Source organism: Tinamus guttatus, unplaced genomic scaffold, assembly GCF_059628265.1.
Source record: "Tinamus guttatus ecotype Peru unplaced genomic scaffold, ASM5962826v1 Tinamus_guttatus_pri_ptg000080l, whole genome shotgun sequence".
Taxonomy (NCBI): Eukaryota; Metazoa; Chordata; class Aves; order Tinamiformes; family Tinamidae; genus Tinamus; species Tinamus guttatus.
The window spans coordinates 694,045-815,852 of record NW_028288614.1 but is presented as its reverse complement, the minus strand read 5'-3'; the positions used below and the strand labels follow the sequence as shown (position 1 = coordinate 815,852).

At 40.9% G+C, this 121,808-nt stretch overlaps 3 protein-coding genes across 4 annotated transcripts in view; all 3 read left to right on the top strand.

Annotated features, from left to right (window-relative positions):
* The first annotated feature begins 2,744 nt into the window (after positions 1–2,744).
* CYP39A1 (cytochrome P450 family 39 subfamily A member 1) lies at positions 2,745–27,203 on the top strand. The gene is made up of 12 exons (XM_088520117.1): positions 2,745–2,925; positions 10,368–10,503; positions 11,470–11,644; positions 13,921–14,070; positions 14,671–14,764; positions 16,234–16,332; positions 18,735–18,825; positions 19,889–20,022; positions 20,222–20,317; positions 22,167–22,255; positions 25,741–25,828; positions 26,970–27,203. The coding sequence occupies exons 1-12, from the start codon at positions 2,749–2,751 to the stop codon at positions 27,039–27,041; spliced, it is 1,401 nt and encodes a 466-aa protein (XP_088376243.1). The 5' UTR covers positions 2,745–2,748; the 3' UTR covers positions 27,042–27,203.
* A 14,039-nt stretch (positions 27,204–41,242) lies between these two features.
* Positions 41,243–110,819, top strand: RCAN2 (regulator of calcineurin 2). Of its 2 annotated transcripts, XM_088520122.1 has the most exons (5): positions 41,243–41,291; positions 49,712–49,938; positions 101,554–101,727; positions 103,137–103,308; positions 110,448–110,819. In XM_088520122.1, exons 2-5 carry the CDS (start codon positions 49,714–49,716, stop codon positions 110,606–110,608), a joined length of 732 nt encoding a protein of 243 aa, XP_088376248.1. In that variant the 5' UTR covers positions 41,243–41,291; positions 49,712–49,713; the 3' UTR covers positions 110,609–110,819. The 2 variants fall into 2 exon arrangements, with proteins under 2 accessions (XP_088376248.1, XP_010225540.1); XM_010227238.2 differs by lacking the exons at positions 41,243–41,291; positions 49,712–49,938 and adding an exon at positions 80,936–81,248.
* A 9,865-nt stretch (positions 110,820–120,684) lies between these two features.
* Positions 120,685–121,808, top strand: part of ENPP5 (ectonucleotide pyrophosphatase/phosphodiesterase family member 5) — a 5,760-nt gene continuing 4,636 nt past the window's right edge. Inside the window, exon 1 of the mRNA XM_010227239.2 lies at positions 120,685–121,552. Coding sequence (XP_010225541.2) covers positions 120,688–121,552 — 865 coding nt within the window. The 5' untranslated portion in view covers positions 120,685–120,687. The remainder of the gene's footprint in view (positions 121,553–121,808) is intronic.

Sequence of the window (121,808 nt, the reverse complement as noted above, 5' to 3'; positions counted from 1 at the left end):
TTCCCCAATTTGGCAACCAGAGCTATGAGAAATGAAGTCACAAGCTTTGCTCAATCAAATTAAATAACATCCTCTGCTCTGCCCTTGTCCATAGTCATTTTGTTATGAAAGGCAAAAAGATTGGTCAGGCATAATTTGCCCTAAGGCAAATAATTGCACTAAGGCAAATAATTGCACTAAATAAATGCCCACAATTTGCACTAAGGTAGGTCATAGGAACCCACATGTTGCTGGGTTGTCTCCTCAACATCTTATTTGGTTCCCATATATTTAAAAAATAAGGAGATGTTTACAGATCCAGAAAGGATGAGCCTGTTGACACATGCTATTAATAACAGCCTGAAAATAATCCTCTGAATGGTGCAGTATCATATGGAGGGATTAAGTCTCCATGGTCATTTTTAGTCTTGGAAAATAAGATATTTTTGAGCCAGACTGATTTGGGGGTAGCTGTGAGAATGTTCTCACAGGATCTTTGAAATGAATCTGTCCAGGGAGAAATGGATTGTTCTGTTCTTGGACAGTTCTGTGATTTGTGGAGGAGGGAAGTGCCAGTGCTTATGGAGGCTGATAAAACAGCTGGAGTTTATTTATACCAAAATCCTGAGGGAAAGAGCTCCAGCAGAGAGGACCCTCCATATTTATTTACTTCCGTTCTTAATGACACAGCATTTTTTGGTTTCTGTCCAAAGTCAGTTTGATCAAGGGCTGCACATACATGGAGGGAGCATGGACTTTAGGTAAGATGAAAGAACAGCAGCATGGTTTGGGAGGACTATGCACTGCTGGGGGAAAGCAGCCAGACCACAACAATCCTCTAACCTGCTGTCATCAGTGGCAACCGTGTTAAGTGTACATTGGAAAGACCATTAAATGTCATCTGCCCTAGGCATAAGGCCTAGTCTGAGGGCTTAGCTGCATAGGAAAGTTTATTAGTATCTCTCGTACCATCGTACTGGTTGTACTGCCCTCACAATGTGAATAATGCCTTTCATTAGCATCATTTATCCTTCACTAAATCTTCCTGAGAAACACAAGCTAAACTAAAAAAAAACCTCCAAAATGAACACAAAGCCTTTCAGGAAGATCTTCACACAGAGCTGAGGGATTATCTTGCTTGTATACATGGGTCACTTTAAACTCACAGCTTAAGTTGTGGCTTAGGCATGTAAAAATATTTCCAGTATTACAAGGCCTTATTGTTACTTCCTGTTTGTGGGAAAAGAAAGAATGTGATGGATAAAATAAAATCAGGAAATGCACATACACACAGATATGAAAGTTAAACATATAAGTATCGTACTATCAGCATGAATGTACATATTTCCTCCAGACAGTTTGCTGAAATGGAGATCTATATATTGTTTGTTACTGTTCAAATACTTGAGTTTTTTTTTCCTTTTTTACCTCTGACAAACATAGGTAGCTTTTCAATGTATTTTTGTATGAACACTTAATGACGATACCCCGGATCCTTTTCTGCAGAACAGCTGTTCAGCCTATCCTGTGATTACTACTCCCCAGGGGCAGGACTTGGTATTTCCCTTTTTTGAACTTCATGAGGTTCCTTTCTGCCCATTTCTCCAGCCTGTTGAGGTCCCTCTGATCTATCAAACACTCTTCCCAGCTTTGTATCTTCTGCAGACTTGCTGAGGCTGCTCTCTGTCCCATCGTCCAGGCTATTAATGAAGATGTATTGGCTCCCATATCAACCCCTGGGGGACATGGCTACTGACTGGCCTCCAGCTGGACTTCACGCCACTAATCACAACCCTCTGAGCCAGATCGGCCAGATTTTAGTCCACTTCACTATTCATTTATCCATCCTGTACTTTGACAGGTCACCCATAAGAATATTACAGGGGACAGTGTCAAATGGGTCACGAAAGTCAATATGAACAATGCAACATCCAGTGCTCTCCGTTCACCTAACGAGGCAGTCATCTCATCAGAGAAGGCCAGCAGGTCAGCAAAGTGTGATTTCAAAGTGTCTTCAGTGCCTGAGGATCAGAGAACGACTTCTGTCATCGCTGTGACAATTCAAAACCTGCTGATGGCAATATCAGTGCAGTGGTAGGTCAGGTAGGCTGCTTTTTGCATTCGGAGTGGGCAAGTCAGAATTATGTTCAAAGTACAAGAAAGTATAAAAGTCAAGTAAAAATTTGGAAATGAAAAATGCACTGTCTGCAGATCTGTCACACACCCCCCATGTATTACGTTGCAGTCTTAAATGACATGATCTCGTGTAAGTGAGTTATCATTCATAAGGCTTACTGCTTAAGCTTTCTTTCTATCTGCCTTATGAAAATCTAAATATCTGCACAGGCTGTCTTAATCACAATCTTTTCACTTTTTAATCCTGGTGTTCCTTAAAATCATGTCTTGAGCTGAAGAGAGGAAAATGAGCCTACAGCCTTGCTGCAGCCTCTGTGTCCCTGGCTGCTTGCGTGGCGCACCAGCAACTCAACAGTTCCCTTGTGCAAACTTCAGGGATTTGTCACAGCAGCATCTAAGTTTTGCAAGCAACAGAGTTGGTCCTCGTCCCAGTTTCGAGGAAAACTCGTTCAGCCTTTTCCAAAACAAGGGCTTGGCTTCCGGGCTTTGACATCTTGTCTCTGTGGCAGCAATCAGCTGGCAAGATTGATAAAAGAGGCTCCGTTGAGCAGGGTGGATAATCCTGGCAAGCCCGGCGGCGCCGGGCGCTGCGGCAGGCGGAGCAGCCGCTGCAGCAGGCAGCGAAGAGGCAACATGGCTCTCGCTCTGCTGTTGGCAGCGGGCCTGGGACTTCTCCTTGTCAAGGCTGTTTTGCTTCAGCCGCGAGACCCGAGCGCCCCTCCTTGCATCAGGAGCTGGATCCCTTGGTTTGGAGCTGCATTCCAGTTCGGGAAAGCTCCCCTGGAGTTTATAGAGCAAGCTAGAAGCAAGGTAATGTTCATGACGGTGCGCCTGCTCGTGGGGGTTTGCAGGGTGACTGCAAGGAGAAGGGAAAGGAGAAACTTCTGCAGAAAGTTTGCCCTTCGCAAAATCTAGAGGTCCTTTTTAAATCTCAGGAGAGTTTAGCTGACAAGGATTGTTTTTGCATCAGCGAAGTTGCTGAGTGCAGGAGCTGATTCTGCAGTGATCTCTGTGCTGTGATCATCCTGTTTGGACCTGGCACCTCTGCCATTTTGCAGTCTGTTTATCTGGGTCTCATACTTCGGAGAACCCTGGGACAGATACTGGGACCAGAAGCCTAGATTTTTGTGCACCTAAAGTTAGGGGAGATTTCTGTTCCAGCATCCGTATCAGCTGGTAGCCCTGACCAGTTGGGACACAGGCATTTCTGGCAAGCAATTTGTTCTATCCCCAAAAAAAAAAAAAAAATAGGAAAGATGAATGTGAAGACTCATCCCTGGGACATGTCTTTTTTTTTTTTCTTTATGTTTCTCTATAGACAGAACCTAAATAATCTGTTTGCATTAGATACCTAATTTTCAGACTGCTAATCCTAACTGACAGAAAACACATCTTCATATTTTCCATTAGATGATGTTATTACTTAATGCTATTCAGCATAATCACTACCAAAGAATTCAACAGTGAAGGATCACACACTTGCAAAAACTATCCAAAACTGAAACTGATGTAAAACCCTGCAATTTTTAATTAATAACAAATGCTGGATTTTCAAATTTGCTTTCTGTTTTTGAACTATTAGATTTCTTATTGATAAGCACTTCTTTGCAGCAGTGGGTGCTATAAACTCAGAGTGTAAAATGAGAGCAGAGGTTCAAGCACCTTCAGCTCATGTAGGAGATGGAAGAAGAGCACTGTGACCTGTGAATCTTGTAATAAAGCACATTGGAAGCACCACAGAGTAAGCTCCTAAGTAAGATCTTCAGTTCATTGGCTTTTGTGAGCTTAGCAGGTCAGTTTTTATGCTACATTAAGATGTTTTTCCTTCATACGTGCATACTGTGTAAGCTAAGCACAAGATAGCAAGATGAATCCATAACATTATAACGAGTGGATTATTTATGTAATTTTCTAAGGGCAGAAATATAGGACTATAAAAAACCTGCACATTCAAGTCCATTCACCTATTGTTTCAGAAACTATACCATATAATGCTTTTAGTAAACTGATTAAGCTCCACCTAAAAACATTCATAATATTTATTGATTTATTTATTTATTTTTAAGGAGGCTGTTACAGAACATTGTTTTTCTCTTGAAAACATATTCTGATAGCAGTCAGGTTAACAGAATCACAGAATCAGAGAATGGTTAAGGTTGGAAGGGACCCCTAGAGATCATCTAGTCCAACCCCCCACCTACAGCATGTGGCACAGGGTCCCATCCAGGCGGGTTTGGAAGCCACAGAAGGAGACTCCACAACCTTTCTGGGCAGCCTGTTCCAGGGCTCGGTCACCCTCACAGTAAAGAGGTTCTTCTTCACATGGAGATGGAACTTCCTGTGTTGCAACTTGTACCCATTACCCTTTGTCCTGTCACTGGCCACCACCAAGAAGAGTTTGGCCCACTTGTCCCTACATTCTCCCCTCAGATACTTGTATGTATTGATCAGATCTCCTCTCAGTCTTCTCTAGGCAAAGCAGGCCCAGCTCATTTAGTGTTTCCTCATAAGACAGATGCACCAGTCCCTTAATCATCTTCATTGTTCTACGCTGGACCCTCTCTAGAAGTTCCACGTCCCTCTTGTAGTGGGGAGCCCAGAACTGCACCCAATACTCCAGGTGCGGCCTCACCAGAGCTGAGCAGAGGGGCAGGATCCCCTCCCTCGCCCTGCTGGCAACGCTCCTCCTGATGCAGCCATGATCCCATTGGCCTTCTTGGCCACGAGGACACATTGCTGCCTCATGGGTAACCTGTTGTCAACCAGGACTCCCAGGCTCCCAGATCCCTCTCCGTGGAGCTGCTTTCCAGCAGGTCAGCCCCTAATCTGTACTGGTGTCTGGGGTTATTCCTCCCCAAACGCAATCTGTCAACCTGCCCTGACTGCCCTTTTCAGGACAGTCCCTTCTGGGGACGGTTGTTTCACCATGACTTAAATTGCAACTTTAGTTGCTTTTTTTTTTCCCCCCTATTTTTTTTCTATTTCTTTTTAAACAGACCTGACAAATCATATTTTAGAGTGACAAACATAGCATTCACAGTCTGAGTAAACAAAGCTTTAATGTACTATAGAGTGAGCTGAAACACTCCCACACAAACTTAGTGGCCCAGGTCCACTGATGCTGGTGTTCAATTACGTGAAGGCCCTTTAGGCCACTCTTGGTGCTGTGGCAGCTCCTACTGCATTTGAGCACACTAAAAACACTTGAAGGGGTTTATAAAACCCCAGAGCCAAATTTTGTTAGCACAGAAACTAGAACAAGAAGCATTTTCAGTGAGAGAAAGCTGGCAATGAGGCAAAGCAGAAGGAGATAGTTTTCTTGCATCTCTCTTCCTTCTAAGTGTTTGCAGGCAGGACCTTACCTTGCCTTGGACTTTGTTTTTAGTCCAGCAACTCAGTGTCTTGCTTCATTGCAAACTCTCCCTGTGGTTTCCCTTCGGCAACAAGGGACCTGTCAGTCCTGCGTGCCCAAGGATGATCGTGTGGCTGCACCACACTCTTCCCAGCAAGCTCCTGCTCCCTGGTGAAGCCTCCTGTCTTGCTGTCCCTTTGCTGTCCCTCCACCCTCTAAGCTCTTCTGACTGAGCGTGTTCACAGACTCTGGGGAAAGCTTGGTCCTTACCTTCCTGGCACAGAAGCCAGAAAAGATAAGTCCTTTTCTTCCTGCTCCTTTTTAAAGGACTCAGCGTTGTACCATAATCCTACCAGATAAATCAGTCACTGCCCACCAATGGTGTCATTGACGGGCATTAAAAATTTCACAAAATGTATTTTCAATCATTCTAAACTCCATAATAGTGCTAGGGGGAGGTTTAGTGTCCTTAGTATGAGTAAGCAAGACAGCGTGTTCAGAAATGGATTCTAGGCAATGTGGAGCACTCTTCAGCTATGGAAGTTGGTTTCTTCAAAGGAGACTTTTAAAATTAGAAACTTTCTCCCTCAGATAAATCCTTCCGTCTTCCAAAGTGACAATTATTTCTTTTTCTGTCCTATTGGGTTAACACATTATCATTCCTTTTGTTTATATCCCTCCCTGATTTCTCTCTCAAGTCATTAACACATTAATTTCCTATTGTTTCCATTATGTATTTTGCTTGAGGTCTGCAGCTTCTCTTTTCCGCCTACAGAAGAACGTGGGCCTCAAGAATTGTCTTTCTTTCTCCATGTGTCATCTGTGGATCTAATAAAAGAAGGCTCCCCTGCTCTAATAAAATATTTAATCTCTGGTCTAATAAAAGATACCACCTCTTCCTCCTAAGCTGTGCCTTGATAGTTAAAGTGGCTTTGCAGGTTGTCTGAAATGGGCAGTGATGTCCAACAGGAACCGCCATGCAACATAAATCCACATACAACTGCTTAACACTAGAATCAAATTCTATGGTGCCCCTGTTTGCCAAGCAAACAAGACAAGAGTAATAAGGAATTTCAAGTGCTTCTCGTCAGTGTATTATTTAAGATAACAAGAAAGCTTTGGCTAATCCCTGGTATTGTTGCTCCCTCTTTTGGGAAGCTGCAGGTCTCCCTTTAGCGTTGTTCTCAGTGTTGAGACACGGTGCCTCTCGCCAGGATTCCCCTATCTACCTCTCAACCTTGTTCTGTACGCGTGGTCATATGAGGGGGCTGTGGCCAGAAGATCACAGATAAGATAAGGCGCTAAAGTCCCTGAAATAGAGAGAGGAGCCAGCCCTGAGCTCCAGGTGTGTGTGCATCTGGGGAGAAAAACAGCCCAGGGCACCTAACTAGTGCATCTTGACTCAACCACGTCTGTCTCAGCCTACAGTGATGGCTCCCAGTGTGGCAGCACCCATGGGTAAAATGCTGTTTCTAAATGACCTGTTTCCTTCCTTTGGGATTCTGGAGAACCTTCTTCAGCTTTTTTTTTTTCTTTTTCCCCTCCAGAGTGATATTTTCATGAGAACATAGATCTGCCTCATGATGCTGCTGCTATGTACGATTCTTCCCACTCTTCGAGGAAAAAAATCAGAATTTTCCTGAGTGAAAGAAGCTTTTGAGGCCCTAATTGCAAACACACTTTTCAGTTTGTGTTCTCCATTTATATAATCAGTTTTTCTACAATACTGTTTCAGACAGGGCTGGCATGTGGGAACACAGTGTTGGCAGATGATAACCCATGCTCCCGTTGCAACCTGCACATGTGCAAGAGGGGTAAATGCAGAACTCCTTCGACAACAGTTTCAAGAGCTGATCTGAATCTTAGAACATCAGAATAATTATACCAGGACAGAGGAAAAGTCCATTTCTTCAGGCATGTGTCTCTAGTAGTGGCTGTTAGGGATGCTTAGTAAAAGGGTACAAGGAACCCATCTCCAGGGTGGAGGATGCTTTCTCTGACCGTCCTTCCAGCCTTCCAGCAGTCAACGGCTTTGGGACATTCTAGGCTGGACTTTGCATATAGAAACTGATTCCCTTCTCTCCCTTTTTTACCCTGTTTATGGTTTTGGCTTCGTCAGCATCCTGTGGCAATGAATTCCATATTTTTAACTATATACCACATGAAAAAGTCTTTTCTCTCTTTTTAAACCAGCTGGCTTATGGGACATGCCCCCCTGTTTTTGCATTATGATAAATAAGGAATAATTCTTGTCTTTTCGTTTTTCCAGGCTCAAGTGTCTAAATCTATTTGCTGTCTTTTACTGAAACTTCCATATTTTTGCTCATCCTTGCTTTCCATCCCTTCATTTTTCCTAGGTAGCTATATCCTTTCTGAGATGATATGGGCAGAAATACATATTAAGCTGGAGGTATGGACAGAAAATGGATTTAGATGATGTTTGTTGTACCTTTTTTGTTCCTTTCCTAGCAATTCCAACATTTTGTTTCCTTTTCTGAAGGAAAATACTGAATACTAGGCTGACACTTTGAAAGGACTCCCACAGCTGAGTGCTAAAAGCTGATTTAGAGCCCTTATTTTGTTGTGTGTACATCTGAATCCCTGTACAGTTGTGAACTAAAATATTTATTACTGATTTACCTGGCCTTTGTTCAAGTTGTTCCCAAGCCTATTCTACTTCTTCGAAACAAATGTTAGCACCCATAAGGAAAGGCTCCAAGGTGGGACTTGACTTAACCTGATGTAAATTGCCAATTGCTAGTTGCTCCCACACCTCGTTTCTTTACACCTTGAGCATTTGTCAGGCTCAGCAATACACTGGGAGACTTTTTGCATCTGTTGTGTTTGGAGAAGCCAAACATTATTTGGCATGGAGAGTTGCCATTAGCAGTTTGATCCTCAAACCATTTTTTGTCTGCTGCATTTTAATTTAACATTTGATTTTATCAGAGAAGCTATTTATTTGCATTTTCCTGTTTGAACACATATTTCTATTTTCTGAAAGGTATGTTATTACTTTGAATGTCCACCTTCATTCTACTGTTTAACTGTGCTGACTTGTTCTGGCGGCCTGTTTTTGTTTTAATTGTGTTTGACTTAATTCAATATTGTTTAATTTGAAATATTCTAAATAGATTTCAGTAGATTGGATGGCATTCAAATCAAGATTAAGGCATAGAATTTGGTTGACCATGTGTCAGTGTTTACATGCGAGCTCTGTGTCTACGCTTTGCATATGATCAGTGGACACAAACTCAGTAACATCAGAGGCATCTAAGAACATTTCAGCTGATCTCCATAAAGGTAACGTAGGTAATAGGTGGTCAGATGAACCAGATTTTAGGCTTCCCTGACTGCATAGACTAGGTCTCTGTTGACTAGAATGGGAGTTTTGACATCTTGCTCACAAGTAATTGCCTAAAATAAATAAAGTATCCCAGTCTTTAACTGAATGTGACCTTTTTTGAGATAATTACATTCTATTTCAGATTGCTATTACCTAATGCTATTTTTTAAAAAAAATATTTTTCTCCATATTAATGTTAATTTTAAATTTAAAAATCTGAATCAAAACTAAAATGGCACAAACACACTGACTTTTATCCAGACAGATGCTCAGGACATGCTCTTCACCATGAAACAACCACCTGAACAAGCTAGCTATTATTACAGCAATATTTATTTATTATTACCCAGGGAATTTAAACAGTCATTCTTTCTTTAATAAATTGCAGTTGAAAGACACAGTAAAAAATCAATTGATATCAAGAGGGATCTTTTCCTTGGCTTTAAAACACTTTGGATGAAGCAGGCTTTAGAGTACAGACACCAACAGCAGGAGAAATGGTTAAAATAGATGAGATCAGCAGTGTAAGCAAGGAGGAGTCAGGGCTTTCAGGTTCTCCCATTGGTTCAACAGAAAATTTATCTTCACCCTAGTCAGTGATATGACATGAAATAGGAAAGGAAATTCCTTGATATGTCTACAGACTTCGTGTGAGTCACAAACATTTTCATTTTTGCAGTAATTTTACTTAAAGACTGCAGTGTGCATGCAAATCTAAGTACCAGGCTTTCAATTTCCAAAGGTTTTGCCTCTGATCGGAAATCAGCTTCACTAAAAGGTACTAAATATCCCTGTTTCCTAATTCTGATTTCTTCTCCAAATCTCTTATCCAGCAGATATTGCACATCTCTTTGCCCATTTAAAGTATCCACAAATATCAATGATCTTTTTATAACACAGGAATTTGGAAGTGAATTCTCATTGCTAAAAGTTTTGAGAGGCATCTAGGATGTTAGAGAAGATCAAGGGAAAACAGGACAAAGGTTTATGGTACCAGAAGCATTCCTCAGCATGACAAGCTCAATTGATCCCGCTCAGTTTGTTAACTATTAAAATTAGTCTGTAACCACCTATTCAAGAAAGAGATTTTTGGTTTAAAAAAAAAGGGAGGGATAAGAAGACTCAGCAATGGGGAGTGCTAGTTACAAAAATGCAGGCTGAAATAGGTGGAGCTTTATGTTTTTGGTGTTAGTGCTTTACTATGGCAGCCAAGGGATACTGTGGATAGTCAATCACTTGGTTCTTTAAATCCAGGTGGGCTTTTATTTTTTGGAACTGTAATGTATTTCAGACATAAAATATTGGGGCCAGAGAAGGAATAGAAGGAATAGAAGGAATCTTCTATTTTACAAGAGGTCAGGCAGGCACCTGTAATTCTGCCTTTTGATCCATGATAAGTCTACAAATTTTGCTCCGATTCATTTTCATCTTTGTGCACTTCTGAACTTCCAGTACAGGTAGCAGGAAGGAACAGGACATCTTGCCTGACCTCTTAGCATTAGTGAGGTCTTGTAAAATGCATCAGCATTAATGTAAAATCCTTGTCTGTTTCAGTATGGACCCATATTCACAATATTTGCTCTGGGAAAACGTTTTACTTTTGTGACTGATGAAGAAGGGGCCGAAACATTTTTTACGTCTAAAGACTTAAATTTTGAGCAGGCAGTTCAACAAGCTGTCCAGAATGCAGGTAAATGGGATCTTCTTTTTATTCTTTTTAATGAAAATCGAATCTGTTTACCCAGTAACATTAAAGACTTCATCCAGAGCCCTTTGGCTTTTTGATCATTAAATGCCTGTCTTAACCTATGACCATACGACAGAATCAAGGGGAAATGCAATTCATTATGCTTCTCTGTGATACAGGCTTTTAAGTTTTTGAATCAGAGACTTCTACTGCTTCTATCATCAAGCAACCCCCATTAGAGATCGGTGCTTTTTATGCACCTAGACACTCTGCCTATTTGTGACGAAGTCTGGAACAATAATATGTTATCCTGTCACTTGATTTGAATGATAACTAGCATTAATAATTAGTTACCTTTCAGTAACTTAAATTAATCAGTTATTAGAGCCTGATACGGTGCCTCCCATGCCCAGTGACATATCATTAGCAAAAGTCCTATGTCATATACATCTGCACTGACAAGAATTACTTGAAACAGCTTGACAACTCTGGGCTGTGAAATGAAAGATAAGTTGCAGAGAGATTAAATAGCAGTATCACAGAATCGCTGAGGTTGGAGATCATCTGCTGCAAACCCTCTGCCCAAAGCAGGGTCAACTACAGCAGATTGCTGAAGAACAAAGCTATTTTTCTCTTGTTTTCATTTATTTTTCATTCTGGTTTCAGTTCTTTCTGTAGAATGCATGAGCATTTCTGCACATCCACAAGGAAGTCTCTTGACTGTTGATTCCTGCACTGAAGTTTTGTGAGGCAGGAAGATGATACACGGACTGTTGTTAGAAGCAAAGGGCACCAGAATCTCTGCAGGGTCAGATGGCAAGTTGGTGGGAATTTCACTCTAGGAATACGAGGCTTAAGGCATTTAAATCAAAGTAACAATTATACATAAAAGATCTTGACTGTATCACTCTTTGAAAATCTACCTTGACCACTTCGCTAAACATATTTCTGTTTCTTTTTTATGTAAAGTTTCTGTTCCTGCAGAAGCCTTTTATCAGAACCACGGTAACCTGTACACCATGATGAAGGGGAAAATGGGTCCTTCTAACCTGCAGCCGTTCACGGACACGCTGTGTAAAGAACTACACGAGCACATGGGACACCTGGGTACACAGGGAACAGGTGACCTCAATGACCTGGTAAGGTGAGGGAATTTTGCAACACATCCTATACACAGGTATTCTGTATGGAAGCAGAAACATGAGCATAAACCTGTGCCACAGGAGCACAGGCCGTCAGGTATTCGAAAAAGTGTGTCAAGATACAGTGATAAAGCATCAGGTGGTTTACAGAGTGGACAGGGTTTCATCTAAAGATCTTTCTCCCAGGTAGGAGAAACATCTGAGTTGGGTATTTGGAAGAAAAAGAAGAGAAAAGAAAATGACTTCCAGCAAACACTGTTTTCAAAAAGATTGGGTGAAAGCTTAAGTATTTATAAAGAACTTCTGAACAGACAAAATGTTTGGCCTTCAAAAGGATGAAAAATTCTTATGACATCTAGGGGGATGATATACACTAGGACTGGCCTATTAAATAAGATCTTTCTTCCTTCCCAAACTTTATCCTTACTTTGAAAAAAATCCCCTAACTAACAATCTCATGGAAACTTTTAACCTCCTCTCCTTTCTGATCACTACAGATAACACCTGTGTCTTGCCTCTCCATCAGGACTATGACTTAAACATTGCCTTCAGCTTGGCCTTATCTGTAAGATCTCATATCCAGGTTGTCTTTTGCTGACTTTTTCTGCTTAATACATTTAAGATAAAGCTTTTTACTGCAACAGAAACACTCACTGGGTGCTTATTATCTCAATGAATGTAGTGTGAATTGACTGGGGTAAAAGGCAGGGTGTTTAAGCCCTCAGTGCCACTGATCTCAAGAGCAGGTGGATACCCCCACATCCTGTGGTGTTTCCCCTCCTCTCTGAGATCAGCATCTCATCTGCTTCCTCACTGACATCCTTTTCACTGGCTCCAGCAAACACAACCTTCCCTGCCATGTGTCTTTTCAGAGCCCACCAGCAAAAGACATTTTTGGTGTCTGTTGCTTTGGCTGTGCTCCACTTTCTTTTCTTTTCCTCCCTGTCTCTCCATTCTCAATTAACTCATGCTAGCATGTCCTTTATTTTCCCTTTCAACGTCTTTCATACTCCACCTCTTCTTAACTTTTTCATTCAGTGTCAAAGCTCCTATCAGCTTTCTCCTGTGCTCCTTCTTTATTATGTATTTGCAGAGGTACCGCTTTAGCCTCTGCAAATACTACTCTCCTGTGAGGCCTTGTGAAAAAAATGGACAATCATCCAATTTGGCAGCATGTCACACTGTGCAATGACTACTGTGCTAATATTGTCTTGCATTTTCTTGTTATCGCCCCATTTGAATCTATTTGTGGTCAAGTTTTTAATGGCAGGGACAGACCTGTTGCTCTGTGCTACACAGGTACCAGCATGGAGCATGGACTAAGACGGGGTCACTGGAGACAGGGTTATGCAAATAATACACAGGGCATCACGCCATACTGCATTCCTGATGCATCCATGGGAAGCAGGGAATTCTTCCCATTGGCATGGCTGTCATGCCCTCTGGCAGTCTTAGAAATGAAGCTTATAGGTATAAATGGGATGTTACTTGTCGAAAATTTGAAACACCAGTCATAGCCTAGTTTATAAACTGCAAGATCTGCAAGAATTATCCACAGTAAAACTGTGTTGAGTTTGATCTGTTCTTAGCATTTTTCTAAACAAGGATGAGTAAGAGTTGAAATACAATGCTCTGAATAATTTATCTGCCTTGAAGTTGAATCCGTAAAGCCAGCAGGTGGCTCCATTTTCCTTAGGATCTTTCAAGAACATGAAACAATTATTGCCTGTACCCATTTAGCAGTAGCTGGAACCCATAAAGGTTTATTGGAGCTAATATGTGCACATGGGGTGCCCTGGGAAAGGAGCTGGAAATTTGGGGCATAGCAGATGAGCCGATAGGGTAGGAGTGAGGCAAAAAGAAAGCAACAAAAAGAGCATCTTTCCTTCCAGCAAAGTAATCAGAGAAAGGATTTCTGTGGGCGCCTGGTTGCAACATCCAGGAAGCCCCCATGGGCTAAGTTGAAATTAGAGAGATGGTTAGTGAGGAGAAGGGGGCCTCAGTGCGCAAAGCTGACCAAAGCTGACCAAAGATACCTCAGCACCCTGCCACCCTTCACGTGAGCAAATGTTAACAGCTGCGGGCAGAGGATTAGCCTGGGCTGGCATCACCCAGCCTCTGCAATGAGTGAGGTATGAGCCTTGTGCTAGCCCTCCTATACAGCAATGGAGCGTGAGTCCCACAGCATCTTATGTTGGCAACTCACTACGCTGTGTCCCGGCCTAAAACTGCTGCAAGAGCTTCCCTATGGCCTGACACAGTGGTCCTGTGTTTGCAGGCATGTCATGTATCCAGCAGTGGTGAATACTTTGTTTGGAAAAGGCATCTGTCCAACGAGCCAGAGCGAAATCAAGGAGTTTGAAGAGCATTTTCAGAAGTTCGACGAGGACTTCGAATATGCCTCTCAAATGCCTGAGTGTTTCCTGAGGTGAGGAGCAGACACAGTGCACATAGTACCGCTGGGTTCAGTTTGCTTGCTGTTACGGTACCAGCCATGAGTGACCTTCCATTGGAGGGTGATGTCCTGCACCATCACAGAGCTGGCCGTGAATGCAGAGGTGGCCAAATACCAACGACCTTGCAGAGCTGTCAGTGTCAAGGGCCATGACAGCGCCCTGGGCCTTGTACTCTCGCCAAGCACCTAAAAATTACCTTAAGAGAGAATTTAAAAATTAAACCTTTCTACTCTCAGTGAGGGTATCGTTCCTGGAAAAAATGGCCTAAGCAAACTGTCCAAAGTCACACTGCAAAACTATGCTGGAAATGATATGAAAATCTGATAGTCTCAAGTCACAGGTCCTGTCTGCAAGATGAGACCGAGTCAATGTGGACATCTCAGCCCCTGAGCATCTGGTATTCTTCATGTGAACCAGTCCTGTTGTCAGTCAGACTGACACCTGACTGTTGTTCAACTGACTGTTGCCCAGGGGCTTTTGCAAAGAAAGCAAGGAGTAGTTCTCATGGAAAAGGAAATGTTGCTTTATCCTGCCTCGGTCAAGTGCTTCTTGTTTGTTGCTTTTCTTTACAGAAACTGGTCTAAATCCAAAAAATGGCTTCTAAAATTATTTGAGAAAGTGGTGTTGGATGCTGAAAAGACCAACCCTTCAGAGACCGCATCCAAGGTAAACATCCGAGGCTGTGAAGTAGATGACTTTGCTCTATATTCTGGCAGACAGAATGAAGGGCAGGAATTATTTCTGGAAGAAACAGGTCCTATGTGTCTGCTTTTATAGCTATACCTTAACTATCCAGTACTGCTGTCATCTATGTTAGGTGACTGTAGATGTTTTTAGCCCCACTCCTCAATTTAATTTGTTGCTTCCAGTTCTGAGAATTAACATCCTCCTCTGGGGAATTTTAAGCCAAGGGATTGGTGCTATGACTCACTGCCAACCCCTGGCATCATAGTCATAGCGAGCAGTTGAAAGAGTCAAGAGAAAGACCTCTTCAGTTGCTTTTCCAAGGGGACTGGGCTGTTACATTTCAAAATCTTGTATGTACTATTTTTAAGCCCTGATGTAGAGTGAGTAGATCCTGCAATGGCCAGACTATGAGAAAATAGCAGATTGCTGGATTGGAAGCCAAGTAGCCTAAATATTGATTGTGTCAAAGCTGTGATAAGTTGTTCTCTTGGTTATTCTCCTTAGCTATGACAGCAGTTCTGTCAGTGCAACTGACAAATGCAAGTGTATACTGGTCTGGGCATTTTGATCTCCCAAATGATTAAAGAGTAGATTATTAAACAACCCAAATTTTATTTAAACTTTATTTATTTAAAAAGTTTTACATACCGCAATATCCTTTATAAAATCAACCTGAGGAATATTTAGCCTGGAGAATGGGAAGAAACAGAAAGCTGAGGAGAGGATCATGGAAGGTTAGAAGGTGCAGGAGACACATGCTCAGTGTCTTTCATTATGGAGGACTTTAATAAGTAACAATCACTTTTTGTTCAAGGTCAGACTTTCTCCTTTGAAAATTAGAGAAGTCTTCTCTGGATGCACAGTCAGCTTTTACTTAAGTAAATAGTATAAAGAGAAGCTGTTACACAGGTGCTATGATTTCAAAGATATCAAGATAATGAAGTCACTAACACCCGAAACTAAAGAGTTTGCTGATATGTCAGACCACCCCTTCTTAACAATTACTTTTTTGCAGGCACCTACAGAACATTTTATTTGTTTCCATCCATACAATTTGTTCAATCTAGTTCAATCAGGTTGTTCAAAACACAGTAACAGAGCAGGGATTTCTAAAAAATGGTTTTGTTTTTGTTTTTTCTTTTTCCACATACAATTAACAATGAGCAGTGAGGTCCACTAAGAATCTTAAGAAAATGGAAGATAGCACAAGTATCAATAGGGATTTACATGGTGCACTGAGTACTCTTGGCCCTCTGCCTATGAGTGAGTCCCGTTTTCTCTGAACAGCCTTGTTACCTCTCTACTTTTTGAGCCCAAACAGCCTATAATTAACATTATTTCTCTTTGATAAACTACTGTTATGTCCTTGCATTTTGGTAAGCCCTACTCTGTGCTATATTTTAATATATTTTTAGAAGTTCACATAATTATTTTTCCAATTCTATCAGACACTACTGCAACATCTCCTGGATAATTTACAGGGAAGACATCTGGCTCCCAGTTATGGCCTCTTAATGCTGTGGGCTTCCCAAGCAAATGCTATCCCTGTAAGTACATCAGCTGTAGAAACAACTATTTCTTGTTTAAAAGCCTATATTTGGGAAGCAAAGACTTTGAACCAGAGGTCACACACTGCATATATTCCAAAGACAGGATTATCACACCCACATAGATCACTACAAATAGACCCAGGTTGTAAAGTCACAGAAACAATGACAAGAACTTTTCTTCTATTTTTCCTAAGTTGTACTGTCCCCTATCATAACAACATTTCAGGAACATATCTTCCATACATATGAATATATGAAAGAATTTATTTCTTATATTAAGATCAGAGTACTAAGCTGTGAAAAGCATTTAGCTCTTGTTCTGAAACACTGTCTCTCTTTTATAGTAGAGAATCTATTTTGAATTTTCTGACATTCCCAATTATAATAATATCAAAATCATAATACAAGGGTAACCTTACCTGTGTAAGTCTACTGAGAATGAAGAACTCTATTCCATGAGTGAATTTGGCTGTTTCACTTTAAGTACTTTACTGTACAAATATCTACTGCTTCAGAGGAAGAAAGGCAACAGTTTGTTTCTGTTGGCATTTGAGTTTTGACAGCCTTATAAATGAATTTGATGGATTAATGATGCAGAGAGATGTATGCTAACAATCCCAAAATATCTAAATGAATTAGGCTAACCTAATGCCTATATAAGAATTTCTCAAATGAAAAAGTCATAGCAGCAAAACCATCTTTTATTTGCCATGGCAGTAAGCTCATTGCAGCATACTTATGTCTGTTACAAATGTGATTAAAAAACAAGTATGATAATGAGTTATTTTATAGGTACTGCCAGTAGATGTTTCTTTACTTTTTGTAAATTGGATATTGCTACAATTTACTCTGAAATAATTTTGTTGGGGTGTCTGTGGATTTACTTGTTGGTATAAGTGAGAAGCATAGCCTGTTGTGTGTTATCAGGATAACTGACATTCCTTCCATAATGCTATCATTACTTACTTCTGTAATATTCAGCTGTAAATAGACATACAGATATTTCGTTGTTTCTCAGAATAGTCACAAGCCACTGTTCTGGTGACTGGAATTATGAAAAGAGACCTTTCACCTTCCAAAGGGGATTTTCACAAGTTAAACCCTTTCATCTGAAACAATGCAGTTACCCTTCCTCAACTCGTACAGTGAAGACACACTGTTCAACTGCTGTACAAGAAAAACAAGCTACCAGATTTGTTTTACAGAAGTAGATTTGCATCAGTGTGGGACTATTTGTGTAATAACAGTAGGAGTTCTCATCCCCTATCCACACAGATGGCCCATGACCAGATCTGTGTGCAGACTAGGTCTCTTGCTAGCTGGCAAGAAATACTCCTGGCAGTGCTAGGAGTCCTTCTGATTTCATCCTGCTTAAGAGGATTTTCTCTTTTCCTAAATTTCTTGATTTTCAACTTCATTACATAATCAGTTAGCAAATTATTTCTAAAGGAGATATACTACCCTTTGTTTTACTGTTAATTAAAACTTCTCCTGCCCATTCAGTATGAGTCACAGTGACAGTGCTCTGCAAATTATTTAACCTCATTTCTGTTAATATTAGTAGGAATCCACTACTTATTTTTTTTTCCATTCAGGCTGCTAAATCTAATCACATACAATGACTCTAATTTAGGAATCAATTTTACCATCTAGTTGTTTGAAATTAAAAGAAGCTTTTGTGTTTCAAAGCTCAAAGCAGAAGTTGTGTAAGGTTCACTGAGGAGGAATTTTTAAGTACACAGCAGATGACCAGACCTAATCTCCCAGGAGCTGAGCCCTCTGCTCCTGTTATTGAGTGGTTACTTGCCTAATATTACAATTGAATTCAGCAGGGTAACGCCTGTGCAGGAGGAGAGCTCCACATCCAGCCCTTGTCACTGTAGCCTTCTCTCTTGGGGCATTTGAGTAGACACAAGGACAGATGTTCTCAGTAAATTCACACCCCCAACAACTGAGGGTACCTGAGAGCAGTACACATTTTGTACCAGGGGTAGTTGTTAATGTGTGATAGATGGGATTTCTTTGCCTGTAAGTTTTACCTTCTTTCTCTTCATTTAAAACATAGATCAGATTTGCATACCATGTTATTATCCTCTGTCTTGGCCTGATTAGAAGAGGAAGTGGGATAAAAATGAGATGCATAATCCAGAGTCTTTCTTTCTAAATTCCTTTATATAATATTACAGTTCTAGCAAATCAGTAGAGGTCATCTGTTCTACAGTATTATCCTACATGTGGATGTTACCAGGAAATACAGTTCTCTGTGTATCTCAACAACACCAGACACATACAAATAAGTGCAAATGTTTTCACCTGCCTCAGTGTCTGGCTACAGACATACTTACAAGCTGTAATTTAGTTCTGCCTTCCTGAGTTGAAGTACTTTCATCTCTGTTTAGATTGCATTTTGGACCCTTGCTTTCATATTGTCCTATCCGTCCATTTACAAGAAAATCATGGAAGACCTGGCTTCTGTTTTTGGCAAAGCAGGTAATAAACCAGCTCTTTGGGAACCTGGAAATGTTTTCTTCCCCATTGGCCCAGCATATGGCACACTTGGTCCTTGGCTGGGAATTTTGAATGTTGCTGTTAAGGGAACTACTGATAACAACAGGTCAAGCTTGAGTTCTTTACTCATCATATGCTAATGGCTTATTTCTATGCATAACCACCTTTGATATTAGCAAAATAAGGTAGGGGGGGAAAAAAGAATGCATTTATCAGCTCATTCCACACCTACCACTTAGAGCTAGTTTTGTGTTAGCCAGTCTCATACTTCTTTTCACATATCTGTGATGGAGTCAATTTCTAGCTCAGCTGCATTTCATGGCATGTAAACTATGAAAACTCGTGTAGTGAGTTGTAACTCACCAGAGTTACAACTATCTTATTGAAAAAAGCAGGCCAGGAACCGTTCTCTTTCATCTGTGGCCAGCTGGTCCAGCATGATTCACTCCAGTGCGTCTAATATTTCTTTCCCTCAAAACAGTCACTGTTGGAGCAGTCATCCACTTGCAGTTGCGTGAACCATGTTGAGACTTTTGTGGAAGACTCTTAATTAACATGGATCAAAACCATGTCAGGAAAAATGCCATTAATTAAACAGTATGGATAATCATGAAGCAATGTTTGAACTTTTCCCCTGTCTCTCTCTTATTTACTAGCATCAGTGTAACCCAAGAGCTTCACCGTGACTCCTCATCTTGGTGCTTATGGTCCCTGAGATAGTATCCTACCCAAGTACTAAAAAAATCCAGAGGTGCATAACTTCCAAGATGAGCTTTGTTTGACCTGGGCTGGCCAAGGCCATACCTACAGCTATTTAGCTGTTATTAAAATCATCTTCAAAGGTATTCCTTAACCAAAATGGACTTAAATTGTACAAATTTTGATCTATGTATTTACTCAGAAATAGAAAAATCTCTGGATGAAGACAAGGTCCTAAGTCTTGAGGTATTCTGTTAGAAGCTCTAAAACAAGATATGTCAATGCAAATCAAAGTAAGTATGAAATCTAATTTTTACAAAGAACCTTTTTCCTCAATCTACAACAGGTAAAGATAAAATAGAAGTCTCTGGAGATGATCTTAAGAAGCTCCCTTTTATTAAGTGGTGCACTTTGGAAGCCATTCGGCTGAGGTCGCCAGGAGCAATCACCAAGAAAGTAGTAAATCCAATAAGAATTCAGGTGAGGTGTTTTTGCTTGTTTGTTTTCCAAAAGAATATTATATGATTCTTCTGGAAAGAGCTCTCTTAGTAGTTCTAGATAATTTAAGCTAGCAGAGAGACTCAGGACTTTCTCCTGTTGAAACAGAACTAAGGAGGGAATGTTTTGTGAGTTCAACATAAGTTTTCTACCTTGATTTAAAATTGCTTCTCCTTTTCAGAATTTCAATGTCCCTGCAGGTGACATGCTGATGTTGTCTCCATATTGGTTGCACAGGAATCCAAAATATTTTCCTGATCCAGAAATGTTCAAACCTGTGAGTAGAGAGTTTTTTTCTTCTCATTGTTGTTATTTTTCTGTCTTTTCTCTTTTTCACGTATTTCACACCTAAAGTATACAGTCAAGTTTGCTTAAAGTTCAGTATTTACCATCCTCTGAAGGAACATGACCTCATATACAGAGAAATCGATGGAAAAAGGAATAAGCAAGACTAAGGTTGTTCTGGATATGTTCTGGATTTTATATATACATAAATATCTACATATATATATGAATAAAGTGATAAAATTTTGATCTTGATTCAAAGCCCATCAAGGAAAGACTCCACTGACTTCACTGTTGAACCAAGCTCCAAGTGCTCTCCTCTACCTGGCATTTGTTTGTATATCTCATCTTCATGTATTTACCCAGGTTCATTGGTCCTTCCAGTCAGATGATTTCTGGTGGGTATTAACTCTGCTAATTCAGTAGCTCATCTAGAGTTTCTTCCTTATTATTCCACTCCAGGTGGCTGTGTGGGCAGGCTTCTAACTGCTCTTTTTAGCACTATCTGTTTGTCTTTTTTTAGAAATATATGAAGGAGTAATTAAAATATGAAGGAGTAATTAAAATAAAACTTCCTTTCTAGCATAGTCCTCACCAGTTTGAGATCCTTTCCTTTTCCGTTAACTTGATAACTTTATTTGAAGAAAAAATAAAGCTAGATTGTTGTTTAGAAATTCATCCTTCTTCCAGCAGAATATGGCAGTCCCCCTTGGATATTGCAAATTGTATTGCTTTGTTTTGTCACCTCTGAAATACTTATCTTGCTTTTACTAGCTTTTGACATTAACAGGTTTCCTCTTCAGAATGCTCTGAATGGTCTAAGATGACCAAAAAAGAAAAAAATATATATATACATATATATTAAATTATTTTTAAAGATGGGTTTGTCAGAGGAATAACTACAAGAAAGTTCACAGGAGTGTAACTTGAAGGCCTTGGTTCAGTTGTCCTGAGTATAGGTATAGGAGGCTGGTATAGTTTGTCACCCAGCGCTCAAGAGATTCACTTTTGTCGATACCAGCCCACTCAAATTCTAGTCCGTACTGCCTTGCTCTACTTCTTATTCCTTTTTTTTTGTTAAAACAGGTGAGGATGAAATAAGAAGCCATCCTGGGTACAGGCACGCTAATTTTAGTAGGGAATAGTGCATTTTCTCACACAGTGGCTTGAGTGAGGCTGTTTTAAGAGTTCAGTGGCTTTTTTGTGCCCATCTCTGCTTCTCACCATTTTAACTTCACAGGCAACACACACCTCTCAAGCAGGCTAAATCCTTCTTTATTTGGGCTCATTCACTTTGTGAAATCCTTGTCTTTTCTCATGTGACAACTGAAATACGATGCATTTGTCTGTGCACAGTGTCTTAGAAATGGTCCTAGTATGTGGGAAGGACATACAGGAGTTGTGTGTTGTGGTACTAGCTTGGGATTGAGAGAAGACACTGGTCAAAGTCATTTTTGAATGTACTTTTTGAATGTACTTATGTTTAAAAGTAAAAGGACCACCTTTTTTCAGGTATTTCAACAGCTCAAAATACAGGATTTAGAAGATGAAGGAGGGATAGGATGAATGTCTACTTGTGGCTGATTTTGAAAACCTCTCCAGAACTCTGAGGCACCCAAGAACCTTTAAAATGGAGACCTCATTTCATTCCCTGAGAGAGTGCTGATTTTTGTATCCAGATTCTAACCATAACAGGTTGAGTAATAGTAAAAAAAAAAAAGGCATTAGTGTGACTTTGTATTGAGGATTAGCTGTCCAAGATCATTTTTAGCCTGGAGAAATAAAGTTAAGCTTTATTTATATAAGGCTGATTTGGGAAAAAAAAAACTTTCTTCCCACAGGATCGTTGGAAAGAGGCAAATTTAGAGAAGAATGCTTTCTTGGACAGCTTTGTGGCATTCGGAGGAGGGAAGCATCAGTGTCCAGGAAGGTCAGTGAAACAGCTGGGGTTTATTTATTCCTAAACCCTGCAAAGAACAGCTCTCTCGAACTGGGCTCCTCTTACACTTAGAGATAAAGTGTTTTCATTGCTTTGCTCTCTGTTAGCCCCCTAATGTTCAGAATTAATCTGAGCCTTGCCTAAACTGATTTGAAAGTGGTTTTATTCCCGGAAAAGGCAGCTTAAGCCATGATATAAAAGCAGAATCTGAGACTAGTGTATCAAAAGAGAGATACACTGGGGCTTTTCCCCACAGAGAAGAAAATCAGCCTGGCTTTGCTGTTCCTGGGGCACCTTTTCAGTTACAAGCACACTACTTTATACACAAAAGCATTTAGGTTGCCATAAAACGCAAACTAATCTAATGAACATTTCTTTGGTCCAAGAGTTTCTTCTCATCCTCCTTGATGCCAGTAACATCTCTGCTGATCATCAGAAGCCCTAACCTGTTCCTCTGTGTTTAATTCTCTTCTGTTTTGCATCAAGGGCCACACAATTGTGTGAAGGCTTAAATCCCAGAACGTGCCTCTGGTCTCCAGCAGTGCCAACCTTGATGTTTCTTGCAATCTTTCTGCTGTTTTCTCTGCTGTCTCTCTTCCTGGAACAAGTCCCACGGAGCTGCTCCTTTCTTTCTGTGTTGAGACATTTGTACATTCAAACGCGACCTCTTCTAGGAACCAATAACCAAGAAATCTTAAAACAAGTTAGTTTAAGTCCCACCTGCAGTGAGGAATCCAGAGGGTGTCCCAGAGGATCTCTGTTCTTCTGCACCATGTAGCAAGCTAGGAATGTTAGAAACATTTTGTGAAGATATTAAAGACACAGGCTCCAGCAGTAAAACTGCATTCACCATTTAGGCTTGTCAGTGGAAAGTGCTCACTCACTGCTCTGCCTCTATGACTTTTACCATATTCCTTTGCTAAATACAAGCACAGCCTCATTCCCAGAAATGGCAGTGGTAGAATTCACAGGAGACGTCCGCAGGTGCAGGACAAGCTGCAAAACAATATTGCTGAACACTGTTTGCTTGTGTATGTTTGAGAAATGTTTGACCTATTTCTTGGTTCAGGCTGTTCTCTGAATTCAGCTACTAGCTGTAAAATAAGCTTGTGATCAAAAAGAAATTGATGAATGTTCTACACAGGATCTTTTATTTGCTGAAAAACAAAAAGTCTTGTCAGACCCTTTTACCAGGCCACATGGTAACATATGCTTTTGTGTTTCACCACTAATAATGCTAAAATGATTTTTCCAAGTGGCCCTGGAAAAAAAGGAAATTAAATAAAAGGATGTATCTAGGCTCCAGGTTGCAGATTTCCTTGGTATAATTGAGCTAAACAAGATTTTTTCAAGTTAAAGGTGATTTTTCATTTAATTTGATACTGGCATTTTGTGTACTGGCATTTTCTGCTCAAATTGCAAAAGTTCAGCATGAAGTTAAATGCTAATTTAATTAAAGCTAGGAATAACATACTTGTTAAATATTGTAGCAAACTGACATGAGAAGAGTTCCCACAAATCCATTTCCACCCTATCTTCTTCATTACCTAGGGAAAAGGTTTGGTAACAAATCATGCCACAAGACTTTTGTCTAACCAGGTAACTGTCACCTGTATGACTGGAGTAATCTCACATACATCTCTCTGTTGTTTGCTATCATATGATGCAAATATAAATCCTTCCGCACAACAGCTCTGATTTTATTCTCAGACTAATTTGACTACTTTGATTTTATCCATTTACTGCAAGATCTCCAGAGTTGGGCTCCTAGATTGCATTATGGCACAAATACATGGTAATGCATTGTACACAATATTTTAAGGAGTATTTCCCTGTGAAGCCCCTTTGTCACTAAATAAAACAGGAAGACATGAGTGACTCAGTTTTTAAGGGAAAACTGCTGTAGAACTCAATCATGAATATGAGAAACCAGTAGGACCTAAGGAGCATTCAGCTGCAGGAAAGCTCATGGGAAGTCTGGGACTCAGCAATCCTGCTTTCCTCTTATGGAGGAAGATGTGGCCTGCTGGCAAGCCATGGATTGTCCTTGTGTCTCAGCAGCTCTGTTTGCAGAGTAGGATAACTACAGATTAACTGCAGATTAACCCAGTCGCAGAGAGGTCACTCGGAGCTGTCGGAGCTGCTTAGCGCACATCCAGCCTTGAAGGAGAGCCCTCAAAGAGCAGGTCTTCCCCTTGAAGGGCCACCTGGAGGCAGTTTGATTGCCTCCACACACCTTCAACAAGCAACTTGGTCCCATTGGTGTCACAGCTTGGTGTGTCCAAGCTAATTCAGCACCTTCACACGAGGAGCCCTTAGCAGCACTACGCGGAGTGACAGGAGGGAGCCCATCCTCGTCCGGTGCTGCTGGCATTGAGCTGGGCCTGAGACCTGCCCGAGCTCATTTTGATCCACATGTCTCTGTGCTGCAGGCTCAAGGTCACAAGATGCTCCCTATCTCGAGGTACCTGCAATGTGAAATCACAGACATAGCTGGGGTCTGCAGCTGTGCCAAAGCAAACACACATCCTCCTGCTCCGGAGCACAGGGGTCCGAACGGCTCTGCAGGAGCTGCCCTGGGTCTCTTGGGGTTTATTACCTTCTCTTCGCATCTGTCAGGACAAACCCAGACTGACACCTTGTGAAATCATGTGGTCTTCTCCACAGTGAATTGCCCAGTTTGTGTTTTATCCAAGCTCTCCAGGATCTCTCAGATAATGGAAAATTAACTATGTAGAAAGAGCAAGGTACTGTTACAGTATTCAGGACGTGTCTAAATTCCACAAATGAGTAATCCTATAACTCGACATAAGTGTGAACTAGTGCCTGAACGCAGAAAGTTCTTACATGTCTCTAAAGTGAAAAAACAAGGGTCTAGACTCTAGAGGACTTCACCTGTGGTCATCTGGGATCTTCCCCAGACTGGCTAAGGAAGAGCTTTCTGACTGTGTTACAGAAATAAAAAAATCATCCCCTTGGGTCTCATACTGCATTCTAATGCTGACACATTAAATAACAACTCCCACTGTCACAGCTCCTCTGATGTCATCAGGCTCCCAGCTGTATTATATAACTTTATATAGCACAATTAGTCATATAGCTTTTTCTATATTTGACTTTCCTCTAACTCCTATGAAGTTATTTCAAGTCAGCAAGTGTTAGAGGAACATAAATGTGTACACTGTGGAAAAAAAAAAAAACATAATGAAAAGGATCTGTTTTAAGATAGGGTGTCAGAGAGATAAAATAGTTCTAAAATTTCACTGGAAAGAAGGGGCAGCTCCTACATTCATGCTTTTCACTGACTAATGAAGCAGAACAAAACCACACCTGATTTTCCTATTGGAAGTGAACTTTTAGGCAGAACTAAAGCATGGAATGCAAAATGTGCAAAAGAGATCCTGCTTCTTCCCTGCTAACAGCACATGTTCTATGGGCATGATGGAATTTCACCATTTTTCTCCCTTTTCTTGCAGGTGGTTTGCTATCATGGAAATCCAGTTGTTCGTTGTGCTTTTCCTATACAAATATGAGTTTGTTCTTTTGGATTCAGTACCAAAGGCGGTAAATGATCTGTGCCTTTATTTAACATTCCACATCTTTTAATCCTTCATTCGTGATGCTCAGCTGAACAGCCACGCTCAACTCTGCTTACCTACAAGGAAGCAAAATGCTGTCAGGAGTGTTATAAAACATACAATGAATAATTCTGACATTGTTTTTACTCAGAAAATCCAGCATGGCTCCCGTGATGCTAACTGTGCTGCTCCATGTATAAAAGAACGCGTCGAATAAAGTATTTTGTCTCATCATTGCCTAAATATTTTAAGAGGCTTTTCATTGCTTTCTGCGACTCACAAAAGCAATGAATATGGAATTGGATCAATAATATCTTTAAGCTGACAGGAAATCAGAGGCAGTGATCTCAAAGTAGTGCTAGCAGTGCCCTTACCTGCATTTTCAGTGGCGGAAGAGGAGCAGATTGGGATGAGACTGAAGGAGTGACTGTGGTGCAGAGGGGTTTTACACGTAAGAGGGTGGCATGGTCTCCCGTGTACTTCCTCTCTGTGCAGTAGTTTTGCACTGTGTCCTTTCTGCTTTCCAGAAAGCTGTGTTCCTCACAAACATGAGCTCTGCAAAATGCACACACCTACATGTCACAACCTAGCATGTTCCACTAAGGAGAAGAAGGAGGTGTTTGGAGTGACATGGGCTCTGTAGAGTCGTTCTTTAAGTGGAAAATTGGGAGAACTCAATTCCTCTGTTCTCCTGAAGGAACATGAGATGTTAATCTCAAGCAGTAGTAGGAAGTCCACCCAAAATGGGGATGAAAGTTACCTCTTGCTGACGGATCATTTGCTGTCATATCTGTTCTCACTGGAGTAGATGGTAAGGTGGGTCTGCATCCACAGAAAATTGTGTCAGTGAAGACCATTCAAAGTCAGTAGAACTTCACAAGGTCTCATATACCATCCTCTGTCGGAGCAAGTGAAACAAAGAGCAGCCATAAAGGCCCTGTTCAATGGCTTCAGTGGAGCTAAGAAATCCTCTCAGGATTGGGTCTTTAGTCTGTTAGATTAAAGCTCTGAGAAACTGTATTTGTAACAATATGAGTAAACTAAGATAATTCTTTTGACTATCTAACATTTAAATGTTAGTTAAACATAACTATTAAATGTATCTGCTGCTCTTCTGCTTTTTGCAGAGCCCTTTGCACTTGGTGGGGACACAGCAACCCATGGCGCCATTCCGGGTCCAGTATAAACACCGGGAGTGAAAGCTGACCAGCTTGGCCACTTACCTTCCTTTGCTGGCCACCGTCCGACGAATGGGCCACTGAGCTGCTTCTTTCTGGAATATCCTGCATGTCCAAATACATATTATCACAGTTAAGAACCGTTAAGAGGTTAAGGGAAGTCTTATCTTCAAGCGCTGTACATACACTACGCCACGCCAACGTGAGGAACAGGTCCCACTGGAAATATCCACTGGGCTTCATTTGCTCCACAGGATTCAGGATCAGTCCATGGAGTGAAAAGTTCATCACAGTGTTTGGCTCCTAAAGAACAGTCACTGCAAGAAGGCCATTGGCATTTGTGGAATTGTTTGTCGAAGTTCTGAAACATTTTTGCTTTTCTTCTAACCTGACTTCTAGAACAACTTGCACAGACCTAAAAATATTTAATCCTATAAAGAGTGTCTAGTAAAGTTGTTCCAGGGAGCTGTCAGATAAGTTCAGATATCAACACTTTAACTGCTGTCAGATTTCATATTCCGTAAGAGCTGTTATATATTTTTAGTCTTTTAAGTAAAGATTACTCATCATTTTGGAAGTATTTTCAAAGACAACACATATGGACTTTTAACAACAGTGAAAACAGAATAACATTCATAATATACATCAATTAATTTAATGCATAAATTGGTTGGCTTATATCAGTCCTATATATGTCAATTTTACAGATTTTAATGTTTTTTTGTGGCTGGAAATGGATTCTAAATCAGCTCATGATGGTTAACTTGGCAAGAGTTCCACTCCGAACTGCTGTTCAGAATCCCTTCAGTAACTGTTAACTCTTCCTTTTTTTTCCATGTGTGGTCATAACCCAAAAGCATACATTTTTATTTTAAAATTTGGAAATGTCCTCAATATCTGGTCAGATATCTGGTCAGATCTTGTAAATCTGTGTAGATAAAAATTTATTTTCCAGTACATATTTCTTGTTAATCTTATGTTTATTTAATTTGTTGCTTCCTTCCCCTCCCGCCCCCCCAAAAAATATGAAGTGGCAAGTTTGACCTTAAAGTAAAAGATCCCTAAAGAGAAAGTATGACATAAAAGGCAGCATCTGTTTGGTTAGAGTGAATAAAAAGTGTTTGAAACCAACTGTGAATATTTGCTAATGCACTTGGGTTCTGATCTGTCTTCAAAGCAGGCATGGTTCTGGTGTGGCTTCTGCGTATTTCTAACTCTGTCAAGCCCGATGTGACGATGTCTCGTGCCCATGGGAGCTACCACATCCTGTAGGAATGACCCGTGGGCAAGCTGTGGTGAAAGGCTGGGCCCTGCACACGTGAAAGAGAGCACAGAGCAGCAGTAACAGCAGGGAGAGCCCAAAAGACATCCAGTGTGGCCCTTACCAAGGCTGGAGAACCCTGGGGAACCTTCTGTCCTGCTGTCCTGGATGGTGAGGTGTCTACAGGCAGAAAATCGAGGCTTTCTGTAACCACCAAGGCAATAGAACAGCAGCTGAAGAAACGAGTTTTTGGCTGTCTCTGTGGAGCCCCATCACTACGTGCGTGGCCTGTAACGTGTCAGCTCCATGCATTTCCCGTGCTTTCCTAGGTGGAAAAAGTAAGTGAGGCGAATTAGTAACGTAATGTGGTTGCCAAGTGATAAAAGCTAAATGGGCTCTTCTGCCTGGAAGTAATTCAGAAGCTTCTGGGGAGGAGATGAATGCATTTTATCACGGAGATAGTGTTAAAGGGATCTTAAGGGTCATCACAATACCCTGCTCAGGATTAGATTAACGGAGTCTAAATCATACTTCGTCAAATGTTTGCTCGATCTGTTCCTAAAACAGCTCTGCAGTGCTGATGCTGCACGGTCATTTGTTCTTTTACCCGACTCTCCCTAAGATTAGAAAGCTCTTTATGTCCAGAATAAAATTCCCTTATTACCACATCGGTTTGTTCCTCCTTATCCTCTGCTAAATGGACATAGGAAGGAGCTTATCTTTTTCTTCCTGGCAGCTTTTTACGCGTAGGGACCCGGTTGCTAATGGGGTGAAGAAACGTGCCACAAATGCAGGCTGTGAACGCCAGCGCTTGCAGCAAAGAATTTCTTTGGTGTGAGCAGAGACTGCCCGTTAGCTGAGCCCAAGAAAAGAAACATCAGGGACATCTGTGAATTGTGTTAGTTGTTTCTTCTTCTGTGTAGAAACGCTTCTTGGGGCCTTTTTGAGGTTTTTTTTTCTGATGATGTCGAGCACTTTCACTCTTGGGATCGGACCATTATAGACTCTATAATTATAGACTCGCAGCCGGCCGCACTCACGGGAAAGATGGTGCTGACTTCAGTGGACCTCAGACCTGGGCCTTGCTCTGTGGCTGGAGGGAGGAATCTCTTATGGCAAATTCTTCTCCCAGTAATAGCCACAAATTCACCTGACTGGTAAATCTGCACCTCTATATTTGGAGACAGATGTTTAACATTTTATTCATAGTAATATCACAAGGGCATATGAAGCAGAAGATTTTTAAACTCACAGAAAAAAATATATATGTATTTTCACTTTTAGCTTCTGTATGAAATATGGATATTAAAGAGAATTTTTGTGGAGCAGCCCATGAAACTATCTCAGAAAATGCAGTTATTCCCCTTCCAATCATGCCACAGGCAAACCTACCTTCATATGAGAATAAGAAGTTTCTTTTCTGAATCGGTAAAACAAGTGGTTAGAGTCTCTTAAAGACAGAAAGGAAATCTAGAGTTATGAGAAGTGTGCTATAAAACTTCTTTAAATTAGAACTTCCTTCAATAGTTGTTGAACCTTGTTGTATAACCGAGAAGAGTTTCAGGAAAAAAAAGTATCATCTTGCAGCAAAATATTTCTGATGTTTTTGAGGAAGCTACAAACATTTGCATTGAGATCATGTATTTCCTGTGAAAAAACAGCTTCTGACAGAAAACTCATCAAAATAAAGTTTGAATTGAGATTGTTGACCTACTGCAAGTGAATCTTCTCGGGTCCATGTGGTGAAAAGATAACTCCACATCAGCCAGCACCTCCCAGAATAATCTCAGCTTCTTTTATGTCTTCCCTCTAATGACCCTCCCTGAAGGTCCCTCTCATCTGTGCTTAGAGGTCAAGTATTTCAAGCAGTTTCTTTACTTACACTGGTGACAAGATTCTATCTTTTCTGTGCAGCTGATTGTCACAGAAAGCACAAGTTTGGGCTTAGCACATATATCTCTTGAAAAGAGATATCTGAGGACTCAAAGACGGGGCTGTGGCCATTGAGAGGTTAGCTAAAAATAATGACTTCCTTTAGAAATCAAGCGGATGAGTTTGAAGGCCCTCATGCTGTGCTCTGCTTACGGACTTGTGCCAAGCAAAACGTGTCTTAAGCCTGTGTTGTGCCTTAAGCAAACACTTCATTGATTTGCACAGTAAGAATGGATTTCAGTTTAAGCAGAGCTTAAGAGCTTTGCTGAATCAGGGTGCAAACGCCTTGCTTGCTAACCAGTTGTTTGCAGTGAGTCTTGGCATCTGCGATGTGATTTTATGGCATACAGGGTTAGTAGAAATACTGAGGTGGCTCTGTTCATTTTAGATGAAACTGGCAAACATGAAGCGCTTTTAGGAAGTACATTTTTTTAAACAGTTACATTAATAGCACAAAACAGGAGGCTTCACTGGCAGCAAGCATCTTTCCCAGTTATTTGGTACATTCTAAACGTGTGGCTCATCACGTGGCAGAAAATATTTCCTCTCCGCTGGTATGCAGTGGAAGGGGAATTAGACACAAGCAAGGCATTCAAAAGATAGCAAGCTTTTAATTGAAACAACCAAGGAGAAGCTTTCATCAAGTAGCCATTCTAAATGACATTGGACATGCAACTGATTGGCACAGCCTTATTTTTTTTTTCACTTTGATCATAAAATTACTAGGAAAGGCTTAATAGAGTTATAAATATCTTGTTTCCATGAGAGTCCTGGGAAGATAATTATAGCACTGAAGTCTTTACAAAGATAGAGCATTTACAAAATGATATTATCTGAGGACTCCAATGGATAAGGCAGGGAATTCTGTGTTCTATTCCCAGCTCTGCTATTGACTCACTGTGCGCTTTGGGCAAATCGCTTCATCCCTTAATGACTCAGCTTCCTCATCTATAAATTAGAGTAATAATGATGATTACCAACGGCTGTGAAGTCTAGGAATTAAAAGTTCTAAGTACTGCTCACATTCACCAAAACATTGAAAATTCCGCTTGGTAATAACAAATGTCTGTGAGACTTTGGGTAAACTATGCCATTTCCTGAATTAAAAATGTCATATTTTTGTTACTGATAAATTAGATTACTTGTAGACTTACAATCAAAATATTAAGCAGAAAAAAAAAGTCAGCTAAGAAGTTCAAAGATACTAATGAAATGGTTGTATTCTAAAATCTTCAGGAATATTTTTTATTTATTTCAAAGGATGCATTAAAAAGAAGAAGCTTCTTGTTGAGTAAAAAATACAATACTGGTTCATACAATCAAACACCACAGAGCAGCTTTAGAAGGTAGCCAAGCAGCTACCCGTGAGGTACCAGCAACACCTACACTCAACTTTCCAAACTAAGGCTCTGTCATGCTTTTTAACTTGTGTACTACTTCTATTGCTCTAGAAGTTTGGTGCGTCATTTTCCCCAAGTATTGAGCTGAGAAATTAAGCAGTAAACATCAAAAGAGTTTAATATAGAAGTATTGTGCAAATATTACTGTTAAATCTTTGTGGCTTTGGAAGATACAAGGAAGGAAGGAGACGTTGTGGCAAATGAGCAGACAGCTCCACCGCAGCTCCAGTGGGATACTACATCTGAAAGGGCTAACATGGTTTTTGGATGAGTAAAATTCTGTCCTCTCCCTTTGACAGTATTGAACAGCAGCGGCTGCAATTTCAGGGGCTGTTGATAAATTTGAGAGGGATCAGAGCTGAATCAGAAGGTTGATAAAAATGCTGCTAAATCATGTAAACAAAGTAGTAAAAACCCTCCAGGCAATCTGTTTAGCTTGAGAAAGGAAGTGCTAAGAAGTGACTTGAGCACAGGCTGTAACTCCAGGAGCTGAGTAATGGATGCGTTCTCCAGCCTTGGGAACTTGCTGTGTTTTTCTCCAATACACTTATGTGAAAGGTAACAAATTCTCTTCTGAAATGAGGTAAAAATGCAGATCATAGAAGGGAATTGCTTTACCAACAAGTGCGCTGAGGTTTCTGTATTGATAGTTCTGAAAACAACATTCCATGTTTTCCCAAAACTGAGGCTTTGGATCTGGGGTCTGTGCACTTCTGGGACAGGAAGAGGAGAAGGCAGCAATCACTGATCGTTTTTGAGGAGTCTGCAAAAGGCAAATCAGAAAAGTAGCCTTATACTCTGAAGACCTGAATTCCCTACCCAGGGAGTAACAATTTCCATAAAGGAATTTTTAGGGAGTCTACAAAGGCTGATTTTTTTTTTTTTTTTGAGGGAAAGAGAGCATGATACTCGTTTTTCAAGACAGGGTTTAGAGATACTTACTAAAGGACAAGTGGCAAGATGTGGCATTTGCTTTTTCTTGGGTCCTTGGCTCAGAAACGGTCACCAGTGATTCCTGTGAACACCAGACCCAGAAGTGCCAAGCGAGGCTCTGGAGATGCAGCACTGCCCATGTCCTCTTGCTCCGGGGTCTCGCGTTGGCACAGTGTCCTCCAAGCAGAAGACAGGGCTGCTTCTTCCTTAGCTGAAGTTCCAATTGTGATGAGACTCAGTTCTTTTTCAGCTAAACACAGAAGTTTCAACAGGTTCATAGTGTCGGCCTTTGCTGATACCGATCCACAGGCAATTTCAAGGCATTTTATCTTGCCGCAGTTCTGAAAACCATCATTATTCTGCAAAGCCTTAAGTATGGCCTTCCATTTAGATGATATCAAAAGAAAATCAAGTGGTTTCCAGAACTGTGGTATGGATACATGACTGCCCCGCTGCCCAGCGGTCATTGCCAGGTTAAAAAGAACAGCTGAGGAGTACAGAATGAAAAGTAAAGTTCTGCTGTGTTCTACTTATTAAGTAATTCATTTCAGCTCAAGATACTGCCTTTGACCTCTTCCTCTGTCCAAATCTCAGTATTATCATTTACTATTTTAAGCTGTTTTATAGAACTGGAATAATACACAGATATGAAAGGATGATTATAGGGATGCTATTAGGCATTACAGCTGAGATTTGAAGTTCTCTTTTCTGCAAAACAAACCAAAGGATGTTTTAATAGCTGAAAGCCTGACAACTGGTTTGCTGTTAGCTTAAATCAAGCAGTCTCACCAAGAAGATACTAAGAACCCAGTCAGTAGGAGATGGTCATACTTGGTCCTTCAGGTGTTATTTGGCATAATTAGCCCTGCAGTTTGGCTTGAATTTTTCTTGCAGACTATCCTTCCAATCAGATTCAGAGGTTTGGTAGATGTGCACAGCTTTGCACGTTTAGGCATGTAGATTTGCAGGATAAATCGTAGGACAAATCAGGTAAGAAGCTCTCTCCAAAACCCATACGCCAGTGCAAATCCTAGTGACAGAACATAGCAAAAGCTGCAATCACAAAAGCATCTGCCCTGAGCCCCCACACCTGCCAGCACTGATCTGCACATGACAAAACACATTTATCCCTCCACACCAGCCCTGGCATCTTTGTCCATGGGACGAAGGCAGAGGGGCAGGGCTGGGGATGTCCTGCCTGCTGCATTCGGGGCATCTTACAACTCGGAACGATGCTGAATCCACTGCGTGTCTTCATGAACTAGTTGTCCAAATAAGGATGCATCTAGCACAAATTCCTGGAAAAAGGTTTATGGGATGAAGCCACAAGTTCTGGCTTCTTCATAGAAATGGTATTGGAGCCAGGACAGGCCCTGGCCTCTATTTCTTCTCTACTTTTCATTTTAAGTCCCCTTCACTGTTCCTATCCTCCTTGGGAATTTTATTTGTGGTCTTATTTCCCCTTCCTAAATCTGATGTAAGCCCATTAGTGGTTTCTCTCAGGATTTTCTGATATCCAGGCTGCCAGTTATCTTAGTGGGAGCACGGCACTGAGAGACAGCAGACTCACAGATCTGTGCCTCTGCAAACGTAACGCCTGGCAGCTGGGAAAGCAGGTGTCAATGGGAGAAACTTCCCTCTGGGAAATGATGTGGAGGGAAGAAACTCTTCCAGCCTCGCTCTGCCACGTTGGCTGGGCCTCGTGGAAGCTCTGCCTTAGCAGTCACAAAACTGCCCGAGGACACGCGTGCGCCACAGACCTTTCCATTTGGCATCCTTGCACGTGGGCTCCCAAGGGACAGGCAGCACCTAGGGGACAACTGTCTCTCATTAACGTGGCTCTAGAAAGATCCGTGTCAAAACAGGTAAAAATAATAACGCACAAGAGCATCCAGCAATGTAATGTGCCTTTTATGAAACACATTGAAAAGCCACTGCGTGTAGGTCTTTATTCTTACACTCAGTTTTGGCACCAAACTCTAATCTCAGTTGCTAGTTATCTGCTGGGCCTGCTTATTTTCTATTAACTGAATTTATACAGGGTGTCATGTGCTGACTAATAACTCATCATTCACACTCTGCTTCTCATGATATAATTACGCCTTCAACTGTCTCCTGAAGGTGCCAGAATAACAGATTAAGATTTCTGAGAGGGATAACACACAGATAAAGTGTTTTCAGTTTCTACAGATTGCCTTCTTAGGGAACGAAACAGGTAAGGATTTTTTTTTAAACCATTTTTTTTCACCATTTTTGAAGGTCTCCTCACTATTTTTGAAGGTCTTTCTGTGTCAATCTCTATAATTTTAGATAATGAAGAACAGAAAGCAAAGAAGCCTTGTATGAGGGATTTCTCTATCAAACGTAGCAGTCTAGCACTGCATCAGAACTGGGGCTCCTAAATGCTACTTCTAAAGAAAAAAATAATTATTATCACAAGCTTTGCTTTGTAGGAGTAAACTATGTCTTTCAGTTCATTATTTTGTGGAGCTTTCTAATCAGCACACGCAAAAACAGTATTTGTAGTATATTTCTATTCTAAATTGTTCATATTCTGAAGCAGCGTAAATAAAATATTCAAAACCTCGATCTGTATTTAGACACCTAAAAAAGCATCTTGATTTTTCAGAGCACCTACAGCTTTCAGAGTTGCACAGTGCTTCTGGAAATCAGGCCATTTATATAGGTGTCTATATTTAGGTACATGAGTTTGAAATGTTTGGCTTCAGGTCACATAGCTATGGCTCATTGCATTTATTTTATTCCCATTTGGGTGACAACAGGCAAGTCCTTTCTAATAACCCTCATCGCAAACCTGCAAAATAGCAAGAAAGGTGGTCAGAATTATTATGTACCACTGTGATGTGCAGAACTTTATAAGAGGCATCAAGTTCCTTTCCATAGAATCTCAGAATAAAAGGCCCTAGAAATCAGTCTGTCAGAAAGGTAGGGCAGTATGTTTAGAGACTGATCTTATGTTCAGTTAACTCTGTTCATTTCCCATATTTGTCATCTTTGTCATCCCCTCTGTAAGCTTATGATTTTACTTGACAAGCCAGATGTTTTAGCCTTATTTTGGTTGAGTAGAACCTAGAAATCAAGTATTTCTACTTGGTAGCACATGGCAGCAAAGTACACTTTATCAGTGATGAATTTGAGCTGATGCAATCAGTCATGCTGTTAAATTATGGCTGCACATCCAAGAAAGTTTTTGAATTTAGAGAGTAGCTTGCACAGGCCTTGCTTGTAGTTAACCAGTTACGAAATAAGCGCTAAGGTCTTTTGGTCTAACATACTAAGATCCTAGACAGAGGTGATTAATGGGGAAAGGACATCAAGAGGAAAGTAGCCTTTGTAGTTGTACAAAATGAGGTTTTCTATTTCCTTATTTCAGTTTCCTTATAATCTCTTCTCACTGCCCTCCTAATTTACAAAGTGCGATACTTACAGCTTTGCTAGCAGGTATCAACATATGCAATCAGCAGTTCAGTGCTGCCTTAATTTTGTGTGGTGAGAAGATTGCTGAGGACAAACAGGCAATTCATAGTTTAAAACAAACAGCTCACGTGCTTCAACAAAATGTCCTTGTCTTTTAGCAGCCCCTTTCTGAACGGGGGAATTTAAACCTAGACATAGTATTTCAACTTAGAGAGAGCTGCACTTGCACTTTAGGGATTGTCTTTGTGAGAAAACAATGGTTTTTTCTTCTTTCTTCATCCAGAAATTGCTTTAAAAGTCAATGAGACTCACTTTTCCCCTTGATGTAGCATGCATCTAGGCTAAAAAAACATTGGTTAAAAATATTCCTTAACCAGAAACTGGGACATGGCATTTTTGTTGTTTTCAAAACTGAGGGTTAGCTGTAATAAATAATAAAGCTCTATTTTTTTATGATAGACCAGGAATTTTTGCAATGTCAAATCAAAAAGTCAATGTTAAGACTCCTGTTCCTGCTCTGATTGCTTTAAGACGCAGCAGTCTCCTGTTGGACCTCTGCCCCCGAAGATGCCTGGATGCGGATAAACCAGCGAGAGGGCTCAGGGGACAACAGGTCCTAGCGCAGGGGCTCTCGCACTGCAAGGCTGGGAGCTCAGCCAGGCTCTCCCCACTTTCCTGACCCGCAAACTCCAGATTTGGGCACAACCTTCATCCCTGGCCACAGCTGAGAAGCGAGTGCTCCTCTGCATCTCCAAACCCCAGCGAAGGAAATGGCCCTGCTGCTTGATCAACCTCTTAGGGACAGGGTGTGCGTAAAGGCATTTTACAGGCACTGAAATTCTGCGGCGAGCAAAGGGCACTCTCTTTACTTCGTGCAATAAAGTCATTCCTCTCGCACCCACCACTGTGCCAAATGCTCTGTAGATAATGAAAGATACAGATGGCCTTTGCCTTACACATTTTTTTTTTTAACCGTCTGCAATACGTCGCATCTAAGCTGCTCTGTAGTTGCTAAATGCATCCCGGATGGAGCTGAAGAGGTGTTGAGGCAATGCTGTCTCACTGCACTGAGTGACTGAGTGATAAAATAGCAGATGAAATTCAGTGGTGATAAGTGCCGAGTAATGAACATGGAAAAAATAGTCCTAAGAATGCATACACAGACATGGCTTCTAGCTGTCACTTTTGCAGGAGGTCAAAGTGGACCTCAAAATATTCCTGTGGGGTTAGGAAATGGTCAAAAGGGCAAACAGAATGTTAAGAATTAGTAGAAAAGGAACAAATAAGAAAATGTCATTTTTCTGAGAGGTTTTTTTCTGCTCTTGAACTGTTCTCTCTTGCTCTAGACTCCTCAGATGATGAGCAGAGCTCCAGATTCAGGACTTCTCATGTAGCTCACTGTTCTTCTAAAGCCCCTGGCTGTGCTACTCTTGCCTATTCCACATCCAGAAAAACTTAATAATCATTTAAAGTAGAATTAACAATTTAAAGAACAGCTTTATTTTTCCTCAAGTAAAATTGGAAGAAGGTAGAGAGAAGGTAGACAGAATGGCAATAAAATATGGAATGTATTTTTTCATATAGGAAATAGATAAAAACATATTAGCTTGGAAAAGAAATCACTAAAGGGAACACAGTTAAAGCCTGAAGAATAATGATGAGGTCAACAAAGGATTTTAATTCACTGTCTCTCATAGGAAAGAGTGAAGAACATTTAATGAAATAATTAAAAAGCAGATTTAAAATTGTTTTATAGAGTGAAAAATTATCATGGTGCAGCATATTGCGGAAAGCAAAATTAGAAATGGGCCAAGAAGAGTTTACAGAAATTCATGGAGGACAAGACCACTAGTAGAACTCACCGCAATACCTCGGATACAACCTTGACTTCCAGAAGTCCCTGACTCACTAGCTGCTAGAAACTTAAAAGACAAATGGGAAAGAAATACATGGTCTATTTCTATGTTCTTTTATTAAGTACCCACTCTTGGCTCCTGATGGAGATGAGACACAGGGCTAGATGGATCCCACAATGTTTTTCCCTTCTAAAAAAGATCAACCATGGAGATACTAATGTTGATCTAGGCAACATTATTTTTACTTACTTTATCTCCAGACTTAGCCACTTGCAAGAAATCATAATCTGCCCTGGAACATCTGCCCTATGAGGAGAGGCTGAGGGAGCTGGGCCTGTTCAGCCTGGAGAAGAGAAGGCTGAGAGGGGAGCTGAGCAGTGTCTAGAAGTACCTCAAGGGAGGCAGTGAGGAGGATGGTGCTGGCCTCTTTTCACTGGTGGCTACCAAAAGAACTAGACGAAACAGCCACAAACTGAAGCATCAAAAGTTCCACAGGAACTTAAGGAAAAATTTCTTAACAGTGAGGGTGACAGAGCACTGGCACAGGCTGCCCAGAGAGGTTGTGGAGTCTCCTTCTCTGGAGATCTTCAAAACCTGCCTGGATGCCACCCTGTGCCACGTGCTCTAGGTGACCCTGCGTGTGCAAGGGGTTGGACTAGATGATCTCTAGAGATCCCTTCCAACCTTAGGCATTCTATGATTCTATGAATTTGAGATTATCCCAGACACACACACACAAAAATGTAAAACTCACTTTTTGAGAACTTACTGGTTTTGAGATGTTACTTATTCATTTCTTCTGAAAAAAAAACTGTCATTAAAGCTCCTGCAAAGACAGCAGGAGTGTGTTAATGTTTATATTTTGCTGGTCAGAAATCAACATAACACAGGAAGCAACATTTTGGGGGTTTACTGCTTTAGTTATGCTAAAATTCGCTATGGTTGTTTCAGTACATTTGAGAGGTCACTTTTGCTTATAGATTAAATTCTTAGATGAGAAGCAGGTGCAAAATGAAGATAACAGCTAGCTCAGGATGTGGATGAGATGGTTTAATCCCGTGCTCCGAGATATCAGTAACAAAACTCCCACTCAATTCTGTGGGAGCAGGACTTCAGCAAACCTTGCAAGCAGCAGCTGTTTTATCACCTCCTTTGGGATTCTTTCCATAATTTCAACTGCCTCCAGATCTTGGCACCATGCAACTACTTGGATTACGGAAAGATGTCCACAACATTTAGGAAACACAGTGTACCTACTCAACCTCTCTGTCCTGTATAGCACCAGGGCTTATGTGGGGAAACAGACTCTTAAAAACAACTTCACTCAGTTGCTCTAACTCCTTGTTTTTTTTTTTTTTTTAAGAGCTACCTTCCCACATGTAAATTATGTGCTATTTTCAGAACATTTCCTAATAGAAATACATAAACACTTAAAATGGGATATCTAAGAGCTTAGAACTGTTTCCATTCTTATTTAATTTGAAGGTTTTAGTGTAAACAGTGGAATTTTGAGTTATTTTTTCCCCCCAATTCACTCTGGCAACAATGTCTGGTTGCATTTCAGAAGTACATCCTACCCTTAGATATTCCTGATTTTCCTGAACACGAATTAGCTTGAGTTCATAACTATGGAGATTCCCATTTTAATAGAAATAAATGCTGCAGCAACTTCATTAGCTCTTCTTCCCAGTATGAAAATATGAAAAAAGATATACTTTATATTGTAGTATCTTTAGTCCCATACCTTTCTTTTGCTTTTGCATAGTGCCTAATACAATAAAATCATGCCCGAGCAGAAAAAAAAAATAGTAGTTATAACAAAAAAAAAAAACAATGAAAAGCAATTACCACTATCTGTTACCTGAAATACGTTAAAAAATAAAAGTAGAACCAGAGAACAAAAGTGTGGAAGGAATCTAACACGAGGATACACAAGTGGTTAAGCTGGCTCTTAGTTAATGGGACCAGGAAGAAACATTTTAGTTGCAGTAAAATCACCTGCATCGTGTTCTAAAATACTGCTTTTAAATATTTGCAGAGGTAATGAGGGAGATGCTATTGCTCTCATTCATTATAAAAGCTTTATTTGTTTTTATGGTCAAGTACGACAGTGAAAGGTAATCATTTTGTGTATTTTTAACTAATAAAGCATTATTCCTTCCATAGATTTCTATAGGCTGTTAAATAGCTATATGGAAATATACTGTATGTCTCCATTACATTCTGTAGATTTTCAGAGCCACCTTTACAGAAATGTACTTACATTTCTGCTAACCCTTTTGATTATATTCTAAAGGAAAGGGACCATAGAAAATTAGTATTAGCTGATGTCGCTTATGAGCCTCAGCTATGCAGCTGGAAAAGGAAGTCATAACTGAGGCCCAACAGAATAGTTTCTTTCCAAAGGGGGTGATCCCCATGAGCCTTTTTCCATTATAATTCCGATATTCCTTAAGAATCCCACCAAGGGGCCTTCAACTCTTGTCTGTAACATAGAGAAGCCTCTTATCCACCCTTTAGGCCAAAGAAGAAATCAACTACAGCCACGTTTCCAGACCAGGCTTGCTTTTAGGGCCAGTTTGCTTTGCCTGTGTTCAGAGGTTGGGAATTCCACTGGATGACAGCATGCAGGTGGGATCACCAGAGGGACTCAATCACTAAAACAGCCCTGGGATGTGGTGGAAGCAGCTGGTGGTGCTCAGGGGAGCCCTTAGTTTGGGGCTGCAGGAGGGAGATCCATACATGGGTACAAGATGGACCAGCCAGGCTAGAGAAGAAGAGCAAGACTCATCAGGACAGCTCTCTTACCCCACCCCACCCCACCCCATCCCATCCCATCCCATCCTACCACACGCTCATCCCATCCCATCCCATGCCATGCCATCCCATCCCATCCCATGCCATGCCATCCCATCCCATCCCGTGTCTCATCCCATCCCGTGTCTCATCCCATCCCATGTCTCATCCCATCCCATCCCATCCCATGCTCATCCCATCCCATCCCATCCCATCCCATCCCATGCTCATCCCATCCCATGCTCATCCCATCCCATGCTCATCCCATCCCATGCTCATCCCATGCTCATCCCATGCTCATCCCACCACACGCTCATCCCATCGGGAGCCCCAGTGCCACCTGCTGCCGCCCGCCCCGCTAACGGCCACGGCGCGTGAGGCGGGCAACGTCTCCTGGGGGCGGGGCCAGAGCGCTCCCCGGCTTCTCATTGGCGGCCTCTGCCTGCCCGTCGGGGCGGAGCGCCTCGCTGATTGGGCAGCGCCGCCTCCTTCCCTGCCGCCCGCCTCCTCCGCCACCTTCGCCTCAGCGGCGCGAGCGGCGCTTGAGGCGCGGGGCGCGAGCGGCGGGAGGCGGCGCGGGGTCCTCGGCAGGAGGCGGTGGCCGCAACAGCAGCACCGGCCAGGGCCGCAGCACCGGCGGGAGCCGCGCGGGCAGGTGAGGGCAGCGCCGCGGGGAGCAGCGGTCTTGGAGCGGAGGAGAAGCGATGGCTTCTCCCGCGGCGGCAGCGCTGCCCCGCCGAGCTGGTCCCTCCGTGGCAGCGGGGTTATGTAACGGCCGCCCGGCGCCGCTGCCTCCGCGCGCAGCCGGGGGCTCGCCCGGGGGTCGGCGCCGGGGGCGCGGCCGTTGGGAGCGACCGTTGGGCGCCGTGAGGGCACGCGGCGGGGGGTGGGTAACGGGCGGCGGTAACGGGCGCTCCCGGACCCTGGGGGCACCGCGGGACTCGGGCAGCGACCCGCGCTGTCTCCCCCCGCAGTTAACAGGTAGTTCCCCAGAGCGGTGCCATGTCCTCTGCTCCTGCAGCCTTTGAGAGCTGCTAAAACGCTCTGCTCCCTCATTGTCCGTGCTGTAGTTTAGTCTGGCTTTGTAAAAAGAAAAAGAACCGTAGGTCTGATACATCTGCTTCTTAATATATAGAAATGTTATTTAACCACGGGATTAGGCTTTATGTGACTCTTTTAGGCTTTCAAGCTCATCACTTGCACATCAGTACAAAATGGTTTGCCCATCCTGTTGTTGACCTGGTTGGAAGAGTTGCTTTGCAGAAGAGGGTTTTCTCTGGGAAAACACAGAGGTGCTCTCCAGAAAGTCTGTGGTGTTCCTTATAAAGAAGGAATAAGGCAATGGGGTAGTTGCCTGTTGTTCCTGAACAGTCAGGAGTCTGAATGTTGCACCTGGAGCAGTCAGAAGAACTGCAAATTCATCACAGCAAATAAGGGCATAAAGTGTTTTTCTGTAGATAGTTGATACAGTTAGAGTGGTGCCTGTAGAGGAGACCTTCTCTCCTTAAAATCACTGAAACTGTCAGCAGTGTCGTCCAGTTTGGCTGTTCTTCCCCCAGTACTGCAGTGTGCATTCAGGTCCTGTGCCTTGATTTGTCATCCTTTCTCTTTTAAGTATTTGTCATTGCATTGTTGTCCTTAATGCTGTTTAATTTGCCAGCTGCTGCTATTTCCCAGCAGCAAAACCTTTTCAAGAAAATACTTACACTTTATTCCAACTTGCACCCAAAGTTCTGTAGATGTTAAAGGAGTTTTATAGTCTAACTGGGTTTTCTTTCACCTGTCCTGAAAAGTTACTGTTTTCATTACTCAGTAATTATTCAGTAATCAGTTTTTATAAACTCAATACAGATAAAGCAGACCTCAAGTTCTGGTCTCAGAGGTGATGGCAGCAGCTCACTTTGCCCTGCTGTGTTTATGGTGTCTGAATACCTTCTAGGAATGAAACAATATGAACAGCATGTAGTTCTGTGATTTCTTCCTTTTCATATTGTTAGGGAAAGTAGGGTTTGGTCGTTGGATATGGTCATGAATTTTATGTTATGATCTAAAAGATTGTTAAATGAGAAATTTTTCATGGAATACTGTAAAAAATATGACTGAAAGCTACTAACGTAACTCTCAGATATTCTGTGCATGTCTTATAATGAGCTTTTAACGCAGCCTTGCTTAGAGGCCAAGTGAAGGTAATCAGAAAGCTTATTCTGATTTTTTTTTTTTTTTTTAATATTGTAATCTTATGGGATAATGTTAATGGTTGATTAATCAAAGTGCAGCTTTTTGACTTGAGGAGTATCCCATTAAAGCCTACCCATCTGACACTGGTTCTCCAAAGTATCATCTCGCTCTTGTGGAATGGGGCCCTGGCTTCAGTAGGGTTGAGCATGGAGCTCATAAGCTGACTTGTGTCCTCCATGGCTGGAGATACAAATTGCTTAGCAGACCTGAGCCAACATAGGTCCCTTCCTGGTCAATGATATGGCCCTGTGTCACGGGAGGCACATTTGAACCTTTGGAACCATATGCAGGTCTTGAACATTTTGAGCTGGCTAGCTCTTCTTTAGAATAATAAAAGTGAATAGCCCCTTTGGATGTTAAAAGCTTCCAAAAATAGTTACAAAGGCTCAGCTAAATTTAATACGGCTAGAATGTCAGTGGAAAGGATTAGAACATTTGGGATTTGCACCAGTTAGCATTAAAAAAAAAAAAATCCTCCTCTTCATCTTATAACTCTCTTGCTTCTAGCAGCGGAATAGTGGAGACTGCATTATTTCTGTATGGTGCTAACCAAATCAAAGTTAAAGTATTATGGACTTTGGTCCACTTCAGCCATTAATTTTTATTGCTATATGAAGAAAATCATTGTCCAGGTGAGGAAAGCAAGGGAGAAGGTTAAGGAAAGGGATGGATATAGCAAATAATGCTTTTTGGGCTGCAGTGGTTCAATAATTTTGTCAGTTTGGGACTGTGAGGTCCCATTCTACTCCTTCTAATGAAGTAAAATGTCTTCTTTTAAGTCTATGGGAGTTTTCCATAGTGGAAAAATTTGCACCTTAAAAAGAATGCTGAAGATTGGTATTTTTATATGGAATGGAATGAAATTTCAGTAGGTTATTACCATGAGAACTTCCCTTTTGCGCTCATGCCTTCTGCTGCAGTCATCTGTGTGCGTCTAATTGACTTCAACAGGAGCTGCATCCTTAGGCCAACACTGTAGAAATCAGTGAGTCTGCTTTCATTAAATCAGTGCATATTTTAAATAACATTGTTTTTCCGGAAAAACAATCCAATCTGAGTTGGTGAGTTTGAACTTGCTTCTGTTGGAGTTGAGTGGAACTTTCTGTGTGTGCATCTTCTTGTTTTTTTTTTTTTTTTTTTTTTCCCCTCTTTTTTGTAAAGATGGAGTCTTTGTTCTTTCTGAGCCTTTCTAGAAAAACAACCATAATTTTTTTTTTACTCTATTTTTTCCAATTTTTCCTAATTTCTGTGGATTACTGTTTCCAGGAGGTTTGCATTCAGGATTTGGTAATACTTTTAGTTTGTAGTGATTATGTTTAAAACCTCTATTTCTAGCATTGTTTTCTTTATGCTATTTTTAGTCATCTTGTTTGTCATGGCATAAAAAAAGTTTTCCTAGTGATCTGAGGAGATACATGTCTGTTTCTTGATGTTCTTCAGGGCTTTTTTTAACCCTTAAGATAGGAAAATGGTCACTGAGGAAATACCTTATTAGTTTCCATAAATACAGTCAATAAATCTATATGTAATTGATTACGATTAAGATAGTGGTCCAGGAAAACACTTCAGTTCATGGTGAACATTGGTCATGTGCTGAAGTACAGCTTTGTTCAGCAAAGCACTTAAGATTTTGCTCTATAGGGGGTCTTAATTCATAGCAAGATATGCCTCTCTGCACTTCAAATTTTTTCACTAGAAAAATCAATTTTTTTGATGCAAGAGTCCTACTGATAGAAATTTCAGTAGGTTATTATGATTTGCCAGTGAATTTTTTCAAATTAAAAGAAAAATAAATAATAAAGCTCCACTTTCTCCTGGTTTCTCTTAATTTAATTAGAGACACACTGTCTCTGAATAATCTACAATATCAGAATGAACACTGAGCTCTCACCAATAATCTGTACTGAGTTTTCAGCTGCAGCTTTTACACAGTTGACCGTGTTTCTGAGCCATCCCAAATGGAAAGTGCTTGCATGTCTTGACCACAGGAGGAGCAATGTAAAATGGCTTAGACTTACCTGTGTGAAGTAATGCAACTGTGCATGCAGGTTACACCAAAGAAGCAGCAGAGAGCTTAAAGATACAGTGTGGAAGAGCAGTGCTGTGCTGCTATGATGCTTCAAGGGTTAAGACTAATGCAGCCATATTCAATTCACTCACCATTCACTCTGAGTAACTTTTTTTTTTTTTTAACCTAAAAACTTAGGGTAAAAACCCTAGACCAAAATCTTAACATGGTGGAACATGAATTATATATGCTTGAACTTAAAGGTGATAAATTGAGATAACAACCAGCTAATGTTGACTCTTGCCATATGACTCTGCACTCATGCTGAGTTTAGTACAAACGTTGATGCTGGAAGATTGCTTAGCTTTGTTGGAGTATTTTTTATGGCATTGTGTATGTGTTATCCTGAGAATATGAAAAATTCTCTGATTTCCTGAGGGAGGAGTAAACGTCTTAATCTGAATTCACTGCCCTTCCAAAGCAGAATGAGTTTGATTTAGTGTTATCTGGATGTCTTTTCATCTTTTATTGACAGTATAAAAGAGGCGGTAAGTAAACTTATTCTGCCAGCAGCTATGAGAAGACTCTCTAAATAGAAATAGGACTCAATGATTGTATTTGCATCTGTAGTAACATATAAGATGACTTTGTCATTCATTTTATACGACAATCCATTTCATGGGTTATACCCTTAAACAATTCATTATTATTTTAGGATTGAAATGCAAACTCTTCTTGTTCCAAACTAGCGAAAAATTGGAAAGAAATTCTGAAAATATTTTGATAGAGGATTCCTAAAATGGTTGAGTTAATTCTTTAACAAGAATTAACAGGCATATGCGTGCGCACACACACACACACACACACACACACTCAAAATAAAGCCTGAATGCTAAAGCTTTTCTTATATGTTATATGTAACAAAGACTCTAACATTAAAATCAAGTATGTCTAACACTATTCCTATGTTATATATGAGGAATACCAGCTCATGATTGGCTGAAAATACCCTCTAATACAATAATCTTTTATGAAGCTCATGTGGAACTGAAAATTCAGGCTGCAACTTCATGGATGCTTTAGGTAGATTAGTTGCCGAAAGATGGTAGTGATGAAATTGTAATCTTTGTCCTCATCCTTTCATATGCAAACATTGATCCTATTTTCTCTCGTGTTGCTGCAAGCATTTATGTAACCATGAAGTAAATCCGATCAGTTATCTTCTGATTTTGAAACTAAACTTTCTGGCCTTAGTCTGGGCCAAAACACTTTCATTTAGCTGGGTCAGCTCACTGATGTGATATATAGCATGACCTCACAAACACTTTCTCCAGAGCAAAATGTAGCCTGGGACCTCTCTCTGTATAAGAAGGGGCTGATGTTGGAAGTGAGTGACCTAAGATATGTGACAGATTCTACTGGGTAGCACTAAAAGTGCTAGTTTGTGCAGTAAGGAATCTGAATTTACAGACAGGGGTTTTGAAGTATGCTAACAAATAATGCGGTTGATTTGAGTATGTTTATGTGTGGTGATGGTTACTGAGCTCAGACTCGTAAGCAGTTTATTTCTTTTAGGGAACATGTATGTGTCTGATCAGTGAGATTTTTTTTTTCCTAATACTACTAGTTATTCTGTATAGACATCCTTAATTGTGTGAGTTCCATCTTTCCTTGAGCTGGAGACAAATAATTTGGGTTTTAGCAAGCTGGCTTGCTAATAGAGGGGAAAATTGATTTGAATGTAAGCTTTAACTTGAGAGTAAATGATGTGCATGAGTGCAGTCCCTTGCAACATGTCTCACCCAAGTCTTGAAAAAGAAATGGTCAAAAGGTATCTAAATTTCAGTGACCTTCCTAAGAAAAGTTGTTTTGTGGCCTATGCCCGTGTCCTGCTGGGCAAAACTGCCTTAAAATGATCAAAACAACAAACTCTTCTGTTAGTAAAATAGCTGCAGGAAAGCAAAGTTTGTACTGCATGAGGTATCTTAAGAGTATTTATTAGCTTGCAGTTTTAGATAGAGGCCCATGTGTTGCAGAAGCACCTGCTATACTGTATGTTCATCACCTTTTTGTCCATATTGCCAGATAAGGTAATTAAAAAAACTAAGCATCCCTGTTGTAATTATAAATTCAGCCCCTTAGGTGGGCTGTTCTGCTTTTTTTCCTATTTATTTTGTTATTATTATTTTTAGAATAGAAGTAGTGAAGAAACTCGCTGCTCAGTAAATTCCTAGTGAGTGTAAATTCATGCTCAGGGATTTCATTCAACCCATAATTACTTTACCTTTTTGAGTCTGTTATGTAAAATTGTCTTTGAAACTTCCCTCTGAGTAGACTTTTCTGGCTCAGTACTTGCTTATGAGAATAAGCGTTTTTGCCCAGTGTGACCACAAGACAACTGAGTATTTTTGCTAAGTGATTAGCTGTGATTAGTAGGTGATTAGACTGTTTTAAGTGGAATACTTCATTCCCAATGCTGCCATATAAGTTATATTTTGCAATATATTAGACTTGTGGTTTATTTTCACAAACAAAATGATGATTCTAATCTTGATATAGGCTAGACACAATGACAGAGATGTTCGTATTTGGAGCAGATGATCTGTTAACACTTAACTAAAACTGTGATGCATTCTGAACTTCAGTTTCCTCTACAGCAGTGTTTGCTGTGAGGATTTCTGTAGGACTTAACATGGATATGTTTATCTGGAAGTGTGCAGTATACTTTGCATTTCTTCTAGGCTTAAATGAGTTAGTTCAAGTAATAAAAGCAGTATTGTCATGGTATTGAGTTCCTGATGAGCTAGTACATACTGCTGAGAAGTTTAGCTGCATCCTCTACCACTTAGTCATTTGTGCTAATGTCTGACTGAGTTGGCAGAGACATTACCCTGTATTTGAGAAGCTAAAAACCTGTCATCAGCATAAAGAGCTAGTTAGTCTGAGGCTTTTATATTACACCTGCCACAGCACTGCATCTCTGTCATATGTGCAACATCCTTGTTTTTTTTTAAACCCTTTCTCTATATATGTATATGCCTGGCCTACAGGACTAGGAAACTATTGTTTTTAGTTCTCCACAGTGCATCTTATTACCTGGAAACAGAGGGCTGTAAGATCTTGTGACCTACCAACTCTCCCCGGATCATTATATGCTGTAGGAGTAGTATTGCTATACAGCATTGGATGGATATGTGACAGTTTAGCTCTGGACCAGATCCTGAAAAACTGGTCTGACTGTAGGGTTTGGTCTAAGTGACATCTGCAGATGCCATCCAGCCTTAATGCTCTAATTAACACCAGCCCATGGACCAGCCTTTATCGGGTAAACCTGGAGCGTAGAAAATGTGGACCTGGCAGTACTGCTCTGAAACTGATGCTTTTGAGGGTGATACTGGTTTGTTTTCTCTAAGATTTAATTCACTAGCTGAGAGACATCAGCAGTAAAATTGACATCTCCATAACATAAGATTACGGAATGATGCACTTTGTCATGTGCCAAACAGATCTTCTGAGCTGTGGTAGAAGTGAGGTTATGTAAAAGGCACAAGGATGGTAAATTAGAGCCATAACTTCATGTTACTGTATTAAGATTTAAGTCTACATAAAGCATAGGATTTATTTTTGGACACTATTTAGGCCCAATAGGTTTAGTAGAACCAATACACACAAGCCTTAATAAGGAATGACAAGCGTGCGATAGAGCGAGGACAAATAAGAAAGAACATTGTGTCTGTAATTCTCTAACCACTTTAAGAAGAAAATAAGTCTATGATTGTAGACTGTTAAGTTCTTTCTATGTTTGTGAAATTATTTTTCTGCATAGCTTCTAATGAAATTACTGGAGCTCTTGAGAAGCTGTAGAGTAAATAATGTCCAATACACCTATACCAGAGATTGTGTATGCTAGCCATGATAAATAGCTGAATTTATTGGGCCCTTACTTAATCCCCTTGGCTGGTATGAGGCTTAGTCTGTATCCAGAGTAGGGATAGGGTTTGATGTATGAGACTTACTTCATGTCCTTCAGTGACTCTAAAATTATCTTTCTGCTCTGAATTTGGGGTAAAGCCTCCAAAGTCAGCAGGATTTTTTTTTTTTTTTTTTTTTTTTTTTTTTTGTAGAGGTGAGAATCAGCACTCTGTTATGCTCTTCCTTGGGCAATTTTTAGATATTGTTTTTTGCTTCCTACTAACATTAAAATGCAAATAAACAAACAGCTAATGGGCATAGATAACAAAGCTCATCCTGCTTTTGAACTGGAGACATAATTGGTTGTTCTTTGAGATAACATCTTAGTGGCAGAGTCCTTTGTGCTAATAAAGTGTCTTAGTAGTACTTCTCTTCAGTGTTTGGTGCTGCCTTTCAAAAGGGTCAGCTTCTGGCTTTGAGTATCATCTTCAAAGTTATTTTCATTTTCTTCTCATCCAGTGCATGATAGCTTCTCTCTAAGCTGACTGGAAACTCAATTTACCTTCCCAAGGACAAACATAACTATCTCCTAAACCCGATTGCAACATTATAATCTCTTTAGGCCAAAAAAGATTCAAGTCCTGGCTCTCTTCTGAATGTGTTCAGCAGCTTGTGCTGATGCAGTTAGGTCTTTTCAGTGCTAATAGGAAAGTTCTTTTTGCACCCTAAGTGAAATTGATTTTGGTGTCCTGTTTCAGAGGTCAGTTGTTGCCTTAAAATAGGTAATTAATAGATTTTTGTCCTGCAAACCAAGAATTTCTGGGTTGGGGTGTATATGTGTACGTGTATGTGTGTGTATATACATATATATATATATATAAGGATAGTGTAATTGTGTCTCATTTCTATGCCTCTAGGAATGAGGGGAGACTCCTACTTCTTGGGAATGAGAGGTCTCAGTTGCTATGGCTGCATCGCAGAGGATGGAGGACAGTTCTTAATCTATTCCATAGATGGAAACAGCAACTTGAAGAGATGTTTTGCAGAGGAAGATTATCATGAAATAATTGACTTCAACGATCTTCCAAACTCTTTATTTGCTTGTAATGTTCACCAGTCTGTTTTTGAAGGAGAGGACAGTAAGGTACAGTGTGGGTTTCTTTACTTTCATTGCAAGTAAAACATTTTTATGGTGTTTGTGTTTGTTCCTTTAAATGACAAACACTTAAACAGTACAATTTTAAAAGAAACTGAATCAAAGATTTCTTGTGCTTTCCTAAGGTATGTGACAATACTTTGCCATGATATCATTTCAATAACTTAAGCCATTTTGCCAGCTACAAATGGAAAAAAAAGTTTGCATTTTTGTTTGTGTCATTAGAATATGAAAGTGTATAAAGGTACATGGCTCCATAGCAACCACAGTTGCTGTCATAATGGAGGAGACAAGGTTAAACACAGTGTTTTTTTTTTTTTTTTTTTTTTTTTTTCCCCTTGCTTGCTGATCATAGAATCATAGAATCATAGAATGCTTAGGGTTGGAAGGGACCTCTAGAGATCATCTAGTCCAACCCCCCTGCATACGCAGGGACACCTAGAGCACGTGGCACAGGACTGCATCCAAGCGGGTTTTGAAGATCTCCAGAGAAGGAGACTCCACAACCTCTCTGGGCAGCCTGTTCCCAGGGCTCTGTCACCCTCACTGTTAAGAAATTTTTCCTTAAGTTCCTGTGGAATTTTTGATGTTTCAGTTTCCGGCCATTTCCTCTAGTCCTATCAGTGGCCACCACTGAAAAGAGACCATCCCCGTCCTCTGCACTCCCTCCCTTGAGGTATTTATATACACTGATCAGGTCCCCTCTCAGCCTTCTCTTCTCCAGGCTGTACAGGCCCAGCTCCCTCAGCCTCTCCTCATAGGGCAGATGTTCCAGTGGTGAGAGGCTGCCTCTCCTGTGGTTTTTTTTTGTTTGTTTGTTTGTTTTTTCTCCCTCCCTCAAATATTTTAAATAATAATCTGAAATACTGTTTTACTTGGAAAACCTAAGATGAATGCTAGTGAGAACAAAGAAAAGAAGGAAAAGGACCAACTGTGAGAGACCTGGAAATATTTTTATCTCTGCAGTTATTGTTTTCAGCCATGCTGTCCTAGACTATACTCTACAAAAACAAACAAACAAAAAAAAACAAAAAAACCCCACCTTTCTGCAGAAAGTATTCAGTTCCTGTTTCTTAGTGTATTATGTATTTATTTGGGTGCAGTTGTTAGTGTAAAACTGATAGTTTGAGGCTATGAAACTATCAAACATTTGCCGGGTTAGTTGCTGCAGGCACATGTGAGGCTGTTGAAATGTCTTATCTGGAATTGTCAATCTGGGGACAAGTTGGTAGCAGTAAGGGTGGCTTTGGGTTTTTGCTGGAACTATCTGAGGAGATGCCCAGATAAAACTGGGAGTGAAACATGGGCAGGACAGAAAAAGGGCTGCTTTGATGGGGGGTTACCCAATTAAAAGCATAATAGAGCAAGACTCCTAATAAAGGTAATGATGAAATGAACTCTGAAGCTGCGCAAGTGGAATTGCCTGAAACATTTGTTGTTTGGATATGCTGTGCTGTTTTCTTTTATCCTTTGGCTTCTTTATTGAAGGTAATGATTTTTATATTTTGAAGTACCACAAACTACAAGAGTACTCAGAATCTGAATCATTAACACCTATTCAAGAGAATGAAACTGAGTACAAAGTTTCAAGCATGTTGTACTGTTTTGTGGACTTCTATCACAATCTAGCAATGGACTTAAGTTGAAGGTGTTTGTTACTTTAGTGGTTTGGGACCATCTTCACAAATATTTCTGCCATTAAAAGGATGTGAAAAATATAATTCCAAAAGAAGAGCCTTCAAAAGTGTGCCAGGACCTAGAGAACCTCTTCATTCTGCTGAAATTATATCCACATTTGCTCCTGATTTCTCCCTTTGAGAACTGTATTCTAGTATTTAGCTGACGGCTTAGTTAGAAGTGGAGTAGATGTGGGGATATCAGTCCTCAGAGATTTGCAGGATCAGAAGATATGTCTCAAGAATAGCAGCTGAGCTGAGGAGCTAGATGTGCTATTCCGTATACATGTGCATAAACAACTTATCAGTGAAACAGATGATTGAACAATTCTGTTTACAAGTAGCTATTCCCATAAGCTTGTATTCAACAAGGTGAAATTATCTTCAGATTTCTTATTAAAACCCACACAGGACCTGGGCCAGACTGATTTTTTTGTTATTCCTGCAAAACAGATACTTATGTTTTCAGTTGACTTGTAATCCTTTCTATTATTAACTCTTCCTGCGGGATAGGACCACACATGATTTCAATATAAAATATCATCAAGTTACCAATCTTAAGTTTAAAATCTCAGAAGACAGTGACAGTTAAGAAATGCTGCTAGCAGAATCCTGTCTTCAAATGCACATTGATCCAGTGTGTATGCTAGTCGTCTTTTTTTTTTTTTTTTTTAAAAAAAAAAAAAAAACTGCTGTAATTGTTACATCTACAGTAAAGTCATTGTCTTGTGTGTTTTGCAGAAATTTACTTTCTGCAATGTTTGCTGTGGAACTTTGCCTTTACTTTTCTTGGCCTGTGCTTTCCAAGAGAAATTGGAGGCATGATTGGTTCAGAAGTTACTTGTAACTACCAGGGAAAGCCAGAGAAACCTGTCAGTGTAAATGGATGTCTTGATTTGGTGTGTGAACCTGCTGCAGAAATAATGTTTAAATATCTAAACTTCTGAGTGGCTCCAGCATGCAGCAACATTAATGTCATGAATGCACTCTGACAGCTTTAAAATTATTTTACTGAAGTGCCTCAGAGGCTGAGCTGTCAAGTTATGTTCTTCATTTTGCTTTTTTAATACACAAATATCTAAGCAGGACACACACCAAAGATAGGCATTTCAAAGCAAGTGCCTCAAATATTGTTTGCATTTGAAAGGATTTGACAACTCTGAATCAGTTACAGGATAAAGTGCAGTTCATTCTTGAGCACTGGCTTGGTGTAACCTTGAGGGAACATCTGGGTTCACATCTGCCTGGACTAATAACATACCTGCATGTTCTGTGCATTTTTATAGTATAACAGAGCATCTCTCTGAACAAAGCTTTCCTACTGTTCAGACCTGTGTTCTTGGAGAGAAATCTCCATGTAAGTCAGGAAAGTACTATGGATAGCTAGGTTGGGCATGTGAGGATTTGTACAGATGGTCCCAATAGTTTCGGCGCACTAACAGCTCTGCACTACTGGAAGGAGGTGGTCTTGCTCATTCCAACTTATCATACACAGTATGTCCCTTCTTACAGATGATTAAAATTGTACCCTCCTTACACTGTGACTAGAAAATATGGTACTTTATTTCTTAAGTAAATCAAAGGCATGGAGTAACAGTTTCCCCAAGATGATCCAACAGACTTGGAGCAAAGCTGCGGTCAGATCAGATTGAGCTGTTTCCCAGTCATTAAACTATAGCCTTGATCATAACCTGTTAATGTTGGGGCAGATTTTTTATTTTGTTTGGAGTGCATAGCACTGGCATGGGTTGCAGAGATCTTCCTGAAAAGATGATAAAAATTACCCCCGAATTCTGGGATTTGCCATGTGACTCTTGGAAAAACTGATGGGGCTACTTATGTGAGCAAGATAGGGGAACACTGAGAATGTTATTTTTAGCTGGCATTGTGACTGAATTGAAGATATTGCTGCTTTAATCTTTTTGATAAAGTGGTGAGGGAAAGCCAAAGGACATGACTGTTACTCATGAGGGTGTCTATATGTGCGTTTTAACTGTTAGTTGCTATATGTAACCCTCAGGCTTTCCACTTATGGTAGCACTTTTGCTGTGCATATATTGCTATATTTTTGTTTTGTTTTTTTTTCTTAAAAAAAAGTCTCCTTTCTTGTAAGTTTTGTACGGTTATTATATAACTCCAGGCTGAAACTGGAAAGCATGCTGTCAAAGTGAAATATTTTTGTCTCTTCAGATGACCTACTACCTCAGAAGATACTGCACCAAAATGTGACTATTAGTATGAGTTTACCTGAGGGTTTACCTGAGTTTCCCTAGGTTGTTTAGGGGCTGTTTGTTCTTTCCTTCTCCTGTTTTAGTTCAAATTGGAGGGAACAACTATTAAAGCTGGTAGTTAAGAAGAAAGGTAGGAATAAGATATGATGAAAGATTAATTGGTCTGCATGTGTTTTGCTGTGCTACAGCTGCCTAGGATATGGTAAACAAGATGTATTTAGTGCTTCCTCTTGCCAGTGTAATTCAAAGAAAGAGGGCAGTGTTCCCCTACCCGCACCTGGAAGGCCAGTAGTGAAACCAGACCTCTTTAAGTGAGGAGCTCTTGTATCATCATTTGGGTGAGGAGTAGGAGGGTCAGTGTGTGCATGTGAAACTGGTAAGTGAAGGTGGTGAATGTAAGGGGAGTAAGGGAGGAGGAAAGAAGTCAAAGGTAATGAAAACTACAATCTTTCTTTAATGGAAGGACCTATTTTATGAAAAGTTACCATTTGCATGAGAGATTATGCCACGTTGCTTCTTACATTTTTTTATTAATATAAATTGGGTAACTTCTTGCTTTTGTTATAGAAGGATCTACTGCACTTCCATTGATTTCAGATGTAGCTTTAGATCCTCCTCAAGGTCCAGCTATCTCAAGTGTCGCTTGGAATATTTGTCCAAGGGTGATGGTTTACTCAGCTTATTATTATTTTTTTTCTTGTACTTGCATTCAGCTTTCTCAACAAAGCAGATCTTCTGCCACAATTGCTATTTTAAGTACGTTTAAGATGCTGGACTGCTTAGTGGCCTGTTGTGTTGTCTTTAACTTTTATATGCCAATCCTGGGGCTGAAACTTTCTACTGATGCTCTCAGACTCCGAAAAGCATAATTGAGACGTGTCTGTTCAGTGCTCCTTTTAAACAAAAGTGGAGCCAGTGTGTCTGCTGCCATGTGTGGAATGTTTTCTTGATATCTTTTTCCTTCAGGCTAATTTGAGAGGCATGCTTTAGGAGGCAGGGTTTCTGTTGTTTCTGTAGGGGGAGATCTGTTCTCTCTGCCTTCATTTTTAAAATCTAGTCTGTGAAGGCAGAACATCTTTGGCCATATTACATCACTGAAGCCTCTAGGTGTTGAGTCACCATTATATTTAGATGATGGCACACTTCTTTTTATTCTAATATTAGTGTTCAAGCCTGCACTCAGTGGAAAGTCACCCTAGCGAAGATGAAGTCACTGCTCCAAGACTGGAAAGGAATGTGGGCTTCGTTCCTGCCTTCCTGGTCTACTTACTGTTGCTTTGTTTTACTTTCATTTTTTTTCTACCTTTTAAGGTTGTTGCCTGTTGTTATGATAACATTATCAGAAACTGCTACTTGAAGTAGACAAGTGATTAATGCTGTAGAATTTCTAACTACTGTTTTGTGCTGCTTTGTAAATAGGATAAATGCATTAGCCCAGCTCTGTAAAAATGAGAGAATTGAAAGTGTGTGGTTGTTTTTTTTTTTTGTTTTGTTTTGTTTTGTTTTTGTTTTCTGTATACTATAAATGCATCTAATACAGAGACTTTTCCAAAGTCTCCTCACAGGAGTAAAATGGGGTCCTCCGGCACTTCATGAATTCATGAATTAAGAAAACTGTGTTGTGTTCCTCTTTAGGTGATGGCTAAGGATTATCTGCTAATCTAAGAACTATATTCTCTTTCTTATGATCCTGGAAACACAAAAATAGTTGGTTCTTTGGTGTAAATGCAGAAGGCTGCTCGCTCTTGCTCTGACAGGCTTCCAGTCTGAAAAACTTATATTTTCCATGACGCTTATTCTACTGTAACTCATCTTAAATTCTTTCTCTGATCCACACCTGTGCAATACATTATTTCAGCTAAAACCTCTATGAACTTCCCTGTTCTGCCCTTGAGATCCCATTGAAGATACAGTGCAGTGGCTAGGTGTAACTTTTCAGCTGCAGGCTATATGCCAGCTTTACCATCTGAGATGTCAACATGATTTTTTTCAATATTTTAGGGATTTCTTTTTGCTTATCCTTCAGGAAGGTCAGCACTTAACAAATTTTACTTTCTATGATACAGCTGCCAGACGGTGTTAGGAAAATATTTATCAGTGTACAGCATGGGGTGGTGGGATAAGTTGTTGCTGTATATCTGTAATCTCTGTGCTTCCCTCATCCAAAGGTCCCGAGTAAGGTGCACTAGGCAGTGTAGGTGACAAACTGCCACTTCATGAAATCAGGTATAAGGTCTTATATGAACTATCTAAACATGATCATCACCAAGATCCCCTCCAAAACATGATTACCTGGAACACCCTGGAACTGATGAACCTTGAGGCTTTCTTGGAGCTATGGAACCACACTGAGAGGCATGTGTGGAAGTGTTCCTGGAGTAGGGGGTGGCAGTGACGTTAACACTCACAGACACTTGTTATTTTATTAGGTGTCGTCTTTGGCTTGAGGGGAAGAGAATGCATTAGAGGTTTTGACTGGTAGGATGACTTGTTCATAATTTCAATACATTTTTATAAGGAGGTCAGTTAAGCATGTTCTTGTCCTGTTAGGAAAACTACTTGCTGAGTGTACTAATGGGAGCTCACATATGTTTCTAAAGTGATCTGCAAGGTTTCTAATGGAGATGTAAAGAATTGGCACTGTTCTGCTTTGGGCCCTCCTCTTCCTTTCTTCTTACTTAGGTGGCTTCGGCTATTAGTGGAAGATTTTGCCATTTTTGGTGTCTTTCTGAAGAAAAATATCAGTAGCTTCATAATTTGATTGTCTTCAAGGAGAAACCTTGTTGCTGCTCCCCCTCACCTAAAAGACTTGCTAAGGCTGTGTGGCTGTTACTGTTGGTCAAGCAGAACTTGTGTGTATGTCCCCTTCTTCGGGCTGGTAGGAGGGTAATTATAGCCCAAAACAGATTTTGGGGTAGTTTACTGATTTCCTGGAAGTAGAATATATGTCAATTCAGTGAATGTTTAATTTCTGCTCTGAAAATGCTTAGAATAATCTGTAACAAGCCTCTTTAGGCCTGCAATGCCACTGTTTGTAATGTGGATGCTGTCTGTATAATTTATCCGGTACTTGGGGTTACGTTCCCACCCCCATGCAGGGTGCTTGGGTCCACAAATACCCTTGTTTTGATGGGAGAACAAGCCTGGCACAAGACCAACTGGGTTAAAGGTAGGTCTCTGTTGCAGCTGAAATTTGGAATAGTGCTTCCAAGCATCTAGCTATACTAGTTGCTTGTAAATTTACAAAAATAAACTGATTAATGTTCTTTCCAGAGAATGCAAGGCAGCAGTTACTGTCTGCTTTTTAAATTTGGAAACTTACTTTTCTCCTTAAAAGTAACTATGGAAAAATTCTTAATACTATTGGCTTTCTGTGGTTGTGTTTTTTTCTGCTGCCTAGAGTGAATGAAGGTTATCTCATGAAACCAGGGTGGGTGGGAAATCTTTTCTGGGAAAGGACCTTTAAGGAATTCACTTATTTATGTTCTTATTAAAATAAAAAATAAAACCCCTCATCATCCCTGCTAAAACACATAGAATTTAGAATAAGATGACATTTTATGGTAGGTGTTAGCAAATTCATGCTAAGGCTTAGGAGGTCCTTCTGTAGTGTCCTGAGAAATACATTGGCTAGAGGGAACTGCAAGGTCTTACCTGTAGATCCATAAAGAATCTTTCCTATTTTGTTAATTACTCCTGTTTCTTCTCATACAGCAGACATCATAGGATAAACTGTGGATAGGCCTGATCTAGGTATCCTTAAATCCTGTACAAATTTAGATTAAGATTCCACTTTGCAGTTGTCTGCCTCCTGTAATAGGTTGAACCAAATTCCTGGACTCAGATGCCTTTTGAACTTTGAGGAAGTCAAAATCTGGCTTGGGACAGAGGCTTAGGTGCCTTTCCTCTTAATTCGCTCACCCTGCTTGCTGGCATGTGGAGTTCAACCAAGGACTTGTGCCGAGGGAGAACTGTTTGAGTTTGTTTCTTTTTCTGATTATCCTGCTTGAAAAATGTTTGAGAGTTCAAATGCAGTGTTAAGCTTTTATTTTTTGATAGTAAAGAGATACAAAGCTGGGAGGACACAAGACCACATTCAGAATAAACAAGAGCAAAACCTGCTACATCGAGAACTCTTTTACATCTAATTAAAACTTTAATATTGTCAGTGTGTGTATTAAAGTAAGAAATCAACTCTTCAGGTATCCGCTGAAGCGAGCGAATACTTCATCTCTTAAAGGAAAAATCTGCCCTTACGTAACTTTTAGCAGTCTTTGGTTTGTTCCACTTAGTAGTTCTTATCTCCTAATATTTGCTAATAACCAAACACAACTTTGTCCCTTGCCCTGCAGCAAATTGTCATTCTGAAGTCAACAAATAACTGTTTTTCTAGCTGATAGTAATCAAAAAGTGCAGTAAAGCCATCCTAATGTGGTTAGGGCTGCAGCTGTTCTTTATTTTAATACCATCAGAGGTCCTAATCCATCCACAAGTTCTGATATCAGTTTTCTGGACCAAGGAAACGTTTTTTAACTGAAGGTCAGCATTTGTTACCAACATATAAAAACATTGTGTACAAAAAAAGCCACATTGAGTTTCATCACAATTATATTTGCTAGTTACTTATGGGGATTTCTGAAGTTTCATGCAAAATAAATGCTTTAAGAACACTGCAGTAGAGTTTAAGCATTATTTGACTTACTAATTATATTAGTAGAGGTGGAGAGAAGGGAATGCTTGAAAAAGAATTAGTCATTAGAAAAATGGTATTGGAAAAAGGATTCTGGAAGGGTATTGTAGGATACATAGGACAAAGCCAGCAGCTTGAGGACTGTAGCAGTGGCTAAGACAGGTTCTGCAGTGCATTTGGGAACAAAGGTGGGAGGACAAACTCAGAGTTCATTCATAGGGAATTATCAGTTACTACTTTGCATTTGAAAGCAATTTATTCTTCTGTGCTAGGTGAGTCAATTGCTTTTTTTGAAGCTGATGGAAGTTCAAGCACTCACTTATATAGTACAAGGATTTTTTTTATGGCTGTGTTATAAGAGCCAGTCTTTAGGCAGTGTAAATTGTAAATGATCTGCAGATATGCTGTGCTGTTCTGTCAGCCAAGGATTTTGTTCCACTCCTTAATTTCCTGTGTGATACTGCTGCATGAATGGTTTCAGAAATGAAATATCTTGTACTTCTGCACTATCTTGCTTTACTGTGATTACTTACATCTGTGTAGGCTCTTCCACTCTTAATTTGATTGCTTTTTATGGACTCTTTACCCTGCCTGAATTATGTGGCTCTTGAGCTGAGCTTTGACCTTTAATATGGAAGCAGAGGCATCACAAATACAGTAGATGTAAAACATAGATCTTGGAAGGAGAGGAGAAACCTTTAGTTGATGGTGATGGAGACTGTAGAGCTGCAAGTTAAGATGCCACTACAACGGGAAAAAGAAATCCCTGGCAGTATCCCTGGCAGGAGAGTAACGTAGGCACATCTTACGTTATATGAGAGGTGGGTTCAGATCAGTATGTGTGGGGGTTTTCTGTTTTAAGTGTCTTGCAGTGGGTATAAAAAGTGTAATAAACTCATGCAGCAGTCTGACACTCATCCAGAAATTCTGTCGAAACCAGGATGGAACTAGCAGATTATTCCACAATACTGAATTTCCAGCGTGTGGCTCGCTTGGAGAAGAGCAAACGTGAAGCCTTTAGAAGAGCAGGAAATGAGGTACCAGCCACTTACTGAATTTCAGTGGGACTTGGCCCCTTTAAGACCCTTGTAACAGACTTGTGGATGCTTTGGGAATAACTCTTGAAATCCATAGTAATTCATGATAAATGTCATGCAATGTGTGCCCCTTATTTTTCCTTTTCTCAGTGTTGACTATGTTCTCTGTGTTGACTATATCTTCTCATCAAATACTTTTAATTGAAATTTTGGGTTTTTGTTTGTTTTTAATGTATTTAATGGCTGTAGTTTGTGATTGGAAAATTCACTCAGTACAGTCAGGCAGAACTCCCACCAAAGCTCAGGAGAATGCAAAGGGCCTGGGTGTTTCAGGTGGCCGGGACTGTGGTGCAGCAAACCACAGGTTGAGCCTTCTGCATGTTTGGAAACTAATGCCTCATATGTGAGGTGACTCTTCGGGTTTTGTCTTGTGTTTTCTTCAGTTTCTGAGGCAGGGCCAGTGCAAACTAAATAAGAGCATTAGTACAGTGCAGGTACTAGTCATGAGGCTACCTCCTAAGCAATGTTGAACACATTTAACATCTATTAGCAAGACTTCCTTTCTTTGGATGCCAGTTGCTTTTAATTCCTTCCCACTGGAGGAAGGAAGACTTCCTCTTTAGTCAAGGCGGATTGGGATTGATCTGTGGAGACCCACAGATCTGTGGCCTCGATGGCATGAACCCACGAGTGCTGCAGGACCTGGCAGATGCTATTGCCAGACCACTATTCTTTGAAAGGTCTCCATGAGAGACTTTTGTTGTTGCATGGTGGGTTTTGTTTTGTTTTTTTTTGGTTAGTAAAATGTTGCACTGATCTGAATTCTGAGTATGAATTGCTCCTATGTGGAAAATTCTTTCTAGCAGCATATCGGGCTGGAAAAGGGGTCTCAAGACAACCATTAACAGACCCTGGATCCTCAGGGAACTCTGCTCATGTCATGTGGGCACAATGACTGTTAATTTGTGCCTTTCTAAAGCAGACTGCATATTTGCAGTACCTATATCTGAGTAGAGGGATCTTTTTGGAACATTCAGTGCTCATCGGCCTCTTTCTCCCCCTTCTGCATTAGCTGTTACTGCCCTCTGTACCTCACTTGGCTTGTGAAGAGCCTTCTGCTCTTAACCGTTGCTGTGGCTTGTGTTAGGATGCTGCCATATGGATCTTTTAGGAAGACTTCAGTTTGTGAAGATAAACTGTAATTCATGCTGATTTAGCACATTTACACCGTGTAAAGGAAAATCCCGTTTGCGTTAGGAAAACCCAAGCTCGGAGAACGATGAGCGCGGGAGCCGGAGGGTGACGCAGGGAGCGGTGCTCCCTGGTCCGAGCGCTCCCGGTGCCATCTGCTGTCCCCTCCGCGCACTGCACAGCCACTCCTGCAGCCTCTGACTTGAGGACTAGGGTTGTGAATACAGCGTCGCTGCAGTCTGTCATACGAAAAAGCTTTTGCTTAAAAGCTTTTAGAGCCTTTTTGTGTTTGATCGTGTTTTGTGCAACACGATCAACAACGTTAATCGTAAATGTGTTCCAGGCCCTTGGAATGCGGAATTTTACAGAGGAATTATCATTGCTTTCATTATCAACATTATTTTTCAATGTTTTCCTTACGATGTACCTAGGTTTTAATTTAGATGGACCTTAAGCTTAATTTTTGTAGTGGGTTTTGTGGCTTACTATCTGAATTATAAACTTTGAGTTAGGTGGCTTTTTGAAGCTGTTTGAAATTCAGCTTTTTTCTTCAGAATTGCTTTTTCACTTGTTATATTCCAGTTATGGCAATCTGTATGTAATAAGCAAATCGTTATTTTACTTCCTTTGGATGCTTGCAAATGTGGTAAAATTTATTTTGCCCTTCTAAGGGACAGCAGCAGCAGTGCTACAGAATAAGGCTGCATAAATAGTTGGCTATATTCTGATTTAGTCTTTAAGATGAGAAAAGGGGCAAACATGAAAACTGTGGTTTAACCAGAACCTTGAGTCATTTATAGCCTATTCATTAGATGGGTTTTCAAAGGAAACTTCTGGCTTGCCTTTTTATTAGATCTAAATTGATGTATTACTGTAGGTCACTTGCCTGAATGTCAGCCAATATCTGCTGAAGAGATTCAATCCTAATAAGCATGAAATTGTAATATTTAATGCTATACTCTTAGGCTGTGTTGCCTACTGTAAATCAAATAATGGTCTGGCATTATTTAGTTCTAGAGAAATAAAATATTCCAGGAAAAATAAGGGTTTTTAAGGCTTTTTAAAATAAGGCTAAGTTTTGTTTGACAAATTCTTGAAACTTGAGTTATGCAAGTGTTAGGCAGTTCGTACAATCACCCAAATGCACTTGAATTAAACCACTGCTGGTTTGTAACTTGAACTCAGATTGGAGGTGATCAGAAATTATCTGCAAGGTTTGAATAGAAATTTTATGCAACAAAAACTTGTGTTCTGCAGTGCTGAAGGCAGTTTTCTCAAAAGCCAATATTGATTTTAGCATCACAGGAAACCTACTACTCCTTAGTGCTTTACGTTAATAAACTGCTAATTGTCTACTGATCTCAATATGCTAATGTGTTTTTTAACATCCAGTGTGTTTTTTCTATGTGCTTATACCTCACACTTCTGTGATACTTGTTCAAGATTTTTATGGCTTTCCTACTGTACTAGATAACTTTTGATGACAGTTTCTCAGCTATATTGATAACAACAAATTATGAATCCAGAAGCATCAGAGAGCTTTTTTTTTAAAAAAAAAAAAAAAAAAAAAAAAAACCCACACACTTAATGCTGGGCTGCACAGCTGAAATTGGTCAAGCTAACAACTTTTTCAGTGCTTAAAAATAGCACTGAATATAGTTAATTATTTCATTACTATATTGTATGTATTCCCTTATAATTAATTGCTATAATTTATGTAACTTATTTTAAAGCAACTATATTTTAAATATAAATTTATGATGTTTATAGCTGTTAGGGGAAAAAAAGGACAATTTTGAGTTATGATTCCTTTGAGATAAGTAGGACAATACTTGGAGAGGAAAAAAAGATGCCTAGAATCTGTTTTGTGTTTGGGGGGGAAAATAAGTGCATGAAAACTAAATAGGGTGCAAGGTTTTTTTGGTGACTTTTGCCTTGGAATAAATACAAATCCCATGCCTTAAGTCACTGGCTAGCCTGTGCTCCTTGAAGTATCAGTAATGGGTCCTTTGTATAAAAAGATCAGAAGAGAGGAAAAAATAAGAGGCTTACATTTATTTTCCTGTTGGCCCATGGACTTGAGTATGTTGCTGTTTCACTGTTTGCTTAGTACTTGTACCCTATTTAGGCATGTAAGCAATAATTTCCTCCCAAACACTGTTGTGTTTTTCTAAGGCTGCCCAGAATATTGTACATATAAATGAAAACATCCAAAAAGTGACATAAGCATTTTCCTTTTTTTTGCATCTCTGTCGAAATTGATCCACCAGAAGGTGGAGATAAGGACTTCGTAAACGCTGGGAAGGAAAACATGGGCCTTCTCTCTGGGCACTTCTGCTTGTTACTTGTGCTCTACATTTCTTTTTCCTCCTGTTTGCTAAAATGTGTTGTTCTGATAAGGGTGTTTTTGTAACTTATTTCAAAAAGTCTTCCCCACCTCACTTTAGGGGAAATGAACACTGTTTTGGCAAGACTGTTGATTAAGCAAGTATGACCTTGAAAACACAGGAAAACATGGTACATACATGGTTCGAAACAAGGTTGAAACAAGGTGTGAAAACAAGGCTGGCTGTATTAAGAATGTTAAGTTTGACAGTTAAACCTGCTCTTTATGTCTGACTTTTTCTTTCATTTGGTGCTGTAGCAACTATAACTCAGAGCCATTAATGCTGAAATTCTGACTTGAGTATGTGCACCACAGTTTCTACTAAGATGCATAAGACTTGCTATAGATATTTTGTGACTCTCTATACATATATGCACATAGAATGACAGCAGGGTTGGGGTGAGAAGGGACCTCTGGATATCATCTTACTTACAGCAGGATCCAGGAGAGCAGTTTGCCAGAAGTGTGTGCAGATGGCTCGGAAATGCCCCTGGAGATGGAGACTCCACAGTGCTCTGGGTAACCTGTTCCAGTGTTCAAACAGTCTCGCAGGGAAGTTTTCTTGGACTCAAACAATTTCCTTTGGTCTATAACAATTTCATCCAGAAATTGATATTGTTCAGTGTAGTAGACAATGTTCTGACACAGCTGTAAAATCAATATTAAGCTTTTAATTACTGAAATGTGTGGCCAGTCTGAGTAGCCATGGGAATACAGGGGCATTGATTATCAGACAAGGGTTTTGTTACCTGGATCCACTTTTTGGCGGTCTATGCCCCATGGCTAATGAAAACTGTAAACTCGTTTTAGTAATAACACTAGTGGCATAGTAGTTACTAAATAAGCTAATACAGTAATGTAAAAATTGCATCTCCTTAGTTAACCTAAAGTCTTTCAGTACAAAACAATGTCAGTAACTTTATTTGGTCAGATCAGTAGCTTGAAATATGAATTCAGAAGCAGTTTTAATTAAAAGATAATGAGAATGGGATGACACCTACTCTGATCTTTTAAGTAGACAGTATACTGGGGATCTATTAGTCGTTGGAGTAGCAGAAAGATGCTGAATGGGGATGGAAAATGAGAGACTAAGGGCACTACTCCTTTTTTCTGTGTTAGGAACCAGCTGATTTAGCTGATTTGAGTCTTGGATGTTGAGGAAGCACTGAAGAGCATAAAACCACCATGGTCAAGAGCATAAAACCACATCTCAAGTCACTTATCAGTGCACTGTGGGCCATGTTCTACCCTTTACAAGACTGTAATAAATTAACGCTGTGGGAGATTGTATGCGTTGATGTTGAATAAAATTAATTGTTGTTCATGACAGGGACAGAAGTCTCCTTTGTTTAGTTTCTGGTGTTCTAATGACTTAGTTGCTATGACAATATGCTAGCTTTTTTGAGCAGTACAGTTTCAATGTCTTTTCTCTGTACTATGTAGTAGGGAACCAAGATTCTTGTTTGGTTAAAAATCTCAGCTGAATCTTCAATTTAGAGGCTGAAGCAATGATGGAAGGTGCAGGATGCACTAGGCCATTGGAGTCTTTCACTCAAGACAGGAGAATGTTATAACTTATGGTGACACTAGGTACTAATTCCCTTGTGCAGTAGAGCCAGAGATTTGGACCTTTTAAGTACCTCATCAAGTTAAAGTGAAGTCTTGTTATTTCTGGGATCTCTTTCAGATGTTGTTAGCTTAAATAATTTCCAGTAGTGTTATATATAGGAAAAATATTTCCAAGAACTATAGAACTTATTGAGCTGCAAAGTAGGCAAATTGTGATTTGACAGAGGGAGATGCTACAAGGAATCTCTCACAGTGGTTTCCTTCCTTTCCTCTGGGGCCCTGGCTGAAGGCCGCAGGGCTGGGAGTCCTTGTCCCCAGTCAGCAGCCCGCACACAGCAGGGGAGACTTGTCAGCCCTTTCCTTCAAGGTCTGCCTTGAAGCTTAGAGCTGATTAACACCAGTTGCAGCTCTCGGCTCTCCTATTCAGGCAGTACTGTTATTTTAGCTCTGGATAAATGACTGTGTTCACGTGACTGTTTGGCCAACAGTCTCCAAAATCTTTTGTTGAGTTAGTTGCTTTATGTGTGTATGCAATTCCACCTCGTATGATGCTGTCCTATATATTTTTACTTTTTTCTGATCCCCTCCTCATGATTTGCAAAACAGGGTTGCATAAGTGAAGTAGCCTTTGGGAATCTAGGAGCGTCTCCACTTTTTTTCCTAAATATGGAGCAATTCAAGCCTGTTGGTATTGCTTCCCTGAACCCATTTAGTTGTTACTAGTTGGACAACTTCTGTTCTTCATATCAGTTGACACACAGGTATCTGTACCTGCACAATACTTTGTTCAAAGCACATAGGAAGTGGAAATTCTTAGCGCATTCTTTGTGATCTGTGTTATGCAAGGAAAGACTAAGTGAGCAATTACAGACCTGCTTGTGACTTGAGGCCCATGCTGTGTTCATGGGTTTATTTTGAAGGCCAGACTGTGTTCATATATTTATTTCTCTGCTTTATCTGTGATTAGAGGTTTCTGTTATTACTCCAGCTAATCTAACAGGAGTTCTTGTCCCAAATATATCATGGGGATTACCTTGCTGTCACAGCTAGTCCCTGACCATTACCTTGAGCTTGTGTGGGGAACCTGTATGGCCTGACTGAGTAGCAGAAAGGGTAGCCCCTGGGGGCCCGGACAATAATGGATATTGATACTGTTTCATTAAGGAAATTGGAATCTGATCCATGTTTGTGTGTGCTTGCTGTCTTACTTGGCAAGATGCCAATGCAGTATATGGGATTACTTGGAGAGCAAGGTACTTACTAAGATGGATAAGGTGTCACTCTGGCATGAATGATCCCCTCTGAAGTATCTGCTGTCACAGCTATGCAGTAGTAAATGGTTTATGTAAAGTTACAGCGTATTTGTGCAAAGCAAAATTAGAGTACCATGGTTGTTTCATTGCTAGCAACCCAGCCTTTATAAAGAGAATATTTGTATTTGAAATGACTCTATAAAAGCTTTTGGTTTTGATTATCTCTGTATTTCCTGTTCTAGCACAAGAACTCTTCACTTGACTGTTAAGAGTAGAAGAGGAGGATCTTAAGCTCTCTCCTTCAAGCTCCCTATTCTCCTCTTGAAGGAAGAATAACAATACACACTTGTTTTCAAGATCCTTCAAATTAACATAGAAATAATTATCAAAGGTAACTAGTGATGCTGATGTCTCTGTCCTCCACAGTCATGTATGCAATATGTAAGGATAGTTAAGTATATGAATGGAATTGAAAATAACTTTTTTCCTGCAATGTTTTTATACATCAGTCACCCAAAACACTGATCATAAGCCTTGCAAGCAGAGGGACTCATCTTTGAGTGTTGTTAATGCTTGAGTTTTACCTTTCTCTATCAGAAGACAGTAAATTCTACTTTTTTAATTCCTTCCATTGCATACTCTTTAACCCTTTTGCAGAGTAACATAAAAGATACAGATTAACATACAAATTGAAATATTTTAATTTACTATAGATACTGTAGTGAAACTGTTATCAAACTCCTTCAGTTTTGCAGCTGGGCCCAGAAAAAAAACAGAATCCCAGTCAGGGATGTTGCTGATTCATCGGCACTGCACTAGCCTTCAAATGAATGTTTCCTCCTTCAAACATTTGGATGCAAGTTTTTGATGCCAAGTTCCTTTTTCAGTTCATGCAGCATAAATTGTGGTTACTTTGGGAAAAGTGCTTCTGCTCTCATAACTGACTAGTGAGGGCTAGATTTGATCCTCGTGTTCATACTGAACGATGCTTTTCATCAGTAGCAGTTGTTTGTCATGTGAAGTCTAGAAGTTAGTGTTTTATAGTTGATCTTGGATGAAAAGAGACTTCATCTGTTGCCATTTATCCTTTCTTGGAGAAAAGCAATGCTTGTATGAATCAAGTTAGGAAAGGAATGATTTTACTGTTATGCATAGCTCTATAGCAGGTACTCACTCGAATGTTGTTTCTGTTATTAATGCAGGGCTGCTGATTTTATTTAGGAACAAGATTTCAATGTTTGCATCAAAGAACAGGGTATTGGTGCATCTTTACATTCTCAACTCCTAGTTGTTGCCATGCTTGCTACTTTCTTTAAACGCCTTCTTAAATAAGAATTTTATCCCTAGAAAAACATTGAGATAATTTAACAGGTGGAAAGTTAAGAGTACAAAGCCAATGTCTTATTTCTGTTCTGATTATTTCATTGTTTAACTTGGTGATTCACCATCCTTACATCCTGCTTACACTGAATTATAAGCTCTTTGGGACTGTGGTTCTTGTTAGTACAGCACCTAATGCAATGTACTAGACCCCTGAGGGATAATTACAACCAAAATTAACGATAAAACCTAGTGATGCCAGGAACTTTAGTGCATTTGTAGATATGACTCACTTCTATTGGTGTAATATCTTAAGTGATCTTGGTAATACTGTTTTGTACTTACACTACTTTGACTTTTGGATGAATGCAAAGTCAGGCCTTGTAATTACAAAGTTACTCTTTTGAACAGTATTTAAGAATGTTTTTACTGTTTTTGTAGTAGAGATTACCTTAAGCTGAGTGCTAAAAATGCTATTTGTTTACATTATGAATATAAAAGGACAGATGATAAAATCTAGTTTGCAGAAGAAAAGCTGAGAGGAGTGGTGATAGCCCCATGAAGAGGTGCCTTGATAGGCTGGAGAGATGGGCCCATGGGGTCCTTGCGAAGCGCAATGAAAGGAAAGGCCAAGTCTCCTCCATGGGGCGGACTCACCCTGTGCCCCAGGACAGACTGGCTGAATTGCTGCTTGGCCAAGAAGGGCTCGGGGTTGGCATGAGCCACCAGTGTTCCCTTGTGGCTAAGAAAAAGAAAATTTTTTTACATTTTTGTGCAGTGAGAGTTTGTGTAGCGTCCGTCTTTGGAGATATTCAAAATCCAGGTGAACACAATCCAGAGCCAACTGATTTAACTGACCCTGCTTTGAGCCAGAAGGTTTAGGAATATCCTGAAATTTAGAGCTATCTTACAAAGTAATACCTTTCTAAGAAAGGATTGTACAAAATACGTTTTTTGGTAGATTCAATTCAATTATAAGGGAATGTTGGGATGTCAATATCAGATGTTGTCTGGCTTCTCTTATGTTATGTTTTTACATCTGTTTTATTTTGGTTGAAACTGGCATGCTTGTGGCAAACTCGCCGTGTTGGTTTGAGGACAAAAAGGGGTAAAAAGTCTTAAGATGCACCTTACCAAAGCCTGTCTGCCCACACTTAAATTAATTGCTGTAGGCCATTTGATTTTAGATGATCGATTGTCCAGGCTGGTTTAGCAACTGTTATGATCGTTTTATTGCACAGATCTGGGCATTTCTTTGACTGGAACGCCTTGATATTTTCACCCAAATTAAAATTGGTCCTTGTAAAGTAATAATGCTTACAGTGTGTTCTTAGTTTATGTTATTACTAAGTGCTTGTTAAATTTGGATTTGATATTGCGTTCCCAATGTGCTGATGAGACATTATCTCTTATTGCCTCTTGCAGTAGGAACCCTTTTTCAGTTTCTTGGATTGTTCTTCTTTTTTTCACCTGATTTCAACTCAGCTTATTATGCTGATGACTGACTGATTAATCATTTCCCCCCTTATCTAATTCTCTGGATCCTATTGGCATTTCTTTTATGAACTCTTTCACTCGTGTACACTTTGCTGACAGTGTAAAATTTGCATAATACAGAAACTGAACTTCTACTCCTTTGCTCTGACGTCTTTTTTGTTCTTTTAAGCTGAATGTGTCACAATCGTCTCCCGATTCTCAGTGACAGACCTGGATGACCCCTCTAGTTTTGCCTGTGCTCAGCAAACTTCAGCTCTAAAAACCCCGCTTTCTCTTGGCTCCTATGGCTGAAATACATTGACCACAATATAAATTCCTTAGCTGAGTTGCTTGGGTTTCTGTGACTCCCACTTTTTCAGCCTTGCAATTTCATTATCCAGCATTGCTGTTGAGCCTTTCTTCCTTATGAATCATCGTGACCAAGACTTCAGTGCGTCTAACGATGCAAAAATGATCATGCTTTTTTTCCACAGTGCTGCCATTCTTATGCCTTTTCTCCATTTTTGCAGAGCTCACTTTCAAGTTTATCACCTTACTTTTGTATGAACTTACAGGCCTAATGTTTGTTTGTTTTCCCTCTATTTTGGAGACGACTCCTGACTTTAAGCTGTTAGCGGTTACCTGAGTTGCATGCATGTTAGTGCATAGGTTGTCATTAAAGTGCCAGAGAAAACTGCTGCTAATCCCATTCAGTAGCAGCTCTGTTACCAGCCATCCATCTGATCCTTCTGGGTTAGTGCGACCTTCAGTGCCATCACTTGTGACACCCAGTAGCTTTTATACCAGTCTCCTCTACATTATCAAATGATGCACTTGCTGTCTGTTATGGATCAGATCCTTCACTGAATGTGATTTACCACTTGTTTATTTGTGCTAAATAAACTGTGCTAGAACAAAACCTATTGAAGATTTGCTTCAGAAAGAAGCTTTTTCTAACCTTCAGCTACATTTTGATCTTTTAACTGTATGGATTGTAGTGTTCTCATTTAAAATGTGTTCCAAAAGTCTCGCTATTATAGGATGGCCTTGCCTACACACTTCTGCCTTAAGAAAACTGTTTATTCTGGTCTAGTCACCTGGTATTACACTGTTTTGACACAACCCCAAACTGGTCAAATTTGAGGTTGATCCATTTCCCCCTACTTATGATGTGATGAGGTAAGAGTTCAAGAAGATGAAGTTTAATAAAAACTTACAAATAAACTAGAATAAGAGAGCATTTAAATGATGAGATTAGAGAACTAATGGCAAGACAAATTCAGTGGTTAGACTTCTCTCTGCAATGAAAAGAATATATGAGGGGGAAGAGGTGCCTGTGCTTCTCGTGTCCTTCTTTCCAGTTCAGCAGCTCTTTGTAGTTCCTGGCTTGCAGCAGATTCTGCACAGTCATAGCTGCCTCCGCGGGAGTCTGCGCTAGTGGCAGAAGGGAGCTCACCTTCATTTCTCCTTCCTTCGCCAGCGTTTCCTTCAGTGGAAACTGAAACCTCTGCCACAGATCTGTTTCTGTTGATTCATTTGAATTTAAAACTATGTGGATTTACAGACTTATTTATACAAGCTCTTCTGTAGCATTCTTTTAACTAACAAATTCAGGCTTAATTGTAACACTGCCCCTAGTTCTCCCTCCTTATTTTATGGAAGAGTTTGGCTTTTTATTTTTTATTTTTATTTTTATTTTTATTTTTTTTTAACATAGCCCAAACAAAAGCTGGGAGCTGTTGTGCTGCTGTTTGATTTTTAGATAAAGTTGAGACTAGGTTTTTCCTTCTTTGCTATTTTCTCCCTCTTGTAGATACACAGAGCTTCTAACCAACAGAGCATCTAATTTTCAAACAGCTTTCCAGTAAAAGTAGAGGGGTCAGAATGATAACTACTTAGCAGATTGGGTTGAATGAAATAATTATAGCTAATCTATTTTTTGTCTTTGCTCAGCTCTTGATCCAGAAGTAGTGATAAAATAGTGCTTATTCAATATGAGCTATTATCCCTTTTTCTATTTTTTTTTTTTTGTCTTTTTAAGGGAAGAAGGAACTACTTTTGATGCTGAGCACTTAAGTTTTATTTTCAGGAATTTGTATAATAAAATGAGTAAAACAAGTATTCATGTTCACTTTATTAAGCTGAAGAACTTAGTAAACCTAAATATAGCAATTGTCACAGCTGGGGAGTGTTTTAAAACATTAGAGGAAGAGTCAAAGGCTCAAATTGTGTTGTAGAAGAGATGGGCCATTTTAAATCACTTTTCTAGATCTTAGATTGATATTCAAGGAAGTACCTCCAAACCAGTTATGACCTTGACTGTTCTTAGTGGCATGATTTTACACTTGGTAAATACTCTGCCTTCCAGAAAAGCTTGCCATCTGTGTGGTTTCAAAATGCCATGAGATTTTTTTTTTTGAACACTGAGTAACCTGATGTGCACACATAAGAGGATCTTCATCAGAATTTTTTCTATCATCCATCTTTTCTATCTTCTCAGCTTGCTGCCTTGTCAGTTCTTCTAGTCCTTAGTGGTTTTTGTTGCCACTCTTGATGAGATGGGAAACTGGGAATATGTAGCCCTTTCACATGCTCCATCTGAAAGACAAGATTTTTTTTTTTTTTTGGTCCAATTTTAATTCACTTATCTTCAAGGAACGTTTCTTGGCTCATGGCAAGTCTTCAATTACTTCCTTGTGTCATAGAAAAATAAATGTGCTTGACTACATTAAGTAATGTAGAGTGGTGATAAATTCTTAGCTGCAGAGCATATTCTGTGAGAATTGGCCTATGGTTTGACATTTCCCCTTGTAAGAACACTTTAGCAGGCTCTTAAGATGTGACCTTCTCCTTTTTTTTCCAGTTATGCACGCTTTGGAGTTTGAATATGTTGTTCAAATTAATGGAAACAGTGCCATGAATTACAACAAAGTAGTTCCAAATACTCCTTAGAGAGTAGGTGCTATACCCAACGTGCAACTTGTTATGCCTTGTAATATTTGAGCCTAATTTTATTGCTGTAGTCTGAAGAAATTGTAATGTAATTGGTGATATTGCAAGTGGAGCAAAATAGACTGGTATTCATCCATCCTGAGTTGGAAAGATAAGCAGGGAATTTTGGAGTTAAAAACTCAGTTTATGGCTGAAATATATGGACAGTATCTAGAAATTATGTATTAAATGACAAGTTTTTCAAGAATGATAAAATTGAACTGCCTTCCTAGGTAAGTCTAGGTTGATATCTGCTTGTACAGGAGAGCTGCAAACCAGACAGAGACCTCCAAGCTAATATGCTCTCAAGTTCTTATTTTGTGATGAAGATCAGTCCTGAAAACCTTACATAGATCCTGAGCAGTGTCTGCAACTTAAGGCTGCAGGGTGGACTCGTAGTTCATATTTCTTGAATTTTTAGTGCTTTCATGCTAGCATGATTTCACTTGTTTGCGTTTTTGTGATTTGTTATCTGGCTGAAGAGAAGTTCAAACAAACACTAACTACCTGTTTTAATTCCCTGTACAAGAAAGCTCTGAATCCCTAGATTCAATCATGGGCCATGTCAGTCATTTTTTTCAGACATACTAATTCTGCATCCTCTGTTTGAGAAGAAACTTGCATTTTCTTGCAGGTTTTATGACCTCAGTTTGGAACTGCAAACATGCATCTACTACATAATTTCTGTTTGTTTTCTGACTTTTTTTTTGTTTTAGTTTTGCTTTCAGTAATCTGGGAGTGTAGGTTATACATCCCTGCTATCCTTTAGCCTTTTCCTTACATAGAATTATTAATTATTATTATTGCCTTGTGGCTGCCTATCCTTTGGAATTGAGGAGCATATAAGTGGTCATGGTTAGAAAACCAGCATTGAATAGCAGGAGAAATCATCTTGTCCTGCAAGATAACTACAGGGTTAGATGAAAGGAGACTTGTCACTTGATAGTTAAATCTAGTTTGGACAAAAATTCAGAGAAGAGAGTGTGCTGGAGAAAGCAATTCTGCATCGGATTAATGGGCCTTTCTCCTATTTGACTTGGTGGCAGTGGGTTTTGGGAATGAGGTAAATGACTCATTTGGGAATGAGGTAAATGTGGAATTTTAACTTAGTGTTTTCTGACTTCTGGTGATCAACTTTTCCAGCTTTGCAATTTTAATGTTTTAACATAGAGTTTTTAAAAAATTCATTGATTAAACAGGTCCTTTGGGCTCTATAAATAATCTTAACCTTGACCGCTACAGTCTGGCTAGTGAGAATTAAAAAAATAAAAATAAATAAATAAATAAAGGCAAGAAGCCATAAAAATGGCACGTGTGATAGTAAGCTGAAGTGTTCCTTGGAGCATCCATGTAAGCTTGATCAATAAACAGTCAGAGGGGTCTGAATCTGGCTTTGCCAAGTAGTGTTCTTATTTTTGAAGTAGGAATTATTTCTCAAAGTAAGAAAAATATAAAATCTTTTTTTTAAAAAAAAAAACTTTGAAAAATCAATCTATTTTAACTTTGAGGCTGACCTTAAATTAATACTTTTGGAAGTCTGTTTCTAGAAAAGACATGCAATATCTTGGTGTTTTTTTTTTTTTTTTTTTTCTCCCTTCCCTGAGCTACTGCAAATGAAATGATGTAGCAAATTTTAAATGAGGTGGCCACCAAATGCCTAAGTCCCTAGTGACAAATGCAGGAGGCTAATCTAATCAAGATTACCAGCAGGTCATTCAATGTAAGATGCTAATTAGCGCATCTACAAAAACATTGGCCTTACATAAAATGTCAAGCTAAATTGGAATTTTTAAAATATAGCCCAACAGCAGAATGCTTGTGCTGCTGAAATGGTGCCTATGCTGACTTTGGCTAGTGAAAGAGGAGTTTGTGCTAGACTTCCACATTAATATCATGGCAAACAGATATCAAGGGACTTCAGTAGGTGGGTTAGGCCACTTGTGGCATGACCACCAGGACATTATTATTGAAAAGTTCAGTTACTGGAATTTATTTTCAGTTCCTTTCTCTTTTAATCTTTGGGATGGGGAAGGGGCTTGTATCAAAATGTGTCTTCCACAATTTTTTCCTCTCTGCATTAATGAGCATTTTATAATCTGTAAAAATATAGTTCTTGCCATTAATTATGAAAAAAGTAGAATGATTTTGCAGGATTTGGGGGATGTTCACTATGTGTAATGACCAAGAGGTTTTGGAGAAACTAAATTATGTCTTTTAGTGTGGCTAATTCTCTCAATTTAATATTAGCAATGAATAATAATGCCTAACTTTAGAGACAAACGGAGTATAGAATGACTAAATGATTTAGAGCTGAATTAAACACACATCTTAAAAACCATTGTATTGGTATTTCATGCATGAAGTGATAGATGTGGGAACTAGCTACTGGAAAAGCTTTATATCTCCCTTCAGCATCCCATATCATTTAATCTCTTTATTTAAAGTACTTTGCCTTTAATGAACAAAATAATGGATATTTGTCCATAGTAAATTTCTAGATGTCAATTTTTGTTTTCCCTGTCAGCAGTAGAGAAGGAATTAGCAGGAGAAGAAATCATCTGTTTTTAAGAGAATACAGCAAAATAAATACCTGCTTCCACCCGACCCTCTGCATTTGGATAAAATGGCAATTACAGGAGCAATCCCCTCTTTGCTGCTTCTGTACTTGCTGTCTGGCCGCGTGCTGTTTGACAGCTCGCTGCTCTGCTCTGCGTTTGCTGCCTTGGCAGTAAGCAACGTTTTCTCTCGGAAGAGCCATTAAATCTCTCACCTGCATGTCCTGTGTGGGGCTGCAGGGAGGAGATAAGGTTGGTGTCTCGCAGCTGTGAGCATTGGTATTCCAGGCTCTGCTTCCAAGGGCATCCTGCCTCCGTGAAGCATCTCAAATGACAGGGGAAAACATACAGCCCTGTTAAATACGCTTGCTAGTGTGAGACAAGTAAAGCCAAATAGAAATGATTTCTAAATACGATTTCAAGCCATTAACGGAGTTTATGGATAATTGTAAATCACATTTTTAGGCAGAGTTATTATGGGCAAACAGCATCAGGCTTGAAGATATATCTGATAATGAAGTAGCCCTTCTAAGTTTACACCAAAAATCCTAATAAAAACCAAGGGCTCTGAGCCTGTTTGAATATGTGTTTCTGCAGGGTTTTACCAAGGTCAGATGAGTTATTCTGTCAAGAATTGAATCTTTCTCTGAATATTGCTACTCTCCCCACATATGTGAGCATCTCCATCTGCCCAGCATGAACTTAAAAAGCTCCTGAGATTTATGAGCTTCTTACCACTCTCATATCATTGACCTGACATCCTTTTTCTGTGGCACCTTCTCCAATAGAATTAATATATGACTAAGGTTTATTTTTTTTGTTTTCAGGTATCACAAAAGTAGATGCATGCAAGCATTTCACTTCTGCGGCCTTGGGTCATTTTATTATCTTTATTAAATTAATGATAATGTGAAAAATCCATGAATTAGAAATTTAACAGCTTTGCATGTGATGTTAATGTAGCCACACATCTGCATGTTAGGTAAATATCCCCTTTCCTAGCTTTTTGGTGAAGTTGAGACACAGGGAGAAGGGGGATATTGGGGATTCGGTTCAAGATCAGTGTCAACATTTAGATGTCAGTCTATAAATGTGTACAACCACATGTTTAAATCTTGTATTTGATGGAGGTCAGTAGAGGGTGGGAGCAATTCAGACTGTCCTGAATTAGACAGATGGAGCCTGGTCAGCAAAATCCCAGTCTAGGTTCCACTGAGTGTAGTGACCAAGGACATGGTTCAGTTGTCTAATTCTAGGTGCTCAGTGCTAATTTAAATATTCTGGAGCATCTCTGCAAGCTTCTACCTGATGATTCACAAGAGGAAGGTCTGTCAGAGGGGCTTTATCACATTTATTAACCTTAGGTAGATGTCTTAAATACCCTTAAGCATTTCATATTGCTCTAGATGTCCACTGTGAAGCAATGAACTGAACTCCTAAAACTGCCAACCACAGTGAGTGTGTAGCTACCAACAGGTGGAGACCTACATTTAGGTCTCTGAATTTAAAATTGAAACTTCTGCAATTTATCTATGATGCTGTACAGATGGACTGCAAATAAATACACTGCAAAATTATGACTCTTCTGTTATCAGGGTCCATCTGCATCTCGTATGTTCTGCTGGTAGTCACTTGTTCACCACATAAATCAAGGCTCTCCAGACTTTGCAACAGTGGCATCTTATTCTATAAGGGATCTGCAGTCTAGGGCTGTAGCACCTCTTATTTTTCTGTGTGGATGAGGAACCATGAAGGAATTTGTAACTATCTCCAGAAGACCCGTGCGCCGATTCTTCTCCTCACACGCCCTTGGAAGCTACAGATTGTGAATGATACTGCACTGTTAAAAATAATTGAATAATTATGATTCAGAGATGAAAGTTGCACCCAAATGAGAGGGTAAAATGGACTTGGCTGTTGCAGTTCAAACGGCTGCAGCAACCTGGTTCAGGGACGGCACGGCGACCACCCCCAAGCCACACAATCATTAAACGGCACAATCATTTATACAGAAACTTAAATGTTTTTAAATTATCATATGTGGGCTTGATTTTATCTTTATTAAAGGAACATAAATGCTTTAGAATGTTTATCAATTGTTTTATTTTTCTGGCTGTTGGACTCCCAAGTTTCTTTTGATTATTGTTTGACTACTTTGACTACTGTAAGTTTAAGTGACAAAAAAGCAAAATATTATTTAAAATGTCAAAAAAGCTTCTTTTCCAAACATCAAAGACAAACCCAAGCAGGGTTTACCTAAGGATTTTTCAAACTCCAGGGTTTTTGCACTGAGGGAATATGCTGACTTAATTCTAGCTTTAATTAAACCTTGATTTTTCTTATTTATTTATTTTTGTTGTTTTCCCATGGCCAAAATCTTCTATCTTTAAAACTCTTCAAACCAAAGCAATGATTATGTCATGAGCTGAATCTGTGAATCGGTCTTTCCTGTGGCAACTGCTATTGATTCAGAATTTGTAGAAACTTTTGCTTGAGGGACAAACTCATCTTGCAAAAATCAATTTATTTGTTGCTGGGGGATATATATTTGCCCCTTATTTATTGTAAATGCCAAACTTTTACACTTGAAGATATATAATTTATGTATAATTAATCTTTTTAGCATCTTCAAAGAATTCCAAGATGCTCTGTTTTGTATCTTCATCTCTGTATTTAAAAAAAAAAAAAAAAAAAAAAACACTTCCTGGAAAATCATGAAGTTTTGATAGTTATTCAAAAGCTAGAGCAGAATAGTCCCATGCAGATGGTTTCCTCTGGCTTACTATATTACTGTTGCAGTTATTGACTCTGTTCTTGGGAAAATTCATTGACAAACACAGGTGTGATCTCAAGCTTTGTCATCTGTTAAGGAGCATTTATATTTGTCAAGATATAGCTATAACAAAATATAAACCCAAGAAGTCTGCACTTATGTGTGCTGGTTGTGGAACAGGAGTGCATTGCTCAAGGCGCTGTACAAACACAGAGCAAAGGCTTGTCCTTGGCCTAAAACACCATGAATTACTTTCCTTTTTGTTCAGAAAACTTTTTGCCTTTTTGAAGGGTAGTATTGACAATCAGCTCTTATATTTAGTGTTAATCACCAGAATAATCAGCCTAATATTGATTATTGAAGCCCAGTGATGCTGCTGGATTATGCTGGTTCTTGTGAAGAAGTGACACCCAGAGTTGCCCTTAATCAGGATACTTCCAGGTTCTACAAACTGATGGCATCTGTAAGAATTGGGGGTCTCCTTCCTCAACCTAGATAGACGGATTGGTCTCAGGTGCTGTTAAATTCACGTCCCCCCACCCCCTGTGAAATAGACATGATTGTGCCTGATTAATTCCAGGCACAACTGTTATGGACAAAATGCAAAACTAACTGGAAAAGTTATGTACAATTGCTCAAAACGCACTTAATTTCTCCCCATTTCCAAAATCAGTGGTGATGGTCTTAGGCCCAGTCGAGTAGAGCTTGGCTGGTAAAGGCAATGGAGTTGTATACTTCTGGATGCACTTAGATTTGCCTTTTAGTTCAGCATTAATATTGCTAGTGTTGTCTAGTCCTTGACTTCCAGGTGCAGTTTTAAGGTAAGTGTATGGTCTGCAAATCCTCTGGCTTGCTAGGTACCCCCAAGAGAACTGCTTTCTTCCTGGTGTGTTCGTGCAAAAGCCGCAGTCGGCAGGAGTGTTTTATCTGGAAACTCACCCGAAAAAGTAGGTGCTGAAGTGCATTCTTGTCTATAGCAATTACTATTACTGTAGCAGTGGAGTTTTCTTTGCTTTTTTTTGGCTTGAATTTAGCAAGATGATGCAGAGCTGTCAATCAGAATTTTGTAATGTCTCTGTTTGATTTGAGAAGTAAATCTCTGGATCTGGAGAAAACAGTCAATAGTAACCTCACAGTTTTAGATGAAATAGTTATTAATAAATTTAATTAATGGGAAATGAGACCATAAGGGATCTCAGAGGGCCCTAAAAATCTCGGAGAAGAAATACCTTAATTAAAATGAGTAGGAACAAGTACAGTGTACTGTGTATTGAATGATGAAAACTGAAGTACTCAAAGTGTAGAATTTATGTGTAATTATGTAATTTTTGTTTCTGAGAAGCAAAAACAACTAGCCTGTCTCTGTAAAGAGCTTGCTGCAATATCCTGGGGAGCAAGAATGGTTTTTAGGCAAAAAGGTTAGGTTATACTCAGCAAAAGGCAAGAAGGAACAAGCAAAGAAAGTAATTGCAATCTCAGCAAGGCTTCCTTACTAGGAGGGAGTTGAAAAATTGCAGTGATTCTGTTTTGAAAGAAGATGAATAATAGAAGTGTAAAAATAGTCATGAAGTGGAGCAGGTTGCTTCGCCCAGCATGTACCTGTCCTCATAAGAAGATTTAGGAGACAAGCTATTGGAATTGATAGGTGACAGATTTTAAAATAAAATAACAAAAAAGAAATAAAGCATTACTTAACGATTCAGTGTGGCCAGTGCTACAAGTTTCTGCCAACCCTTGAGGTGAGGTGTTCCTTTCACTTAGGCTGCCTTTCTAGAGCTCAGTGGTCAGCTGTGTCTAATTCTTGATTTTTTTTTTCCTTTTTTAGAATATTTAAGATTTTTCTTCTCTCTCTTTTTTTTTTTTTTTCCCTCCTGTTGATCTCACCTAGGCTCACATATACTTGACTTATCTTTGTTTTCAAGCCTTCCTTCCGCCTCTTTAACCCCTTAACTTCAGTTTGCTAATAGCATAGATTTCTGCTCTTGCCTACTAAGGATCTTCAAACAGGCATCATTGCACCTTTCATCTGTGTTACCATGTATGTATTTGTTTCTGTCTATGTAAACACATATACATGAACACAAGTCTTTCAAACATACACAAGAATGTTAATTGATCAAATCAAATTCTTTAAATACCCTTTTGTTTTGTGGTCTCTGGAAAAACTGGACGGTTATTAGTAAGTGGTGTACAGAATTAGTTGATTATCATGAAAAGTATGGATTCATTTGCTGGCTTACTCTACCTTTCCCCTTTTTGTTGATCTGTATATGCTCAATTGGTAAAAATACTAACTGCTGGGGATATGTTTCTGTTATGGCTGTTCATCTTAGTTTGTGGTTATTCCTACTGAATGCAAATAATTTAATAGGACTTGGAGAAGAAATGACTACTAGGAATGTTCTGGTAATAGGAAATCTCAAGCTTTTCTGTGTTGGCTTCTGAATTTCTCAGCAGAGGTTCTCACTAGCTAACCTGAAATTCCTTGTATTTTCCAAACTTCTGCTGCTGGCTAAGGAGCAAGAGAGGCAACTGAGTGGTTCAGGTCTAGTCTGAATCTGCTTTTAGATGTCTGAATCCACAGTTTTGGTGCAAACCTCTTCGTTCTTTTCTACCAAGGGTCACTGTGAGTTTCCTTAAAGATATGATAGATAAGATAGACTGCAGCCCTATCTGAGTGTGGTTCATCTACATGTCTTAGCTCATTTTTGATCACCTTTTGGTGCCAATCTACATGCCGTATCGCTGAACTTGATGCCTGCTGCAAAATCTGTCGATGAAGCAAAGCAGAACAGTCTCTTTCAGAGCTGTTTGTTCCTGCAGCTAGTTTGGTACCAAGTTGTGAGTAAGAGAGTACATGCAAGCTTGTCATCTGCTGTCTGATGTGACTGAAGAAGTTATATATGTTATTTAATTCTACCTGTAAATCTGAATTAACCCTAAAATGTTGTTATATTTAGGCCTGCAGCAATTGAAAGTCATTCATGGATCACAAGAGAAACATTAGAAGAAAAATAATGTTGCTACTCTGGGATAAAGATCAATTAGAAAATACCTACAGATTTGGGACTCTTATTTCTAGCCATAAAACATTAAACAGAAAAAGCATAACCAGACCAGTTAGTAGGTATAAAACAGCTTTACTTAATTTAGTTCAGTTCAGTAGCGTTACATTAATGAAGGGGTAACTTTGAGGACAGACAGTATCCGGGTTGCCAAGTGTGAAATCCAAATTTCAAGAGAAAATTTTGTTTTAGTCTTTGAAGGGCTGTTGACTTCGGCATCGCATGCAGACCTGCCTCTGATCTTTCTGCAAATGACTCATAGTGAGACTTGCATGTTTAAGTGCTGGCATCAAATTTGCAATGCGATGATCACTTCTGACGACAGAACTAGATGTTCTCTAATCTGCTGTGCTGGATTATGCAGCTTGCTTTTCTAACAAAGAAAGCGTTGCTATTAAAACCGTCATGCTGAAGTTTTTGTTCTTTCCCTCTCATTAGCACTGCGCTGTAGGTTTGCAGGTAGAGTAAATTACTGAATGTCACCCCAAACTCCGTGGCTTTAAATGCCGAGTTAATTTACACCCAGAGTGGCGCTTTCAGTGTCAGGCGATCTTTTCTTTTTTTTTTTTTTTTTTTTGCCAACATAAGCACTCAGCTGAAACAACAGCTATGACTCAGTTGCCAGTGAGCGCTGCTTGAATTGATTCAGTCCGAGTTCAGATTTAGCACATAATCATGTTCAATTTGATCCACTGTGCTGCCTAGAGATAAAAGGGTTGAAAAAAATAGATGTAGCTGATGTCAGTCTCTGCGGTGATGTCATTGCCAGCGAGGGAGCAGCGCCGGTCCCCGCTCTGCCTGCCCACTTGGTGGGTGTACGAGGGAAAGACAAGGAGCAACTCGGCTAAGTGCGAAGTGCCAGAAGCCTAGGGTTATCGGCAGCCCTGAAGCAGCGTTTGGGACTGTTCAATAGCAATACTGAAGACTTTTTTATTATTATTATTTTTCCAGTCATTTGCTACTCTGAGATCGCTTAACTCTGTGCGCGAAAGGGGGGGATGCCAGCCCGTAGCATGGACTGTGATGTCTCCACTCTGGTTGCCTGTGGGGTTGACGTGGAGATTTTTACCAGCCAAGAGGTTAAGGTATGCGCCTCCGATCCTTTTCTTGCTGATGATTCTTAGGGAAAGCCTTGGGGAGCAGTAGGAATTTGTACGTAGCCATTTAGACTAAGGAGACAGATGAGGATCTGCTGCAGTAGTAAAGCACATGCAGTTTAAAAATCCCTTAATTAAAGGAAATGGGGGAGAAATGTGCCTGCTTTTTACTGTTTTGATCAGCTGAGAAAATAGCCTGCTGTTTACTCTTTAATGATAGAAGAAATTTGTTATATAACTGACATCTGTGCGTATGCGTGTTTCATATTCATAACAAAAATCATTCATTGTTAATTCTCTGAAGATATTTTTAGTCCAGTGTCAGTTGCCTTAGAGAGTCTTGCAGTAAATGTATTTTTGGTATTCAGATTTTGCTTACTCCGTTGGTTCAGACCCAAATCAAGCATAGATACATTTCTTTTGTGAAGGGTTAAAAGTTTGTAGCAAGTATTGCTACAACTACATTTTGGTGCAAATGCACCAAAATACAAAAAGTTGCGCATCTTGCATATCATATGCTTATCTCAAAAGCAATGCTTAATTCAAAGGCTTGTTATGCTGGGCTCATAGTCTCTTAATTAGACAACTGCTATAAAAAAATCATTGTGTATAATTGCTTACTGGTGAAATCAATTATCTTTTTCATTTATTTTCATATTACTGCATGAAAATCACTGCAAATTAAATTTGAAAGTGGAATTTTAAGTATGCTTTTCACAGATCGTCTCAAAGAGCTCATAGGCATAATGCAGTGATATTTATTTAGAGGACACAGACAACATTAGTCTCCAGCCTGACTGCTCTGTTCTTAGTATAAGAAGGAGAAAAAGAGGTAAAGGTCGAATTCTGAACCTCTGCTATCTTTAATCATGAGTCATACGTTGAAATAATCTGAGGGAAAAATAGTTTATAGTAGATCATTATGGTTCTTTTTCCCCTGTTAGTTTGTGACCCTATTGTATACTTTGAATAGATAGTTATGTGTTGGCAGCAAGAGGAGGCTTGATTGAAAAATCATTTTTCCTATTAACGGTCTAATGTTGAATTCGGAGGTGAAATTGGTAAAAAAATACTTCAGATAAATGCTTCAGACAGGACAGTTTTGCCTGCACTGGGGCATATTTCCTGTGGTGTTTTAAAGAAATAAGCAAATACTTTTTCATTTTTATTTTTTTAACTTAAGAACAGATTTCATTTTAATTTAGGATTTAACCACCATTGACAAGGACTCGTACTGGGAGCAGCTGCGTTTTGGTGTCTGCTCCATGTTCAACATGAGACAATGCAAGAAAGTTGCGGAGCTCTCCTTGTAATCCAAATTGGTATTGCAGTAGTAATAAAAAAAAGCCAAATTTGGCTTCTGCAACAACAGACAACCTTTCTTGACTTTGGTGAGACTTCAGAGAGCTGCCGTAGGCTGCAGCGTGCAGATGGCAGGACTGAGGAGCACCGAGGGAAGGCGAGCCGAAGGGTGAAGTGACCTTACAGGGAATGCGCCCCCCTCCTGTTGGCCTTGTGCTTTGCTTGCTTGGCTTCAGACTCTTTCTGCTGGCCAGGTTTGGGCTGTGAGGGCAGGACGCTGGGTGCGTTCAGGGCAGAGCCTGCCCTGCAGGCTGCAGTGCAGCCTGGAAACGCGCAGCCGCCGTTGGAGACGCCAGGCTGGGCATGGGCAGCGGCCGGTCCCGCAGCATGGGACAGGCTGGACCTCCCCTCGCTTCTCAGCAATCGGGGTTGTCCAAGGCCACCTCGAGCACGAGGGCTTCAAGCGCGCAGCGCCGTGCCAGGCCCGCGCTTCCGCGTCCTCCTGTCGCTGCGTCGGCGTGACAGCAACGATTCTTGGATCGTTCTGAGGAGAAGTCCAGTGAAAAGAGGTGCTGGGGTGATCTATAGTGGTTCATCCATGTTCTTCTGGTTTTCAGTGGGTGAAACGCTGAGGACACATGTTGGTGGCTGACAGCATGGCACTCTGCTAGGCTGGCAGGAACACCAGGTGGGGAGGCTCAAGAGGAAGGGAGATATTTCTGAGGGGAGGTGGGTGTGGAAGCTGCAAAAGCCAGAGTGGGAATCACAGAACGGTCGAGGTTGGAAGGGACCTCTAGAGATCATCGAGTCCAACTGTCAGTCCCTGCTCTCTTCTCCCTTCCCTCTCCCCTCTTCTCCAGGCAACTGGCAGGCATAACTATTAAAGCAAACCCTTACGCGGTGCTGTGGTCAAGGCCATTGCCCTTTTTTCCTGCTGTAGCACTTTTCCCGCAGGGAGAGCTTTTTGTCAGGATTCATCGCTCTTTGTGTCGAGGAACGTTCCCTCAGCAGAGCAGATTAATGACTCTGCGCTGCGCGTGGCCGTCAGCCGCGTTTGCTGGAATGAGCCCTCCCTTCTGCAGAGCCGCCCTCCCAGCGGCGAGGAGCAGGGGACAAGGGACAAGCTCCCCATGAGCCAGGCCAGCACGGAATCCCAGAATCGTTATGGTCGGAAAAGACCTCCGAGATGACTGAGTTCAACCGTGGTGGTGATGAGTAGCACTGTCTGTGAGCCCAACCCTTCCAGCTCTTATTGCCTACTGCATTTGCTAAGTTTTTACCATCCAAATTTGGGGCAGGCTAATTGAGATGCTTCTAAGAGTGCAGTACCTGTCTATCAGGGGTGAGGTATATTGCAACCTGCAAAGATAATCATAGAAATTGAGTGCAGGTCCACTTTGAAGTTCACCTGTGTAACTAAAGTTCTTTTCTTAGCGTGTGTCTGATAATTTTATGTAATGATGTTTGTTACATAAGCAATTAAGTAATGAATATTTTATTTTTATTAGAGAAATTCCAGACATCCCTGAAGCAGTGGAAGAGCGTTCCAACTCTTACTCTAAGCAAGATACCCTGACATTATTAGTTGCTCACGTTCCCTCTTACGTTCACACGCGCTGTTCTGCTAGGCAACAAGGTTTGGCTGGGGCCAGTAGGCACTGCTGCAACAGAAGAAATACTAATGGTAAACACTGATAGAATTTGCATCCGAATACTGTAATTTAAAGCGGATAGGATCATTACCTTAACACAGGAAGAAGCACTGTGAAGAAGAGCCAGGAAGCAAAGGGAAATAATACAAATCATTTCACTGTTTTGACCATATTGTCTTGGGGGATTAATTCGTGTTGGAACAGGATCTCTGCCATCCTGTCAACTAGGTATTTATTTCATGTGCTTATTGCTAGTGGTAGCTGCTTGAGGTGTGTGGTTTGGAGGTCAGCCCTCACCTTGCAGTTGTCCTTGAGAGGTCTCGCAGTCTCACACTACATCTTGAATTCAGAGATCTAGAGAGCAAAGGGGTTTAATATTAGTTTTCCATGGTTTTGCTTCCTGTTTCAATTTCCCATTTGCGAGATGGGGTTGTTGACAAAGAGGTTCTGAGGTTGAAGGTTTAAGGGCTCTGAGAGTTAAGTAAGGAAAATGTAGAAGAAATTGAAGTGTTGCTGCCCTTCTAGATGCTGCCAGCTGCAGAAAACATGATTTTTTTAAAGTGTTCTAGGGTTCCTTATTTCAAATTCTTCTCTTTAGCCTCATGATTTTTGGTGAGGGGAAAGAAAGATTGTGGCATGGTCCTAAGACTCCAAAGACTGGAGCCACTAAGGAGGAAACCAAATTAACTGTATGACTATCAAAGAAAAAAAAAATCATTGTAGCCAAAAGCACTGCTTGGTAATTTTCCTCTCTAGCTTTTTCTGCACCTGGTGGATTTTTCCTGGCAGGAAATAGTCTGTGAAATGTTGGAGACCCAGTAGTTCTGCTTATTATCTCTGGACCTCTGTGTTTGCTCTCTTCCACCATTTAAAGAGGAGGAAGAGAGAAACTTCAAGAGTAAAACAGAAAGTTATTAGTATTAACACTTCAAAAGTGTGATTATTTTGCAGAAACAAGTAAAAATGCAGTATTTTCTGCATCCTTTTCTGTTTTTTTTGCATTTACAGCCTTCAAAGAGCTGTCATATTGTAATACTGTTGTAAAATAAGGGAGCTAGAAAGATAAAAATTGCCACCTTTGTTTTAGAAATTTTGTAACCTTGCTCTATATTTTGATGTAAAACATCAAGTTTTATGTTGTAAATGTGGAAAAAAAATCATTTAAAAGCCATGGAAATATTGGACACCCAAAGAAGCAGGTGCTTTTCTTGTGCAGTTGCCGCTTTCCAGCTCTTAGCCCGATGCTCTGCGTGTTCCCCCGCAGGTCCCGGCAGCTGCAGGGCTGGTTGCAGCACGTTGACTCCGCGGCGGGCGCGGGTGCTGAGGCCGCCGGGCCAGGGAGCCTGCGGGGCCCGTGTTTCCCTTCCAATTCTTGGTGTTTGCTGCTTGCTCGGCTCGAGGAAGCGCCGGCTGCAGAGGAGCGAGCGCGGCTCTGCCGGGGAAGGTCGGAGGCAGCGGCAGGTGCTTCTCCATTGCTTTGCTTTCTGCTTGTCACTGCTCACCCTTTTCACAATGACGGAGCGGCGTTAGAGCAGCAAATGTCAGGGGGGTTTGTATTCATGTTCATCCTCTTTTCTGCTAGAGGTCACGTGAAGACATTTTCTTTTCCTAGGGATAATTAGGCAATGAGCAATCTGTGGTCAAAGGAAGGAAGATAAATAACGGCTAGACTATGTTGCTCAGAGGGGCAGTATTAGTCCAAGACGGGTAATAAGGTAAGACAGACCTTGCAATTATGCTGATAAATGGCACAGCCTGTGTGAAGAGCAATGAAAAGATGATGATTTTCCTTAGCATATTCGAGGGATTAATCAGAGCAGCTGTGGCTGTGAGCTACTTTTAATAAGTAAGTTTGATACTGATTTTTCATTAAAAAACTGCTTTGGTTAGAAAAACCTAGAGGGGTAAAGTATCTCAATGCTTTCCATTTCTCTCCAAAATTTCAAGTTTTTCAAAGGGAAACTGTTTTCAGGTCCATGGTCATCTAGTCTAATTCTTCTCTGAAGCTGCTGTACCTGTTACCTTTCTACTGTTGAATCTCAAGCTTTGCTGATAGTTTGCTGCTACTTGCTATAACCTGAACTTTGATACTGAGAAGTTCAGTGTTCTGAGACAGAAGTCTGCACCATCACATACTACTGTATATCTACTTTAAAATAAGCATATTTGCACAAAAAGAAATGGGTATTACATATGGACAGTATTTTTTTTATATATTTTCCAGGGCAGTTCTATGAAGGCATTATGGATCTGCCTGGTTTTGATGGCTCATGTGCTGAACATCCTGTTCACTTTGGAAGACGTTATCTGATCAGATGTCACAATGCAAACAAGAAAGCAAATTTGGGCTCAAGCAGGGGATTCTTCCTCAGTGAAGAGATCCTGAATAGGAAAAGCTACCACAGTTTATTAGACATTTAGCCAGCACACAAATTGCCAGAGTCCTGAAACTGGCCGTTTTTATGTCCACATGGTACCATTATCATGCGTTTGGCCTTGTACTGAAAATTGACCCCATTTAAATGGCAAAGCACCAATAGAAATAAAATTTTCCGTACGAGAGACTTCTGGGGCTCACATAAGGAGGCAGTCCAATTCTCCTGGAAGTATCTGTGTTCATTGTCTCCCTAGTGTTGACTCCTGACTTTTTGTATATTTTTATATATATAAAATGAGTCTCAAATGCTACTGGCTTGAGGCACGCGAGCTTAGATGCCCTCTGCATTAATTGCAATATAGCATATTGCAAATTAGCTATTTCTGGCTAAATAATAAACTTCTCCCTCTTTTTCTCCTTCTTGTTGTAATACCTGAATGTGTGTGCAGCCTGAAAGTGCAAGTCCAGTCTCTGCTTCCCATATAGATTTCAGATTAGTTTCTACTTTGTTCTTGTTAATTCCCAAGAATTCAGATCATCTTTCCAAAACCTTAGTGTTTTTGTGCTGCTTTTAACTGCCCCCATTTGCAGTTCCCATTGCCCCTGAGCCAAGGAGAAGTCTTTGGCTGCAGCAGTTAGTGGAGCTGGCAGTTCTGCTGCTGTCCTGTGATGTCCACGCAGCAGAAGACAAGGCAGACAGGTCAGTGCAGAGTTCAGAGCTGAGGGTTGCTGCTTGCATCTCCCATGCTGGGGTGTCTCTTTTTTCCCAGAATCCCAGAATGGCTGAGATTGGAAGCGACCTCTAGAGATCACCTAGTCCAACCCTCTGCTCAAGCAGGGACACCCAGAGCACGTGGCACAGGGTGGCATCCAGGCAGGTTTGGAAGATCTCCAGAGAAGAAGACTCCACAAGCTCTCTGGGCAGCCTGTTCCAGGGCTCTGTCACCCTCACAGGAAAGAAGTTCCTCCTCACATGCAGATGGAACCTCCTGTGTTTTAACTTGCACCCATGACCCCTTGTCCTATCACTGGCCACCACTGAGAAGAGTTTGGCCCCATCCTCCCTACATTCACCCCTCAGTTATACATACATGTTGATCAGATCTCCTCTCAGTCTTCTATTTTGCACTTTGATAGTTGCTGGAAGACTTCGGAGTGGTGCAATGGATTAAAAACTCCAACTATTCTCATTTGCAGATGGAGAACTGAGCAAGGAGGAGATACGTTCTATGATTAGGAAGCTGTGTAGGAATGTACCAGATATGGTGGAGTTAACAACCCTTGTCTTTAATAGCAGGTTCTGTGCATGTTTTGTCTCAAATGCTGTTCTCCATCCTAGGGACTCAAACGCTTTACAGGAGAGCCAGGAGCCTTCGTTCGTTACTTGCTATTTTTGCATTGTGAATTTGTCCAAAATCTCTTTTCGCTTTCAGAATCTGCCTCGGACTCTGACAGTGCCTGGCAGGAGAGGTGGACTCTGTCCTGCAGGATCGCTCCGTATCTAGCAGGAGACGCGGCCTGCAGCACGGGAGGACCTCGAGCTTTGCAGCACCAGACACCCTTAAAATCTGTTAAATTAGTAGCCACAGAGCTGAGAAATACACTGAGCCTGTTGTGCCCAAAGTGGTATCAATAGGAGGTTGTACAGTGTAATTTCTTCAGCTTAATTTGTCACTTGTGGAAGCATCTGTATACTTCACATATTGCAGTGAGTAATTTTGATACATTGACCATAAAACCGGGAGTATTGAGAGCTGCATCATGCAGCAGAGGTATGTGCTGCTCCTGTAACAGCCAGTGTTAACCTTACTGAAATCTCATGTTTCCCATCCAGCTCAGATGTGCGGCTGTGGAGCCAGGTGAACTATGGTAAAAGGCCCAGGAGTCCCATAAATAAAGTTCCACTTACGCAAAAGTTACTTATTTCATTTGCTGCATTAGTCTTGCTCCAAGTTTATCAAGCCCAGGTTTTGTTGTGATTTGCTGCATCTTCTTTTGGCTGGTGGCTAATGCAGACTTAGTTACTTTTCTTCTTTCCCAAGTGGAAGCAGGTAACTGGTAGAAGTAGAATATATTTTTTTCTGTTGTCTTAATAATCAGATCTGTATGAGGAAACTAGTGTCTAACCAGTGTTCCTCTCTAGCTTCTTAGGGAACAATTTAACTGCTATGAAGCCATAGGGAAGGGAAGGAGTTCTTTGCTTCGTTTGTATGTTTTTTGCTTTGATGTGTGAAGTTTCTTTTGCTTGCTTGCTTTTGGTTTTGTTCCTGCACCATCAGAAATGCTCTTTTCTCCCTCAATCAGGAACCTTTTAAGAGATACAAATACATACAAGGAGCCAGTGACATGGGAACCCTCTGAGCTTTGGTTGGCTACTACTATCCTACGAGGAATTAAGTGAGGGATAATTGCTAGACTGAGCCACATTGAGCACGTGTGGGACAGACCATATTTTACAGAATCCTACCAAAAGCTGTTCTCCTCTTTTACTGTTTCTTGTTCCCATCTTCTTTGTCTTCCTTTCTTCATCATCTTTTTGGAATACAAGAAGAACTTGTGCATTTTCTGTTGTTGTTTTCCAGCATTGTATATGGTATTAGAAATATGTAACAGTACCCTCTAAACTGTTGAAAGCACCCAACCAATAAGTTGGTTTATAAGGCGCATTATAGAGGCTATCTATCGTGATGCAAAGGACATACGGGAAGCACGTTAAAGAGACTCATGGCTAGATCACATACTCCTTTTGCTTTACAGATATTTAAGGAATAATATAAGAAGTGGAAACAGTGCAGGATTTAAATAAGAACAAGGTAGATTCTGTGATAAAGTAAAAAACAAGAGTAAAACAATGTGCAAACGCATTAACGGCAAGAAGAGAGCATGCAACAACAGAGAGGTAAGGTGAAGTATTTCAAGTGTTTAGGGCCTCGTTAAAATCTGCCAGTGAGTACTTGAGCATATAGCTGAATAATTTAAAATAGTGCCGAGAATTCCTACATTACAGAGAGATTTAGTGTGGAGAGGTGGCAAGAGAGAGTATTTGTGTTAAAAAAGAGGAGAGGGAGCAAGGCCTGGATGATTACAGAAAATTTGCTTCCCAGGAAGCAGTAAGGCCTGGGTTGTCTAGAGCAGATCGTGTCAATCCTTCCTTGTTTGACGGGGGAACTGGATAAGTGGGATAAAGGAGACGTGGAGGATAGATGTTTTGACTAAGGCTTCCATACTGCTCAATGTATTCCCATCATAAGTCATCTGCAGTCTAAATATAATCTCCCTAAGTGGGTGCACAGTTGTTTGAACTCTTTCCATTTTAGATATTTTTATTCTGAAGCTTTAGTTGACGTTTTTATTAATATAATAAATTTCTGGTGTAACAGAACAGAGAACAACCTTAAAACACATGGATGACACCGTGCTGTTAAGGTTGAAATTCAGAACGACCTTAAATTAAGCAACAAGGTAAAATGCAGTTAAGACCAGAGCAGAGTATCCTTGAAAAGAAATCAAGATTAGAGCTAGGTAATGAAAATGCATGTGTCTGGAGAGCTGCATGATGCAAACCTGTGAGCTCTAATGGAACAAAACTAAGTACCATCAGCAATCGTAAGTAAAACCATTTGTGGATGTAGGGAGGATTATTCAGTATTTCGCTTTGAAATTTTTGCTGGGCTTCTGTGTCTAGTTTTGGCTGTGCTCAAAAGGGAGGATGTGGCAGAGCGAGGCTGGCAGCCTTTCCAAGGGGGCCAGGGTGACATTTACCCCATGTTGTTACTAACTAGATATTGGGGGGAGAGAAAGGGACAATTTTGCCTCTGGGAGTTGTTACGGAGCTTGGCGTGGCAGATAAGTCTGGTCCCACTTGGCTCTTGGATTGCAGTTTACCTTGGGCAAATCCAGTGTGAGGCAGCCCGAAAGCCGTGGAGCTGTGGTTGCCACTGCCGTATCCCTGAGCCCATCTCACTTCTGCTAAGTGGCATTTTACAAGCTTGAGCTCTGCTAATGTTGGCCACTGCTCAGCTGAGAGGAAACTTGCTGCTGCAGGTGGACCCTTTGGCTCACCAGGCTACTTAGGATTTTCAGATACTCATTTTCTGTATGTAAAATGAGATTCTTGTGTTGCTCTCCTGTTTGCAGAAGAAGAAAATTACTGGAGTGTGAAAGTTCATACCTTATATTTAGAAATAGCTGATTATACTAGAGGGATTGCAGGATGGTGTGACCGGCCAGCTTTCTGCAGGCTACTGCCAGTCCTTGAACCATAATCCACAAATGGTTGAACTAAAAAAAGTTCTTATTAATCATGACAGCTGGGAACAAAGCCAAATGCTGCGCTCTAACAGTAATAAGTATTCTGTTTATGTTACACAGAAGTAAATTATTGATACACTTAAAGTTCTGGGTGTTCGGGAAGATGATGAATCTTCTGTATAAAAGTGTTTAATGAATGAATAAAGTAGTAAGGTGTTTAAATATCTCGCTCCTGTCTTGATAGCAAATAACTCGACTGAAGCTGCTGCAAACCTGTAATTCAAGCTACTCGTGCTTGATCCTGTCCCCCAGAGGGCTGATATTTCTTGGGGTAGAGTATTGAGATTGGTGCCACTGCTGAGCAAAAACACTTGGAGATGGTGTCAGGCCTGGAATAGGAGATTACCCAGTGCATCCTGGAGCACAACATAGAAAACCATCGACTAAGCGTTCGGTCAATACTCTGTTTAAGCTGCAATTATTTTGTACAATGTGAAACAAGAACAAAAGGACATAAAGGATTTTATACACAGGAAATTGCACCTATAATAGCAGTGTGCATGTGTGTGCACATCCAAAAGAAAGCATGTAGTTGATAATAGTTGCAGGTTGATATATCTTCAGCAACTCTATTTTGAGACCACTTCCTATCTCTAGGGAGCTATTAATGCTTTCAGCCTCTTCTGATTTATGCCCCCATAAATGTTTTCTGTCAATCTTGAGGTATATAGTCTGCTGTAGATCTATATGCTAAGTCCAGAGCTATTCTGCTTCCCATTTGTGAAGCCCTTAGAGAGTCTGTGGTCTGCAGCTTGTAAACCAGTGATGGTGTTTCAGGATGATCTTGTTTGCTTTCAGTTGATAAACTGACCTTCTTGATTAAATGTTAGTATTCCCTGCTGATTAAGTAAATAGTTGTTCCTTCAGCATATGAGAAAAAGGACTGTAATACTGAAATTTAAAAGCATAAATTCTAGATTTGAGGCTGCAAGTTGAGGCTTGATTTACAGCTGGAAGCCTGAGACCACCTGATATTAGAAGGTGCAACCTTAGCAGTGGGCAAGTTGGTTCCCTTCATTTTGGTGTGGGCTATGTGCCCTGGAGTTATTTGGTGCATGGATTTTCATGTTTCTTAGATCCCACTTGCACCAAACGTTGCTGCTTTGGAAGTCTTACTCACTTCTAAATCACGGCTCCTCAAGACAACTCATTCGTCTCTAGCTCATTAGATGAGTGTCTTATGTGTTTGCAAAGGTACCCACCTTTACAACACATGGACATAGAGTGAAAAAAATAACCTGGAACAAGAAATTAGGCTCCATGGGATTGTAGTCATTTTCCGGTGTCTAATCTGCTTAGGAAAAAAGTCACGCAATAAGTTGTTCATAAACAAGAAAATCTGCATTTTTGGTTGCAGTTCTGCTCACCCATCCCTGGGCTTGTTGCCAGCATATTGATTCCTATAATGGGTCTGGATATGAACTTCTCTGAAGAGTGACTTTGTTTCATCGTGTCAATTCGATATCTTTTTAATATCATGCTGTTCCTGATATATTTTTCACGTCAGGAAATGAAAGTCATTTTGAAGAGCAGAGCTGTTTTTAGCTGTAAGACAGGATTAGTCTACTTTTAAAGTCTTGTTTCTAAACAAAATCTGTGCCAACTGGAAATTATTCAGTTGGTTGAAAACTGTCACAAGAACAGTTTGGGCAGGAGTGTTTGTTTTTTCACCCTGGGGTTTCTTCCATCTGCCTAATAAAACAATTATATCACTATGAGATGACATTTCCTCACCCGTATCGTGGCTGGCAATGGACAGTGCTAGTTGCTGTTGAAGCACATGAAAAACATTTTTTCCTTTTCTTTTTTTTTCCCCTTTTGCATCTCAGAAGGAGCCTGGCTCTGTCATCGTGGTGACCTCCCTGTAGATGCTCCAAGGCTGCTCAGGTCCACCCAGAGCTTTCCTGGCTCCAGCCTAAGGAAGCCCAGGTTTAAGCTATTGTAATAATTTTACTGAAGACTATGGCAAGGTGAAGGTATAGATGCTAAATGGGTGCTGTGTTTGTGTATGGAAATTAATACTGAATTTGCAGATCTAAATACACCATTTTAATGCTTTTAATTAGCTGGCTAAGCCACTGTTTGACAGCACTCTCTGTAATATTTGAGCATTTATCTACACAGCTTGGGGTGCCAGGACCATCAGGGACCATGGCCCATCTCTGGGCTAGGCAGAGAGAAAACATCTTCTCAGAGTGCAAAAATATTTCAGGTGCTTTTTTTTTTTTTCCCCCCCTCAAACTTAAATTAAAATTTGATTTTTTTTTTCCTCTTTAAGTCAATTCAAACTGGAAACATCTTCAGTTTCTTATGCTGAAATGAGGTTTTTACAATGACAATATGGACCTTTCCCAGGAAGGGTATGTGGAAGGATATAATCTCTTTTTGTACACATGCTTTCCATCACTTTTCTATCATGAGCTGCAAAATCAAACACACAGCCAAACTTTCTCAATGATGACAGCGTTCGGACTGTAACACATTATACCTACACAGATAGACAAAACTAGAACAATATATATAAAAATAAATTTTATATATATATATCTGTACAGGTGCTTTTTGATGGCATAATTCCTGTTGTGCAGAAAGTCCATGCCCTATATATTAAAATAAAGCTTTTCATTTAAATGCATTACTTCCAAATGTTTTCCTGTAAGCTGTTTACAAGCAAATGATCATAAAGATCAGAGCAGGTTAAAAAAAGTATACACGAAGAACTGATAATAAAGACACCTTTACACTGGCAAGCTACAGAAGGAGATTTCCATGAATCAAAAAGGAATAGCTTTGCATAAGCAATTGCAGCAATTCAACTTTTTTTTCTTGATTTTAAAGAGATTATTTTCTGAAGCAAAAAAAAAAAAAAAAAAGCTTTTTCTGTTTTGCTTGGTATAAACCAAAGCAGAAAGTTTTTGTTGTTGTTGTTTTGGTACCTAATTGTTCATAAGATGACAATACAAGCAAAAGTTTTCAAGCAAAATACAATATTTATATGTTTATGAAGATAAAATAACTTTTCAAAGTGCTCGTGCTTTAATTTTGGAGAGTTTCGGGCATCGCTCAGCGCATGGGTTGACGTGGGTTGCTCCTTTTTTTCGGCACGTTTTGTTCTGGTCGTGTATTGAACAGGGACTCGCTGCCTCTGTGTGACCACATTAGTTTGACCTTCAACAGCGAGGCTGGGTAACATGATTCATCTAATGGCTTATTTTTCTGCATGTGCTTTTGAGCAGATTACTCTGGATGTACTAATTAATCTTCTCCTAAGGATTTCATTGGACTTCTCTTGGTATTTTTGACAGGAAATGTATATGGGGCTTGACCGTCAGAGGTGCATAGTGCTTCAGTAATAGGCAATCTGTTTATTTTTTACATCGTTTAGGAATACTTTGTTCCCACATGTGTTAAAATATCAGGTAAGAAAGGAGGAGACCAAAAAAATCGTATCTTACTCATTCTAAAACACTTTTAAGGACCCGTCTGACTAGTTACTGGAACAGATACTAAAATGCAGAAGCAGCCTGGCGGTCGTAGTTGCTTTTTGGTGTCAGGGGTTTATTTTGTTTTGGATTTTTTTTTTCTTACCTTGAAACCCCCATAGAGAAATAAAGGCTGTGACCCTTGGAGATCTAAGGATAAAAAATGGTTACTACTAATAAAAGACTCTGAGCCAAATTTAGGCTGAGCAAATCTAAGCAGAGAGCTTAAATAAGCAGAGAGGCTCTTAATTTATGTCCCACTTTCTTTCAGAATATTTGGTCCATGTGTTCCTGTTTCAGATGCAGATTGCTGCTCCCTCTTCCAAGATGTGCTCACTCCTCTCATCGGCAAGGCAGTGAGACCCTTAATTTAGACTCTACTTTGTAATTTGGTCCTTTGGTTCACTTGCACAAGGATCAAAGCAGATGGGATGACTCCATTCCAGTTTTATCCCAACTTCCTCCTCTTTCCAGATCAGAAGAGGAGATGCAAACTCACATCTTGAGGAGGAAAAGAGTGAGAAACATGAGAACAGGTAACAGCAGGCTCAGGGACAGGACCTGTAGCTCAGAGCTGTGTTGTATGAACCAGGCAGAAGAGCCCGTCTCAGAGACCCCGGTTTCCAGGCTCTGTCCAAACGAATGTGGAGAATAGATCTGCTTGGGGAATTTCCAAGCCAAGTGCAAGACGTCGGATGGCAGATGGCTCAGGCAGCCTGGCAAGAATAGGAAACACTCAGACAGTACAACCAGTGTGTGAGACAGTGGTCAAAATACTGCGTATCCGGCCTGGCAGTTACAGGCTACTCCTTTCTTTCTTTTTTTGCAAATAAAAGATTACTTTCTACACCCAAATGGCTTGGAAGGAGGTTTCTAATCGTGCTAGTGCAGTTGTTTGCAGTTGCTGGAGGAAAAAGGGGAGGGAGAAAGGGCTGAGCCTTCTGTCTGAAACAGCTGAAATGCTGTAAATGTCCCTCACTGTAGGTAACACAGGAAATCAGGAAGGGGCAAGGCAAGCATTTTATTTGTGTAAACTGTGTCCCATGGCTTTTTGCTGGTTATTTTTCTAGTTTAACTGGATTCACAATGCCAGGGAATGAATGGTATGTGCTTTATGGCTGCTTTATAACATTACATCTCCAAGTGAGGGTATAAAAAAATGCTGCAGTAAAAACAACTTCTCCAACTCTTACCATTCTTTTTATTACATGTCATTCTCGTATTCAGCATTATGTTCAGTTAGGTCCTGATTCTGTGTCGCTGGCATCAACAGAGCAGTACCTAAATGCTCCAGCAGGCTCAAGAACAGACCTGTTAAAAACTCGGAGCTTTTTGCATCTCCTCAGTGAGTTTGGTTGTGCTTGTAGAAGTTGCTTTGGAAGCAGTTAGGAGAGGGCTGGTTCTAGGCAAATGCCCATGCTCTTTTGTCACTATATGTCCTTGCCTCAGTTTCCCTCAGTAGACCAGGAGGGTCATCTGACTCAGGAGGGGTGAGAAGACACTACTCAACTTTCAAAGATTCCATTAAAATAATGTAAAAAAAGGAAGAACGTTTGGAAAGTTTTTTTTACAGGCCCTGAGTTTATATAGTTGCAGTGAATGTGTTTCATACAGCTTCTCAGAATGAATAACTTTATAATCTGAATTTCCTTCACAAGTTTGAACAATCCCTTAACTAGCACTGTCCTTTGTATTTTAAATTTTCCCCTTTCCGAGGTGCACCCTTCACATCAGAGGAGTGTGGGAATTAAGTATCGGGCTTAACTGTTCTCATCAATAGGATGGAATCAATAGCCCATGTTGTACTGTGCTCGTTCTCAAATGCAATGCATGGGAGCTCCTTGGAGTTTGCTGTGCACGTTATCCACTCATATATTGGTTGAATTCCCCCAAAACAAAGGCACATTTTAGGATGGCCTTCTAGACTTCTTGGAGAACGAGTGCTGTCTCTCCAGAGCATTCCCCAGTACTAGCAAAGAAAAAGAGAAGTCTATTCCAGCTAGCTTGAAATAGTGTTTCAAGAAGCTGATATTGTATGTAGAACCAAAGTCTTCAAAAATGTATTATCTGAAAAAAAAATGTCTTGGGCACTACAGTAAAATAGCAATGCTCCTACAAAGAAGAAATGTAAAGTGTGGATTTTTCTTTTAGCTCAATCATTGGGTGTGAAATTGAATTGAGAAGTCTCCAAACTATATTGAATCTCACCCCCTTGGCACTGCCACAGGAGCAATTTATTTCATCTTGAAGGAGCCTTTGGTTTCCAGATCAGTGGAGCTGAGCGGGAGGAGCGTGCGTCACTTTGAGGTAAACGGGGATGTGCGCTGGTTAAAAACAGAAAAGGCAACACAGCAAAATTCTGCGTCCCTGACATTTGTCAGCCTCTTCTGAAATGTGGATGCTGCTTCCATTAAGCTCGAGGGCAGATATTATCTCTGTCCCTTTTGTTGTACTGATGGTTTGGAAGCCAAACACAAACACGCTTAGGAGCTCAGCTGATTTTCAAGAAGCAAAATCTGTCTGGTTTTGTTCAGTGGGAGCTTGGCGGTGCCACGGGTGGGAAGGGGTGACTCCTGCCTCCGTTCCAGGGCGAGGCGGAGCGGTCAGGCTCCTTCCAGCCTGACATCTTCGCTCTATTTTGTTCTCACAAGCTTTTGTGAGATGAGGAATTACAAGCTAGATGATTTCTGGAGGTCCCTTCCAACCTCAACCATTCTGTGATTCTGTGAAACGAATACATTGGCATTGTCATGTCTGTTCTGTTGCTCAAGGCGTCATCTTCTGGAACAAGACACTGCATCTTTAGGCAGGAAGCCTTACCCCAAATATATTGGGGGTCAAAATGATTCTGGCAAGTGGTTACAGCAATACTCAGGACATGGCCTTTAAGATCAGTAAGGTTTAGGTAGAAGCTTCCAAAACACCCTGTGGGTAACTGTGCTCTGCTCGCTGCTCATCACTGCAGGAGGAGGAGGAAGTGGCCAGAGGAATAAGGTCACTTAGCATAAAGTCTGAAATAGGGAGTGTTTATTCTTTTCTCTTGCATACTGGCATGGTACATTAGCATTCTATTAGCATTAATAAGATTGCAGGAGGACAAGCAAATTCATCTAGATATAACTAAAGTGAGCAAGATTTAATACTTTTTTTTCTCTTTTTTTTTAACCTGACACTCTCACAGTTCAAATTTAAAATTCCTTAAAACCTTTAGGATGAACCAGTGATGCCCAGGTTGCCCTCGTTATTATAATCTGGGGTTTGATCTGTTCGTAGAATATTTTCGAGGTGCACGACGTCTTTATGAACTGTCCATTTTCCTCTTTCATCTTGTGCTGTAGCTATGTGGAAGCAGAAGGGATGCTGGACTCAGGGCCTTCACTCTGTTTGATTGTTACTGAAATGATACCAAAAATGCAGAACTCATTTCAAGTAAAACATATTTTCTAATTGCAAATTATGTCTTTGTTACTGTACGCAATTAGTTATTTGCATCTTCTTTTTTTCTTTACATAGAAGAACAGGAAAAGTAAAGTGGAAAAAAATACTTGCTTTATTTTCTTACCAAAATGTAGGAAACAGGATTAGTCTAAAGTTTTCAATCACAGTCATCTCCCAAATGAAATGTGGAACAAGGGTGATAATGAGCATAAACATACTGAATAATAAAATGTAATTTGTGCTCCGAGTTCTAGGGCTCCAATCCAAAGCTCACTGCTATCTGTGGAAAGACTCGCACTGATTTGAATTAGGCCTTGGCTTTTGTCCTGGATGAACACAATACCAGGAGAGCAGTGTTTGGAAATAAATCATAGGAACGTGGACTGGAAGGAAGTTGCGCTGTCACAACCCCGTTCACTTGCTAATTCAGGCCGTCAGGTTTTACAATGCTGCTTGTGGCAGTACTTTGTCATAGTTCCTTGCATGAACCAACCAAATTGAATCTTAAAAAAAAAAAAAATCATTTACCACCGCTGCTGTAATTGCAAGGTTGTTTCTGAGTCATTACTCTGTTTGAAACCTTTTTCTAACTTTCAGCTTGAGCCTATTCATGCCCGCTTGTTTCCATTTGTCTTATGCCAACATAGTCTTCTGGTTTAAATAGCCTTTTTTTTTTTTTCTTCTCTACCCTTTGCTAAGCTGGTGATGACAGCCATGCCTCCTCTTAATCTTTGTTAAATAAGCCAAGAATTTTAATTCTCCTCTAGCAAGTTGTTAATTCCTTTTATCTTAGTAGCCTTTATTTGAACCTATTCCCATTTGGCTTAATCTTTCCAGGAGGCAGGCACCAAAAATGGTGTTTCAAGGAGGTGTGATAGTGCTCTATGGAATTGTGTTTGTATTTTTCTTGCCTTACTAGAAATATTCTTCCAGATAACATGCAATATTGTGTTTGTCATCTTATGGCAGCATTTCACTGACACTTTTATCCTGGGATTGCACACAGGTTTCCTAGGTGAGCTCCTGTTTAGGAGCAGAAGCAGGGAAAATCCAAGAAATAAATAACTCGTTTTTTCTCCATTTTAAGTCAGATTTTACTTCAAGAAAGTGTAAGCATGTTGTATAACTTAGAAAGTTCCTTTACTTTTTTAGGGGGTCTCAAAATATTCTGAAACTTTCAAAACTTATTCTTTGAAGGCATTGAGAAATAAATCCAGGATTTAGATGATTATGAATCTTGAGTTATTTATCCACAAAGACTTGAAGGAGAGAGAATTGGCAAAGCTGTTTAAAATGGACATGGTCCATTTTCTTAGAGATCAGACTGGCACTGGAAGATTTTTACCTGGATGAGTGAAAGACTGATCTGAAAGACTCTTACCCAGCAGATTCCAGAGGCAACAGTAATTAAGGCGTAAGGTCTTTCCTGGGAATTAATACCCAGCCAGCAGAAGTTATAGAATCACAGAATGCTTAAGGTTGGAAGGGGCCTCTAGAGATCATCTAGTCCAACCCCCCTGCACACGCAGGGTCACCTAGAGCACGTGGCACAGGACTGCGTCCAAGCGGGTTTGAAGATCTCCAGAGAAGGAGACTCCACAACCTCTCTGGGCAGCCTGTTCCAGTGCTCTGTCACCCTCACTGCTAAGAAATTTTTCCTTAAGTTCCTGTGGAACTTTTGGTGCTTCAGTTTGTGGCCATTTCTTCTAGTTCTGTCAGTGGCCACCAGTGAAAAGAGGCCAGCGCCATCCTCCTCACTGCCTCCCTTGAGGTACTTCTAGACACTGCTCAGGTCCCCTCTCAGCCTTCTCTTCTCCAGGCTGAACAGGCCCAGCTCCCTCAGCCTCTCCTCATAGGGCAGATGTTCCAGGCCCCTGATCATCCTTGTGGCCCTGCGCTGGACTCTCTCCAGCAGCTCCACATCCCTCTTGTCCTGTGGAGCCCAGAACTGGACACAATACTCCAGATGTGGCCTCACCAGGGCTGAGTAGAGGGGCAGGATCACCTCCCTCGACCTGCTGGAAGTTGTGACAGCTCAAGATGCTGAGGGGCCATGAAGTATGGTTGATGATTAGTGATGTCTTCTAAGGTCAGGTTTAATATCCCAAAAACAGAGAAGAACTCAGAAGTTTGAATTTACGTAATGAGAAATAGTTTCCTTTGGTACCTTGTGAGCCCATCACGGATGGAATGCCCTGGCATTTTTAGGAGCGTTAATCAAAGCTGCATCCCTCAACCATAGACCACGGGGAAGTTCTTCTGCGAAGGTGCCAGCGATGGAAGAGTCGTTGTGGCGAGGACGAGCGCAGAGCTGGCAGCGAAGGAGATCCGGGCGGTGCTTCGTGCTCCTTGCAGTGAAACTGCTCTGTTTTTCTAGTTAACTCCTTTGGCACTGACAGGGACTCCTGCAGTCTTAGTGCTCCTTGATGCCTCTTCACTGTTCTTCAGGGTGAATTTTTCGGAGCCTTGCCCAGCTTGTAAGAACAAGAGAGGGGAAGTATTGATTAGATTACCTAAACTGACCTTCATCTTCAGCAGCCGCTCCCGGTTATCCACCCTCAGGGATAAGAAATTGTTTTCTTCCGTGAGAACTGGAGAAGTTACATTTTAAAATTCTTGCTTGCAGATGTATAAAAGCAAACAACAGGCTTTTGTCATTGCACAAACTTCTCAACCTAACAAAGCAGCCTTCAGTGTATGAAGTGAGAAATCATTTTAAGTACTTTTTTTTCCCCTTTTTTTCTGAGATAACTCAAAAAGAAAGGTGCTTTTATTCTAACTGATTTCCATCCTCTATGACTGTAGGTCTGTATGTGAGACTCACTGGATATGATTTGAAAGCCTGAGTTGAACACACTGGTTAGGCTAAAAGGGAACTGGTCACTTTTGGGCTTCATGTTTTGTGAGTTTGCCCCCGTGCAAATGAAGAGCCCTATGCACGTGTGTCACAGTTGATTCGGTGACTTTGGTTTCATTTCAGGGTGTGGAACTAATCTCTGTGTGTAAAAAAGAAAAGAAAAATTATAGGGAGAGTCTGATCCTCCAGGTGCGAATATACCTTGAATTTCTATTCATTTAAGTAGCTCTATAGATCTGGAATATTTTAAACTAACCTTATATATTTCATCTCCTTTTGAACATGGAGGTCTATAACCAAAAGATTTTAAGCCTGAAATTTCTCTTTCGGGTCACTGAAATAGACCTGCAGGGACAGGTCACTGCAGTTACCTGGGTATTTTTATTGTTTTTTTTGTTTGTTTCTGCTACGTTACTCCTGAGAAATTGATATATACCCGCTCTACTTCAATGCCAAAATGTCCCCGTGACACAAAATAACCCTGCAACGTTGCTGCTTGTGCCCTTTGGCAGTGCAGCCCTGAGCTGCGGCGGGCCAGGCTCTATCTGCTGTGACTCGTGTTTACAGTCATGCGCCGCTGGCATTTGCACTTTGTCAGCCAGCATGACAATTCTGCTGGACTTTTAGGAGAAGCTGATGCCTTTTCAATGCGAAGGTTCCCTGGCCCAACCATCTGCCAGAGTCCAGCACTTTCTGACCAGTGCTTGTCTTAGTTTCTTTTCACAGAGCCTTATTAGTCTGTGGTCATCACTCCACAGGGACCGTAAAACTACTGGTTAAACAACTGTCAGCAAGTTTCAGATCACATTTCAACACTGACCTAATGGGACAGAACACAGAGTTAATCTTCAGCATTATTCTTTTTCATTCGCAGGAGAAATTTGAAGGTTTGTTCCGTGCCTATGATGACTGTGTGACATTCCAGCTGTTCAAAAGCTTCAGACGTGTGCGGATAAATTTTAGTAGTCCCAAATCAGCTGCTCGTGCCAGAATAGAGCTGCATGAAACACAGTTCAGAGGGAAGAAGTTAAAGTTGTATTTTGCGCAGGTAATGAAATCTGTTATACACTTACATGTTAGAGCATTGCTTCTAATGAAATATTTCCCAGCAGACCTGAATGAGAGTAATAACATCTTCTCCCATGTCTGATCTCTCTGCTGAAGGATTATTCAAAGCTCCTTTTGTGGTCGGAGCTCCACCTGCCTAGTGGGTCTGCACTAAACCTGAGGGGCCACTTGGGGCCCAAGTTACTTACAGAACGCATGGAAGTTACGCAGCTTAGAACAGATTTACAACACTTGGTATTTGGCATGGAGGCTCTGTAAACTAACCAACTAACCAAGTATTGTAAATTCTTAAGGAAGATTGAATTACTTTTATCTGATTGCAATTCTGAGCCAGGACCAGGCTTACTCCTGCCTTTTGTTGTCCTTTTAGATAAATGTGTGAATTTTTAAGAGGAATTCAGTAAGTTCACTTGACAGGGAGATGCTAGAGGGAGAAGAATGCCCCAGCCAGGAACATGTGCAAGTGATTATAAGCATCTGTTAGAAGCAGGAGATGAAGGGTAGATTCTTCTTGAATGAGGGAGGGAGAGAACCCAGATCTCCCACAATTTGGGTGACTGAAAATGCCCAAAGCAGACATGTGCTTGAGTGAGTTGTGTGGTCCTGGCAGTCACAGCCAGGGTACAGAAAGGTGAGGGAGGTGGAAAACTCAACCACCATCTCTTCTAAACATTTTTCTATTAAATGGCTGTGGCCACAGTGGCTTGTCAACAGTCAGTAGTGTCTGCAAGGCTTTTTATCCCAGGCTTGCTGTCACACAGATGCAATTGATTGCTTCTGGGCTTGAGCTGGCCGTAAACTTGGTCAGATGTGACTGTAGCTGTGGCATAATTCATCTGTACTGAGGCTTCTTTAATATACCAGACAAGTGCAAGAATTAAACTACATAATTTAAGATAGAAATAAAAGGAGAATAATTTGTTACTGCTACAGCTGACTGAGACTCATGATGGATAACTTTATCACTTTACCTCAGCCTGCCAAATATTCAGAACTTTTCTAAAGTTACCACTATGGCCTTGGTGCAGGAGCTGCTGGTTTCTAATCTACTTCTGCTCTTATTTAAGAGTTTAGACCAGTAGATCATAAAAGCACCCTTTAGCCTCACAGATCTCTGAATTAGCAGCTGTGCAGACCGAAGTTTGCTCTTAACCTCAGGGAACATAGCCGGTAGGTACACACATTGCAGCTTTGCTTGTATAACAGCCCCCCACGGTGCATTTACCACAGAGGAGCCATCTGTAAGGTTGAGATGAAACACGTCTCCAGGCCCTGTCTGCTGAGACTGACATTGAGACCCTGCCTGGGTGTCATTTGCTATTAGAAATCTGTGATTTGAGTCATCGTTACCCGTCCTAAACCAAACAATGTATTTGTTATGCTTTAAAGATCCAGACCTCGGAGACAGATGGAGACAAGCTTCACCTAGCCCCACCACAGCCTGCAAAACAGTTTCTCATCTCGCCTCCAGCATCCCCACCTGTAGGGTGGCAACCGATAGATGATGCGACACCTGTCATCAACTACGACCTCCTTTATGCAGTTTCCAAACTAGGACCAGGTAAGTTTGAGCCTGGTGTGAAAATGTGTCACCAAGCGCAGATGAAAAATAGCAGCGTAGAGGAGTAACTGTAGAGGAAGTTACTGTAAAGCCTGTGCATTGCAAAGTTACATCAAACCTTTGGGTTTGAGTGGCATCAACTGGCTCTTTGCTTAAGAATGAATGTTATTTTATGTATGTACTTTTTAACTGCAGGTAGGTGCTCTGCATTACACAGAGTTATTGCTACGTAAGGGGTTAATCTGAAGTGTGGCTCTTTGAGTAGCAGATCAGAGCTTGTTTATGTACCTTCTTGTTGTTTTATTTGTTTGTTTAAATATATGTTTAGTTGGGACAACTGATGAATTTATGCGGGGACAGCGCAAATGCTTGTCCATGAACTTGAAGTTTTTACTTTAAATCAGATCTGCTAGAAACTCCAGGATGGAGATCACCTTTAAGCATCGTTGTGTCTCAATCAGAGTGGAGAACCTCTCACACGAACACGTTAAGAGAGCAACTCTTCCCCACGCATGGCAAAACTGTTCAAAGTAGTGTGCAGAAAGGAGGAGATTGGTTGTAGCCTAAGTCAAAATGAGGCAAATATCAGTGGACAGTGCAGACAGTGCTCGTTCTGACTGCTCGTCTTCAGCGATGTGAAGAACTGAAGCCAGCTGGGATTTTGTAGGCAATTCTTTCTCTTAGAAAATGCCGATCTGGTGAAAGCAAGCTTTTCACAGGAAAAGATTAGTTTTTATTTAATTATCTTTTAAAGTAGAGTTTTCTTTGATATTTGTTAAAGCATTTTAAAAATTCTAAAAGAGAAAAGGTTCTAGTTTTAGGCCTAAGACACATCATTTAGGAATTAAGGTCTAATTTAAGTTCATAAGCTATAAGAAAGAGTAATATGTTAAATTAGCTTTATCTTGAAACAAAACCCTTCAATCTAAAATGTATATTTTTTGATTTAACACATGAAATTTCTCACAGTTGATTTTGAGGATTTTGAGGGGATATGAAAATTGTTTTGTTTTGTTTTTTCTTCAGCATTACTGAACACGTTGCTTTTTTTGTTCTGGGAGTAGCTTCCCGTTTCAGACATCTTATCACTGGGCTTCTTGTGCAACTGCACTGGTGAACAGGGTCACCCAGAGCTGAAGGAAACACGTGGGGTGCAGGAAGGTGTTTGATCCACATGTTTTTCAGGATAATGCCATGTCCTTGTCATGGGGGGATTTTCCTCTCTCAGGAGAAAATGCATGTCAGGAGAATTTCCTCTTGTATTTTATTCCCCTTAAAACAGTAAGTCTGTACACAAAGGATATGAGGTCCAACAATTGGTCCTGTATTATGAATTATTATTTTCAGAATTGTTTTTTTTTTTTGCTTCCAAACTGCTGAACAAAAGGAAAACAAAAAATACCTCCTTTTTTTTTTTCTTCCCCTTTGATGCATCAGTGTTATAAATGGAAACATGTAAATGAATCCCATAGCTGGCTTGGTAATAAATCGATTGCTGTTCTGCAGCAGTGGAATGTGAAATATCACTCATTGTTCCGCGCTCTGGGACAGCTTTGTGTGAAGGTCATATTCACCCTTGTTTAAGGAGCCTGCAGGGAGCTGTATTAAAAGCCATTGTGTGCTCTCTTCTTTCTATTTTTAGCACTTGTTAGATCAATTTTAGTTAACTGCAGTGGAGGCTTTAAAATACTGCTGCAGTTCTCAGTTGTGCATTTGCTATGTTTAGATTTTCATTGAAAAACAAATCCCTCCAAAACTCATTGCTGGTGTCACATCAGTGAAACATGTTTCTGTCCATCAGATAACACTGTCAGCCTCATATGCTTGTTAGATAAGGTAAATTATTCCATTCAAACACAAACACGTCCAAAAATGGATTTATGGCTTATCAACTACTGGAAGAAAATTCACTTTTTTCACACAGTTGATAACGCAAGTCAGAATAGTAGACCCTGACTCTTTCGTCTCTTAACTTGTGGGGATATTTCGCTATATTAAATACACTGATTTGGTAAAATCCGTATGTGAACTAAAGCCCAGGACAAGGCTTGAGCAGGTAGATGGTTAACAGCCTCTCTGTGTGTCCTCAGCACAAGGTGAATTTTACCCCCTCCTTCCCTGGGAGGGCAGCTCATAGCCCTTGGACACAGACCACCCTGTGAACAGGGGCCATCTGCTTCCACAGCATCCGCAAACGCAGGGGCCAAACCTCTCCCTAGGTACAAAGTCCACAAGAACTCCCTGCGCAGCAGAGTGAAAAGGTTGGAAGTTGGTTAACAGGTTTTATTTTTGCCAGTGCTGTTTTGGGAACATCCCTCTTGGGCTTTTGGGGGCGGGTTTTGGTGTGTGTTTGTTTGTTTTTTGTTAGGATGTTGGAGTTTGTTTGGTTTTTAGCCTTATGGCCGCAACAAAATCTCTCTAGTGTCTCTAAAGTCTAAAATGGAAGATTTCTTTCTGTGCACTAAAGACTGGACTTTGGTGCTACAGCATTAAATCTGAATTCTGTGCGGGTGCCCTCGTTCTTGTGGAAGATCTTGGTGTCCTTAGTTTCTTGGTGATTGAGTGTATTTTTCAGGTCTGCAGATGTAGAGATTGAGCTCTGAGTGCAATATGAACAGAACAGCCCCCGTGGATGGAGCTAGCAGCCTTGATGGTGTCTGCTTCTGAGCACTAGTCTACAGTTCTTTACACTGCACTACAAATAGAAAGGTGTTGTCATTAATCTCTTCAATGGTGAGAAATGCTTTCCCCAGCAAGAGAACTTCTAGTAGTTTAAAATATTGATAAAGACATAAAGACATTGCAATAAACCACGGCAGGAGTTTGGCTCTTGGCCAAGAGTCAGGCTCGGGTCGTGTCTCCTCCAGGCCTGGCTTTAGCCTGGCTCTCTCCTGCACAAACACTACGTGCAGAGCTGCTCTTTAGTCTAGGCCCTCGTTGTTTGCCATGGCATTTGTATAAGGTTGTCGTTTCATCCCATTGAGAAATACAGGAAATCATTCTGTATGAGCAATGTCTGCAAAAGGGGAAAACCATCTCCAGACGCAGGCTGTGTACAGAGCAGGGTGGCTCCTCTCTGAGATCAGGCAGCTGTTCTGGCTCTGCCGTTTATTAGCACAGTGTTTTGCAAACCCTGCGCTCCCTGGGGCAGGCTCGTCCTGTGACAGCAGGCAATTGCCTATATAATTGCAGTCACTACTTGAAAAATAGTGCAGGGCTGGCACCAACTTCAAGAGCCCGTTAGGCAAAACTACCAGTTTGCTTTCCTCCACATTTTCCAGTCCCTCAGTGACCTTTTAACAAGCTTTGCACCTCTTTAATGGCCTCAAATTGTGTTCCAGATAATGCAAAACTCTTTCTTTTCTTGTTTTCCTTAGTATGAAAACACCATTCTGAGGTGCTGCACGTGATGGCTCTTAGGTCCACAGAGGTGCCACTCAAGACACAGAGGAGACTCTGCTGGTCTCTGCTGCTTCTAGGTCTGAGAATTACTAGTGATCAGGGCAGGGGTTAGTCAAGGGCCTCAGTTTTGTCTCTGGGCAGTTCAGACGTGGCTGCTGCCGTCCTGCTCTGGCCAGGCTTCGTGAGCAGAACGAGCAGCCCCTGTCCTTGCTCTGCCTCTGCGTCTGGCTCCTCTGAGCACAGGAGTGGGAATGAGGAGGCAGAAGAAGCTGCTACGTGGCGGCTGCTGCTCACAAGGGCTTCAAACCATTTCTCAAATTGCAGGTTTTCTGTGCCCAGGTACAGAATCACAGAATGGTTCAGGTTAGAAGGAACCTCTAGAGATCATCTAGTCCAAGCCAAGCTCATGTACTTTCAAGCCCAAGTACTTTCAAGCTCATGTTTGTCCTCACTGATCCAATAATATATTTAATTCTTCATATGGCTTCCAGAAACAGGCAGCAAGGGGTAGAAGGCTGGCCAGGGGAGGAGGGTGTCCTCTGTTTTGGACTCCCAGGAAGCAATTTCAGCTTCTTGGATATGGCAGATCCATGCAGGAGAGGTGCCACATGGCGTGGGTTGTTTATCTCTTCTGGCAAATGTGTGTACTCATACAGAGGAGCAGCGCAATTAGCCCCATTTTATTTGTAGAACACTTGGATGGAGTGATTGTGAGTGGAGGGTATTGTTAAGATGCTAATGACATGTTTAACATGGAGCAGACAGCTCTGAACCCATTAACCTTTAATCAGGATTCACAATCGAGGATGAGGTAACTGCACAGTATCACTACTTTTTTTCATTATTAATTAAGTAGCTGAATGTGCTTTTTGCTGGACAAAAACGCCTCATCACACAAGAGGGCACCATCAGTGACAGGTCACGGTACTGCTGCACAAAGGGACAGAAATGCACACGCTGTTATTTTTAATTCCGAAAGTTGCTCTTGGTCTCTTGCTGTTCTCGGGGCTCATCTCACTTGCATCACCTGAGGCTGAAGGTTGGTTTATGGCTTGTGGCCGGGCCCATTGTTGAAAGGTGAAACCTTAAATTCCTTATTTTTTTTCTTATGCCTTATTATTTTTCTTTTTCTTTTTTTTTCTTATGGAAATAAATAAACATTGCTACTGTTTTCAGGAGTTTGTTAGGAACATTTTCTGGCAGCTCAGTATAACGGACTGCCATAGATTAACTTTCCCTGCATTATGGCCTGAAGGTAGTGTTTAGGTATTAATGTATTTGATAACTTTAGTGACTTTTTTCTCATGAATAAATTGATGAGTGTTTCTCCTGCTAACTCCACTTATACAAGTATCTAGGCAGCTTATACTACCTAAAAGGAAGGGTTTGAAAAGGAGATAGCCAAAGACGTTGAAGGAAAAGACAGTTCCTCCCTAGGAATCCTTTGGCTTCACGCAGGCAGATGGGAGAAGGGAGAGCAGTGGGAGAACCTAGAGCATGAGAATGTCGAGGGTCTGTGCTCAAGAGCATCAGAGCAGGGTGAGCAACCGCAGGGGGTGACTGTGGCCTGACACCCAAACTGGGATCCTGTTTCCTGTTCCGAGCAGGACTTTATTTTGCCTAAGTAATAAGAATGCTCCCACTTGAGGTAAGGACACGATGACGAGGACTTCTGCTGAACTTCTTGGCCGTGTGACAGGAGTCTCACATTTCTTCTCCTAAATCTTCCATTTGCTGTGCTTCGGAAAAAAAATAACGCTCTTCTAGTGCGTAGCATGGTATAAATGATCAGCAAGTGTAAATTGACAGCTGCATAGGATGGGCCGGAGAGCAAAGGAGATAACAATATAACAAGACAAATGTTTGAATGATATTAACTACAGAAATTTGTAAGCCTTAATCCTGCTAACTTGACTTGCCACTGTTAGCATGGGGTAGCCTGTAGTTTGTATGCCTGGCCTGGCTGCAGTGATTTGATCATTACTGCAGTAACACAGTAACTGTTACGGATTTAAGTCTTTTTTTTTATTTTATTTTATAGCCTGGAAGTGGTGTTCGGGTGGGAGGTGGAGCAGGAGGAGGGGTAATCACCTCCTGTGTCTATTGAGTTTTTACATTGTACTTATTATCTTCATATTTTCACAAGAGAAACTTTTAGGAACAAGATACCATTGCATAAAAGTCCCTTTAGTTCCTGTTGTCCTGTTCCTAGCTCACTCATAACAAGATTTTCTACATTTTGAGCCACAGGTCTGCAGGCATGAATAATTGTGACTACAGAATTGAGTCTGCAGCTCATTTATGCTCAGAAATAACTGTATGCCTTAAAAACCCAATGTATGGGTGCATCACATTGTGATTTGCCAAGTGACATTAATTGCTGTTGCATTTACTCATGCCAGAGGCAGCTGAATATTTTCCCTAGTGCCTGTACTTATTTCTTCTGCTCTTTTTCAGCGGAAAGAATCCTTCCGGGAGGCACTTGAACAGTAAAAGAATGTGGCATTTTGAACTGGGGTTACTACCTTCCAAGAGGGCAGCGACTGTGATTTACTCCGTGGTGCTGGTGCCCGGGGACGGGCCCCGCTCGGTGTGCGCGGAGCTGCTCGGAGCTGGCAGGGACCAGCGTGGCCCTCGGTGCCGGGTGGCAGCGCTGACGTCAGCCCCGCGCTGAGAAATTAGCTGACGCCCGCAGGGAAAACAGGCGAAGAAAAACCATATAATTTCTCAGTGCAGCACAACCGAGCCATTTCTCTTTTTATACTTCAGCCTATCAACACAACCTGTAATGCTTTGCTCAATTTGGATTCAGAGGAAGCCAAAAATAGAGCAGTTAAATGTCAACATTAATGGTATCACAGCAGTAAGATATTTCTCACAGCAAGATGCCTGTCTTGTAGCTATTATTCACTAGTTGCCTCCTGTATTTTAGGCAAAAATGCAGCATGTCCTCTAAGCCACACAGCGTTACTTGCACCAAGAACCTACCAGCACAAATACTTGGAGATAGCAGTCCCAGGACTGTGACCCCTTCCTAGCAGGAATTACTCTGTCCCAAAGTTGTGAATACCTAAAAATCCAGATTAGTACCATGAACAAACTCTACACTTTGAGTTAGAGGTAGACATTTCACTTTCCTTGTATAGTACCTAGCACTGTTGGTTTCTGCCTCTGATGCAAGTTTTTAGGAGCTCCTGTACTGCAAATATGTGGAGGAAATTTCGCCTTCCTCATGTCATAATGTTTTACAGGCAATAAGCACCCGATTTAGGGCAGTTCTGTGAACAAAACCCAAGATATATCAGGTGTATGTATGCTCATTGTAAGCCTGCTTAAACATAAATGCAGTCCATGGGTCTTAGACATGACAGAAGTGGTCCAAAAGGGGCGCAGCATGTTGTCTGGGACAGTTGTAACTGCGTTGTTTAGCACTGCTAATGAGCATCTGTTCCTGAGGGCCCGGGTTCACCACGTCAGAACTGCACCGCGCCATCGTTTCACATTGGGCTGGTTTCCATTGGACCCTGGCCTGGAGCCCCAGCCCGTTCTAGCCTCAATCAGCCCCTGGAGCGCGGTCCCCGACGCAGTCCGGCCACGCTGCCCTCGTCCGTGCTCAGGAGCAGCAGATGTGCATCCCCTGCGCAGGCGGTGGGACCATCCTGCAGGGCAGCAGTGCCAGCCCCTGGACAGCCCCTCAGCCTCGTCATCCTCTGAGCTAACTGTGTCTCTGCTTCCAGGAGAGAAGTACGAGCTGCACGCGGGAACGGAGTCCACCCCCAGCGTGGTCGTGCACGTCTGCGACAGTGACATGGAAGACGACGAGGACCCAAAGAATTCTCCAAAGCCAAAAATCATTCAAACTCGTCGCCCTGGTCTGCCACCTCCTGTATCTAACTGAGCCTGGCCGGCAGAAGCAGCTCTTCTCTCCTCCAACACAGCTCTTGGTTTTTTGTTTGCTTTGTTTTATTGAAAGGCAGCCATTGCCTCGTGAGTACCAGAACATTAAGCTCATTGAAAATCCCTCACAGTAATCAAGCCTGCCTAACAAAAGGGCTAGGAAGAAAAGATCTTTGTATATGTAACCATATCGCACACCAACTACACTAACAGCTTTTCTGGCAAGGACACAAACAGGCTGGAGCAGGAAGGGTATCAGTCTGAGGACTTTTCACAGCTTTGATTTGCAGGCTGTAACAACAACACCAGAGAAGTCAGTTGGGATGAGGAAATAGGCTGATATTCAGACCCCTGCAATACTCACTGCTACCCTTCATCAAAGAGGCTCTTCCCTGCCCTCCTCATCCCCCAGCAGACCTTAGTCTTTTCCTTTTTTGCTATTTTCAGGAGGTGTGGAAGGTGGCTTATTTTTTGTTTGTTTTTTAATCTGCCATCAGTGTGGTGGCCTGAGGTTTTTCTTACGGGGCGCCATCTTTGCAACATCTTTGAGAAACGGGAGGAAAACACCCTCTACCCCCAAGTGCTGCAGAGACAACTGGTCCTTCATAGTGGTGGGGACTCCACCCAGGGCGCTCTGGGCTGAGGGGAGAGGGATCAGCCCTGCTGAAGGGTCCAGCATCTTCCAGTCCTCCCACAGTTATCAGTAGGAATTGACATTTTGTCTTCTGTAAAGATAAGAGTGGTACTTCTCTTTGAGAGAAAACGAGAAGCCTGACTGCTGATTTAAGGTGGGGTTTGTTGCTTGGTTGGGGCTGCAAGTTCTGCTGCTGATACAGGCTTCCTCGGTGTGTTGAATAGCCCTGAAACCCAATCAGTTGCACATCCCTAATAATTAGACCCTTTTCCTCTCTGCTTCCTGTGCTTTAAAGCCCTTCTGGAGCTGTATGCAATTTGGGTTTGTGGAGGTGAGAAGAAATTAGTTGGTATTCTTAGTTGGTTTCTTTCCTTCTTTTTTATCCCCTCTTTTACTTTATTTTTTTTTTTAGGCCAAAGAAAACAGGACCATAATCAAACACTTGAAATTAGACTGCATGAAATTGAATCCCCCTTTTCACTACGTCCTGCATGTTTCTTTCTCTTGCTATGTATACTGGGTTATGAAAGTATTCCGTGTTTTCATCATGGCTGATAGCAGACAGATACTGGAGTGCCTGTCTGGTAGATCTTCCAAGATGATTTTTATGCGTTTTTGTCATTTTGAGATCACATTTCCTAGACATTTGAGCTCTGATTTTGCATATACTTAAGCATGCGCTTAACTTTATGCACATGAGTAGTTCCACTGAAATTTAATAGTGCAGAAAACTGAGCATACGTGTTAAGATACAGTGGGATTTTTATGCACAGGCTAATTAACTGCAGCATCACTCCCCAGAAGGACTACAAAACGGCACGGTGAAATTCTTTGGTTTAAATTCTATTACAAGTTAAAATAAGTTAAAAAAAATCTTGGAAGCTCATTGTAGGATCTGAAAAATCTGTTTAATTTCTGCAATCAAGATTTTGGCTTAAAAACTGTGGATTGGGTTTCTGAAGGAAGGTTCACTGCATTTCACTGTTAATTAATAAGGTTACAAAGCTTCAGGAGAAGCTTTTTGCTGTCCTTTTTGCTGTCTTGGCTCTGCGGTACTTCCAGGAAGAGAAAAGGCTGTTGTTTTGTCAGTGAAGTCGGGAGAAGCTGCTCTCATTATCCACAGTGAGGACATGCTGAGAGGTGAGGACTTCCCACTCTCCTGTAGCTCATTCTCTCACCACCACTAGAGCCCTAATGTTCCTGGTGAAATGCAGAGCCTTACTTAGCGGATAACTGTAATGTGGTAGCTCTTAATGCACTGTGCAGCTTGTGTACATGGCACTAACAGGAGCATGTGAAAGAGCGGAGAGTGAACAAGAAATGGGGCCTTAGTATCTCCATGATACCTGGAGTAAAGTTGTCTGAGAAGTAACTCCTTTGAGGGTTCACTGCAATTAATTTTCAGGGATGCATTTAGAATTAATTTCAATAATTTATCACTCACTACCCGAGCACTGTAAGGTGACGTTACTCTTGCAAATGCAGGCATAGGCCACCTATAATAACTTTAAATGTCTTTTTATAGAACATGCTGAGTGCTAATGCCCCTTGGCCACATCTCCTCAAGTGAAGCAGATGACTGATGATCATCACTATCAAAACTGATGCTTTGGAGTTTTATATCTAAAAGTGTTAAGAGGGCTCAGTCTTGCCCTTGTCTCTATGTACTTGAACCTTGGAGAGATTTGGGTTGGAATTGAGTTAAGGACTTTTTGGCTCCCAGTGATTTAAAACTGTACTTCAAATAAACCATTGGATCTTATCTGTGCTTTTCCCAAAGCACGTTTGCAGACATAGGATTAAAAACAGGCCTGAATCAATGATTCTTACCTTTACAGAACTGAACAGTACTGTTTTGGAGGAGATAAAATAGCTTCATTGTGTAAAACACAGAAATGCAGTTAGGAGATTGAGAACTCCGGGAAGCCTGTTGTGACTAAGGTCGAAGTTTAAAAATCGCCCTTGTGTGGTAAAATACAGTCATCAAAGCAAAATCTTTCAGGTACTATAGAGTAACTTCTCTATCATAAAAGTAGCAGCATTTGTCATTGTCTTAACCTTGCATTTTGCTAGCAGCTGGCTCTTGCCTGCCTAAACTAAAGGCTTCTTTCAAAAAATGCTGAGCCTCTAGAAAAGGAAATTTCCTCTATAAATTCAGTAACTTGCATGCTGTCGGTCTGCCCAAAACGAAGCTGCCACCGACTTCACGGGGCGCTTCCCTTGGTATCGCAGCTCTGAGCTCAGCCTTCACTTTGCACGGGGGGTCTCTGCAGCGCTGAGGCAGATTCTGTGGTAACAATGTCATAAACGAGAGCGAAATCTCGTGGTTACGTTAGTGCCTCTGCTGCACAGTGATGGAGACGACGCCCTTCTCGTTGGCTTTCCGAGCACGAGCCCGAGCAAGACTCCTCAGTGCAGCTAAAAGCCCAGAAACGCCGCAGTGCTCAGAGCGGGGCATTGCAGAATTTGTGGAATATGCGAAGGAAGAATTTCTGTGGCCTTGGCCTTTTTTGTTTTGTAATTAAGACAAGCTAATGCAAGCCCTGCCTCTGCACATATACACACTCACAAACGACTTGTTTTCAGCCAGAAAATAGAGCAAGAGCATCCCTGCTGCAAACTCGAACAATACACGCATAGTCATGGTGAAGTGCTTTATTTTACAAAAATGTGTCCCATGGCTAAAATGCAGTCCATTTATTCAATATTTGCTCCTAAATAAAGTGGATTTTTTCTTCTTTTTTTCTTTTTTCTTTTTCCTTTTTTTTTTTTTCCATGGGTGACAGTGAAAAGGTTTTCTGGAAGAAGAGAGACTGTTCTCTGTATGGAATGATAACTGACTGAACTGTCTTTTGTAAAACTTACAAAAAGTGTAACACTGTGACAGTTTATGTTAGGATTTCCATCATATTGTACATACTTTTGAGATACTCTATTTAGTCAAATTTTATAGGAGTATTGAGCTAGTTGATCACTTTTGCACTTGTATAATTAAGAGCTTAGTTTCAAGAATAAATATGGCAAATGATTTTTGTCTTCTGCTTGCCTTGGCGTTTTGAAAAACAACATTTAAGAAAGTGGAACCATGTTAATAAACTGACTAGTGTGATATACAGCACTGCTCTCTTAACTAATAGATCTGAAACTGCTTAAATGCATGACAGGCCAAACTGTTTCATTAGGAATTGGGAAACTGGAGGGGAAGAGAGGGGGAAATAGGGGAGGAAGCCCTCTGGTTTGCAGGATTTGCCAAATTCCATTTTAAGCTGCTGCAGTACCCAGTGAGTCATGTGAAGCTGCACTGGTTCTATGTGAATTTGGCTAAGTGTATGAAAATACAAACAAAAACAGAAAAAACCCTGCACCATCCAGGTGATCAAAAATACATCTCTGCCAGCTGAAGTGGTTCTCCCTGTACTCCTGTAATAACGGATACACATAATGGGTGTGTGTATTTAAATCAGTATATGACACCAGTAATAAGACAACCAACTAATGCCCAAACTGAGAGAAAAAAAAATAGCATTAATTATATAAAAACAGGGAAGTTGTCGTTTGTAGCGGTTATGTTTGTGATTTTTGCCTAAAGGACCTGTTTCTCAAAGGATGGTTATTCACGATTCTGAAAATTAGATCCCTTTAAAGTGTCATACAAGTGCTCAGCTCCGATTCCTTTGTGAAAAGACAAGCCTTAACCGCCAGGTTTTGATTAGAAAAAGTTTGAATACTCATCTTTTTACAGAGAACTTTGGAATCGGGAGCCAGATTATTCTGTATCCTTGGGGAAAGCTCTTTTCCAAGTGAGTTTTCCCCAACCACAGCAGGGTTTTTTATCTGATCCGACTGAAACCCTGTATTACCGACCTGCTGCTTGTGGTTCTTCTGTCTTGCCGAGCACTGGATTTGCTGCCTGAAAATAACCCTGAAGCCGCTGGGAGGGCTGCAGGTGCCAAAGGGTTTCAGGCAGGTCTTTGGCTGAGGACACGAATGGCTGTCTGAATGTAGCTCCAGTGAGCCCTCAACCTGTACACACACACACGGGCAGTATTTATTTATACCGGCACTTTGTGCACACAAGTGGATGTGCGGCCTAACCCTGCAGGTGTCAAGTGACAGGAGTTACGGCTGTTTCTCTCATCCATTTCTTGGATGAGGGGATTTACGTAGGTTATTACGGATGGATAACTTTGGTTAGCGGTAAACAAACTCACTTCTGTTCCTTCTTGCAAAATTTAAACATTTTACCTCAAAACATCCACGTGCAACTTCTTTTTCAGACATTGGTGTGAATTGAAGATCTTTGTACTTCCTTGTTTCCCTTCTACCCAGGAAATCCTATTTAGCTCTGTTTCACCCAAAAGGAAATCCAGGTCTGGATTCAAGTTCGGCACAGACCCTGGCTTAAATCCATCCTCTTTGAATAACTAACTAGTCATGCTATCAAAAGCATCAGAACTTTATTTTTCCTTGTTTTGACGTGTCTTCTGGGGGTTCTGCTTCCCATGTGCCCACTTGCAGCATCTGCAGCTGAGCTGGGATGTTTGTTTTGGCCTGCAGGGCCACAGGGAGAACTACAGCAGCTCTCGCACTGGAAAGGCCAGAACTTCTCATGCCTTCGCTGCGGATGCTTGAAAAGCATTTAAAAAATAAAGCCTTAACTTACCTCTCCCTTTCCTTAGTTGCTTTATCAACTTGCTCAGCTGCTACACGGAGGTTCTGGAGCTGCAGTAGGTGCCACCCAGGGTTTCTTTAATTGTACCAGTGCAGTGGCTGCAAGTCCTGCAATCTGGGACGTTTATAAGCGGGGTTCTTGCTAGAGAAATGAAGACATTCAGGACATTAAGACAGATTTTAAACTTAAGTGAGTGATTGCTATATAAAAAGAGCCCATTTGCTATCTGTGAGTCAGGGGCTTCCTCACCCACCTCAGTAAGAGTATCCAGCAAGAAAGATTAAACTTCTCTATACACCAGAAAACCAGATTTGTTCTAATAAATCACTGTAACTGATCATTAATCTAGTACAAGAGATTTGTGTCTACATTTGTGCCACAAAGATGTGTTCTTGTCACTATTCAGTTAATGAAAGTAGATGTTTTGAATCCATTTTAGAGCAGAGTTCTTGTTCAGAAATGTGAAAGGAGTATGTGATCCGTAATGACTGACGGATCCTTAAATGTTGATTTGGCAAGTTGTCCTACTGTACGTAGCTGCGGAAATATTTCATGTATGTTGTTGTAGATTTGAAACCATTAATCCTGTTCTCATTCAAGTGTCTGCATTTCTGACACAGATGTGACATATCTGTATATATTATAAATCAATACTATTTTTAACCATATATTTTGTACAAATATGCACATTAGCTCTGTACTTCAGTGAAAATCTATTATGGTATTAAACATTTTGGTGGAATTAGCAAACCCCTTGCCTGTGCTTTATTTTCTTCATATTATTGTGGCAGTTTTAAACGCCCTAGGTATTTCTTACACCCAAGATGAGTACTACTGCTTCCAGCTGCTCCTAATGGTACCGTAAATCCATAGGCACCTACTTTTCTCCCTCTAGTGACTAGTTCCAGCCACTGCAAAGCTCACGGGTCACTGTAGTTCCTCAGAGCTTGCGATCTGAGTGATGAAAGGCTAAAGTTGACGTAAACATAAATAGTATTTTTAACTGCTAATGTGAGGCAGTAAATTGCTGTTGAAGGGCACCTAACAATGGATTTTGCAATAGCAATGCAATTTTATAATTCTTTTAAAAATCTTTTTATTTTTGCTGATGCTTCTGACGATGGTTGCTGTCAGCAACAGGCTGATAACGTTTTTGCTAGGGCTGTGGTGTAGTTCTGTACAAAAGCCACATCCTTTCTGTGAAGGTAACGCCCTTGTTTATAAAATTCACGCAGGCTGGTGGGTGAGCAGATCTTCCATGCACCAAGCTTGAGCCTTCCCGCATGAGCCGGGCTGGCAGGGCCATCTCAAACTCATGAAGCCAACTGTAACTTCATATAAAAACGAAGGATGCGAGCTGGAATCTGTCGCTGGATTACAGCCTTTACACAGGTTATGTGTAACACTTTTCCACCTGCTCACTAGTAATTTACTGTTTTGGAAATGCGAAGCCTAGAGCAGGTTACCACAGACAAGACAGTACAGAGTAGGCAAGAACTAAGAACTGACAGTATCTTTGTATTTTAACTGATGAGTAAACAGTTGTGCACAGCCTTGATTGTACTCTTTCTTCAACAGCTGGTAGTCAAGTTTCTTTGCTCCAGAAGGACACACATTTGGCAGGACTGGCTACAGAGTGACTAAAAATGATCTATTTCTGTTAAACTGAAGAGGCACTCGCAGATATTCAGGAATGAAAAGTGAGTTTTGCTCCTTGTATTTACAGGCAGTTCACAGTATGATTGGCCTCCCTTTTCCCGTGTTTGTTTAAAATGACAAATGACTCCAGGCCAGGCAGCGAGGCCATGTCCCTATATTGCCTACATTCACGTCTAAACACAAGCAGCCTTAGCAGTGACCGATACAAGAAAAATTACACCTAAAAGACGGAGAAAATTGACATTCCCCCTCCTGTGGCGCATGCGCCGCGCTCCGGTGACCGTTACTCTGGGTTGAGTGACAGCGCTGCTGGCCAATCACAGCGGGGCGACCTCCGCCCCTTTCCAAGTGAATGACAGCACTTCTGGCCAATCACAGCCTCGCGGCTCCCCGCCCTCCCCCCGGTGACTGTTTCTCCGAGTTGAGTGACAGCACCTATGACCAATCACAGCGGAGCGGCCCCCTCCCCGCCTTCGGAGACCGTAACTCCAGATTGAGTGACAGCACTTCTGGCCAATCACAGCGGGTGGCCCCCCGCCCTCCCCCCGGTGACCGTTACTCTGGGATGAGTGACAGCGCCGCTGGCCACTCAGAGCCGCGCGGGGCGTCGCAGGGGCGGGGCGCCGCCTCGGGGCGGGCTCGGCGGCGCCGCCGGGTGGCGGTCGGGGCGGCGCCGCTGTCGCTCTTCCCCCGCCGTCGCTGACAGGTAACGGGGGGACGCGGCGGGGACGAGGCCCTGCCGTGACAGCGGCCCGGGCTGCAGGCGGGGAGAGGCCCCGGGCGGGAGGAGAGCGCGGCTCGCCCTGGCCCGGCCAGACCAGCGTAGCGGGACCTTAAAAATACGTAACTTGCTCTGTTAAAAAATAGACAGTTGAAAGAGTAGGTGCTGCGGCCCCCTCTAGGTAGGTAAAGCTCAGCAGTAAGTGCCTCGTTTCACTGCAGAGCGCTCGAATTCGGAGCTGCAGCTCCCCGGAGTGGGGAATTATGACTCGCCACGGGGTGAGTTAAGTGGAAGTGCGAGAGAGGAGACACGGGTCGTTCTCCCGTTCCTCTTCGAGGTTCCCTAAGGGAAATTGTGCACGGGGCGAAGCTGCGGGAGCAGAATGAGGTAGCGCTGGCGCTGCGGTTTGTGCTAAAAGAGGAAACACGCCTCTGAAGGGTCATTTAACTGTGATAGGGCTGTATTTAGTTTGGGAAGGTATTAAACTTAGGAGTAACATTTGGCTGCCTGAAGCTTGTAAAAAAAAATGTAAAATTATATGTGAGAGGTTTAGGCGGGAAATTGGAGGGAATAGGAAAACTTCCCATGGAAAATACTGCCAAAATGTGTGCTGCCAAAATGGCAGCTGCATCGTCGTAGTGGTATTTGGATGCTTGTCGCTGTGCAACTTTTCATATTAACTAGCTGTGTATGTGGCCAAGATGTTAATATGGATTTACTAGTAATACAGGCAGTTTCCCAGCTAAATTTTAGTGGTGTTTAGTTCTAGAGGATTCTTGAGAAATGGGCACATAAAGGGATGTGTGGGTGAGTATCACTACTGTCCACCTGCAGGCGCGGGTTTAACAGCACCTACTCTTATGGCTAAATTATGTCTTTAACCAAGAAACGGGTAATAATAGCCTGAATTTTATAAAAGTTGCAAACACAGAAGTTTTCCTGGGAAGGGGCTTATAGGAAATATGTTCTTGCTTGTGATTGGATTAACTATGTTATGAATAAGGAAGTAAGTTTGGAAAGAGGGAAGGATATTTGTTGAGAAAATTAAACCCGTGGTGAATCATGAAGATAATATAATTTTATATGAGACTACAGATATCTCATGCTATTAGGTAAGCAGTGGCAGTGACAGGGAAGAACAGTCAATATCCTTGAGTCAAGTGATCAGACTTAATGCCAAAATTATATCTAGGCTACATAGTGCTTTAGGGTGCATAGTGGTCACTAACTCTTGCAGACCATAGGTGGGATTTGAATTATATTTCGTGTTTCTTGTTTAGTTCCTGCTGGTTGTGCTCAGTTGTCAGTAGCCTTTGATTGGAAAGGACAAACAATGTTATTTTTGCTTGTGGGACAGTTGTGTGGCTGCCGGCCACATGATGCACTTCTGATATTTTTCAACAACCTCTTTCCAATAACTAAGTGGTCAGTTCCAGGAACCTGACTGCATGCTGACTTGTATAACTTGCATGCATTGTTATTGCTAAAGTTATGGAGCAATGACATTTGGAAGTAAAATTCAAAGGTTGCTGACTGTGAAGAGTTCAGTTACCTAGGAAAATTATGGTCAGGTTCTTATCTATCTCCAGATAAGATGCTGACATTCATGCTGTTTGGTTGAAACTCATAAAAACCTTTTAATGGATCTAAGGGCTGTGTCTGAAATGCAAAACTTACTTGATAATTTCACCATTACAGATTGCCCTGGCCATATGTAATAATCCCACAGGGTGTCGGGATGAGAAACTTAGCTGGAGATTTAGCAGGTAGCTCCTCACTGGTGAGAACCGCGCAGGCACAGAGTGCTCCAGTTCCAGCGTGTGCTTCCCCTTCCTGTTGGCCAGGCTAACCTGGTGCTAGGACATGTGTCACACTGGCACAGAAGGGAAGCAGTGCTGTGCTCAAAAGACAACTGGCAGTTTTAAAATTCTGGTGGGAATGGGCTTTATTATTCTCAAGGTGAGAACTGCCCCTTGCTTTAAGTGCTACCAACCAGAAGTTTTCTCTTAGGACAGTTTCTTACTTTAAATATAGAAAATGCTCAAGAATTTCTCAAACTGAGAGAGGAAGAGTTCCTGTGTATTTGGGAGGAGAGAAGAAGGAAAATGAGCACCCGCCACCAGATGGGTGCTGTTTAAAGCAGTGACTGCAAGCTATATTGTTGACAGGCTGTTTCTTTCAACAGATAGTAGAATGACAGTTCCCTGTCTGTAAAACAGGGATATTAATACATCTGATAAGTGCATAGACTCATTCTTATGTTTGAAGCACTTGGCATCAGTAAGGCAAGTTGCATAAGTAAACAAGTGATATTTAAGTTACTCATTTTTAAACTAAGCTATCATTTTGACAGCCAGGTTAACACAAGTCTTCTGTCTCTACCCTGCAGGTACCATGTTGCCTCAGAAGAGAGGAAGAACACCTTCCAGAATAGCTGCGAGCTGTTCTTGGACAGCCTTGGCAGTTTGCTTACTGTTTCTTCCAGCTGCATTTCCTCTCCAGCAAGACCGGCCCCAAGTGTTGTTAGTGTCTTTTGATGGATTCCGATGGGATTACATCTACAGAGTACCAACTCCCAATTTTCATTATGCCATGAAGAACGGCGTTCATGTCAAACAGGTCACTAATGTGTTCATAACTAAAACGTACCCTAACCATTACACAATGGTGACGGGTCTGTATGCAGAAAGCCACGGCATAGTTGCTAATGAGATGTATGATCCAACTCTGAATGAAACTTTCTCCATGAACAGAATGGAGATCTATAACTCGAAGTTCTGGGAAGAGGCCAGTCCAATATGGGTAACGAACCAGATGGAAGGGCATAAAAGCGGAGCTGCCATGTGGCCTGGAACAGATGTGAAAATACACGGAGTCCTCCCTACGCATTATATGCCCTACAATGAATCCGTTTCATTTGAAGACAGAGTTGCTAGGCTTATTGACTGGTTTACATCGGAAGAACCGATAAACCTTGGTCTCCTCTACTGGGAACAGCCTGATGAGATGGGTCATATTCTGGGCCCAGAAAACCCTCTTATGGGACCAGTAATTAGTGATATTGACAAGAAGCTCGGGTATCTTATATCTGAACTGAAGAAGGCGAAGCTCTGGGGTGTGGTAAATGTCATAATCACAAGTGATCATGGAATGTCGCAGTCCTCCTCTGAAAGGCTCATTGAACTTGATCAGTATGTGGATAGAGAGCTTTATAAAGTGATTGACTATTCTCCTGCAGTAGCAATTTTGCCAAAAGAAGGTAGGAGCTATAGCTCTATATTCTCTGAAGAAAATGCTACCAAAACGTCTCCCGGCTTCATTCCCTAATTGATGTAACAGTAGCTGCAAGTAGGACATGAGCCTTAAATAGGGAGATTTTGCAGGATCACTTCCTTGTTCTTTTTCCTAGCACTCTGTAAAGCTTGAATTAATATACAGGAATGGAAAGTGGCCAAATCTGTCACTTGTGGCAGATCTGTGTGTTGTTGACTACTTAAAATATCCTGTAGTCCTCC

What these genes read in the sequence shown, in the direction of transcription:
- CYP39A1 (XM_088520117.1), top strand. Translation starts at nt 2,749, where the DNA reads ATGGCTCTCGCTCTGCTGTTGGCAGCGGGCCTGGGACTTCTCCTTGTC. An exon ending in GACCTCAATGACCTGGTAAG is followed by an intron (nt 11,645 to 13,920) that starts GTGAGGGAATTT and finishes CTGTGTTTGCAG; the next exon opens with GCATGTCATGTATCCAGCAG. An exon ending in ATCCAGAAATGTTCAAACCT is followed by an intron (nt 20,318 to 22,166) that starts GTGAGTAGAGAG and finishes TTCTTCCCACAG; the next exon opens with GATCGTTGGAAAGAGGCAAA.
- RCAN2 (XM_088520122.1), top strand. Translation starts at nt 49,714, where the DNA reads ATGAGGGGAGACTCCTACTTCTTGGGAATGAGAGGTCTCAGTTGCTAT. An exon ending in TTGAAGGAGAGGACAGTAAG is followed by an intron (nt 49,939 to 101,553) that starts GTACAGTGTGGG and finishes TTTCATTCGCAG; the next exon opens with GAGAAATTTGAAGGTTTGTT. An exon ending in AGTTTCCAAACTAGGACCAG is followed by an intron (nt 103,309 to 110,447) that starts GTAAGTTTGAGC and finishes CTCTGCTTCCAG; the next exon opens with GAGAGAAGTACGAGCTGCAC.